At 32.8% G+C, this 144,179-nt stretch overlaps 11 protein-coding genes and 1 long non-coding RNA gene across 15 annotated transcripts in view; 7 read left to right on the plus strand and 5 right to left on the minus strand.

Annotated features, from left to right (window-relative positions):
• Nucleotides 1-17,322: 17,322 nt before the first annotated feature.
• On the minus strand, nucleotides 17,323-18,161 carry LOC115443960 (achaete-scute complex protein T3). The gene has a single exon (XM_030169578.2). The coding sequence runs from the start codon at nucleotides 18,077-18,079 to the stop codon at nucleotides 17,480-17,482; it is 600 nt and encodes a 199-aa protein (XP_030025438.2). The 5' UTR covers nucleotides 18,080-18,161; the 3' UTR covers nucleotides 17,323-17,479.
• Nucleotides 18,162-60,007: 41,846 nt separating this feature from the next.
• On the plus strand, nucleotides 60,008-65,946 carry LOC115443972 (protein yellow). Its single transcript, XM_030169588.2, has 4 exons — nucleotides 60,008-60,139; nucleotides 60,452-60,685; nucleotides 63,970-64,158; nucleotides 64,386-65,946. The coding sequence occupies exons 2-4, from the start codon at nucleotides 60,460-60,462 to the stop codon at nucleotides 65,513-65,515; spliced, it is 1,545 nt and encodes a 514-aa protein (XP_030025448.2). The 5' UTR covers nucleotides 60,008-60,139; nucleotides 60,452-60,459; the 3' UTR covers nucleotides 65,516-65,946.
• A 2,144-nt stretch (nucleotides 65,947-68,090) lies between these two features.
• Nucleotides 68,091-74,776, plus strand: LOC115443967 (proton-coupled amino acid transporter-like protein pathetic). Its single transcript, XM_030169584.2, has 8 exons — nucleotides 68,091-68,418; nucleotides 70,896-71,046; nucleotides 71,112-71,233; nucleotides 71,602-71,686; nucleotides 71,762-72,006; nucleotides 73,090-73,302; nucleotides 73,872-74,041; nucleotides 74,525-74,776. The coding sequence occupies exons 1-8, from the start codon at nucleotides 68,339-68,341 to the stop codon at nucleotides 74,773-74,775; spliced, it is 1,317 nt and encodes a 438-aa protein (XP_030025444.2). The 5' UTR covers nucleotides 68,091-68,338; the 3' UTR covers nucleotide 74,776.
• Nucleotides 74,777-75,415: 639 nt separating this feature from the next.
• Nucleotides 75,416-79,920, plus strand: LOC115443968 (proton-coupled amino acid transporter-like protein pathetic). Its single transcript, XM_030169585.2, has 8 exons — nucleotides 75,416-75,632; nucleotides 75,963-76,113; nucleotides 76,442-76,563; nucleotides 77,205-77,289; nucleotides 77,741-77,985; nucleotides 78,114-78,317; nucleotides 78,872-79,041; nucleotides 79,643-79,920. The coding sequence occupies exons 1-8, from the start codon at nucleotides 75,559-75,561 to the stop codon at nucleotides 79,891-79,893; spliced, it is 1,302 nt and encodes a 433-aa protein (XP_030025445.2). The 5' UTR covers nucleotides 75,416-75,558; the 3' UTR covers nucleotides 79,894-79,920.
• Nucleotides 79,921-86,485: 6,565 nt separating this feature from the next.
• Nucleotides 86,486-95,263, plus strand: LOC115443943 (proton-coupled amino acid transporter-like protein CG1139). The gene is made up of 9 exons (XM_030169554.2): nucleotides 86,486-86,729; nucleotides 90,442-90,576; nucleotides 91,080-91,230; nucleotides 91,628-91,749; nucleotides 92,055-92,139; nucleotides 92,960-93,204; nucleotides 93,658-93,870; nucleotides 94,220-94,389; nucleotides 94,903-95,263. Exons 1-9 carry the CDS (start codon nucleotides 86,692-86,694, stop codon nucleotides 95,142-95,144), a joined length of 1,401 nt encoding a protein of 466 aa, XP_030025414.2. The 5' UTR covers nucleotides 86,486-86,691; the 3' UTR covers nucleotides 95,145-95,263.
• A 1,014-nt stretch (nucleotides 95,264-96,277) lies between these two features.
• Nucleotides 96,278-104,605, plus strand: LOC115443944 (NADH-cytochrome b5 reductase 2). 3 transcript variants are annotated; one of them, XM_030169556.2, is made up of 6 exons: nucleotides 96,278-96,483; nucleotides 98,628-98,847; nucleotides 99,951-100,069; nucleotides 100,788-100,992; nucleotides 102,514-102,708; nucleotides 103,785-104,605. In XM_030169556.2, the coding sequence occupies exons 1-6, from the start codon at nucleotides 96,457-96,459 to the stop codon at nucleotides 103,955-103,957; spliced, it is 939 nt and encodes a 312-aa protein (XP_030025416.2). In that variant the 5' UTR covers nucleotides 96,278-96,456; the 3' UTR covers nucleotides 103,958-104,605. The 3 variants fall into 3 exon arrangements, with proteins under 3 accessions (XP_030025416.2, XP_030025417.2, XP_030025415.2); XM_030169557.2 differs by lacking the exon at nucleotides 96,278-96,483 and adding an exon at nucleotides 96,566-96,685; XM_030169555.2 differs by lacking the exon at nucleotides 96,278-96,483 and adding an exon at nucleotides 96,811-96,988.
• Nucleotides 104,606-105,932: 1,327 nt separating this feature from the next.
• On the minus strand, nucleotides 105,933-113,262 carry LOC115443981. The gene is made up of 4 exons (XR_005112809.1): nucleotides 113,207-113,262; nucleotides 107,738-107,815; nucleotides 106,790-106,943; nucleotides 105,933-106,380 (listed from the first exon to the last, which is right to left on the minus strand). It is a non-coding gene; the product is annotated as an uncharacterized LOC115443981 (long non-coding RNA).
• LOC115443980 lies at nucleotides 112,626-115,141 on the plus strand. The gene is made up of 4 exons (XM_030169597.2): nucleotides 112,626-113,767; nucleotides 113,838-113,915; nucleotides 114,201-114,354; nucleotides 114,937-115,141. The coding sequence occupies exons 1-4, from the start codon at nucleotides 112,925-112,927 to the stop codon at nucleotides 115,098-115,100; spliced, it is 1,239 nt and encodes a 412-aa protein (XP_030025457.2). The 5' UTR covers nucleotides 112,626-112,924; the 3' UTR covers nucleotides 115,101-115,141.
• Nucleotides 115,142-115,536: 395 nt separating this feature from the next.
• LOC115443969 lies at nucleotides 115,537-118,754 on the minus strand. Its single transcript, XM_030169586.2, has 4 exons — nucleotides 118,575-118,754; nucleotides 117,678-117,818; nucleotides 117,174-117,327; nucleotides 115,537-116,740 (listed from the first exon to the last, which is right to left on the minus strand). Exons 1-4 carry the CDS (start codon nucleotides 118,621-118,623, stop codon nucleotides 116,608-116,610), a joined length of 477 nt encoding a protein of 158 aa, XP_030025446.2. The 5' UTR covers nucleotides 118,624-118,754; the 3' UTR covers nucleotides 115,537-116,607.
• Nucleotides 118,755-120,448: 1,694 nt separating this feature from the next.
• On the minus strand, nucleotides 120,449-121,792 carry LOC115443961 (cilia- and flagella-associated protein 251). The gene has a single exon (XM_030169579.2). It carries the CDS (start codon nucleotides 121,437-121,439, stop codon nucleotides 120,516-120,518), a length of 924 nt encoding a protein of 307 aa, XP_030025439.2. The 5' UTR covers nucleotides 121,440-121,792; the 3' UTR covers nucleotides 120,449-120,515.
• Nucleotides 121,793-123,355: 1,563 nt separating this feature from the next.
• LOC115443937 overlaps nucleotides 123,356-144,179 on the plus strand; it is a 26,146-nt gene continuing 5,322 nt past the window's right edge. Inside the window, exon 1 of one of the 2 annotated variants that reach the window (XM_037441233.1) lies at nucleotides 123,356-123,570. In XM_037441233.1, the coding sequence (XP_037297130.1) occupies nucleotides 123,568-123,570 (3 nt within the window). In that variant the 5' untranslated portion in view covers nucleotides 123,356-123,567. The remainder of the gene's footprint in view (nucleotides 123,571-144,179) is intronic. The other variant, XM_030169546.2, reaches the window with a different exon arrangement.
• On the minus strand, nucleotides 139,333-144,037 carry LOC119190132 (uncharacterized protein K02A2.6-like). Its single transcript, XM_037441228.1, has 2 exons — nucleotides 142,982-144,037; nucleotides 139,333-142,286 (listed from the first exon to the last, which is right to left on the minus strand). The coding sequence occupies exons 1-2, from the start codon at nucleotides 143,784-143,786 to the stop codon at nucleotides 139,984-139,986; spliced, it is 3,108 nt and encodes a 1,035-aa protein (XP_037297125.1). The 5' UTR covers nucleotides 143,787-144,037; the 3' UTR covers nucleotides 139,333-139,983.

The following is a 144,179-nucleotide window of genomic DNA, read 5'->3' on the forward strand; positions in this document are numbered from 1 at the left end:
GATGTAAATATTATAACTACATAATTAGGTACCTTTTTACTTATAAAAAATTATATGAATCAAGTCTTAAAATAGCCTGATTTAAGTAAAAAATAATCAGTTACCTACATAGTCATGAATCTTTAGGGCTTATATATATTAGATAGGTACTTATATCAATAAAAAGCATATTTAAATCGTAAATGATAGGACTATAAATCTACCTTGAACATTGAAAAGCTTCCAATGTTTACTATCAATTATAACCTCAAAATCTCATCGTTTTTATGGATTGATGCGATATCCCAGCTTGTCCGTTTTATAAATAATATGTCATGAGAATTTATTAATGATTCTAAATATTACAAACATTTTTCCATTGCTGTTGGTTCCAGGGCGAATTATGTATGGGCACAGAACAATGTCCTTTGCGGCAATAGCTTAGTTGGTTATGGAAAGGACTGCCGAGACGAATTTGCGCAGGTTCAAATCCCAAAAGCCACCTCTGATTTTTCTAAAAAAAATATGTGTGTATTATTTGTGAATTATCGCTTGCTTTAACGGTGAAGGAAAACATCGTGAGGAAACCTGCATACTTGAGAAGCTCTCCAGAGGAATTTCGAAGGTGTGTGAAATCTACCAATCCGCACTAGGCCAGCGCGGTGGACTAAGACCTAATCCCTCTCAGTAGCGAGGAGGCCCGTGCCCAGCTGTGGGACAGTATATAATATAGGGCTGATTTTATTATTTATTATTATGCATAAATTTTAATACAAGCTCTGAGTAGTATTAAAACTATGTATATCTATTATGGCGGTTACCAGAGTATCGATTGCCTTATCTCGTTAAAAACACTTCGCAAATGCCTCAAAGTCAATCGAATAGTTCTAATCATAACACGTCATAAGACGTATTTCTAAAGCCGCGCAGTTCTGCTACATCAAAAGCTCATTAAAACGTCCACAGATACGATAACGGGACGGATAAAGACGTCTTCAGTCTCATTTCATTAGAATCTAAAAATACACAAGTTATATTAATAACGAACTAAAAATTTTCAATACGTACGTTTTACAGCATCATAAATATATTTCATTATTTCATAATATTTATATGTTTTCATTGAAATGTCTCCCTTCTGAGTCTAGCGCTGATTTATGTATACACACAAAACTTTTATAGAGGGATGGCTCGTTAACACCAATGTAAACGTCTCTTTATGAAATATTTTGAACTTACTTAAAATTATGATGTTATCTTTGAGTACGTTTCTTTGTTATTTAAATGATGAAGCGGTGTGGAGTGTTATATCATAAAGGTACCAATAATAGCAACACGTACATGAATTGACTTGGCATTCCAATAGGTGGTTTTGTGTAAGGTTTGAAACGTATAGGATGTGAAAGTGCGTGTAGCATTTGCTGCTACATTATAAGAACGGCTCAAAGCCTATGTAATATAGCTATTCAACCTAATATACCTACCTATCAGGCTTATTTCGATATTATGTTACTAACTGAAACCACATTCTCGTCTTTACCTCTACTAATATTGTCCTAAAATCACTAGTAAATAACATTATTTCGATTAGAACGCCTATCATTGCAAAAAGACGGATCTACCCCCGTAGACGGAATAGGGCCCCCTCACCTTTAACATTATTCGTTTTAATATACAACCTAAAAATAGAAAATATACAAATTCAACAAAATTAGATTTCAGACAATTACGTTTCCCGCTCGCACCTGGCGTAGCGTTGCAGTTGCAAAATCCGAAACAGTTTCAAATTGCACAAAAGGAAAGCGATACAAATAGAAAGTTTTTGCGCAAACAGTTGCAACTCTTCAACGTTGGGCCCGTGACAAGTATTCGACAGTTTTTGTCCACAATCTAACCCGTTTGATTTGCAGCTTTGGTTTAGGTAAATGTAGAAATCATCTGCCGCGCGTGCCATTAATAAGGTGCAGATGTCTCCATCACATAAGTACAATATTTTGTCTGTAAATTCTTTGTTGATTACTATTCTTGATAGCACAAATAAGCTAATGTAGAAAATAATTAAAATTATATAAACGCTTGTAATATAATTTTTACATTATAAAATTATTCCCGCGTTATTCCGAAGCAAAACCATTTTCAAAATAAAATCAATTAGTATAATAAATCGATGTATGAATGAAATGGTTAAAACGTTTTTACAGCAATATCTATGATTAACTTTAACGCTTTCCAAAGTGTAAAAACCGCGATAACGCATACATATCGTAATTTACTTAAGTGGTCGATAAAGCCCGCAAGAGAACGAAAAGTTTTTTTAATTAACACATTAAGGGCAGATATCTTAATCTTCTTGGCGCCAATTCTAAAAAGACCTTACCCTTTGATAAGATTCCCGACGGGCTTATCAAATATGCTCTCAGGACGTACCTCTAACAACGGGACATTAATGTGCAAAAAATCTATGAATACCTTTTTTAATGATATTTGTAAGTTACTTTTATGTTTTAAACACTATCCATTCATTAATATATTGGCACTTTACAAGATCCGTTGCGAAACACGGACCACCAAGAAGAGTTTGTAGAGTATTGAAGGGATGAACCAAGGCGACTTATTGATTTTTAAAGAAGCACAGTTTGTCATAACAAAAATTTCATTGCATAGTAATAGACAATTTTGAGTGTTTTTATTTACGCCGTAAATATAAATAATTTTTTAAATGCAATGACTACAAACCATTTATTTTCGCTTTCCTTACTAATAAGTAGTTAAATTGATTAATTTATGTGTGTATAGCATTCTAAAGCTACCGCCTCGATCATATTATTAACATAAAAAATCTAGACTATATAGCTCAAATAAAAACCTGAATAATAATAACTGACACAACGTGGGAAACAGACTCCTACGGCAGTGGCCATAAGGTGAGGCAATAAATCACACAAAATAACAACGCGAGATTTATGCGGCTTAAACGGATAATAATAATTATGGCTGAATAATTTGAGCCGGTGCGTACGACCGGGTATACGAACGGGAGGAATGATAACACTGCTCCATCGATTGCTGCGTTTGTTCTTTTTTCAGCCGACACATGTTTTGTGCAGTTATAGTGTCTTTATTTATTTTTTTAGAGTCTAGAGTGATTTTTTAGGCAGGCGTGTGTAGTACATATTATTATTTTCTATCAGGTGTGATTATAGCCACATGCTTTGTCTATGCAACAATAAAAAGTTACGTTAAAATATCGATTTATTAAACGACTGGCAAAAGTTTATCGTATTGGATAGTTATCAGAAAATATAGCAAAATTAACAGGTTCATTATTGTGTTTTTTTATACAAGCACGGCATATTTACCTTACTACACCTAACGGTAAGTGGAGAGGGGTCCAATAGAATGTCGACTGACGAGAGATGATTACCCCTCGGCAGTCGACACAATTATGCCGGCCTGTTGGAACCGGATATACACAGGCTAATCCCAGAACGTAAACCCCTTACGTGGGCCACTGAAAACAACTAGCTATGGCTAGACTACTAAGCAGGAGTTGCAGGAGGAGGAAATACTACTGTGTAATTATCTACGAGGTAAGAACAAAATAAGTATAAAAATCAATAATGGCGGCAGTTAAATGCCATGACACAAGTAGTTGTACTTATTGTATGTTTCGCAACACATAAATAAGCAAGATACTAAACTATGCGAATATGTTATTCGCCTTTATTTTAAATTCATCGACAAAGACGAGAAATTCATAGCAATTTGTTAAGAGATATTACTAATTTTAATGAGCAATAAATTGTAAATGGCACCTTAAAAGCGTCAACAAAAAGTATGAAAAGTATAACCAAGTATCGTACATAAATGTTACTTGGGTATGCATGTAGGATATCGCAATAATTTCTTTCGTAATATCTTGAGAACTGCTTTGTAATGGATGCAATTAATTATTCCTATTACCGCCTGAGTATTGAGAAAATGGAAAAAACACAAACCATTTTATGTTCTTGAGATATGAAACGGTGTCTATAATTGAACAGTGTAAAAGTATGTGATACCTAGTTCATTATTTAATAATAATCTATGTTAAATATGGTGTACTTTTGTACATAGTATTAATTTTGTAACAATATATCACACGCGGCAGTAAACTTTGAAATATTATGGCAATTAAAGAAAGTAAAAAGTGAAAATAAATAAATACAAAAATTGCTAGCCCCGGGCCGCATTGTGGAGGGCCACTGTTCAGAATTAGAATATTTTTGGGTTCCTTTTAAAATTTTATTAACCATGACCTACCACAAATTTAATATCGATTACTTTCTATTACATAAGTAAGTCTAAATGGTAGTAAAATAGAACAACAAATACATGTCATAGTATATTTATCTAAATAATTCATTTAAATTTTATGTTTTATATATAATTATTTTCGATACATGTCTTTGAGATTAGACTTTACATTAATTTTTTTTTTTTTTTTACATAAATGTCATTGGTAACTGCCTTTTCGGTCGATCCCCAGTCCTCCCCGTGACCATGAGGCATCAAGGCTGCAAGATCTTCGAAAAGTGGCGTCGGAAGAAAATAATAATATGAAAAACTGCGGTAAAATCTGTAAAAATAGTTTTATTTCAATGTCTAATATTCGCGTAAATATAAGAAATCCTCATGCAAGTTCCGTATACTTTTTCGGGATATGAAATAATCTTTATAAATTTCTTCTAGGACTAGATCTATCCGTGTGCATATCAATTCAATCCCATTTAAGACATCTACAAACAAGCAAACATCTTGCTTATTTACAATAATTTTACTACATAAAAGTTTATAAAAACGGATATTGCTCTGATCATAAAATATATATATACGGAACCAGCTTCCTAAAACACCATACCACGAGTTTTTGCGGCATTTTATGAGGCAAAGAGTTTATCCGCGAGATCTCTTTGATTTATTGGTTAGGACCGCTTAGTCCATGCTAAACACCGCTTGTTAGTACCCGAGTTAGATTTGCATCCAATTAACGTTATTAGAATTTTTTCCACGGTGGTATACCGGCGGGTAGCAATATTGCTTTTAACGAATATTGACCTTCATTTTGGTAATTTTTATGATGTTTCGGTTATATATTGTCTACATTTTCGTTGGGATTTTCCATCAATGTGTTTTTGTTTCTATAATAAGTTCTGGAAATATTTGTTAGATTTGCTCTATTTTACTGTATTTTCATTTCGTAATTTGATAAATTTAGACTAGACCCTAATAACAATAAATACACTTGCAACAGAACTTTGATATAAATACTTACTTCTACCAATAGTTCATGAAGACAATACCTGGAATAAACCATTGTACGTAATGCATCGCTTAAAACACTCAGGAATATAGAATTCACAGCAATCCACGAAATAACAAATGCCCCCGCTTCCAATATTCGTACCACACACGGCTCTTTAGTCTGAAGTACATGCATAATACAAAAAATCTATTTCATATCGTATTGGCTTAGTTAACATAAGCCTTTCATGTTCTAGAACCATGTTGATATTATTAAAGTACTACTATATTTTTACCAATAAATTGCATCTAGTATACCTTTACTATTTAACTGACATTGCAAGACTCAGACGGAATTGACAATTAACTACTACACGTACTAGATTTTGTAAAGAATATATTATACAGACAACGCGTGCAAACTGCGACCCTTGCATTACTATAGACTTTACACTCATAAATAAATATATAAAATCTAAAGCAATATTGATTAAATAGTTAAACAAACTTTTTGACAGTGTGTGAGTCAAACGCCAGCGGCCACCGCCAACCGCCCAGGAAGCGCAACTCAACGCGCGAATAAGAAATAAATTCCCTGGCAAGCGTAACAAAGGTAAAGTAAAAAGGAAGCGTTCAACCCCTAGGGCATCGAGTGTAGGGCACTGAGCCTCCGAGATTTATACACGTGCTTTATGTGTCAAGGGAAGAGGGAAAATGAATTGAAAAAAAATAACATCACAAACATACTTAATACTTTGCCGTTTTGCTTTTTACGTCGGCCGCAAGTATGCTAATTAAAAAGTATGAAATGAAAATCGATATAAATCTAGTTTTCGGATATTATCGCGCTTTTTATGTTATAATTTTTTTCAGACATTTGCAAGACGTTCTTTTTCATTATTAAATGTAGGTAGATATTGTAACGTTGACTTTTCAAACGACCAACTTTACAGTCCGCTCTATAACCATAAAAGCCGCAAATTCTTCGAAACGACATGAGAAAATTATAATATAAAAAACACATAATACAGAAACTAGTTTTATTTCGATGTCTAACTTTCGTGTAAACATAAGAGATCATTATGAAATGAAAATTACAATTACTGCACTTCTCTTCGTTATAATAGTACGATTCTGTCTGTATTGTCCGCTTTTCTTCTTAGACATATTATATTTTCTATAGTTTTAATAAAAATTATATTGAAATCTGCATTGATATTACATTTTTTTAATAGATACGCAGACAAATCAACATACTCCTCTTATGACAGGTATTAAACTACCTCCAAAGGTAGGAATCTTTAAACGTCTATATCAACATAGAAAACAATGACAGCCTTCTCCAGATCTCAATCGAGAGCTTAACAAATAAATTACCGAAGGACAGAGCGGTGTGAATGTCCAGTGACATCGACAGTGGAAGCGATTTGTCTTACATCAATAGATTAGCATCAGTGTTACGCCTACGGTGACCTCAAACAAGCCTTTGTGTTTCATTCAAGCTCTTATTGAACGTTGAGAAAAATCGACGGTGTATTTTATTGTATTTGGATGCTGTTTATTTAAAGAAATGGTAGTTTTATCAGAATTTTATGAATTAACTAGCTTGTGCACGCAGCTTCGACCGCGCGAAAGAGTTTTCCAGAATGAAAGTATAGCTATATATTACCCCGGGATAAAAATTAGGTCACGTTCTACCTAAAACTATCGTATGATATTTCATTGAAATCAGTAGTTTTTGAGCTTATTGCCTTTTGACAGACAGACGCGGTGGGGATTTTGTTTTATAATATGTATAAGGATAAATAAACCATCCCAGGATTATCAGAATTTTAATTAAAAACACTTCGTAATTATTAAAATAATTAAGAATTAAAAATTCTGCAAATAATAAGATGTCAAGATGTTTGATACAGAACGCCGCATCAACCTTTACATGAATATGTTCAATTTACAAACTTCTTCTAATCCGAAGAATGGGACAATTCCAATGGTAGTTTTTCCAGGCATAAAATATTAATACAGAAAATACTAGTATGCAAGAATTGTATAACTAATAGTAAAAGTTCCTAACAATCTTCTTTGTAAACCAATTTGCGTTTGTCTTTTAACAACTTTGAATGAAGTTATAAAACATTGTATACCAAATGTTTACATATTCAAAGATGCTGTGATAAACAATCTAAACACAATCTCCGAGACAACACATGCTTCTTTGTACCCATTCAATTGTACGACGTGTTAAATTGTTCGTATGATAATCGTTACAATACAACTCTTCTTTTTATTTTTATCCATTCAAAACCCTTATTATTTTGAGTAAAGAAAATATTTATTAATGTATAATTTACAATATATGTGTGTACTCCTATAATTGGTACATCAGAATGTGACTTTACTACTTTTATATTATAAACAAGAAATGTGTGTACTGTTGAAGAACCATATTTAAATAAATAAATAAATATTTCAATATAAAATTGAGCAGTAAATTTGAAAGAAAAGTTTGTGAAGTACGACAGAAACTACTCCATTTCTTTCTTGTCGTCTTAGCCTCAATGACTTAACATTTAAAATAAAAAATTCAACGAATTTACAGAACATGTCTCTCATAAAGCGCTTCATCATTTTATTGCAGTATACTGTTACGGAGGCCGGTAGTTACGGGAACGACATGAAATTATTCCTACCAATTAAGTCGTGTTCACTCCGGGATGACACTCAAAGATGTCCTTTGGGCACACGCCAACTTGCAAATTGGAACAAGGCAAACGATGGAGAAGTAATTAAATGTACAAATATGCAAAAATGTTACACCCATCCATATATTTTACTGCGCTTGCTCCATAAATAAACAGCGAAACACGGTTTTTGCACATATTTCTTGAAAGTTATTGGAACCGTCACGTGTGATCTCCTGATATTATTTTAAAATAAATCGTAAGAGGCGGTCACATACTGAAATAATTACTTCTGCTTGAATTAATGTGCAATGTCAGAGCAATGCAAATACTCGAAAAGCAAACTTTGTGGGCAACTCCAATACATTGATGTTGCAAGTAATCGACCGTTAGTCCGAGCCTCAGGACACAAAGTAATAAGCAGTTAAACACACATGAAACCACTTCCAATATTTTACATAATTATTGACAAAATTGTTGCACATGCGTTAATGACTGAACGAACGGACTCTAATCATTGAGCTTCTTCCTTGAATGACGGCGAACACCATAATTTGCGATTGCGGAGAAAGTAATAACACAATGAACGAAAAAAACATTCGGAAGCTGCCCCAAAATGAAACATTCAATACCGAATAACACCACAAAGTGGCAATAGGAAGCGAAAAAATAATATTTTTCATTTCCTGTTTGGTGAGCAAGTAAAATTTGGAGAGCAAAGTTTTTGCATTGTACGAGAACACGTCCGTGGGAGCAACTACCTGGCTCCCGCGGCGCCGTAATTTCTTATAAATCGACATCGAGTGAGATATCCAGAAACGCGGCTCTTTTCCCGCTGCGACAGCGCGGCGCGGTGCGGCGCGGCGGCGCGGGCGGCGGCCGTCCCGCGTGCAACAATGCATCACAATAGCGCACATGATCTAGATTAGTGACGCGCATTGTGTCGCCAAAGGGTTGTGCGCATTGTGCGCGGACAAACGGAGCGCCTGCGCATAATGCGCCGATACCCGCAACCTATCTCGATACAATTCGCACAGATTCTATGAATTCTAAAAGAATATAAATATAACTTTTGACAGCCGTCCACGCATCGATGCTATCGTTATTTGTCAATTGTGATTCCATAACAGATATGAAAGAGAAATAACATACTTCAATGTGTTTAAAAATAACAATTTTTAATTCAAATCATCTACGGAGTTTTAAAAACCGTTCTACATATTTCAAATAGAAAAAAGGACCCTTAGGGCATTTGTTGTGATTAATTTCATTTGAGGTAATAACCAGTAATCAAGCTTTTAGTTAAATTAGCACTTGAAACTTGACAGAAGGGTAGAGGGTGAAATGGCTGTGTAAAATATTTTAATGGTTTTTAATAACGTGTTTTTGACGTACTTTAGACAACTGATAATTAAAATCCTTGAAAGGGTTATAATGAATATTTTACCAGACGCTGGCACTTTGGATAAAACAATGCATCTATAAGAAAATATTACAAACCAAGCTACGATTAAAAAGTTAATAATAAAGTTTGCGTATTTAATGAATTTGTTTAAGACTATCCAAAAATACAATCAATCAGGGAAAAAAGTTACTTAAATGTATCAAAATCACTTTATCATTCGTATTTTATTTTTTGTATAAGTTCTCAAAATACTGGCAATAAATCAACCGCGCATAATTACAAGGTCAATAAATAAATACAGTGTCACCAAGTGTAACAAAGCAGACTTTTATGTATATTAGACATACAGAAAAAACTAAATTCCTCTAAAATTATTAAAAACCTTACGTAACCTGTTCGCCTACGTCCACTAAAAGAGAAGTCAAAATATTTTATGGATGTAAATGTTAACACTTTTGTCAAACGAGATCACCCACAAGAAACACAAAGGAGACCGATGTAAATCTCATCTTTTATATGCCGCTATACTATTTAGATTGAAACTCATAAAATATAGATATGGACAAAATACTGAACGCAATAAAACCGTTCAACGTCGACCATTCATACTAATAAAAAAACCGAGCTCTACATTTCGTAAAACACATCTCATGGTAATTTTTTATACTGAACCTGACCGCTGTCATTGTTAATTGTACCTTTGGAGCTAAAAAATGGATGAATGAGTCCAAGCGATGTCTTTCGGGCACCCAGAGTTGACATAGTTGGACCGATTTGTCGTACAAGTTCCGATTTGATCTTTATAATAAAGATTGTTTTTTCGCACCCCGTCTCAATTATGGTGCATATCTATTGATCTGATTTATGTTTTCTTCAATGACACCTTTATTTTTTCTACTTTAATGATAGACTTACTTATAAAGTTTTATTGTACTTTACTATTACTTACAAAGTAACACAATATCGAGCTTTTTATTTAAATTGTACCCTCTTAAATCAATGCGCGCCCATTCATCACGACCACGACACTCTTGTTGGAACAGAAACTGACCAGATTATACTAATACATGCAAAATAAAACTTTACTCCGTCTCCATAGAAGTAATGTTTCAATATCACATAATTGATGGTCAATTTAGGAAACTAAACGTAAATGCGAGCATTATGGTGTATGCTGTATCTAATTAGATACTGTAATTAAATTCCATTCTCGCCTCTGGGTGGTAGAACATTTGGATATTATTATCACTAACCGAACCTTTCGTAATTATCTGTTGCATTGAAAGCCAACAGGAGTCATAAATCGAGAGCACCAGATATTGTTTTTATACATAAATCTGATATGTGACGTAAAAAGACTAAAAGCAGTTCAAATAAAGTAACTTTTTACTAAGAAATTAAATGCAGTGCACTGGATGACAAAAAAGGCAACGGAAGAGGATGGGACATACCAATATTAGTTTTATATCTGCCAGAAAAAGGTTTGATACTTGAGAGGGCGATTGTCAATCAGAATAACAATAATAATGGGACCCTTTGTGAATGAAGAATTATTTACGAACCCTTTCGGTGCTGAGCACCTGACGCGGAAGCTATTTGCACACTACGTGGGAATCTTGGGGTTGAAAGGTATTAAAATTTCACTTAATTTCGATATCTGCAGGGATAACAGTATTGGTGCAGCGATTGTCATGAATGAACCCTTTTTGATAAATCATAATTCTAGAAAGATCATTTCGTGAATCGAAATTTATTTGTTATTATTTTCGAACAGATATATTCTGTCTATGGTCTTAGTTAAGCCTAATATAAGAAAATAGACTTGCCTTTTATCACATCTTAGGACAATTACAGGTTGAGCCTTATAGGCATCACATATACCTCTGGTTAAAAATTTTGGAAGCGAGCGAATCTGTATATTGTATAAAAATCTGTGTTATCTATAAATTTTACATCAAATTAAAATATACTTTGACTGTTTTGCGTATCGTTAATATTCACTAAACATAGTCCACGTATCACGTCCAATCAAGTGACACAACAATACAAGATCTTTATTTTAAGCCTAAGATTGAAAACAACATGCCAACACATTTATCTAGTTTGCACTTCGACGTTCAATACCTGCTAACTGTCCGTCACGTACTGAATACTGCCAACAATGAATTTACAAGAATAACAAGTAGACGAACCTTCAGCGTATGCAAAGGAGTATGGACTTTATTCAATTAAAATAAGGGTTAAGGGAGTAGGCGCCCGCATTCCTTAATAATACACGCGCCAATGCACTGGAGATAGTACTATCTTCACACTTGACTCTTAACTTCTTGTTTCCTTTGACCGGTCTAATGAACGCGTTTTCTAAGACGTACTTGAACTTTAAAACTTGAATGTTGAATGCATGGAAAAAAATGATAAACTGATCACCTTTAGTGCGAATTAGGTTAGGTACTCGCTAAACGAATTTCAACCAGGGGGTCCAAACTCAACGAAGATCAGTCCGGTACCGATACCGGAGAGGGGTTAGGCAGAGGACCAATGGATTTACATGCTTTCCAAGACATGGGGTATCACACCGCCAAATTCCTGACTCCGAGCCGTGACTGAGTAATTTTTAAGATGGTAAAACCCAGTCACAATTATTTTGGGCCGACCCGAGATTCGAACACAGGACTTCAGTGCGGCAGTCGCACTCGTGGCGTGTAAAACTACAACTAGGCCACCGAGGCATTTAAACATGTTAAATATATAGAAACCATAAGACCGTTAAGGACAAATCACTTTTGTGGTAAAGAAAACACATGAATTGTGCTAAACAATCGTCAAATGTTATTATCGTTGGACTGCACTAAACGCTAAGTGTAAATTTTCCATTAAATATAAAAAGTGAAGAGCTTAATTCCTTCTATAATCTCAAATAACATTGTCACCTCGGTAAGTGCTTTTAAAGTGACGGAAGCAATATCTCCGATAATTTGACTGCTGTCATAACAGAGGATATTCTCTATTTAAGCTTATTTCGCCTAATTGAATCCTAGAGCATTAACCGTTCCCAACCTATAATCCCTTTTATGAGATTCACGCCGACGTTTTTTGGAGTTAAATTTAACTGTCCCCATAAGAAATTAATTTTTTGTCGATATAAAGTAGGGCAAGGTGCGTTTTAATATAGGTTAGGTAAATATGTAAGTAACGATTTAAGGTATTGGTGAATAATTTATTGAATTTTAAAACAAATTTAATTTTCTTGAGTATCTGTATTCCGATATCATACTAGGCTTACCTCCTATTACATAATTGGACGGAACATACTCGGCTAAACTTTAGTGTCAAACAAACGGCCCAAAGGAAGATCAGCGCTGGCTTCACTGTCAGCATATTGCTGAGTTGGTGCCTTTTTTGTGACAAACATAGTTTTAAGTTTTTTTTGTCTGTTTCGTTTGTTTGTCTGTTATGTTTATGTAAATTGTGTTTGTTGCAAAATAAATTTCTTTTCTTTCTTTCTAGTGCTTTAGTTGCACCTCTGCATACATTTTCGGGAATAAAGGCGTGTTGTATGAATTTCAATCGTTAAAAACGGAAGAAATTAAAAATATTTCATCTTACCCAGTCTCACTATTAAAACGGTGGGTACTAGTCATCTCCCTTTTTAGTTTTTAGTATATTGGCCCACCGAGCTACTTCTAGGCAACTGAATCACGAGATGATAAAACGTAAGGTTAGCTCTAGGCTCCTAATAGTAGACATCTTAATCGCCAAAAGTGCTGTTTTGCTTTTCCAAGGCCTGTCAGTCGGTAGGACATACCATACCTTAGTAACGTAGGCTTAAAGTTCAAAATATACTTACCTGAAAATTAAGAAACTGTAACAGGGATCACGTTTTATTTCAACATTTTACAATTATTAATACAGGCACACCCTGTCTTGACATAAAAGTACTTTGTAGTATCCGGACAGTGATTTTATAACTTCCAAGTTAGCGTTATGAAATGTATTTACTTATATCTCTCCAGTCGATTCCTCATTATTGAAGATCGTGATTCTTAATTATCTTCATTGTGATATTTCTCCGTCGGCTTCGGACTTACTTTACTAATATACTTTAAGGAAATAAGCTATTTCTATATTTATGTTATATCAAATTTAGCAGCTCTTGAAGTTTCGTGTCGGCAAACTTTAAAGTACTTGTAACAAAAAATCAAACCCGCTAAAGTACGTGGTTATCGACAATAATTTAAAATGTAATAATCACAAGAAAAAATTGAATAATATTTCTTCAATAAGCCCGGACAATTTTTATATCGAACCGCAACAAAGTGTCGGAAAAGGCGGAGGAAACAAACAAAAAATATAGTTATGAACATTAGTTATTCGACGCATTTCATGCGGAAATCATTCTCAAATTGCACATCACAAAGTATCTTCCGATTGCAAAGTTGAGCAAACTTTCAAGAGGGTACGTTTTTTATTTGTATAAAAAAACGAGCGTGCTCCAAAAATGTGCAACATTTCATATGGCACCTACAATTTTGAATGAACAGCTTCTAATTTTAATATTTTTAAATCACTATCAAATATCACAATTCATATTTGGCGAAATACAATACTTTGTGTTTGTGGTCAAGCGGTTTCATTTAAAAGATAGAACTAATTACCAATTGCGATTATCTTCTAACAACTGCTACTGAACAGATGCATTTACTAACAATATTTTATAAGCAGTTCAAATTTCCAAAATAATTGCCTTCGCTTCCAGGATCTTGGGCCTTTACATCTTCAGAAATATTTTGCAACTGACAACTTACTTAATATACGTGATTAAGAGTATTAAAAAAACCTTAAATCTTTAATTAACATCGCAATTGTATTCTTAATGACTGAAATTGAATTGATAGCAACGCACTGTACATTTTATTGTCAAGCTAGCGTGCCACTTATCTCCATTCATTGAGTAAATGATATGCGCCTGACCTTACTCGCATCTATCACGGCAGTTCCCAGCGCCGGCAAAGGAAGTCGATATCCGACAATTATTTATAGACTTGTCTGCCGCTAACCTTATTTCTTCTGGCTTCCAATCGCATGTACTAGCGTTCTTAGGACTTATTTTAACGTGTTATCATTTTATTGGGATCATGTTTGACTAAACTCTGATCATAGACAGTAACTTATGTCTCAGATGAAATTTCAAGACTTATATTTGTTTATTGTTAAAAGGTAAACTTTTGTAATTATTATAAACTATAATTATTCATTTATTGTATACATTTCAGCACATATTACAGCAGGTAGTGGACAACTCTTCTTCTATAATAACTCTCATAATATTGATAAACATTTCACGACATAATACAACAGGTACCAGACTAAATATTTCCTGCAAAAAATTAAATAATAATTTTAGTAACCCCTGAAACAAGAATCCTTTCGAAAGTAAAAAAAAATATTTGTTTGGCCTTTAACTTTATTATACCATAATTTAACTTTCTTATACATACTACCATCTCGATTACATCAACTTTCAATAAAAAAACCGCATCATAATCGGTCCATTCGTTTAGGAGCTATGGAAGGAACACATTCAGAGACACACAGATACACGCCTTAAACTTATAATGCCTACTTTTCCATCGGTGGTTAAAAATACGTAAGTAGTAACAAATCTTAATTTGCAATAGAATACACAGAGCAAATATAAATTAATTCTACAGATTAAGCTAAGAAGCGAATGAAAACTCAATAGCAAAGAATAAAGCGAAACCGAAAGTAAAAATAAGACAATTGAATGCATCTATTGAGCGTGTACGAAGCAACGTGGCGTTACGAATAATGTTTTGTCTCGGGAAGATAAGTCTGCGCAAACAATTGTGCCTCAGAAGTGGGATAATGAAAAGATGCAATCTTTTACAATCACTTAACTGATATTTGTGATTAACGTAATCAATGGAGCATTAAAAAAACAATTAAGTATTTATTTATCGTCTTTACTATTAAATACATCACAATGCTCTCTTTGTTCTAAATTATATAACTTGAACACTTTCTAACTTCAATTTGTTACTCTTAAATACTGTAATATGGTTTTATAAGATTATCGCTTGGTTTTCAAAAATAGCACGAACTTACAAAGCTCACGTGCCTACATAATAAGATTACCGGCACAAAGCGATTTAATAGTTCCGGAGTTTGCCAAAATCAGGTTTATACAAATTTTTATATTCCACCAAGAGCAAAGCAAATAAAATTCTGTACCTTCCGATATACGCAATTTAATCTCTACCTTTAAATAGAGGAACACGCAGGACTCATTGAAAGACTCCGAACACTTTCCCACGTGTACTTTAAAGGTTTTTAATCGCTACTAAATATATCCATTGCAATTAGGTAAGTGTGGAGGCGTTAGTTAGTTTAATTACAATCGGTTTTCTATCAGTATTTTCCATAATCGTAAACTCCAATCTACGGTTCGGTATAAATCTGTTTGTCTTACACACAGACCTCGAGAATTGCCAATAGGGAAAGTTATTGACTTTATTTATTTACATTAACGAATGTGATTTCAATAATATTGCATTTCATAGCTAGATATATTAAAAATGTATATGACAATGAATTTCAACATAAGAAACATATACCAATTATTATTGAAATAAAGCTATTTTTCGGATTTTGTCGCGGCGTTTTATATTATAATTTTTACTCGACGTTCCGAAGACTTACCAGCCTTCATGTCCTACCAGTCTGCAACTTCATGGTTACGGGGGTGACTGCGGCGTTGGGCGTCCGAAAAATCAAAGATACAATATCTACCCACATTCTTTAAGACCATGAAGGCTGGTAAGTCTTCGAAACATCGGAAGAAAATTATAATATAAAACACCGCGACAAAATCCGAAAAATAGTTTTTTTCTATGACTAACATTCGCGTAAACATAAGAAATCATTACCAATATTTGCTGTACATCTAACTATGATAACAATACTTTTGGCAATGGTAAATAGTTCAATATTTACCACAATTAAGTTACACTGTATGTGCCTCACCAACACAATGCGTACTGTCCGTCAGTCCACAAGCACGTCTGTAACCTTACATAGTGGCACAATTTTTATTCGACGCAAGCATCTTTGTCGCTTTATCAGTCTCTTTTTATTCGCACATGTAAATGCATTTAGCTCCCACCTTCTTATCGTAGCGAACACCATTAATCTTGTATAACAATGTACCGGCTTGGTGTCCGTTCATCGATGGCTTAATCAAGCCCTGCGAATGTATCGAGGACTTTTAAATATAGATAAAGGTATGGATATCTTTAGTTAAGATTCCTTATTAACGTGATTGCGTGGATGAGGCTAGATTTTATCATTTCACTTGTGTTTGTAGTCTAATATTGTTTCATAATTTAATGTGTTGATTAAATGTTTTTATGTTGTATATGTTGATGAAATAATTAAATCGATTTAAGTATGGACCTAAAACAATCGTTTTAAGTCGATTAAGTGCTCTTTGGCCAAGGTCTAATCTATTTTATTTGTTAATGAAAAATAATAATATCCTATTTAGCTTAGGTTGTATAGAATCTTATGAGTTATAGTAAAATTAATTTACCAAGAAAATTTTGTATAATTTTATGTGCGCCAAACATTATTAACCTTATTCTGAAAACTAGACTTGGATATAATGTTTTATACATTCTTTTTTATCATAATCAGTTTATGAAGGTATCATATACGATACTGGATAGGTCTGCCAAATATCACAAATAATATTCGAGTCTATAAAATAAGTAAATGTTAGTAGAATATATAATATTATAAAAAAAAACTAATGATATTAGTCTATATTATTGTTAAACGAAATAATCACGGAAAATTAAAGAATTGCATAAATTTTAAAGTTGCCATATATTTTATATTCACATTAGATCAAAATAAATTAATTCGTTACATGCCGGCATAATGTAACTTACACTTATTACTAAAGATATATATTAAATTCACAGCCTCTTCTTTACAATTTCATTTTAAGGCACTAATATTTACATTATGACAATATTAACACTATTATTATACAATAATTCAAGTATAGTGACTAGAAATTAGGATTCTAATACAATTATTTACAGTTTTATCACCAAGCAATTCCATCGAACAATTCATCTTCCTCCATATAATTCACTTGATTGTGGTAATTTGGAACGTATCCTTGGGAATACGCTGACGAGACTCCCGAAGAACATTCTGACCCAACTGGAGACGGAGCTGACTCCGCATAAGGAGAAGTTCCTCCGCAAATACCTTCGTCTGCTTCATATTGCATGGAATAGTCCATCGATGTACTCGTCTGAATTCCACACGCTGCATCACTTTCCTCAATCAGTCCTTGTAAGTATTTAATATATTCAACAACCATCCTTAAAGTATCGACTTTGCTTAATTTCTTTCCCGATCCTCTTTTCGCATCTCCTGACAGAGCGGCAACAACTGTGGCCGGCAATCTTTTTCTTAAAGCGTTGAATCCATCATTCACTTGTTTGACACGGTTCCTTTCTCTGGCATTTCTTCTTTCAATCGATGCTGTTTGGGCACCGTTCTTGTAATGCTTCTTGTGTGATAGATCCAGGGTTAAGTGATGTCTGTCTGGTGCAGGAGCTATCGGCACCATTTTCGGCATGTCCTTGGCATAGCACAAAGTGTTGTACTCGGACTTGTATTGATATCTCTTGAGCATTTTGATTAAATGTTAGTACTACTGCGGCTACAAATTACGTACGCGATAGACAGTGTATAGCAAAGTAGAAACGCTTCGATTCGGTCGACGGCGATCTAATGAATGAGCGCTCTGGGCGACTGCGGCGCATTATAAGGGCGCACCTTTACCAAAAAAAATTGGATAGGGACCCCTTATTCCCTTGCTGTACCTTAAATCATTTTTTTTCTTGCCATACCTGGAATATCCTTTCAAATCGTGATCGAACGTTTGTGAAGGGAACGTCTACGCGTGCCATTGAATTTCTAATTTACGTTGACCGGCGGTGGTTTAATTAAGTAATATCTTAAGTTTAGAATAATTTTAGAATTTTTTATATATTTTAAACATGAATACATATGAAAATATCGAAACTTGGATTTTTTAATGTACATTACAATAATACACTATGCAGAGTCTGCATCGATACGTAAAATTCCATTCCAAAATCACCATCGAACTGGTCTTCATTATAAATAATTAAGTAGGTGCTTCGGAAGTATCTTTCAATACGTACATAAATAACATGGTAAGTATAGGTATTATCGAAGTAAATACACTACTGTTCTAAATTATAATGTCCATGGTGACTGTGATATATTTCAATTTTGTTCTCTTTATAAATTAAATATATTAGCAAGCCCTGATATAATTTGAAGTCTTATGTATTAATACCTATGCTTTAATCAACTTTTGTGGTGGTATCTACCTACAAAATTATGTTACAATTAGCATTCAGTCACACCTTTTATTCCCATAAGGATAGACAGAGGCGCAACTAATGCATCCATATTTCACCATGCTCATTGGTCCCATGATATAATAGAAAGCGAACTTATCAACACGGGTATCGAACCTGTGACGTCAGTACGGAAACCGTACTGCAGTACAACTACGTTACCGAGGCAGTCTACGTTAGGTGGCTTCAATTAGCTATGTCGCATCTTTTGGTTCCATTTCATGGCAAGCACTACGGAGCTTAGTTACAATGTTGACCAATAAAAGAATTCGGATTTTTCGGCGGAGGCCATAATTATGTAAGCCTACCTTACTGGGAGCACATAGCAGTGGCGAAAGGTGAAATTTTCTGGAAATCTGACACAAAATATAGTACCAATATCCATAAGGCGGCCTGCAAATCGGTCTAATGATCACTAGATTCTACACAAAGGAAAGTCGGTAGGAATCTGGTTATGTGGACCCTTGGCCACTGGTACACAGGCTCACCCCAGATTCGTCAATGAGTTGCGGTGATAGCACCTACTAGTTAGACACTACGGGCATTTTAAAATACAGAAATTATTATCATAAATAGTCAGTTTAAAGAAATGGGATATTGTAAATATTTTCTGAAATTGTGGAATACACACTTAAAAGATTTCGTCAAACAGCAAACGAGGCGAGACGACGACGCGACGCGACGCTGGCGCTGAATCTATGTAAAGTCGAGCTCCTAGCACAACTGCTATGTGGAATATTTTATATAAGTTTAACTTCTTTGATATTATCTAATAACGTAAAACTGTTCACGTCCCACCACCGTAGTGACGCCATTCCACCCCGTGCACTGTGTGACCAACGCTTTAAAATTGGGTATCGGATGTTTAAAAATATTATTGTAGATTTTCAATAACCCAAATATTAGTATAATAAAGAACTGCGGTATATCGAAAGAATCTAGAATTTACGTTTGGGTTGTTTATTATTATGCAAATTTTATTACTTATGGACAAGTGAAATCTTTTAATAGCATTTGGAAATACAAGCAAAAAAGTAATAAGTATTACGAACGCTCGTCAAATTAAACAACTGGTTTGTGCCAAAGGTACACAAATCATAGCCAACAAAAATACTTACGACGATAGAATATTATTAGTTTAGACATCAATAAAATTAAAGCTTTATCGTTTGTGTCTTAAGATTGCATTTAGTTCGCGAAGCAAGTTTCGGTGAACATTTCTAAGTGCGCTATGGGCGGCACAGACAGGCTGAAGGTTACATTAATTTAGAACGAAGAACGCCAGTATTTTACACAGCATTCAATGGCGGAGGGCTCGGCATTGTCACGTCCATTGTGCAGTAAAAAGATTACACAGTGAATGTGGGCCAGCCATTGAGACAGTAAGAATGAATTGTTTAGAAGCTTTCAATCATCCCATTGACGGAGGCGCTAAACTTGATTTTAATAGACTTCGTGTCGCCTCTCAGAAGCGATTCGTATATAATTTCGTTCCATTGAGAATCACTTTACCTGCTTTTTATGTTTTGCATTGTTTACGGTTTGAAATACAGCACCAAGAACCGCATATTATAAATACAGGTAGATTGAAATTTATTCATATAGGCAGATATTCCATTCAAGCACTTTATCTATATATATAAAAATCAATTGCTGTTCGTTAGTCTCGCTAAAACTCGAGAACGGCTGAACCGATTTGGCTAATTTTGGTTTTGAATTATTTGTGGAAGTCCAGGGATGGATTAAACGGTGACGAACATAAATAATAAATAACGGAAAATACTAAAAACGACAATATAAGTTTTCAATACAAAATGTTCCTACCTGTCAAACATTTCATGTCTTTTTCTCTTTTTAGAAATAAAGAACTGTAACATATATATAGATGTATTCAGAAATAAGTCTGTTTCATAGTTGTACTATGAGGTCCGATTTCTTTGGTTTATTTTGTTCAAATACAAAACATTTCAGAAATAAACAAAGTGTAAAAGTGTCTGTAGGTTCTCAAAAATAGAAAATAAATAAATAAATTTCAAGACTATTATTAAAATCTATCATCAATTTGTCAGTGCGCGAAAACTTTATTTAATGTTATTGTCGCAAAATGCCACGGAGAAGATGACTTAGATCGTCGAAGTTAATCAAATGTGCGACAAGCTACCGCACGCGTAAACCGTACTCTCGACTAGCGAGAGACAGATAATGATAACATACGTATTGTATGGCAAAATTGTGTTTCACAATAAATAATAATAATAAATGTATGTAGGTGATACGAAGTTCACCGGGTCATCTAGTACAAAATAAAATATATATTGTTTTATAACTTTTTGATATTTCTTCTTAAAATTTACCTTATTGTCTATTCCTACATGGTTTGGAGCAAATCAATAAGTTCAATTATATAACATTAGAAAATACTATAATGAAAATGAAATATTATCTTGTAAAATATCTATCTTATTTGCAAATAATTCGATCTACATTACATGAGCTATCATTTGACCACCAAGGTATCTATACGTCTCCAGAGTCAAATAACTTTTCACATACAGACAATCAAATCCCCGGACGAATATTAGCCCCATCGATCATTACTTCTCAAATCTCCTTCCTGCAAGTGAATTGCAAAATAATATAATAAAAATGTGGGAGTGATACATCGAAGCACAAAGTGCTGCGTACAATAGCACCGCGGGCGTGCTCACTATTCTATCGTCAAATAACGTTTATCCCACCTTAGAAAATCGCAAAATAGAGACATCCACGCACAATGCACTGTGATAATGCCCACGGAACTATAACCGATAATTACAACCTTTGTAAGTTCCCCCCCGAGGCAATTCTTGTGCGCTCGGTCTCCACACCGAATGCACGCCCATGCACGGGGGGACATTATGTCGCGGACCTAGGCACACTATAGGTGATGCTTACACCCCCATGGTTGCAAGTTCACATGGGGGGTCTGACAGGGACTCGTAGAACAATTCACCTCCCTTTCCTCTCCGCCCATCCTATTACTTCCCCTTCCTTCCCCCTTCTTTCCCCCCTATTTCTCCTCTTCCTCTCTTCCTCCAGGGCCTCGCAGTCGTTAAGCCGGGGGGTTCATAGTATCCCATTCGCTTGTCCCCCCCGGTGTTGACTGTGGGGTCTTTTAAAAAAAAAAAAAAAAAAACCTTTGTAAGTTATATTTGAAACTTTAATGAAAGGAGATAAAAACTATATTGAGCATTTTAATGGAGACAGTTTCTAGTCTTTACAATCTGGAGATAAAATTATTGAAAAAAAAATGTGTTTAAAAACAAATGAATCGGTCATTTCAAAAATCTCATAAGTCACAGAATTATAATTTTTCAGAAATCAATAAAAACTGTTTCATACACAAACAAATGAGTTTTAAAGGGCTTTTTAATGTTTAGTTTAGTATTTGAGTGATAAGAAATTAAAATAGCATATAATCTTTACAGTTTATTAATAGAAATAATGAAAAACATCTGAAAAACAGTTCTTGACTTATGTTGTTTTAGCAAGGAATAGGTTTAGTGACATATAATTTAAGCAAAACAATCGCAGTAATCATATTTTTTATTGCTTATAATTAAGAATTGCACTTCAAAATAATCTTATTAACATTTTAGATACATTAACTTGTTATTTTTTAATATTTTTATGGTACATAGTCATATTCTCCATCATTCTCATCTGGATTATTTTCAATAATTGCAGTTGGCCAGCTAAAAATGTTGTTATAAAATGGCATATGCTCTTCCAGAATGCTATTTTCAACTTGTTTTAAATCATCTATTTTTTTTTTTTTATTGATGGGCACTTTCAAATCATAGGCTTTAGTTGATGGAAGTGAAATAGAAGTTGTTAAGTTACCTTTGAGGAAGCATTTTCTGCAAAAAAACGCATTTTGGAAAAAATGTGACTTAAGTGGTTTTTGAAATGACCGATTCAAATCATTGACGCACGGGTCATCGCACAAATAACTTAGTCAACTGTACAGGTAACAAAATAAATATTTTATCCAACTTATAAAGGTTAGATTTAAATAAGGGATAACAGACCTATCTATACGTGATATTTCAGAATTGGAGCAGTACATACATAGTTTAGCACATTCAAATAAAAGGTACAAAGAATTTCGCGACAGCTAAACATATTGTATAGCAACAGTACCTATATGTACACAAAGGTTTTCCGTTTCCGTTTTTTCATATTACTTTAGTATACAATTAAATACCTTACTTGAGTATTATAACGAAACGAAAATTCAATACTTTTTCTTTAAACAAAACACTAATGACTTTTAAATAATATTATATATTATGTAGTATGTGCCTGCGCAGCGTGAAAAAGTTTTTCTGGGACAAATATTTTCCCGCTTTGCCTGTAGCACTCAAGAGTAATAGAGATTTCTATTAGTGAAATAAATATCAAAATCTGTTTAGTAGTTCCTAATCTAAGCGCGTTCAAACAAACTCTCCAGCTTTATATATTATTATAGATGTCGGATTATCAAGCAATAGTTAATTATGCATATTTCATAATTAAAAGAAACCTATTACTAGACGATAAACAATAAATATTTAAAACACTCAATCTAATTTTAATTACAAACTTAATCGATTTTACCTACACTGTAGTTTGATGTAGTATGCGTGGGTAAACTAAAATAACTTTTTCATGGAATTATAGAGACAAGCAAGGATCAGTTGACAGTTCCATTACCGAACCGCAGACTAGCTAATAAGTATTTATAAAACGCGATACGCCCGGTGGTCCCTCATTCAGGCCATCATCGATAAAGTTGTTACTTTAATTACTAAACTGGTACTGAGGTTCGCATTAAAGGTACCGCGCCACGTGTCAGGCCCTCCGCGGTCCTAACTTCTTCGTATCGTACCAATAATCGTTACGAGGTCCTGTCTGTAATTTTCGTATCTCTTATTAACTCGAGGCTTATTTTTTATGTACTAAATTCTTATTTCATTTGTTTACGTATTATGGAATATGTTGAATATATTTAATAAATGAATAAAATATCGATAATAATAATTTTGGTTATTTTAATTAAGTACTTTAATGTAGCTTTTTTTGATAAATTGTGTCATGACACTAATAACTTAACTCCCACGTCACGTCTGTGCTTTTTTTCAAAGAATGAAAAAGCTCAACCTTATCTAAGGCCACCATATGCATCTGGACAATACCGTTTCAAATCACAAACATGATAAGCAATATAGGTAGCAAAAATAACACTTATGTTAATAACAATAATGCCAGAACAGACAAAGGGTGAAAATAGATGCGTAACGAGAAAGATGCATAACCTATATCGTGGATTGTTTGCCGAGAGAAGTAGTTTGGCACAAGCCATACACGGACACACCTTGCCGACATGTGTGCAATCCTTTCGCATCTGCCGATCTTGCACTGATTTTTATTTATGAATAATATGACGAATTACGTCTGAGCCTTTATCCGCGCTGGCACCTTTCCGGATGTGCATCGGCGGATGTTGGATTCCTTATAGCGTATCGCGAAATTCATAGACGAAAATATGCTGACTAAGATAATATTATTATGTAGTAACCATTGAGGTGGGTACACGTGTATGATTAGGTATTTTTAAGAGCAATTCAAATCATAGAACATTATTGATTCCTTAATGATATTAATATTTCGTTGTTTAGAGGATATTTTATATGATTGTAGTCACCGAATATTTTTTGACATACGACCTTACCTACTCAATTTTATACTCACAAAAGAAGGGCCAAAATATGTCAAGATCCCGCCCTAATTCCTCCAAATGTTGACCTATTTATACGCAAAAAAATGTAGACAAGAATAGACATTACCTTTAATGGCAAATAATGTTGGAATAAGACGCCGCACAATAAACATACACGTGGCTATCAATCGTCCACGGGGACGTATATTTAACAAGATTACACACATGACAAAACCCCGCGAAATGACGTATTGTTGCGCAACGATGCGCCCCTATGGCCCCATTAGCTTTTTAGTGAGCACTTTGCTTTGTACCACAAGATTATAAACGCACGAGACCAAAATAAAATACTGTCGTTCACATTACTTTATTTGCCTTTTAGCGATTATACTTTAGGTACGTCAAAGATTATGAAATTGTATACTAACTATTTGTTTTCGCTATAATTTACGTTTATTACTCTTTCAAAATCAAATTAGAAAGTTTGTAATGTGATTAGTTACATGCTATTAACATTATCTGTTCTCCACGATCCGCGGCGCTTCCCGCGGTGACACACAAATTAAAATACAATTATGCGCCTATAACCGTAAATATTTGAGTGGTAACTTTAAGAAATAGTCACAATAGATACTGGGAACTACAACTTAATTATTATTTTTATTAATAATTGAGCGTTTAACATAACTTATTATTTAAGAGTGTCGTTAAAAATACACATGTTAAGCCGTCACGCTCTCATGATTAAATTATATTTTTACTTCACTATTTAATGAAACCACTGTGACGTCATTATTATATTAACGTTTTTCTATGAAATGTTTAGATTTTGTCCAACCTTCTCTACCACTATTATTACAATAAAATAATATTGTCATTATTTATATTTCTTCTGGCCTTTAAATAAAGTCGAACCACTGAATCAATACTTTTTTTTTCACTTTACCCAGATTACTTTCTTCAATCATGCTTAACATGCATTTCACTTAGTTTAATCGCACGCGCACTGAAAACTCATTTCACTAAATATTTTCTTTCCTACTTCTATTTTACTAATTATGATAATATATCATACTATATGTACCTTTAAATACGTCTATTTATGGTTTCGTGTTACGTAAGCATATAGTTATTTAATTTGTCGATAGCAGTTTTTAATGAAATATAAAAATATTATTGCTAGTATCCGGTAGAATCCGATTCTTCGTACTAAAAATTTTACGATTATTGCTGTCATTACAAATTTCTTGTTCAGCCACTGTAATGTGTACACTTATTAATATCATATGTACAGACTAAGTGTTGCTCACAGCTTCGGCCGCAAGAAATGCCTTTCCCTCTACAAAAGTCCTTAAATTACCATGACCATCTAAAACATCCACTTAGGACATCATATTAAAAAATCTATAATTTCCATTTCATTCCATAGGAATAAATTTCTGGGATGGATACGTTAATCCAGGACAGCGTCTATCCGTTTGCCAAATTTCATCTAAATACTTTTACTTATTTCTTTTTTTTACATCTAACAAATAAACTTTCAGATTTATTATATTAGTCAGAAATAAGATTACTACTTAACAAAAGTATTTATAAACAACGCATTAGACTTAAAACAATAGAATGATATATTTACGTGTAGTCGTAAGTTCAACAAATATTTTCGTTTATAAAGAATAAGTAAATTATTCAAATAAATACCATATTGTTGTTTGATTAAAGAATTAGTATAGTTTAAGTCTATCACAGCATGCATCTCCTTATGAACCAAAAAGCAAAGGATTCTTTAAAATAAATGTAAATGATAGTGCTACACATAATTTCTCTTGATATCCAAGACCACCAAAACAGTGAAATTGTATCAATTAATGTAAACAAATGTTTGTCGTCGCTTGTAGATACCAAAACTCATTACCTAATTGATCGTAACGCGTTATTAATTCAAATCTTATGACCTCATGATTAAAAAACCGAGGTTAAATTTTGGGTGGTCCGTGTTCAAACGTCTTCAAAAATATATTTTTTGGAAATGGAGCGTGAAAAATTTGTAGCATTACAAAGGTCAGATTCTACTGTTACAGAAGCATTATCGCTAATGTACCGTGGAAATTTATTACTTAATAATTTAACCCTTTTATATGGGCCTAATTCGGGGATCTTGAGACGTGAAATGGTTAAAATGTAATTAATACCTCTACCGGGGTGGCATTAGTGTATGAATCTCATTTTTTTTATTATTTTTTATGTCTATGTATTTTTGTGGACACGTAGATATAAAAACCTTAATGCTACAAAAGACGACAAATCTATGTCTGCAACTTTATTAGGGTTAAAAAGTTTGAAAACTAAATTTTGAAACAAACATAGAAAATGTTATATGTCGTATATGCCTATATCACCCCGCTTCAAAACAGATCGACATACACATTTACTTATATTAATTCTTGTCTATCCAAAAGTCTTTTGTTTCCTATAATCATAACCCTTCTTTGGCTTAGACGTCGTCGACTAAGGACACAATGTAAACGTGTTGTATTAAAAATGCATTAATTTAATAAAGTCATGCGCCACTGTCGTTTGAATAAATGGTAAAGCCAACCCCCTGTCAGCCGTCATATGACACTACGCTCTTAATTTTTTATCCCGTTTCTTACATATAAAAACCTTAAATGCTCTTGCGACATTTAATACTCTATTATAATTCTGGAACTCGTTTTATAAAGAGAGAAGTAAAAATATTACAACTTATTTCTGAACATATTCCATTTTTAAAATTGAAATGGTTCATTTACGTGTTTGCATTTTGTTTTTTTATCGTTTCGTTTCTGAAAATATCTTTTATGTTATGTAACTTTGTAAGACGTTAAGGTACAAATTAATATTATTATACTACAGTGTACACATTTTGTTTCGCTGTCTTCCGGAAAGTACGAAGGGTACATGATCAAGCGCACATACTTACATTTCTCTGTTAATGTTCGATGAACGTAAGTACAAAATAGAGCACGATTAATGATCAATCATAGATAAGATTTATGACGTAATATCCTATGTAAACAAACAACGCCATATTGATATTTAAAATATCGTTTATGAAAACTTTAATCAAAAACCAACACATACATCATCGACAATCGATCGCAGTATCTTTATAGACATCAAAATAACAAATTATTAAAGTGTCAAAATTCACACGCTCGTGTTATTTTCACACCACTTATATGATCCATGATGCAGATCAGTAATTTTGTAAATCGGCTACATCCAATCATAAGTTATTGGTTTTTGTAATAGCATGCAGCTATAATAAATCATCATTTCCTATAAACTTAAACGCTTACACGTACCGAATAGCAGACGTACCCGAATTATTAATTAAGGCGGATAACATCTACAGAACGAATAGCAGACTAATTTGTTTTTCTCATCGTTTTCGTATTTCTGATCAATGAAATACTCTGATTAATGAAGATTACATTGAACTTTCAGATGACATACTCAACAAAAAATTGCAATGTAGTTTTACTAACGAAAAATACATTAAAATTTATACATTTTTTTATCATAGCACTAACTCGACATTTAAATAATGCAAGGAATGCCATTATACATGCAGAAAGGTAAGCTAGTTTTTACCAATATAAACCCATGTTTTATTAATTTCGATTATTTGACTAGGTAATTATTGTGAGTTATAACAACATTAAAAACAGACTATTAAACCAACTATAGGCCATTAACTTAAAAACGTTAACAAGGAAGGCGTTTGCATTTGTAACAGCTATCGACTAATGAATTTTAATTATTTACCTGAATAAACTATATTGAATAAACAACAAGTTCTTCCTAAGATTCCTGCAATACCGAGATTCCGGCTTTAAATTAAGTTAAGAAACAAGAAACCAATTAGCCAATACTGGAAAATGCGAACGGATTTGTCCATTTTTGTTGCCGTAAAATAAAATTATATTTAAATATTGTTTGAGTTTAACTGCCTCTGTTGTGGAACCACCAATTACGATACCGCAAGCATAAATCGTGGGCAATGTTTGTTCTGGTCGGATTAAAGCGCACCCTCGGATGCAATTGTCATAAAAACAAATTGAACTAATTGCAATTGTTAAAGTTATAACAAAGACGATTAGCTCGATAAAAGGAGATGTGTTGTGCGTAAAAATTGGAATGGAAAAGAAACGAAATTATCATATCTGTATTTCGTTATAACGATCGGCAGCTGGACGCGCGGTGACAGTGAAATAACAAGGTGTGCTTTAAGCTCGTATTAAGTATTGCGACTTGTATATTAAAAATAACTCACATCAATACATCGCTCTCAATAACATAATGACCTATTCTAAAATTGTTAATTTGTGGGAATCGTCAATAAACTAATTTCTGTTTGCGACCTTTTTTTAAGTTGCTATAAAATTGTACTTATTAAAGATCCAAAATTAAACCTATATGTATGAAAAAAAAAGGAAAATGAAATAATATTTTATTAAGAGTGCGAAATTTTATAAAATAAAGTACCCTTTTCTGTCTGTCTGTATATTAATGATTTTCTTAAAATCTACTGAACAGATTTTTATAAAATTTGATATGGAGATAGTTTAAGACGCTGGGAAGGTTATAGGCTACTTTGTATCCAAGGAAAATATATAGCGGCAATTTTATGCCGGAAAACACCTTTACGCGGGCAAAGCCGCAAGCAAAAGCTAGTTTTTTATAAACGACATATGCAGGTTGATTTTAGTAAACATCAGTCTTCTATATAATATATTAGCAACGATTTAGGAAACACAGATTTATTTAGAAAGAACCTGTTGTGATGCTCTGTCTACCCAATTACTACCAGAATACATCTATCACTATCCTTATTCATCATTGACGTGTATTCTATTTTATATAAACTATTTGTCCAAAATCTGGAGTTAGAACTAAAGTTCGCTGCAGCGCTAAAACATCAATCACCGTCTAACCAAACTTTTTAAACCTGCAGTGCTAAAGCACTTCAAATAGATTATAAGTAAAATGGTAACCAAAACGTCACTGGTATAACCTAGTGAAAAAATATATTCGCTTGAACAACAAATAATTTACTTATTTGACTAATATTTTTTATTTATATCCAGGTTTACACTTAGACTGGAGTTCTTATGTTATCAGCGCCACTCCGTACATAAGCACACGCTGACAATGTTGAAATCGTAAAAGTCACGTGTATGGATTTCAGTACAGTTGATTTGAACACGATGAGTGTACGGAACGCCAAAATACTGTATACTTTAAACTCTGTAATCATAGAAGTTTCTTACTGAATCTCCATAAGTATTTTATTTGACCTCTGTTCGCACGCTATATAACCAATAAGTCTAAGCCACATTATCATTAAAACCATACTGATCACTGTTTATATACATGACGGTAAGTCGAACACGTCCCTAATACAAAGATTTTCCTCCAAAACCTGTTGAACAAAATATTCCTCCTTTTTGCCTCCATTACAAAATGCCTGAGGTTATTTGGATAGCAAACGATGTATCCCAGTATTCATTTTGGTTGGGATCATCTCAAGATATCAGATACTAAATTAATACTCTTTTGCTTTGATAAAACAAACAGAGATTTGCATATCTGGATCAAACGTTTAGTTGATTTCCTCCGATAGCCTTAAAGTGAAATGAAGTATTCTTGATACTTTACATTGAATTACAGAGATGGATTTTATACCTAAATTAAAGTTCGATAATATATTTACAGCATATAACATTCTAGCGAATAGTAATATATTTGTATTGTTATTTATTTTAACAGCTAACATTATATATATCACTGACATTTGATGGTAGGTTTTTCAATCATTATCAAACATAGGGTAATGTCTTGAAAAAATATTTGAATCATACATCTTTGTGGTGTGGGTAATTTACTCTATATTATCTCTATATTTAAATAGTAAGGTTTCTAAAAACAAATATCGTAGTAATATCAAAGAAAATACAATAAAATTTCTATTCAATTAGTTGCAATAAAATGATAAAGTAATATATTAGCAATGTATTTTAGATTGTTCCTTATTTAACCCAAATTCCATAGCTCAGTTTTACACGTATTACCAAGTATCAAAACTAATAATTTCGCAAAGTTAGTTTTTTACCCAGACATTATCAAAAACAACCAAGTAGGTCGTATAAGTAATAGCTTAATATTACGGTCCGTCGGTAAAGGTGGCTGGTTTGGCGGCTCTCGCCAGCGCTCCGTTTATCAAATGTATGTTATTAACGATTTCTGGGGCTTAACAAACAACTACCGGTAACAATAGCTTATCCACTTCCAACTATAAGCGTATTTTAGTAATTATTATCATCCTATCGAGTAAGTGCAAACAAAACAACCAGAAAAACTTCTCAACTCGTTTTATTTTCATTGTTTTATATCATAGATCGTATGTATCAATGACATAAAATGTACAATTTGATGTATATTTTGTTTTATATTTACGGATAAAAAAGACGTTCTACTAGAACATAACCTAAAGATCAAACTGTCGATGATAACGACGCGAATTGACAATGAGGAACATTTTCACAACGGTTATTACATCTCACAAAAACTTTTTTGGATTTATAACTCAATTATGAATTAAGGTACCTTAATACTCCTATTTCATTATCAATAATTATAACAAAAATATTATCTGATGAATCTAAAACTGCATCAGCCAGCACATTTTTTTTTTTCAAAATTAAATTATTTTGAATACTTCTGATGACCTGATAAAATTAAAAGGGTCTTTATATGGCTTACTTTTGGATACTAACGACATGTTTTTTTCTTCAAAACTCAATTAGTGCACGCGCCAAAAATCATCATTTTTATTATCGTCGTGAAAATGTAACAAGACCGTAATGTGATTAGTATTTTACATATCGCGGCTTGTGGCACTTTATCAACCGACTTATGCATTTTATTTCAAACGATAAAATTTAAATATCTTTATTTTAAAATATTTTGTCCTCTTTGAAAGGAAAGCTAATGCTTAATGTTATTGTAAGGTCTTTGATAATTTCTAGATAGACTTCATTTATTGGTCATTTACTGTATGATGCAATTTTCTAGCAAAGTACTTATTTATAGTTAATCATAAATTACAATTTACATATTAATGACATGTTTATAAATAAATTATATGAAATGGCGAGTACAACATGTGTGTAAGTACATAATAATATTAAATTATATTATATCCATTCCACACGAATGTAAATTTATCAAACAACTTATAATATTTAATAGAAAATTAACAAAACATTTGTTTACAGACGGTTATAATGGCTCATTATCTCACCAATACACACGAGACTAGGACTCTAACGAGTTTTCTAAGCATTTACGATATGCCCTAAGCGGCCACCCATCTAGCACCACACGCGGCGTCCACCGCCACTGTGACGGATTCCCGCCACGCCCCTCATTTGTTATACAAATTTTATACTACCCTCCGAGCGAAAAGCGTATAAGCCTTCGAAATACCGCGCGAAAAAGAACAATGGATCCCATGATACCGTGACTACGCTTTCCACACCAATACAAGTTATTATTTATTTTCCTTGAAATACGGTAATGGTTTGTAAAAATGTGTAAAATATGTAAATGAATATAAAGAAAATGTTACAACCCTGAATACATATCGACGGTTAAAACGCCTATTGATTGAGCAACATTATTTTCAAATAAATTTAACTAGGTTAAAAACATAGAAAAAAAAGTAATGATTATGATGAAACTAAGTGTCTGAAAAATATTTCGCTTAAGTCAATTAGTCGTTCAACCGTCGATATTATAAAAACAATTGATCAAACCAAAAAACAAATTAACAACTATCATAGGTTAATAGATAGAATGGATGCAGAAGACGGGGTTAAGACGAAAGAAGAAGTTTGAAAATATAGAAAATAGGAAAGTATACTTTGAACAGTAAGAATAGAAAAAATCGTCACGATCCTTACTGGTATACATAATTGCGCTACAATTAAATTTAGTGACCATACACGCATCAAACGTAAAAGAAATAATTATAAAAACAATAAGAATAATAAATACAATAATTCAGGGTGCATGCATACGTTTCCAATAGTAAACAGGTAACTACCGATTCAACAGACAATGTAATCGGTGATAGCCGTGAAGAAATTTCATTAAACTCTATCACCCGAGGACAATGCAATTGTACGGAGGCAGTCGAGATTGAGACGGCAGGTATGGATTGCGCGGCTTGGCCTCAGGGTTCGGAGTAAGGTACCGCTTCTTGATTAAATAAACCTTCATGTGGACGTCACGCCGCCGGCAGACGATGCCAGTCTTCGGCATATTGCACGCAGCCCGTGTCGCCCGCTCAGATTTATTTTAACATTGCCTTCCCAGAAAAACTACGCAACAAATACCACAAACATATGCCCTATTGTACCAAATACTCAACCTATTTTCCAGTATGTGGATTACGACTTTTTTATATCTCGGTTAATTTTATTGAACTCTTAAATAGGTCGTATTTTATAAGCCATTATCGGATACAATATTAAGACAAAACATGGTTTTATTTATGACGGCAGTTTATGCAACTGGTAATTATAAAAGAAAACTGAATCACATAAGTTAAAGATAGTAAGCAATTTTTTATGCGGCGACTTGGGATTCTTCGTCTATTAATATTCATTACATGTGGCAACTTGTTTACATTTTTGCCTTATAGGAGAAATGGTTCAGGCGGCATCCTTCGAGACGACTCGACGGTTCCCCACAATTTGTTAAAAGCATCAGCTATTTGTCTACAAGCAGCGACATTTATCACCGACGAGTGTAGACCGTAAAGTTGAATACTTCGGCCGCTTTGCCCGTTTCAATTTACGATTCGATTGTAAAATAACCAAACTTGCCAACTTTTTATTCGTTTATTGACTATTTAAAATAACTAAGACAAGACTACCGACGGAATCGATAAACATGCGGTCACGTGTGGTATGTCAATTGTTGTGTAAGTTTAAGGAAAGATTAAAAACACCGACAGTCGACACCCATGTTATGCACGATTATAAATTGATTGATTATATGTAGATTCCTTTTTATGTTCCCTTTTTACGTATTGAAAATATGCGTATGGGAGAATGAGAAAGCGATAGAAATGTTTCCATTTGTTAGAATGTTAGGTACACCATCATACACTCAGTAGGTCATAATTTGTTATTAAAAAGGAAGAACTGATAGTTTCCATTTTTACTTCGAATGTTATTAAGATGTTGATGAGACAATTTTTAAACTTTTTATAAGTATTATGAATTCGGTCAAAGATAAATTTTCTGTCATCAGTTAACTAAGCAGACGAATAATATAGAAATGTTGAAAAAATTCAGCCCCACAAAAGACAAAAACTTAATATCGACTGAAGTTGTAATAATCTTTTAGGAAACACACGTCATAACTTCAATATAAGTTTATTCTCACAATTAAATGGTTTGGTTGACTTTTCAAATCCGTTTTTCTTTATTTAATAATCGAGAAGATGATCGCAAATAAAACTTCCAAATACCAAATACATCAACATTAGTTTGTAAGTATTACAACAAAAAGGTCCTATAACATCCCAATCTACATAAATCAGTAATAAAACAATAACATCGGTAAATTTAAAGGGGAACTTACACAAGTCAGTTGAATATCGAGTACCTAATAAATTCAAAGGATTGACTCGCAGCGTTGGTGAGAACTCGTACATTTACAGAAGCCGCCATATTACAGCCGCATAAATCTAAGCGGAGTCGTGTGAGTGTCGTCCGACAGGCGCTCGCCTCGTGAATGGACTTGCGATATGAAGGATGGCCACAACCGAAGACCTCGGCCTGCGAGCCGCATCTCAACCGCCTTAAACGAGACGTTTTGACAACTGCCGATATATGAATTGAAATATGAAAGCCGCTGATACAAGTGACTCGCGTATTGATCAAGGAAAATAAACTACAGAACAACATTCAATGTACCGCATTCGTAATGTGATGACTAGACTGCAATGAGTGGACCAATAAAGTTTAATAAATTCAATTCAAACTTCAAACGTTATATTTAGATTACTAAAACATGTGTCGTGTGTCTTTTATGTCGTAAAATGTATAACTTGTTGTTTAATAATGGCAATTTATAAATACGTTTGCCGATATAAGGTATTTTGTTTTACGTGAAATATTTTTATGGTGGAAAGACGGCATACGAGTAAATGGCTCATTGATGATAAGTTATTAGTACCGCCCATGAACACTTATAAAGTATTCGAAGTTACGTTACAGACCTTTAAGGAAAATAATGTCTCCGATAATTTCACTGACCATACTAACTGCAATAGTAAGGCTGTCATTTCAAGCCGGTTTTCTGTGAACGAACTGCTAACAATTTGCTCGAGAATGCAAATTCATGCGACAAATAGAAAATACCTAAAACATAGCTCTATAAGATTCTACTAAGCCCATCCCAGATTTAAATTTGCGTTCTTTCTAGACTGAGAGCACTAAACATATAAAAACGTCCCTCAAACGTTGCAAAATACCTATATAATGTATCCAGATATAATATATTTCGTATAAAATTCTAACGAGCGAAATTATTATAAATACATTCAGGCGTCTTTAATCATTTCTTCTATAGAGTTGACGTCGATTTGGCGGCACCGACACTGGGCCAGAACTCAAAGCGGAATAAAAAACACAATGGGATTATGCAGGCCTAATGGTGCTCCGAACATGGGCATTAATCTCATCATACAATATTGATGTTTCCACAATTTATAGCTCATGCTAAAGAAAAATCACAAAGTCAAAATGCCTTATTAATGTGTGAAGTCACTCACCTCCACTCGAAAGGGGGTCCCATGTGACATATTTTTATGAGTTCGAGCTCGTTAGTAGATATTTTGATATCGTTCGCGGAATACAATTGAATGTGAAACTCAAAAACATAAGTCATAATTATAATAATACAGAGTCTATGTTTTAATGTGTATTCGTCTGAACGTCCGGCAAAAACTTACTATTCAAAAAGACACTTCCAAAACTTTTTAAATATAAATGAGGACTTGAGTTTTAAATGGCGCGGTTCCATTGTAACAGTCTCAAAGTTGACTTTAATCTTCTTAAAATCAGGAGACATTCGCTTCCAAAGCACGTTCCGAGATTGAATGAGATTTAATCTGTTTTCCCGTTCGTACAGAAATCGCTGTCTCTCTCAATGAATTCTTTAATCGTTGAATAATTTACTAGTGCTTGTTTGTTCCCGGTTTGATTTAAATAGAGTTTTGTAAGTTATGAAATAAATAACTAAATTATATGTGACGTGTCTATCACAAAAACAGAGATTCTGAGATATAAATTCCCTGAGTTCAGTTTGCCAGCTCATATTGTGTCTTTTTTATTGGTAAGTACCAAGATAGTTCTTATTTTAAACGTAAGAATGTTTAATGTACGTGTAATGCATAAGTAATATTTATAAGTATAAATACTTCTTACGTATTTTAATAAACCTTTTTGTTGTTGAAATATGTTTATTCAATGCGATGTACGAAAATTACGTCGTTAATAATAAGTAAATTAGCAACTATTCATTTTATGAATTATTTCATATGAAATAATTATATGACCTGCAAATTTATTTGGCCAGAATTCGAAACTGAAAAAATTGCCAAGGGTTAATCTATTTTTACTATATCACTAGCTATTAACTGCTAGGTTGCTTTACATATTTTTTTAACAATAACAATTATCGATATAGTGCTAGTTTTTGGGCAGAATTGAACGTTTTTTAGCCTCTACATCGTAACAATCTTTAATAAAGTGACGTCAGGGAGGTCTACGGTGACAGAGCACCGGTTCCTCAAAATTTATTGGTACAAAGCGCTGACTTTATTTACTTTTTTGCTATAAAAACTGACTTGAACTTTAAAACAATGAGTATATAATATTTTGGAGGGTCCATGTAAATGTTATTCGTACAAATAATATTATAAACCATATTTAAATCAATTAACGGTATGTAAAATAATGTATTACGTCCAATGCCTATGTTAAATTTTAAAAACAAATTCAAAAATGTTCATTGTCTCCGCCGAACACTCAAATAATCCAAAACAACGAACTAACCTCACGGTAGAAACTACTGCAACAAATGATTATGCAAATAAGAATATTTTATACATAATTTTATTCTACATACACGACACAACACCTCTCCAAAAGTAAATCCACTTTAATATTAGCTATAAACTACATCGTATTTTATTTCTTAATTTAAACCTTCGGCGTTTTATTTCGGTACGCAGCTTCGCTTTTATTGTGATGCAAATGTACGTTTGGCCAATACTGAGGTATTTAGATGGTAACACGTGACGACAGCCGCTGCGGGCCAGTGTCCGCGGACGCAAATTATGGCAATCTTGACACCTACAAGGCGCTAACAGTGGGTGCACCCTGTAATTTGCCAGACGTGCACGGTGCTATGTTGCCGACTCCGTGCGTCTCGCCGCTCGCTGCCGGCATTGCTGCTATGCGGGCACTGATTTACTTTAATTTACGCCCATGGACGTTCTAAGTCCGTTTTTGTGCTATACATGTTCCTCACAAGTCAGTAATTTGTTGGTACTACTGCTCGAATTAGTAAGTAACATTTTTTAATTTTAAGTTATGTCACTCACTGAAAATTTTATAAGCGGACAATACAAAGAATTTATTACAAAAATTTTTTTTTGGATTCATTAAAAATATATATTAGTAGACATTTCCAAAACAGTTGAAAAAAAGGAAAAAGCTGGAATTTTCGTTCAAACTTAGACTTATCAGAATTAGCGTCTTATTTAAACCGAAGATGCACAGATTGAACTCGTTACAAGCAGCTGGCAAAGTCGAATGCCAAAGGCAACTATGTGTAATACAGGTCAGTGTACAGAATGCTCCCTCGTTCCCGAGTCCCGACTACCTACCGACTTCGAAACAATAGCTGCAACGAAATCGATCGATTGTAAAATCAGCTGCACAATCTCAGTGCGGCGTTATCTTACAAATATTTATTATATGTCAAAACAATATGCCGAAATGGAACGCTTATTGCTGTTTTTACAAATGTGTCTGGTTGGGTCGGAGAGCTCGTTAGCGTGAAGTACGACGCATTGTGGGGGTACAATGGGGGGCGGAGCGTGGCCGCCGGCGCCCGCGCACCGCTCAGCCAGCGCCGAGCGCGGGAAACTGCTGCCAGCTCAACGTTCCACATTTAAATCAATGACGGCCGGTAACTATCCGAGATATAGATGTAATCATTATAGTAACATCCCTTATAAGTCCGACAATCTACAATGTACCACACAACATAATATGTTGACCAAATAAAAACCCATTATTTTACATGCAATTATAAGATGCGACTGCCTCGATGACATAGTTGTATTACGATGATTATAGTGCTGAAGTCTCGGTTTCGATCCCGGGTCAGGAAAAGTGCTATTGGGCTTTTCTACGCAGGATCAGCCCGGAGTCAAGAATTTGTGCCCAATATGGCGATAGACTCGCTCTCTATCATGGGACGGAATACGATCGACGAAAAGTGGTTCCCTTCGGAGATAAAAGACGCGAATGTGTGTGTACAATTACATATAACATTTTCCCAAAAAGTCAAAGACGATCAACAATGTTTTTTAATTAAGTTATTTCAAACCCCTTTCCAAAACATAAATTCAACGGAGTTTAAAACCTTGATAAAATGTATTTACTTAAGCACGAAATTAATTTTATTGTTTCTTCGATTCAGCCCACACACAGAATACTGGAAAAAGTAAACCTGAACTTAATTCATTATTGTTATTATCTGAAACAGTCATGTCCTTAACATTTTTAATGGCATATTTTCTTTTACTGCTAATGAATGAAATATTTTTTACAAAGCGTACTCACAAAAAGTTTTCATACGACCTGTATTGAAAATTATTAAAACAATCCGACAGGCCGCGAGAAGTCATTTCAACTAAATGAACACTAAAAACGATATCGTTTAACAATCCCTTATTTATAAAGGCGTTGACGATCTGGAATAAAAAAAAAACATGTTTTTATAAAATACTTTGAAATTGGACTCAACTCGACTATATCAACGTGTTAAAGGGTTCTTAAAATAAATATTTGTTAGAGAAATAATTGTCCACAATATGTTGTACGATAAGTTAATAGATTACGTGTAAAAACTTCAAGCGTCTTAAAATACACCCTCCAAGGAACTTAACTGAACACAACAAGTTCAAATAAATTGTAATACAAATTACGTGTACTTCCCTATCTAAACACGTTTGGTTAAACGGCGTGTTTAATAAACAAAGATTTTTTTCTTTCGCAACTACGCAAAACAACATTTCGTTTATAACCTGAAACTTGTTTAAATTTTCATTAAGCTACCTTCCGATAAAGAAATAATCATAACGATCCCGAAAGTCCCGTTGGTCTCAATAGCGTTTAAGGCGCGTGTCGACCGAGCGAACGCGCGCAGCCTCCGTTTTACGACAAAATAATATACTTTAATTATAATGGAGCGTCGTGAAATAAAAAGGCGGCGCACGCGACATCTGTATTAAATTTAATGGAATAACAGTTGCACCTGCGGGGATCGAGGATCGAGTTTGCAGGAACAGGGGCCGATATCCTCGCTTTCGGCGGTCATATCCTTGCAATCCGCTAAGTGTTATAATTAAAATTTAATAACATTGTCTTTGAAGTATTACAAGCCTTTTCGCGTGGATTGTGAAGTGTAGCCCATTTCTACGTTTGTAGACAACTGCAAGAGAAAGTGTTGTTTATACAAAGGCGAGATTCAGTCGTAGCTCCGTATGATAGACGCTTGCGGAAACACAAGTTCCACAGTACACATATACATAACATATAGGCCGACTTTGTTAAGGAATAGTCCTGTGGACTAAGATCTATCTGTGTGTCAATCTTACTTGTTATATTATAAATGCGAATGTTTGCGAAAATATTTAAATGTTAGAAGTTAACGCAGCAACCGCTAAGCGATTTGAATGAAGTTTGGAACACAGACTATGTTCTGGTCATATAGGCTACCATTTACCCCGGTAATTCGCTTCAGTGGGAATTAGAATTTTTACTGATGACGTTATAGATCTCTGCAGCGGATTATAATTTTTTGTTGCGGGAAAAGCTTTAACGCAGGTGACGACGAGGATATCTAGTTTTCATATAAATCTATTAAAATGTTACTTTTGATAAGCATACAAACTTACAAATGTTCACTATGATAATTCAATTCAATAAAAGTTGTTAATCGGCATTTTAATAAATCACAGCTTTCCTCAATTTTAATGTTTAATTTAGGAACAGAGAGAGAACCATTGACCGGATTAACGGATGACCAAAGAGTAAGTAGTTAAACGTTAAACCAATATAGAAGATACGTGTGTTATAATAAGGATTTCTTCCTTCGCGTTAGTTATGAATCAGTATTAAAATGGAAACCACATAAGCTTACAGTTAAGTTTACTTTTACCGCCAATGAGTTTACTACCTAAGTTCGCATAGTCAGTAAAATATATTAAAAAATAATTAGAAAATTGCTCATATAAAAAAAAAAATAAATATTTTAACTAATGATTCGCTTATAATTTTCACCACTATGTATTAGAGCAGTATATAATACACAGATTAGGATAACCATGTATTAAAATAATTGTCTTAAATATATATGAAAGATTAATAGTATACTATTTGTATACATTATCCTTTTGAACTTTTCTTTGGAGCTATTATTTCGCTTTGTGTATTATAGGCTATAAATCTTTCCAAATAAATCGATTTAAACAAAAACACATCTACTAGAAATTAATAAATATTGATATTGTAGAGACTTATACTAATGGTGGTATTAGATTCATGTTCACTAAATTCTTATTTATAGTTCTTTCACGAAAAGATTTGTAAAGAAAAATAATACGTATTTCTAATTTTGTTTTTTTTTTTATTAATACGGGCACGACATAGTGATCCCACTGCACAACGCTCCTGATGGTAAGTGAAATAAGGTCCAATAGAATGTCGCCTGAAGAGAGATGAATACTCCTCGGCAGTCGACGGAATTATGCCAGCCTGTGCACCGGATATACACAGGCTGATCCCGGAATGCAATATACTTACATGGCACCACTATTGCAGGTTTTAACATCTTATATATATTTTAACATCTTATATAGCGGATATAAATACATCCTTCCACCATAGGTTTCGTTTGATATTTGTTTCGTTTTCATGTAGCCGAGGTCAATGCTTGTAAACATAATTACTAGTACTAGTAATAAAGTTGAAGCTATAGGGGTAAAAATTATGTATTTAACTTGTATACTTGCAATTAATAACACAGCTGAAAGTACTGGTCATTATAACTGCCTCGAGGTCCATTCTAGTTACCGTCACTTTGTATAAATTATATAAAAATAAGCACATATAGACAAGGATAGATAGATTATGATTTCTGTGTGGCAGACAGTGATAGGTGAAGTGGCAAGGCAGGTGTCACGGGACATCTGCTGGCCCACTGACGGGCACGTGGCACAGCCCTATAAACCGACCTCTACTATAGGAAAAAGTCAAGAAATCCCTCAGCGAGCCTCTAATAATTAATTCGAAGGTTTCTTATGAGTTAATTTAATAAATTCGTTGAGGTTTTTCCTTATTGCCACTGTGGTGGAAACAATGGAGTTATCTTACATGTTTATAATTTTCACTTCAGCGATAATCGTTTTTGCGAAGAATTGACAATTTTTTTAAAACAATTTTGAATAAGAATATTTGAAAGAAAAAAATAATTACAAAAATAAAACAAATTTTACCGGTCACATTCAAAACTTTCGTAATATTAAGCTTTGCTTATCATATTGGAATTATTGACATTTAATTTAATTTTTATTTTTATTGCATATGCGGTTTTACTTAAACTTTAATGTCTTAATGCAATACCAGAAAGCAATAAAAATAATAAATTAAAAGGCAATATGAAACGACCGGAAACTGTAAATGCATACATTTATTGGTAAATACATCAAACGTTACTAGCATCTTGTCTTGCAATAAATATTTACATAAATATTTATTAGTAGGTAGAGCTGACTAATATTTCTCAATGTACTTTTCTGCAGCTTACTATAGATATAAACCATCAAACGCCTACTTCCTTCCTATTTTTTATTAATTCTGATGGACGAATTTATCTTATTGAAAAATCTTGACAAAAATATATTAGATGCCAATTGCAAACAATGAAGATAGTAAAAAAGTAAACTATTTCAAAATGTACGTGCGTTGAACTCTTTTGAATGTAAAACGACTTTGGTGTTTTAAAATTTATGTTTCTAATCGTTTCTAGGTTGCTTTAAGTATTTGAGTTCCACTGACGAATACAACAATCCTTTGTACTATAAAAGTTTTATCATAGTAGTATGTTCTATATAAACCACTTTATAATTGTTTTAACATTTAAATAAATAATTATATAACAAATTACGCAGTTGTAATTATTTTTTGGCCAATTAAGCAAAATAGTTGTTTAGGGTTTTCTACTCAGTATAAGCTCGGGATCTAGGAATCTATGCCCCATATGGCATAAAACCCACCCGCTATCACGTCATGGGACGGAATACAACCAAAAACTGGTGCACTTGTTTTGCCTCTGCCTACTCGTTTGGCGATAAAAGACGTATATGTGTGTGTATGTGTATGTGTGTGTGTGTGTGTGTAAATTAAGCAATGCATGTATGCGATTATAGTAATTGCTGTAGATACACTGCTCATTCTAAAAAAATCGTCTTTCGATAGCCACGCCCTTACAATTTATAGGTTTGCTATGAAATTGGGCATAATTTATGCTATTAATATTTTTCACAATCGATGGCTCCGGTTAATTATAGTATCAAAAAATCCACAAATCTATTAATTTCTTTCATAACATAATTTTCTCAATCTGTATTTTACCTAAATTCTAGGTTTTCATATTTTCTTCCTAAAAAATTGCAAGTAAAAATTCAGTCTTTCTTGTCTCAATCCCTGTTTAGCTTAATTATAATCACCATGTGGGGCTACAATACATCTTACTAATCTCTGAAGCAGCATCCCATATAAATGCGATATCATTAAAATTACAGCGCTATATTGTAACTTGATCTTGCATTTTGTATACGAACGGCGAGAGCTTGTCTTCGAAGCAGATATTAGATTTTATCGACTTGAAATAATATTATGCCAACTTCTATCATTATTTTTAACTGTGCAGATAAGGTTTACATATTTTCGATGTTATTCTGTAAACTATTTTCTATTTATTAGATTAGATTTATTTTAATTGTATGCAATTATGCTAAAATAGAACTTGCTTCACACAACTCATGGATTCCAGTGGCAACTAATACTACTTGTTGATTTGTTTCACGATGTAGACAGAATTATGTATGTCAATCATGGTTGAACCAGCTCAGCCGAGGTGGTGCATATTTCTCATAGAAAAGCTATAGAAATTTAATGTACTACATGCAATTAATGAGTCTTCGCAGTCCTTTTTGAATCGTGATATCGCACGAAAATGTTTTTTGTAATCCAAATTTGTGGGTAGTATCACTATTGTTAGTACAATCTTGGCACCCTCTCCGCCTTCAGGTCATCTTGTTATTCAATTGTAATAAAAAGCAATGTCACTCCTAATCCTACCTGTATATGACATAATTACATAAGTACCATTAACGACAACATGAATACATGTCTTTATTAATTTATATATCAAACGATTTTCCCTTATCAGATGCCATTCGGACAGGTCTGCTCCATTAACTTTTTAAGCACGTGTGCATTGGAGACATAGTAACGGCTACTGGCTACACAAAAGCAATGCGCTCAACCAGCGTGGACAGTAGTACCAACCGCATCTATGAAGCAACCACCTTGTTATCTGCGACTCGGTGACAGGCTGTCTTGATATGTTTTACTCAAAAAAACCTGCTCTAACTGCGTTACGTTCACTAGCATTTGAGGCACATTGAGAAATAACGCAAGTATCAAGATTGGTGATGAATTTAATTCTGTTTTATTTTTGCAGTAGCTGTAATCTTTAAACATGGGAGCTAGACTTTATATCTATGATCTTGTATTTGGACTTCCATTTTTTTTTTTAAATGTCTAAATTATGCTTCTTTTTTACTAGGATATCTATTACTTCATGAAAATACTTAGGCGTCTAAATAAAAATATTGGGCACAGAACAAAGGTAAAATGAAACTTAAAAAAAAATAATAATATATTAAAAAGTATTGTTTTGAATGTAAAAATAAATCGATATCCATTTCAATCATACTTCCTTGATTTAAAGGAAACTCTTGCGATTAAAGCATAGCTAGAGCGATCTTACGCCATACATAAGTATTAATAGTATTTTTAAATGAGACGTCTGATAGTCGCTTGCAGTCTTAAATTATGGGAGGTTGATGAAAACTAGGATAAAATGACCATTTTAATTACAAACCGTTTACCATAAGCCTACAAATATTAAGCATCCCATATATAATCCCTTATCTCTGGTTTATTGGCAATTTATATGCACTAAGATAGCATGTTCAGGCTAACATCCACTTTATTGTATTATACATGAAAAAAATCCACACAGAAATGGTAATGATAACTCTCTATTATAAAATGGTTATCGCCGCTTAAAATCCAATTTAAATGCATGTTACATTGCAAAACATAAACAAGACTCTTCGAAAATGGATTGCGTATGAAAAATTCATGTGATTTATTGGCAATAAAAAATAAATTAAACTGTACTAACGAAACAAAATGGGCCTGTCTCAATAAACAGTGGAACGCGTCATGACAAACTAGCTTCAAGCACTGATTGTTTATTTTGACATGTTGTAGTTAGATTTTTATTTATGCTGCAGTAAATATTGTAAAAACTAACTACGAAATTTAACGTCATAAAGGTTTCTTATTTGACGTCGGTATGTATAAATTAATAAAATCAGCATACAAAATAATCATAAAACACATTGGCCTTTCACGGAAATATTTTCTTATTATTTTTTATGAGATTATGAATGTATACATAATTATAAGTGTGAATGAGCGGAATATTTGAATTGTACTCATTAGAAAAAAACCGTCTTGGGGTCGCTAGTAGCTAATAAATTTTGATTACAAATTCGATTAGATATTTCTATATTTTACATTTTACGCTTATAATGCAGCAATAAATACAAATAAAATGATATAAATTACAATGATTTATTTACAAACAGACAAATACATTATGGGATACTTGAATATTATAAGTGCCTGACGCAAAGAGTTTAGCAAAATTACATGACTGTTGATTGCTTCTACAACTCCTATAACACCATAATATCATTTATAATAATATAAAGCATAGACCACATACATTTGTTCCAAATACAAATTGTTACAAACCTATTTATTTGGCGAGAACAGCGGCTTGTAATATATATATATATATATATATATATATATTATACTTTTCAATAGCGTAATTATAATTGCCAAGTGCGTTCACGTACGTAATAGGTATTCGCACCTGTGTTTAGGCATTAAAAATCGACTAGCAAACTTTTAATGTGTGTGATGGGGATCACAATGCCTTACTATTTTTAGATATCTATTAAATGGGCAATCGTGTAGTGTGACCATGACGTTACACACAACAACAGAGCAAAAATACTGAGCGAATAAAAAACATAGAATGTAATTTACAAAAAAAAAATGATTATTCGTTTTACGATGTTTTGTGTTTAATATATAAAAATGGCTACCGTCAAATAGATCATACATGTACAACAAACATCGTGCTACATAAATTTTAAAATTTAACAATGCAGTTTTTCCATAATGTAAATCGAGTAGGAAAATCGGGTAATAGTTTAGAAGTATTAATTTTGTATCAACGGAGAAAATGGATATAGTTAATCGGATATCCTTCCTTATTTGAGTCATTAGTGATATGTAGTTATTCTCTAGAAATAAACTTCGTATTTTCCAGAAGGGAAAAATAGTATTCAACACACGTAGGTAATCAAAACCGAAACCACATACTTCTGATTGGTACAAAGTACTGGAAATATAGTTAAAAGATTTCCTTGTTAATTAATAAATCACGGCACGTTTTTTAACCTCTTTATTTCAAAAAAACAAATAATGTTATAAATCAAATTTAAACTTTTCTAGGTACTGTTATTCTTTGTGCTTGGTCGTTGTAACAAATGCCTAACAAAAGTCTTCACAGTTCTAGGAGCATTTAACGGTTTGCAATTTCAAACCTTTTCATACCTAGAACCATAATATCCACTTTAATCAAAACGCCAACTTAATATACCTATTAGGATATACAGTACTTACTGTATAGGACATATAGGGTCGCTTTCCGAGTAGCAAAGTCTTATATTCTATAAACATATGGATAGTAAAAATAAACTATAAAATGGTATTTGTGCGCCTAATAGTTCTCAAACAGCAACTCGCATAGGGGCATCTCGTTTTGTCATCATAATCATACTTTAAAACGTATTTTTTTAGAGACTTTCCCGCTTTTACACCCACCACTACAACTCCTGTGAGCTAGAATCAGCAGAGGCACGCATTTTATTACACGGAGCGGTGAAGCTCGGCGAGTTTCAGGGCATACTAATGTGTCTTTATCCACCAAATAGAAAAATAGGGAGGAGTTGGAAATATGAATTGCCGACATCCCTCCATAGCTAAGTGGGGCACAAAATAATTAACTAAGGAGGCATAAGTATAGGGACGTTTACAACTAGATAAGCCAATTGTAAAACACCACGGATAAATGTTTTATTAATTGATAGAATCTTTAGCATTGGTATTGCAAATTATATAAAATGATGGTCTTTAAAGTGATATGAGTGTGGTCACACTACCCCTAGGCACGCGACACGCAGGGCGAGACGAGTCGACGCATTGACAGGTTTCCTAAATAGGAGTCGAACCCAGAATGCAATGAGAACTGAAAATAAACACTCACGTAAAAATACCATAAGATTAGCATTTTACTTTGAGTCCGAAGATTAACTGTACTTATCCTCTAGACATCATGTCAACAGAGATAAATGACGGCATCATCTCAGCGGGTGAACTTAAATAATTGTCTTTATTGCATTAAAAAAATGTATAAGAATAAATATATTTATAAATTAACTAGCGTTTGCTCTCAGTTTTACCTGTATGAAAGAGTTTTTCGGGATAAAAGTCTCACTGTATATTTTCCCGGCATAAAAGTATGTCCATTCCAAGATCTATATCCGTACGAAATTTCATCAAAATTCGTTTGGTAATTTTTGAGTTTATCGAGTTAAGACAGACAAACGCGGTGGGGAACTTTGTTTATTATATATAAGGATACTAAACAGGTACTTATAGAAATACATATACCCTACAATGATTTATGGCACATCTGCATTCGTGTTTCCAATATGTTCAAAGATAGGTCAACCAAAAGGCTGTAAAAATAAAAAAAAAATAAACATATATTAGAAGAACGTAGTATTAAAAAAAAGACTTATGTAACAACAAAATCGATCGGACAATTTTCTTTCCAAAACATTTTCCCATCATTTTCAAATAAGGAATTAAGTTACACTGGATTAAGTTTTAACCGTCTTACCTTTTATCGACTTATTCTTAAAACTACGGAGCTGGTTTGTTCGAGAGATTTATAAACTTATGCACATTGTTGGCAATTTAAAAGGTTGAAAGAAAGGATATTTATTTGTTACATTGCTTGGATCAGTCCCTACCATACATGTATTTGGACATATATCAATGGTTTTTTATTCAATTCTTTGATGCTCGCCAATTCTAGAATAACGGGAATATATTTTTTTTACATACATACATACATAGTGCCACGTTTTTTCCTAATCAAGGGAGGCAGAGGTGTTATCAGCTAACCACATTTTAGGTAATAATTATAGTTAAACTTTTCCACAACTATATTTTATGATATAATAAATAAAAACTACACAAATTCCCTATCATCTCTTCCCCAACGCAAAAAAAATAGCAACAGCATGAAACACGGTTCGTTGGAACCATTCGGGATCGCACAATGGTAGTAAAACAACGAAATAATTGTAATTTATTTGTAATTGTCAGAAACCAATTATGAAAACAAGTTAAAGGTGGAGTCTCCAATTGTTATGATCACATCACGCAGTTACTCTATCCTACCGCCCCAATAAATCTTAATTTTATTAATACAATTAACTTACGCTTATATACAAGTGGATCTGTGTAATTGGTCGACAGCTGTAATCATGCTGCGAAAATTAGTCAGTGATGAATAAGAAGATTTTATTGTCGGTTTGCGTTATTAAACGCCACCTACCGGATTAAGAATGATTCTGTTAGCACGGCTGGAAATTCCGTCTACTGAATTGTCTAATTCGTATTCTAAATGTTATTTTAGTAAAGATTTCCTACTAATAGAAGGAAATTAAAAGGAGCTATTTAAAGTTTACGTCAAGATTTGACATCATAGTATGTCCATTTAAACAAAAAACATTGCGTCGTGTTTTATCTACCATTTAGATCTTTTATGTCTTTACTTAACACAGTTTGTACGAAGGTAATTAAGATTTCTAGTTTCAAAAATTCTTGTTAGTAATTACCCAGTAAATTTTATGACTCAACTCCAAAAATGTATGTAAACGTTTGAAGAACAACAAACGTTGTCGAAATAAAATTAGTTTTGAGATATTAACGCAGTTTTTTATATTTAAAAACATTATAATTGTAAAATGAAGATATTGTAACGTTGACTTTTCGGACGAACTTCACCGCCGTCCACCCTATGACAATGAATGTTGCAAAGTTTTCGAAATGTAGAGAGAAAATTATCTTACAAATCCTCGATAAAATTAAAAATACTCTTTTTTTTTGTGATATCTAACATTCGCGTAAACATAAGAAATAATTTATTAAGTGGTTTTTCACTAGAAGTAGTTGGAAAAAATTTACTTTTGCGAAAATTTCTGATGAGTATTTGAAACCGCCTTCACAACGACCACTAGACATAAGGTGCAAAACCCGCCATAGTGACACGTAAATGATTGCATTCCGGGATCAGTCTGTCAATCCGAATTCAAACAGTCGGACATAATTGTGTTTTCTGGCAAGAGATAATCATCTCTCGTCCGTCGACACTTTATCTGAACCCTATCCTTACCATCAGGTGCAGCAAGGTCACTATACCGATACTTAAAAAACCTAACGTAATAAAAATGATAGTCAGACACTCAACACTTACTTTGTGTTCTGTACCTACGATACCCAAACACCACATTTATAATAAAGTACAAATAATTTTGATACCAATTTATCAAACTCTTCATCAATCCTATTATAATTACAGGAAATTAAAGAAATATATGACATCGTTTCTTATCCCTATAGAGCTGGTGCCAAGAATATTTAATTACGTATAAATATAAATATTCATAATAAAATAACAAAACATAACAATGCCGTATCATACCGATCGTATGATATCTTTGATCTCCGTTAGATCAAAGGATATTATAATTACAAATTAAGGGCAAAAGTTTTTAACTTGTGCGATACGTTTTATTTTTGCTCAAAACAATCGTGATAATTTTAGAGATGGATAATTTGTAATATGTTCATTGACGTGAATGTAAATTACACAAATCATTTAATTAAATGTATTATCATCAAAAGAAACGGATTACCGTCTAACTTAGTACCTAATGAAGTTACTTTAATCGTCCGAAGATTATTACCATTCATGCTGTTTTTTGGAGCACTGATCCTTGATCACAGATCGGCGAGGTACAAAGCATACAAGAAATCCCACCATTAGAAAGCAGATGGTCATTTTAATGACCAGATTTAATAAATGTTTCTTTGGGAAGGTTAACATTCATTAAATGTAATACAAGTTTGCAAATATAAAATAGAAAAAGGCAATATTAAATTATACAGTTCATATAAAAATATAGCTTAATGTCATCTCAACTAAATACATATTCGTCACTGTGAACTGTTAAGTGCAGAGTTATCTGAAGGTCAGCAAACGAGTATTTGGATTATCTGGTACTAAGAACATAATCATGAACGTCCTTGTACGCGTACCAAGCACTCCAAGATTACTTTTGGAATTTAATTTATTTTGTTTCGGTATTTCTGGAATCTCATTGATACTGTTAAGTAACACTATAACAAAGATGACACTGTCGTTTTTAATTTTTAGAATACAACCCACCAGATTCGATGCTCATTTATGCTGTAGACACCAATATAGATTTTAGAACGAAACAACTAATTTAATATAAATGTTATATTACGTAATGATCTCGAAATTTAATATTAATTATAAAGCCCGAAATATAGACTTCGGAAGAACACAATTAGCGTTTCCGCATAAAACAACATCTGTGATTGCATCCGACCGATTTCAATTAAAATCAACATCTTGAGTTTAGACACATGTACACTTAGTGTTGTTGTAATTGTACAATTTATGTAAGTATACCAATTACCATTACATTACGTGGTTCACAGCATTAGACTAATGACAGACTTTCGAACGTCAAACGTAGCACGTGCGACGGTCACAATTGCATATTTTTGAAAATACAAATTACCCGGGCATTGGTAATGTTTCTTGATAATTATTATCTCCTCTTAGGGTTTCAGTCTAGACATTTTTAAACGTGCTATATACGCGCGCTGTCTACATATCCTCATTATATACATACTACATTATACATGCATGTAAATGTACACAGTTCCTTAATGCATCGCGTGAACTGCACGTCTAAATATTTGCGGCATTATTCATGGTATAAACGCTTATGCAGGGGTATTATCACTATAATATTTCTGACAATGTAAAAATATTTTTGTATAAATTTATTAAAAGGTCAATAACAATAATACCGGTTTTTAGTCATGAAGCACTAAATTTAATTAATCACTGAAAGGCATCAGTAATAAACAAAGAAGTTGATTGATTTAAAACGTTTTCTTCAATACGCTTTATACGTTTTGGTTGAATTATTTTAAACAAATTTTCAGTACGCTAACAACATGTAACAACCACGCCTTTTGTTACATGTAACAGTGAAATTTAATTAACTTACACAACGTATTACTAGGTACAGTTGCATATTGCGTTCTTTACTACTTTCATAATCTTACTAATATTTTATAATGCAAAACGTTTTGCAGATGTTTGCAATGTTTGCAAGAGGTGTACGTAGAGATTGCTGAATGGGTTTGGATAAAATTTGGGACTTGAGAATGCCATAGCCTAGATTAACATATGGGCCATATTTTATACGGGACAAGTACCCATTGGAATTCTTATGCCACTAAAGTTTTTTTACTAAGCGAAGGCGCAAAACCTTTCCACATTAAATAAATCATATTTATGGATTGTTGTAAATATTTTATAACGCTATATATTACACTGATTGATTAATAAATGTTTTTTATTTAATTTAATACGGAATATGTATAAACGTTCATATATATAGTTGTACCTATACCCTTGGTACGCAAGTAAGGTTCGTTGTTTAATTTCAGGTTTTAAAAAAATATATTATAGACTCATTATTCCGAGAAAACGAAATAACTTATTGTTAAGTTAACATAATAAAAAAATTAAACTGACTTAGAAATATTTAACTTATCCTTACTATTTTACGCGCTTGTTACTTCTAGTTATAAATGCTACACATAATTATTCAACAGATAAGGGCGTGTTAAAGTAATTAGTCTCGTAAAAAGCCTTTAATGTAATAAAGTAATAAACGTCGGCAAAGATAAGAGAAATATGTATACATCATGACCTTGTCTACATTATCGATGGCGTAACAACAAATCTTACTAAAATTACACATGCGAAAGTTGGTAAAAATGCTTCGATGTTTCTATCAAAGTCAGAAACCGCTATAGGAATTTGGATGAAATATGAAACGTGTGGAACTAACATGTTGGCTTTTATCCAAGAAAAGTAAGAAGTGGAAATTATTAAACCTATAGATAAAGGTAACCCGAGCGTAACCGCGGCAATCATCTTGTATGTCATTAGTAAAGTGAATTAATAAGTGATTATAGGTATGTGATAATTTGTTAATAACAGTTCGATGTAGGTGTAAATGAATAATATCATAAGGCATTACTCGAAGTTGGAACAAGGTTATCGAAATTGAAAATTATGAAATAAGCATGAAAAATAGGTGGTTGGATGATTTAAAATTTATAAATCGTTAAAAATTATAGGAAAAAATTCAAGTGACGAAAATATAACTGGACTTGAGTGATATATTTCAAAATACTTATTAATGGATGCGAGTTTTAGTCCGTTTCTAGTAAAGCAGAGCTGTCCAGGTCTAACAAAACAATTTGAACAGTAAAGTCGGAGATATCATGAAGTGTCTATATAATAGAGAACTTAAGACTTTTATAATTTTTATGTTTTTGTTTTTATCACATATAGGCTGGCATTTGACCACTATCTCGCCTGATGGTAAGTGATGATGTGGTCTACGGAGGAGCACGCTTGCCTAGAAGATACCTTTTTACTGGTAGTAAGTCTCTCATATGCAAGAGTCCGCCTGGGTAGGTACCACCGCAATGTCTATTTCAGTCAAGTAGCAATGTGTAATTACTGTTGTGTTCTGTTTTGAAAGACATTGTAGTCCGTGTAACTACTGGACATAATGAGACTTAACTCAGAATGGCGAGCGCAGTGGAATAAATACCAAACAATATTTTGTAATACAAGGAGTTGGATGGTGTTTCTGAACGGTAGTATCGCTTACCATCAAGCGAACGGCAAGCTCGTCTCGTCATTCAAAGAAATAATAATTAAAAAAAAACCTAACTAATTCCTTACTTACGTCTTTCAAGATGTTTTCTGTATATCTAAAACAAAATTGGAGTTGATAAATGATAACAAAATGTTCTAAATCCCTATACATCTTGAAGCCCACGCATAATGTTCTATATGTTAATTATTACGAACACAATGCAACAAATATTTCCTGAATTGTGTTATATCAAGTTTGAATTACTCAATTGCAGTAATATGGAACATGTTTTCACACGTGACTGCATTTTGCGCACTGACAGCATACGTTTACTAATAAATGATTATAATGAAAAGAGTTCTAAGATTATATAGAGTAGACATTAGGATGATTACTTTAGATTTACTGGTAGGTCTCTCATATGTCAGAGTCCGCCTGGGTAGGTACCACCGCATTGTCTATTTCTGCCGCCAAGCAGTAGTCACTGTTGTATTCCGGTTTGAAGGGCATTGTAGCCAGTGTAACTACTGGATATAATGAGACTTAACATCTCATGTCTCAGGATGGCGAGGGCAATGGAATACTAAACATTTTAAGGTGTTGGATGGTGTTTCTACTATTTATGGGCGGTCGTATCGTGTACCATCAGGGGAACGGCAAGCACGTCACGTCATTAAAAGCAATAAAAAATAACAAAAAAAAAGATTGTCTTACAAAAATGTTGCTCTCATGGGACGGTTACTCAATCTACCATCAGATAGCAAAACACCGATGTAAAATACTTGATAGAATTTCCATATCGTGATTTGAACGTTTCCAATCCGCATATCAGCATATTTACTGAAAATATGTTATTTTTGTATTAATATCTAAGGACGCTGTGACATCATGTGATATGGACACTTGAAATACGACAGCGACTTCTTACCAACTGGTAATAACTTTTGGAACAAAAATTGATTTATGACGTCCAGTCTATAACTAACTGTACTATTTCATGTCTTTGCTATAATTAATGTAGGCACCTTTCTTACGAGTAATTTGCATAATATGTTATATTACTCTTGATATTAAGCTTGAGGTGCAGATATATTGTGCCAGCACGTTTATTGCTAATATTATGCTGCCTTTAGTGCCAATTTATTTGGGTTAAAATTTGCATTTTTGTTCTCCCGGTGAGCAGCACCACTAACCCTAAAACCATGATCATTTCACCCAAAATTATAAATTTTTATAGTAATAATAATATATTAACTATGACAATGAAAAATAAATAATTTTAGTACTTTCCATAAAATAAATCATTTTTCATAATTTTAAAAACCACCTATTTATGCTCTGCTAAGTGGTGTTCGCGGTTTCGCGCGTGAGATGCCTTTCCCTCTACAAAAGTCGCTAAAACACTGGTCACAGCGCCAGATTTACGACAATAGCTGCATCTATTTTAAAATAATGATTTCCTATGAAAGTAAATTACTGGCACTTTACGCTTACTACTGTAGGCCTGTGTGTTAATATAGGACATGGTCTACCCGTATGCCAAATTTCATCCAAATCCGTTCAGCTATTTCTAAATTTACTTCTCACAAACATTTAAACATACAAACTTTTTCATAAGATTTCACAAGGCTTAATCCCTTTAAGGGGTGGAACAAATTTAGGCATTCTCCTTTAGAATATAAAATTATATTAAACCTTCTTTACCCAAACATCAAATAGCCAACAAACATCAATGATAACCAAATAACCACACGAACGGAATAAATAAGATTCGATTCTGCTCTAGTATACGCAACATTTAACAGTTAAAACTGAAGCCGTATAAAAAAACACGTCTGACTTGACTAGACGTTCATTATAACCTGTAATTAGTGTCTGATATATTTCGGTAACGTGGTTAACCTTGCCATTAAATTCTTTGGAGCTAACTTAACTAACTTAACCGTTTCTACTATGTTTATTGAAATAGAATGTTGCAGCCTGGGCGAAGTAATCAATTATGTAAACCTTGTTATAACTAATTATTAAAACATAAATCGGAAATCGATAAAAGTTTTAATGTATAGAACGCAACAATTAATTGTAATATTTTTATGATTACAAAACATGAATACATTATAATCATATACAGGGTTATTTTGACATTGCGTTAAATGAAACGAAATGAATAAATAAAACCATATCCTTGCCTTTTTCGTAACAATGCAAAAATCATTTATGTATACCAAATATGGCGATAGATAGATTAGTGCGAATATGGCGTGTCCGTGAGTGTATTTTTGACTAAACGTGGAATATTACCGTTGACGAATTCTGTTAAAGTGTTAGTAGTGGCATTATGCCGCGTAAAATTTTAATTACTTTTTATTTATATTTATTTCGTTCGAAACTTACACTTTTTATTTTACATTTACAGCACGAGTGACTTATTGTAAAAAAATATTTTTACGGATATAAGTATGTAGATTCATTTTGTAACACAATGTCAAAATGTCCCTTGTAAATGCTTTAGTTTATTTTTTATTTTTAACCCATCTTTTTATTAATTTTATTAACTGTACTATATTCAATATATATGTTTAAATCGTAAGGTCTGCAGACTCTAAGAATTCTTATTTGTCTAGTAGTAAAATGAAATCGGAAATCAATTAAAAATTATTTCGATATAATTAGTGCAACAATAAATGTACCAAATATTTTTTATGATTTGAGAACATTAATGTATTATTATATTATTCAGTTTTATTTCTTTTTTATGTGTTTGATTTTAAATAATCTTAATTACCTATATAATATCCGTTTTAGTAATGACATAAATATCCATTTCATAATTTATGGCATGATATACAAAATGCCTTTAAGTTAATTAATTATTTCACCAAATGCTATATTTTAATTACGCAAAACACCAAAAAATATAGCGTAAATATTTATACATTAGTGAAGTAATCACATTAAACCTTGACAAGACAAAATGTGTTGACCGCATTTCAGTACCATTGTCGCTCTACGAATTAACACTGACCTGCCTCTAGCAACATTGTCGTATTAGTCTCACCCGAATCTACATTCACTACGTCTGCTAGATTAGCTCATAGCCATGCCTGACCTACGTAGTTATGCATATAGTTGAGAGCATATTAATTCATTGTGACACAAGAACGTTTGGTATATTATCTTTTATGAAATTTTATGTTAATAACTTTCATAAATTAGTTGGATTTTTATCTAGCAATACAAGAGGCTACACCGGATTTGGCCAGTGCAGAGAAATCAAGAGTAATATCAGTAGCGGAGGATCCTTATAACCCGATTCCTGCTTGTTTCCCTTTCGTAATTTATGTGAAATATAATTATTATTAAAATGATCTGCAGACTTTATGTATGCATATTATTAGTACTTATATTTTGTATCGGGTCCCCTTTCAAATATTTTAACATTCGCCACTGTATAATATGTAACTAAAAAGCGACGTTGTTGATTGTGTTCCTCTTAGGGAGGAGTGGAGTGTTTGAGCCTTTAGAATTCGCTACAGCAAGATTTTATTTAGTTCCTCGCACTGCTCAGCTTTGCTGCACATCTTTAATTTTCACGTCGTTTTCATATTTATAAAACACTACAGCATAGAAAGACCGACTCGGTCCATTTACACCGTAGTTATAAATAGGACATGGCTACCATTTCAACAGCATCTAAGCATTAAAGACCAATAAAGTGCCAGACATTCAATGGTGGCCTAAGCCGATGCGAGGGTCCGTTTCATCAGTTGTAATAGTCCTCTGTTATTCAGGTGTATTTAATAGAACATTTAAAGTTAAAAAATATTCAGTTTATAAATTGTGATCCTTCATATGTCCATTTTAGTTCAAATTATATTTAGAACGGACAAGGCCAAGCTCAATTGGGTAGTTAGACTGTGGTATGTCTAATATACGGCAGTATAGGGGTCGATCGCCGGGTAAATTAAAATTGGTGTTTTCTATTTACAATCAGAATTTAGCATTGAGACTAAATAACCGGTAAACCCTATTACATGTGGGTGTGATAACTTTTTTGCCTACACCCGAAAAACGTAGTAGTACTATGTATATATGTAATAAGAAAGTTCGTATAACCTTCTTCTGTCATTGAGCTATTACCAATAGTGTGGAGTAAAACGCCCCAACCTCGCGCCCTTCCGTTGATTGTAAATAACGTGATTACGAACATTTATTAGATCATTAAAATTTAATTATTAGGATACATTTTTAATTGCATTTGCATGCGTTCTCTCAACGCCCTGTTACATACGCTGTTTCGCTGTATTTATTTATTCGTAGCATATGCTTTGGACTGTGCACTTAGATTCTGGGTTTGAATCCCGAAAACTATTGTTTTTTCATTCAAATAGTCATTCAAAGGCTTATTGTTTCATTCAAAAGATTAATTCATCATCCACCACCGCTTCAAAACGTGTCATCGCTGTTAAGAACCTGCGCAAGAAACTTCCTAAGCAACACCATCTGTCAAAATTACATAATTTTTTTTTTTATTTTTTTATAATGACGTAATAAAATATATTGTATTTTATTTTTATTCCGCAACCCTAAGTATGGCCGCTTTTATGATGAATATGGCGATTGACGATAGGTTTTATTATGCAGGACAGGTTATAGAATGCACTGGTTGCGTCTTTGCGTAATCGACTATAAAGACGAGAATTCATATTGCTATTCAATCATATCATTAAGTATTCTAAAAAGAAACGTAGATCAAATGAAATACGCAAAAAATTAACATATCCCCATTCTCTTAAAACTGGACTATATGCATATGCATTTATGTCGTAACAATCTTAAATGTTAGTGAATAGACTTGATTATAATATGACAACACAATATAATCAAGTAGAGTGATAAATGAATTCCTTATAATTATGATAAATAAATTATTTTTAAAGTCTAAATTTTAAATTGCAATAGATAATAACATACATTAGCGAGCGGCGATAGCTTAGCAGGAAATAAAATGGACTGCAGAAGATAAAAGCATTTTCGCACTTCAAAACCCAGGATTTAGGTCTAAGTCCACCACGCTGGCGCAATAAGGGTTGATAACCTCAGCCCTCTTCGACAGCCTGGTTGTAAAACACAAGCATAATAATTTTCTTTTGTTAAATTGTTTGAAATTGTATTATACTCTTTTATAAATCATTAAAAAATATGGTTTGGCAGACTTCACTTGCCTAACTTTAATTTTATTATATAGAATTCTTCAGATTTGCATGTTTCCTTAAGATGTTTTCCTTCACCGTTAAAACAAGCGACAATTTACTAAGAGTACCTACACACATAAATGTTAATTTAATTATATAACTGAGACGCAAAATAGAGTAGAATCTAACATTTTTACAATTCTATATTTTTATATATTTTACAATACTACAAACAAAAATTAAATCAACTAATATTTTTTAGAAAAGTAAGAGGTGCTTACAATTCGGTTTTGAATCTGCGGACATATTATAAAAATCTGAGGTGCCCTTGGATTTCGAATATGCGGACATTCGTCTCAACAGTCCGTTCCACGATTCTATATTATGCTAAACAAAATAGTCTTGAGGAAACCCAAAATTATAAATTCTACATAATATAACATTCCGGAGGTATATGACGCAAGCCAGCGTGGTGAACTAAGGCCTAGGCACTCTCAGTAGAGAAGGAAGCCCATTCCCAGCATTGGGACATTGCATAGCCTACTGATATTATTATAATATTAAATAAATATATATATGGAGCTTTGATAATGGATTTTCAGCAATCTGGGACAAAATACACGGGTCATTTGTCACAAGCTAATGCAGTGCGCCCGACCAAGTTAATTATTCTACCGTTGTTTAACGTGTGTGGTGTGTGGCGGATGTATGGTACCCACAGAATGTAATACTATGGATATCTTAACGCCTATTTCACTACAAGGCTGTATAAGAGTGAAATTATTGCATTAATAAAAGAGACTGTGCTATAAACGTTATTGCCTTTAACATTTCCTTGATGTCTAAAACAGCATAAAGTAATTGCCCATATTCGTCATAGAAAAACACAACAATTTTCTGTCCGGAAAATCAATAGGTAGAGCCAATAAAATAGTCTAGAACAATTTCAATTTCCTTAAATCATGCTTGAACGAAATATACTTACATGTAAATATTATATAGGACATAGATAATGTTTTAACATTGACTAACAGACAACCCTCACCCTTAGTCCATGGTCGTTGAAGCAAGACATATTGCACTAGTTTTATACGCAACTTTTTTTTAATGTTCGTCTTCTAAGGGGGGAAAAACTCTGCCTGCTAGTATAGTGGCGATACCTAAGGTGTCAAACCAGTAACAGATCAAAAAAGTGCGTTTTCAAAAAAAATATTTGCTTATATTTATTAAAAATTAATATTACACGCGATCAATGCAACGACATTTTTATTTGACAAGTCTTACAATATTGTTTTAAAATATCAAAATTCCATTAATATTGAATGCACCGTTTTATAATTATATATTGTTCACATTTTAATCTTGTACTAAAGTCTAAGTACCGAAAATAGCATCTAAATCCCCATTCTTGAAAACGTAATGCATGCATCATGCATATCGTTTTAGCTTGTATTTAAAGACCGACATCCATCTCAAAGATTTACCTGTCAGAGTATAGAGTTATTCAATAATTATTGTTAATTTTATGAAACAAAATTTATAAATAGGATCAAAAACCCAAAGGACCAGCAAAAACTCAATAAGTGTGGAGGCTAATGTTCTCACGTTAAATTATATACAATGAAATGACAAACCTTTAAAGGCACAGGAAAATGGACAGGATAAAGAGTAAAAAAAACTTAGTTAAACATAAAATAAATATAATATATTCGCATGTACTAGGTAGCACTTATAATCGAGTGGGAAACCCAAAACCGAAGTCTTAAATCTTGGAGACGAAATACTTTAAAGGAAATACAAAAACAATTAAAGAGTTCAATAAATATTTTGCAATTACCCATATTTCAAAAGTTGTAAAAGCTGAATAGAATTAGATAATTCACACTAAATTAATGTAGAGTTTATATGTACTTCAAAAACAAAATAACATATTAAATCAGCATTAAGTACAAATGTATAAATATATCATAGTTCTATAGGTTCTATATCATAGTTATATTTACTTTGTAATTATTAGTTGGCAGATTTTTGTGTTGATTTGTCTTTTTTTGTATAATATGAACATTGCGTACTAATTTGTGAGTGTCGTGTACCCCTATAATTGGTACATACATCAAATTGTGATTTTACTACTTTAATTTTATAAACAAGAAATGTGTGTACTATTGGAGAACCTTATTTAAATAAATAAATAAAAATAAATAAAACAAAATAAATAATTTCATTTCACAAAAATTTTCGAAATATTTAAATTTTTTAAAAATTATATATGATTGCCAGTCATTCCGGTTGACTTTGCGGTCATTTTTCGTCATGTATGCACTAAAACTCGATGGAAGGAGAGGCGGCGGCCAGAAACAACGTTTTATAAAGTAGGGGTGGGTCTGTGAGAATCAGTCGTAACGGAACTGTCGTGAATATTAGTTGCATTGGTTATGTACGTAACTTTACTATAACCCTTCCAATACTTAAATATAAGAACTTCAAAATTAAATTCGTCATCATCGCCTAACTATCTTTTGTGTTGTGAGGAATGAATTTAATTACTGTGATGTTAGGTTTTTAACATAGTACTGAGTCTTAACAATTTCATTGCCGTAAATAATCAATAATTTCAACTAACTCTAAAATTACACATTGGTATTTCATTTGCAATAAGTAATTTAAACCTGTCATAAGCAATTATAACAAATATTTTTTCTATGAAAAAGGTATACAAAATATCAATTTTGAATTACCACGTTTACAGATAACAACATGGAGCTTAAAGTGTTACTATTCTTTGGACTCGTTTCAATTGCATCTGCCTCGGTCAAACTCCGAGAAGTATTTTCTTGGAACGTATTAGATTGGAACTATCCAGATCAGTACTCGAGGCAGCAAGCCCTTAGAACGGGGGCCTTGATCCCCGAAAACGCTTTGCCAGTCGGTGTCGAGAGATGGAAGAACAAACTCTTCGTTACTGTCCCAAGATGGCGTGAGGGTAAGTGTTTTACGTTAATTGTAAACTCTGTTGGAAATTTCTTTTCATTAAACAACAATCGTTTTTTATTACAAAAAAGAAATTGGCATGTAGAAGAAGTTAGATATTATAGATGTGTAGTGAAATTTTTCGTTTATACCTAAATGACAAAGATATAACGAGTTAAATATTTTGTATATCCTGCATAAAATTATAGACGGAACATGTAAGTAACAAATACTCTTTAGATGATAAGACGAAATAACCTTCATCAATAAAAGTAATTGTGCATAAAAGACGATTATTAAAATATAAATAACAACAAAACATAGTACAGACGCTAGACAACTAGAATTATAATCAATGTAATATGTGACCAAAAATTACCGTAATTTAGGGATACGTTTATGGAATCGCATTTTTGTGATTTTTTTTTGTCAAATGTGTGATCAGTTAGAACGACATACAACGCTATTTTTTATTTTGGTTTTTGAAACTTATCATACACAATATAACATTATTTATACTATAATCATAACTCTTACTAGAAATTATAGTATAAAAATGATAGCATTGATCATCAAAAATATCAACACTAATTGAAAAACGGTACAAATGTAAAATCGTGAAACAATTAATTAAAAAAAAACAAAGCTTTCCGATTTTTAGACATAAAACCCTCGTCTAGCTATTACTACCTTGAATTTGCTAGTTTTAAGTTTCAATTTACTCAGTGATTCAGTAAGAGATATAAATATTTGTATAATCAATCAAATTTTGCTTAACACTTCATGGTCACTTTGTCAATTTAAAAAGTGCATGTCAGTGCAAAAAAATAATTTGGTTTCAAATACTTACTCATAATTCATCGTGAGGAAACCTACATACCTGAGAAATTATCTATAGGACTTTTGAGGATGTATTAAATCTACCCATCCGCACTAGGCCAGCGTGGTGGACTAAGGCCTAATCCCTCTCCGTAGTAGATAAGGCCCGTGCCTAGCAGTGGGACAGTATATAATACAGGGCTGATATTATTATTATTTATTACCAACAAATCTTCTCACATCTCAACTTTTTACGTTTATAATCTCAGTGAGACGATCGTAACATTGCCGAGATGTCTCGGTCAAAGTTTGCTCAACGGTGAAGCTCGTACTGACCACACTCACTATAACTCATATTGTAATGGTACGACTATTGCGTATTGTTTACGTAAACGTAGTAATATTGTTACCGATAAGGTTTTATTTAACCATAATTCGATAAAGGCGAAATCAATTGCTTTCTTACGCAGTATAAATGCGAGAGTGTATGTTGATTTGTCTTTTCCACACATAGGTAACGGTCGATTTATGTCGCCCACATATTTGGCATACATTTTATAGCCTCAGAATTGACCGGTTCATATCGAAATTTTAATCCTAAAAGATCAAAATTAATGCCTATTTAATACGTGAAATTAATAATTAAAAAGCAAATATATATTTTTTTTCAATAAAAGGATAATCTATGGAACTCTTCACAATCACTTTTATTACTGCACCGTAAACTGGCCAACTCCTTGATAATTGTTTTACTACATGTGTTCTAATGTGTTTATTGTTATTATCATAATAAACATCCCATTATATGCATATTATATTGATTACGGAATATCCACAAATTATTAACAAACAGGATTTCCTTTCTAACATACTAACGCTTAACTCTTGTGGGTTGTTTATCTAACTATACTTCATTTAAATAAAATTTCTCCCACTCTGTTAATACAATTTAAAAAAAGTTTATTTGGTTTCAATATGCATATAGCATACACTCGCGGCTGGGCTTGCTTTTACGCCGAATTCTCAGGATAGACAATAGACTGAAGCAGGGGATATATAGCTTCCTTTAGTAAGAACAAAAAATCATATCGTTTCTCCTTAAACTATTAGTTTAGATTAGATAAAATTAATTTATAAAATAAAGAAATAATACCTGTTTTCAACAATCAAACCGGTTTTTCATTTAAAATTCACGATTCAACGAATTTTATAACAATAAACACCTTGACAAAAACATATCTCCTTATTCTGTTTATAAATATTATAACACAGAGGAATAAGATTGTGAAGTATCATCTCCGTACCATATATCCACATTACTGACCCAGCATAACATTACTCAAGCTTGCCGGTTCACCTAGATAGGCGTAAACCCATTAGGCTATGCATACGTGTGACATAAATTAGTTAGGTAACAATAATTTTAACATGACGTGTAATTCATTGACGTATAATCAAGTTAAATTAAGCAATAACAAATTTTTGATTAAATCGTTTATTCTTTATTTCTTTACAATCAGTAACTTTTAATAGAATTGTTTTTATCTACCAGCAAGCCACGGCGTATTTGGTATTTTGATTATTATAACCCAATATCTTTACATTATTAGATATCATAAGCATCTAATTGACCATAAAAACTGACTACTCCATTTTCCTCATTAAAAAAATGGAAGCAAAACGCACTATTATCTTGAGATCCAAATACAAATTTAACATTAATTTTACTTAGATTTTTTAATCAACTTTTTTGTTTTTATAATGTTACTTTAAACCAAATAAAATATTTCTTTCTTTAATACTTTCTTGTATCCATAGTTGCCATCCCAGGCTTATTCGCTGACCCACTTACGAGTAGCATAAGCAATGATTATAATACTTAACAAGCTAGGGTTACACACAGTAGAGCGCTACGCAATTCAGAATCTGTGTAACGTTGCTAATGTATACTGGCAGGCGTATTATTTGTCATTATATACCTACCCATCAAGTAAACAACCTGTGTTCGGCTTCTATATGGTTAATGTGAAAATAAGATTTTCTACGTTTATATGTTTGGATTTTTGCTAGAAACGTGATCCGCTGATTTTTTTTAGATATTTTAAACTAACAGACTAATAAAGACCTGAATTAGTATATTCTATAGGTAGACTATTTCAATCTCATAAAATTGCACAGTGGTACTCTTATATTTAAAATTGATACACTCACGCCTTTTATCCTCGAAAGGGTAGGCAAAGGCCTAACCACTGCACCCATCTTCCGCCGTGGGTATTCTGTACCCTGATATGATAGGCAAAGAGCTCATCGCATCCCTTCAGGCTGACACTGATAAGAAAAACCCAATACCATGTGGCCAACTCAGAGATTGAATCCGAGACCTCAGTACTGTAGTCATACCGTAATACTACTACGCCACCGAGGCATTTTATTGTTACTTATTTAGAAGTACATTAATTCTTTCTCTGTTCTTCGCAGGAATCCCAGCTACGCTGAACTACATACCTCTCGACGCTCCATACGACCCGTCTCCGAAACTGAACCCCTACCCAAGTTTCGAAGGCAACGAAGTGGGAAACTGTCAAAGTGGATTGAACACTGTCTACAGGATCAAAGCCGATCGCTGCGACCGTCTGTGGGTTTTAGACGTAGGCACATACGGATATGGTGAGTAAAATATACGTGATACCTGCATTTTAAACGCCTTCAGCTCACCATGTGATCAACTAAATGTCGGCTATTACGAACTATTACAAGTAAATAAAGGAAAATTGTATAGTTTATTGCAATTACTAGCCCGCTTTAGCACAATAAACAAGTTTATTTATGTCATAAGATTTTACTTTTATGTCGAACTAGTTTGCGCTACAGTTTACGTAATATCTTTTTTCCAGATCCCAACGTCACGAATCTTTGCCCCTACACACTGAATGTATACGACCTTAACACTGACCAACGTATTCGCAAATACGTGTTCCGTCCTGAAGACATTGTATCCACGACATTCATCGCCAACATTGCCCTTGACATCGGATCGAGTTGCGACGACGCATTCGCGTATTTCTCCGACGAACTTGGCTATGGCCTGATAGCCTACTCCTGGGAACAAAACAAATCTTGGAGGTTCAGCCACAGTTACTTCATGCCTGATCCTCTCGTTGGAGATTTTAACATCGCCGGCCTCAACTTCCAATGGGGTGCTGAGGGCATCTTCGGCATTACGACCTCTCCTATTGGATCTGATGGATATAGAACACTTTACTTCACTCCATTATCAAGTCACACTGAATTTGCAGTGTCGACTCGTATATTGAGAGATGAAAGTAAAGTCAAAGGTTCTTACAAAGACTTTTCTGTTGTCGGAGTCCGCGGACCCGATAGTCACACGACCGCCAAGGTAATGGACGATTCGGGCATTCAATTGTTCAGTTTGATTGATCAAAACGCTATTGGATGTTGGAGTTCGTCTTTGCCTTTTAAGCCGCAAAATATAGGCATTATTGATAAAGACGATGTAGGTTTAGTGTTTCCTAGCGATGTGAAAATTGATGAGGAACGTAACGTTTGGGTAATGTCGGACCGTATGCCAGTATTTCTTGAAGCTGAATTAGATTATAGTGACATTAACTTTAGAATTTACACTGCACCTATGGATACGATGGTTCAAGGGACCGTATGTGAACGTTCCCCTCAGTACTTGCAGGGCAAACCACAGTCTAAACCTCAAATTTCCACCTTTCCTCAACCAACAATTGCGTATTTCGATTCCGGCTTGGGAGTTAGTTCTAGTAAACTCAACGCGCCAATTTCGTTTTACACATCTACTCCTTCATACCAGTACGATCCTCCAACTACTTACAGACCACAGGTAATAAAGAATACTGTTGCGAAAGTACAGAGCTATGTCAATATTCCCAAACAAACTGCAGTTCCTTACATTGCAGCTAGGGTTGCTAAACTTAAATCGCCCGAAAACAATCCTTGGTGGTTGCAAGACGGCAACTACCAGATATTCGAACATTAAATATATATAATGTCAAACGAATATAATACGAATGTAGATTAATTTGTTTTATGTGTGTGTGTGTGTGTGTATATGTGTGTGTGTGTGTGTGTATATGTGTGTGTGTGTGTTATTAAAGTATCAGTAAATATAGATTCATATATCGGGATATATTTTTGATATTTACCATTATACTCGTAACTGAAGTGCATATGCTATTAATGTATAACTAAATTCATCTTAATGTGTTCTATTATAGTAACACTTTGTATATTACTGTCGCCATAGGTGATATATTTTGTTTTTGCTTTATGTAGTACATCTATGTGTATATTTGCGTGATCATTGTATAAAATGTTGCAGTTTTGTATTGTGTGTGTTTATTTAATATATTGTTAAGGCGCATATTGTCTTTATTAGAATATCCATAATATATTTCTTTTTCTATTATACATTTTTTTTATTATATTACGTTACCAACCTTTCATTATCAACTAATTTTCTTAGTTTTATAACCGCAACGATTACATGCGTAACTTTCTTCACACGTAACACTTATCAGCTTCTTTAATATTATTTTACATTTTTCACTCATATCTTATGTATAGAGCATAATTTATTTAGTTTAAAGTGGCAGTTAGTTGATAACGTGATTAAACAATATTAAAGTTGCAAATAGATTTCGCGTGTGTGATAAAAATCTTGACATACCGGTTTTCCCTTATTATATTCATAACTTTATCTTTCATCTGTCTTATATCAATACATTATGAAGCGATATACCCCCCAGGCAAGCAGCCTTAAGCCATCGTTCCATACTTCTACGGCTCATGAGTTATAGGGAGGTAATTTTAAAAAAACAATTTAAGGTCTTTTTGAAGATTTTGATCTATCAAAATATTCCTTATTAAATTGGCTATAGTGTTGATTGAAAATTAAAATGATGTGATGTTTTAAAAGGACATGCTTGTAGTCAATAATTTAAGTGGAATTTTTGCATTGAAGAAACTAAACAAACAATGTTCACATTATAAAAAATTATAAACAACCAAAGTAAAGATTTCAATGTGGTGTGTAGTTTTTATCTATATCGTACTTCTAACTAATATTATGCACGAGAATATTTGTGTGTGTTTATGTTCATTAAAAGTAAACACAAAAACAGCTGAATGGATTTCTATGAATTTTGGCACATGGATAGATTATTTTCTAGATTAACACATAAGCTACTTTTAATCCAGATAATTTGGGAAATAATGGAAGTTGATAAACTGATTTATTAAATAGACGGGCGCCGCGTCGTACAGGTCGCGCTATGAAGCCCTACAGTGACTAAAGCATCTATATTTGAAATGGTTTTAACGCGGGCTGAGCCGCAAGAAACACCTAGTATACTTATAAGTGTACTATGTGTGTATATATGTATATGTATGTAGTATGTCTAATATATAGCTTCTGAAAATATAGTTTACGCGCCCTATTGCTGGGGGTACCACCTCAATGAATACAGATAGATACCGAAGGCTTGCACTCCACTATTTCTGTACCTGTCAGATCAAAAAATACTTATCTGTGTAGAAAACTACAATAGCTCTGTTATCTACTAGGAGCGTTGAAGGATTTATGCATAAAATTTGTAAAATTTTACTTGATACGGCTATTACCATAAATAATCTACGTAGTCACAGGTGTGTTCATATTTTTACTTTGAAAAGTATAAGCTTATTTTATACGTATGTATGCTTTTGCTCGCGGCTTCGCTCGCGTGAAGGAGTTTTCAGGATAAAAGTCCTGCTGTATATTTTCCCGGGATAAAACGTAAGCCTGTAACCTTACCAGGATCTTAAACTATCTCCATAGCAAATTTCATGAAAATTGGTTGAGTAGATTTTGAGAAAATCGGTAACATACAGACAGACAGAAAAGGGGACACTATTTTACACTTAATGTGTATAGATAGATTAGTTTCGAACTTATTGCAATGTTATTATCTGTTTTACAAAACTTGGCAACAATTCTAAGCTGTAATCAAGTTTAACTGACTTTAAAATTCTTGTTATTTAGAATTTTATAACATATTTTTATAATTTTATGAGAATAAATTAAGAAGTCACGAGCAAATATTTACAAATTAATTAATTAAAATATTTTTTAATAAGCCGTCATTTAAGATATTAATTAGTGACTGTAAGTTTAGTAAGTGTAGTTTTCTGCGTTAAGGCATACTTACTTACATATTATATGGTGACAAATCAATGCAGACTAACAAATTAGTAAGAAAAAAAATATGTTAATTACAAACTTACGTAGGAAAGAACATGACGACTAATCGTGGAAATACAGGTACGAAATTATAAATGATTTTTAAAACAATTTTCAGTCCATTATGGTAACTATTGCATATACCACAAGGAATATTATAATTCTTAGTTACTATACTGAACAGCTCCACAATATAAAAATATCTAGTTTTCAGGATTATTAGCTTAGTAAGTAATTAACGCAATCTTAACAATAGATAAGATGCCTCAATAACTACATCACAAAATGAGCAACTATTTACGTTAATGTATCTTGTTTTATCTGAATGTCAGTAAATACTTGCACGTAAGACGAACTCGTAAAACAATGAACAAGGATCCGTAAAGAACAAGTTAACCTAACAATTATAATTGCAGAATCGTACCGATGCAAATAACTGTTCTGAAACTTGATTATATTAGTTACCATATTTGTAAAAATCAGGCTTGTTTATGAATATGTTTATGTCTTTCGAGAAATCTTTTTGATGTGTACTTTATCGTGTAATACACATTGTAATCAGTCGTAAATAGCGCTTCCGAGATGACGAACGTGGAAAAAACCGCGGCTGAAAAGGCCGACTACAATCCTTTCGAACACAGGAAAGTGGAAAAGCCTAATTCGTAAGTTGTTTTTAATTTTTATCGAATGTTATTAAAGGTCATTTTTACATTGCGTTAATAAATGAAACCACATACATATCTTTGCAGCTATTAATATTGTGGTAAAAATCAACCATGAATAATAAACATTAAAATTAAAAATCCTGGTTTTTGTTTTCTGATTATCTGATCGTATTTAAGTTTAGTGGTAAATATGATATGTGTGTGTGTGTGTGTGTGTGTGTGTGTATTTCTGACTGACAGTGTGATGTCATGCTGCGACGATCTTTTAAAATAGTACTAGCGCCTTTACACCATGTAAAATTAAAAATCCTTTTTTTTTTTGGAACTAACGCTTTATTATTTTATACTTAGGTACAGTTCAAGTAACTTACTGTAAAGATTAATTTTCAAGAAGACAAGTAGGTGGTTTCAGTTTGCACCGCAATAAAAATATGACCCTGTATATTGTTTTTCTTTTACAATTGTTTTACCACAGAGTTAAATATTCCCACAAAAACGAGATTTAGATGCGAGTACCAATGCCAATGTTAGTTCTCAAAACTGAGAACTTTTTATAAACTAATTAACAATGAATATCACAATAATAATATAATTAATTCGTGTTAGAATAGTGCGTAATGTGACGTTAAAAAGATTATATTCACTCGAAAGCAGTGTACACTGGTAGTATTTTGAAACAATTTATGTTTGATTCTTCAGTTCGGCAATACTCTATGGCATCATAGCCTAAATAATTAATGTTATAACATTTTCTCATCGCCGCATGACAGAATTGACAACGGCTTCACTGCAATAATAATAACATATAATTTACACCTTAACTGATACATGCATGAGTATGTGTTTACGTTTAAAAGTGTGTATAATTATTTTATAATTTTACTATTATTATATACTAGCTTTTTTCCTGCAGCGCCCTGAGGATTCTATTCCCTAAATAAAAAATGCAATACTATTCAAAAATCAAACTCAGGAATTCATTGAAGTAGTTAAATGTGCTCTAACAAACAAAAACTTTTGGTTTATAATATTGCTTAGTATATATCAATAAAGTTGGGTGGATTTAAATTTATATCCAAGATACAACTAACTCTAAAGTATAAACCAAGTCTTTATTTACCTTAAGATATTTTTTTATGTAGATATGTAAGATGTAAGTATTGTATAAATGCGTACGATTAGGTATTGCTAGCAATAATTAATTCGTCTAAATGAGCCGTATGTTGTTTTCTTTGGGAATAATTTTCGGTAGCAATTTCGTTACTTCTCAGCCCTTAAGCTACTCACAACTTTTTAGCTGTAAATACCTTATATTATCCATATACAACGATGAAATAAACAAGTAAGCCACGCAGGAGATGCAACCAATATTAGAGAATTCCATTTTTAAAACGATTTGCTCAACAACCGAAGTTAAACGCAATTTTTTTTTTTGTTACTTATGATTATCAATCTGTGATATTTTCTCAAATAGCTATTAATTTAAATGCCAAAATTACAAAACAATAATGCCTAATAAAAAAATGTTATTACATGTTATAGATGTATATTTTCTACATAAAGACAAAGTTGTCTAGAGTATTGCGGATTTTCTTATCATTTATGTTGTTCTATTAAAATATGAAGAGCAGTAAGTCGGTAGTCAGAAATAATCCTTCCCACTCAAAATATAAATAACTTATCATATTTATATCATAACTATAAAAGCACTTAAAATATTTTTATACGTTGGTCTCGACTGTTTCTTGATTTTTCAACAATATTATAGTCAGTTGGAAATATTGTGGGAATATTATTTCACGGAAGTACTATCAGACCGAGAAGCCGCAAGCAAGAGTTAGTGTGATCATATAATATGATACAGTAAATGATCAATCAACGTCAACGATTCAAATCACAACTTTTATATAAAATATTCTATAATTAACGTTATGAGATCTAAAAGTTCAATTAAAAACGTAATTTCGAGTCTTCGTAACATGCTGTATATAGGTAAACTACAAGGTAAACTCTGTAGAGCATGTTCTACATTATCTACGTTTCCTGACAAACATCTTACGTGGCTGGGATTTAACAAATTAAAAACTATGTATTGCTCGCGTGTCCACTCGCGTAAACGAGCATCTCTGAATAAATTCAATCTTCAGAGGCGCAATATAGCCTGGGTGGTAATCATCGAAATAGTCTATTTGTATGCCAAACATTCAAATCCGCTCATGGGCTTTTTCGTTTACATTAACATTTTGTATTTAATTATTGAAAAAAAAAGATAACAATAAAATTAATAAGTATATACCCACATTTCGCCAACAGTTAAGCTCCATGTAATAGAGTGCGAACCGATTGCCATCTCCCGGGCAAACTCCAGACTCAAGGCTGATAGAAGCTACAAAAAGCGTACACAATACAACTACGCTACCGAGGTAGTCTTAACTAAAAACAAAATGGTAAAATGTACATTATCCTTTTTTCAGAGATTTACGATCGACGGCAAACTTAATAAAGGCTTCTTTGGGATCGGGCATGCTAGCCGGACCACTGGCTTTCGCCAATGCCGGTTGGGGAGTCGGCCTAGTTGGCACAATTTTTGTGGGTGTAGTTTGCGGCCATTGCGTACAAATATTAGTAAGTGTTATGATAACAAATTGTTTATCACAGTATCACCAGATTTAAAGTCACGATTTTCACAGGTAGAGACCTCTCGAGGATGTTGCAAAATAGAGAAGAAGCCGATGCTTGGTTATGCAGAGACATGTAAGACGGCTTTTAAGAATGGACCGAAGTGTGTCCGATCGTATGCTGATGTTGCTAGGTAACTACAATGTCATTTTATATAAAGAGTGTATACATTCTCTCTTATAATTATCTTTAGTTGAAATTACTGTAATGCTTACCTTGTAACTGATTCAAAAACGCTTGAAATAGTGACTGACTACTGACTTAGAAAATTATTTAGTTTACATACACGTGTGAATTCGAAATATCTTAAAATATATAATTAACAATCATGCCAGTAACAGATATTTGTTTGTTTTATTCGAGCACGCTAAAATATTTAATATGTTACTTCGAGTGACATGAATAACATAACAATACTAGTATAACTAAATATACACCCTATATACAGTTTACGTGACACGACCTTCATTGTTTCATATCACGATTTCTGTTTTGTTTCAGCGTGTTTGCTGAATTTGCTCTATTAAGTACATATGTAGGTGTATGTTGCATATATACTATACTTATATCGGATTCAGTCAAACAGGTACAAAATACATACTTAAATAATGTTTTGTTGTTCAACATTTTATGATTTTGTAACTTTATTTGATATTTTCAGCTTGTAGACCGCTATGTTCCGTCTGTAATTCTGCCTGTTGAATATTATTGTCTGATATTATTGGTGCCATTAATCCTATTATGTCAGATACGATATTTGAAGTTTCTGGCTATATTCTCTCTGCTGGCTAATGTTTTACTTGTAGTGACATACGTAATATGCTTGTACTATATATTTGGAGATGGATTTTCCATATCTGACAAGAAAATAGCCGGTGACCCTGCCAGATATCCAGCTTTTATATCGTAAGTAATAAATACAAAATAAGTTAGCGTGTAGATTTTGCATTATATTTTATTTCCAAAAAATATTTCTATCTTTTAGTAGCGCCGCTATGATCTAACGCCGCAATTTTCACATTTTCGAATCGGTGGGATTCAAATCTAGTTATCTAGTTATGACCCTGATATTATAATAAATATTTTTATCATGTTATTTATTAGAAAATCTGTAAAATAAGTACATAAATATTAAACATAATAAAAAAGTGCTCAAGTTATAAATAAAAATAAAATAAAATACTTTATTTATCACGTAGGCGAACAAAGTTGCACTTATGATACGTCAAAACAAAGAATAAGAATAATTATTATTTCTAAACAACTATTAAAATTACTTATATAACTATAGACATTTTAAATTAGGGATAAAGTTTATACAAAAGACAAGGTACAAACCGATGTAACCAGCTCGGGCTGGCAAGTAGGGGGAAATAGAAGGGTAACGCGTTGCGATCCTCACCGGCGAGGACATGAGCCCTAACCTAGCTAACCTACCAGCCTTTCACTAGCTACCTAAGTGATGACTACCCGAAGAAGAAAGGCAGAAAGAAACTCCGGGCTTTCTTTTTTGTCATCAATTGTTCAGTACTTCTTTTGTAAAATTATCCTAATGAATTTCATTCATTTTCACTTCGGGCGTATTTTTTCTTTGTTTTATCCGTTTATTACGGCACCATAATCACCTTCAGTTACTTCACGTTTTGCAAATAAATCTCTGTAAAATTTTCAAACTCATGACTGCATTTTTTTTAATTATATTTTCATTCGCAGTCGTTTCGTATGACCATGAAAAGTTATAATATAAAAATTATTTGCTTTGTATTTTCAGAGCATGGTAATACTGGTCTCAATTTATTAAATTTTTTTTTATTTAATTATAAAGTAAGATTCTTTGAATTAAGTATACATAATGTATTCCAAATACATATATATTAAGTATACATAACATATAGATTTCAAATTATGCTAAAAGTATAACAATTAAGCACTATCTGCTTCAAATAAAACACCTTTACGTACTTTTAATAAATAATTTATATTTTCCAGAACCGTGATCTTCGCAATGGAAGGTATAGGCATGGTGATGCCAGTTGAGAATGCGATGAAGAAACCCCAGAATTTTCTCGGATGCCCTAGCGTTCTTATGGTAGCGATGACAGCAATAGTCTTTCTGTATAGCACACTTGGTCTCTTTGGTTATCTACAATACGGCGATGTACTACGTGGATCTATTACTTTGAATCTTCCTACGGATGAATGGTGAGTTGTAGAGTTAAATCTTTTTTTTAATAGATCTCATGACTACTGCTTTGTTGGTGTAGTTGTACTGCGTACGCGTTACGACACCGCTTTGAGGACCTGGGTTCGAAACCTTAGTTGGGCAAAGTGATATCGGGTTTATCTGCTCTGTAGGTATCAACCAGGAGTTTGTAATTTACTTTTCTTAATTACCTTTATTAATTTTCACAAAAACTGTTATTCGACCTAGGTTTCGAACCCAGCACCTTTCAGTCAATCACTACATAGTATAAAATAAAGTCGCTTTCTCTGCCCCTATGTGTGCTTAAATCTTTAAAACTACGCAACGGATTTTGATGCGGTTTTTTTTTTAATAGATATTCAAGAGGAAGGTTTATATGTATAATAATAACATTCATTAAATAGTCAGCATTGCACCCGTGCGAAGCCGGGGCGGGTCGCTAGTAGACTAATATACAGTATCGCTGGATTAGGGACTCAACCACCACATGCTTTAATGAACTATATCAAATAACATTTTAGCATACATTAACATTTTATACATATGCCTACTTTATATTATGTTCCAGGCCAGCTGTGTGTGCGAAAATATTTATCGCACTATCGATTTTCTTCACTTTCCCTCTTCAATTCTACGTGGTAATAGACATATTCACGAAATACACACTACCTCGCATAAGCGGCAAGCACCAAAATATTGTTCAAGTGGCAGCAAGAACTATTGGAGTTTGTTGTTGTGGTAGGAATTCATGGATTTTTTTAAATATTTTAAGTAAAATTAATGGCAAATATTCCATGTTTAATGAAGAAGAAAATCAAATTTTTTTTTTCTATTTTTTTTAATCTGTTAAATACAGTGAATTCCAAGAAATTATACATTCTTGGTAATTTCGGCAAACAAACCTCTTATGGAAAGTTATTGGAGAAAAACGGATACACTATAATTTTCTGCGCCAGATTATAGTTATGAAATTAAACTAAATATCAACTACACCATCAAAATATATTTATGTTATATATATTGACATTAACATTACTCAGTAATATATTAAAGAATTGTATCTGTGAAGTTAAGAAAAAAGACTCTATTTTGTGTATCGCAATTTAAATGTGCAACAAAATTTAGATCAACATCCCTTATAAACTAGTGTCCATGATTTTTTCTAACGCAAGTATACCTATTGCACTATTAGAAGTTAATTTATTCTTTATTTCCTTACAGTGGGTATCGGTATGGCCCTCCCATTATTGGAGCAGATCATTAATCTTGTTGGTGCGATTTTCTACTCCATCCTTGGTCTCGTCATCCCGGGAATCATAGAAACCGTCTTCCGATGGGAGAACCTTGGCAGATACAATTGGATATTGTTGAAAAATTTACTTATTGTCGTATTCGGCTTGGGCAGCTTAATATCTGGCTGTACAGTTACTATAATGGATATAATAAAAATACTATCACAGAAAACTGAATAGATAATAATTTAAGTAATAAGTTTAATAAATTATATTTTTTGTCACCTAATTAGCTGTAATAAATGCTATCTTTTTCTGTAAAGAAGGTAACGAAGAGAACAAATAAATATTCAATTATACATATTCATATATCCTTTATACTTAAAGTTTGACCTTGAAAAATGACTAATCAAAGTATTATATATGCATATTATTAAGGATAATTTAAACGTTGTACATATAATATACGTCCGTGACGGTCCTATTTGAAATGTAATTAAATAGAAAGTTTTAATCATTACACCAGTTGAAGTAATGAAACGCATTGAATTACGTCGTTTTGGTTACAATATTGTAAATTTATTCACAAATGAAAATGTTAAATACATTTAAAATTGTTCTTGACACCTAATTCTTAAAGGGAGTAATTTTAAATATTTTTTATTAAAATATTTAAATAAACTGTTCATTATAATTTATAAAGTGTTCTATTATTTTGTATTAACTCGACTCGTGTCGCGGTTATTCTTTATTCCGAGGACGTCAGTATAGTGCTCTTAAGTTTTATCTAAATTTATCATAGATAACTAAGATTATAATCATAAAACAATTATATTCAGATTCACTTATGACTGAAAACGAGCGCTGTAGATTGCATAGTGAAAAGAATTTCCTTGACTGTTATTATAACAGAACAGAACCTTTAAAAGTGTCAATCCGTGAATAAAAAAACAATAATTTCGGATATACATTATAGTGTGTATATAGTAGTATATTTATGTAAATAAAGCAAGCAAATTAAATATGATCGAGTCTAAAGGCAAAAGTGATGGGGAATATAATCCTTTCGAACACAGGAATATTAAAAATCCGAACACGTAAGTATACATTTAAATTATTACATTATCGAACTGTCACAAAAGTGCATTCAAATCATACTTATATTAGGTCCTATAAAGTCATAATAAAATACGTATCATTTATTTTATACAATCACATATTTGGCTATTTAATACTTACCAAATTATTGGCAGTTAATTATGTTACAATAAGCATAGTACGGATATTTTTTCCTGTAATTTTGTTTTATCTCTAATTGGATATATAATATATCGATGTCTCTAACATGTCCTTTAGTTTCCTGTCTAGATTTATTTCATTACGTCCTGCAATAGATAGAATAACGGTGTTCTGTTTTGACTTAACAGGGATATAAGATCTCTAGCGAATTTGTTGAAATCATCACTCGGAACGGGTATTCTTGCGATACCCTTAGCGTTCGCCAGTTCTGGATGGGCCCTCGGGATCGTAGGAACTATAATCATCGCGTTTGTTTGTGGACACTGCGTTCATATATTTGTAAGTATATAAAAACAAGTTTATTATTTTAATAAAAACCACGGAAATAAATTATTAACTTACACTTTTTTAAACTATTTTCCTCTATTCCTAACATAAAAAACAACATTGTTACTGTTGTGTGACGTAAACCTGTACAAATAGGCGAAATGTGCTTTAAAGATATTGTTTGCTTGAACCAATCCCATAGTACCTACTTGAGAACTTCCTAGTTGCAAACCACCTTTTGTTATAATAAATTTATAGTAACCTATTTTATTAATAATAAATGTTCATTATTATGATGCTTTGTCTGCTCCAAGCTCCAGTAAAATATTATAATTTCCAGGTAATGACATCCAGAGGGTGCTGCAAGGTGGAAAGGAAACCTTTGCTCAGTTATTCCGCCACTTGCAAAGCAGCGTTTGCTAATGGACCAAAGGCTACCCGGCCTTTGGCTACGACAGCATTGTAAATATTCATTTTTACCTAAATAATTTTAGTTAAAAAAATTAAACCAGAATTCATTATCTTTACTTACTGATCAACTACGTAATTACCTAATTACATTTATTTTTACATCCCTTCGGCAATATCTTATTTTCTTTTATACATACATTTAATTAATTTTACGGTATTCCTATTTTTTTTTTATTTTTTCACCACATAACTCGTTACAAAATTTTATTTAAACATTCTCGCATGGAATGAATGCGTTACAGTCGTCATTTTACATAAATATTGAATAATAATATAATAATATCAGCCCTGTATTATATACTTTCCCACTGTTATGAGCCTCCACAACTACTGAAAGTTATTAGGCCTTAGTCCACCACGCTGGCCTAGTGCGGATTGGTAGACTTCACACACCCTCGAAATTCCTATAGATATATTTCTCAGGTATGCAAGTTTCCTCACGATGTTTCCCTTCACCATTAAAACAAGCAATAATTCACAAAGAATACACAAATATTTTTTAGAAAAATCAGAGGTGTGTGCCTTTTGGAAAAGCGGCGATAGCCTTATTAGTTATGGAACGGACTGCCGAGACGATAATAAATATTTGATTTTTCAGAATTCAGGCGTTTATGCGTAATTTTTATTTTCAGTTTATTTGCAGAGTTTTCTTTATTCTTCACTTATATCGGAGTATGTTGTATTTTCACTGTACTAATAGCAGATTCTATAAAACAGGTTAGTATTTATTTGAATTTATATCATTTACTAAGTCTGTTCGCTGCTTCGCCTGCGTGAAATATTTTTCATTTGACAGGATCTGTTGGAATGCCAAATTTCATCTAGATCTGTCTAGCGGTTTCAGCAATTAGGTACACATATAGATTTATAAAATCTTCTACTACCTAAATCTAAAACTCTGAACGAAATCAAACGCAATGTTACAGACCGATCGAAATGAAGAGTCACTATGGAAGCCCTCTGGCCTATCTAGGGGATATAAGACTTTAATGCTAATATCTATAATAGTTCATATGTTAATCCAGGATATGGTCTATCTGTAAAATTTCATCGAAATCTGTGCAGTGGGTTTAGTGAAACTTTACATCCAAACCTCGTCACAAACTTCCGCAATTATAATATTAATATAACATTTAATATTTCAGTGTTTAACATGTTTTACTTTTAGTTATTCGACAGGTATGTAACAACGACAAATATATCCGTAGAATACTACTGTCTATTCATACTCGTGCCGCTCAGTCTGATGGTTCAGATTAGACATTTGAAGTGGCTAGCGCCTTTTTCTCTATTAGCAAATATTCTGCTCATCGCCACATTTGCTATATGTCTGTACTATATATTCAGAGATGAATTGAACTTTTCCGATAAAAAACCAGTCGGAGACCCTGCAAGATTCCCCGCGTATTTGTCGTAAGTATTTATTTATTATTAATTATTATCTAAATTTAACCCTTAACTTACTTAACACATCTATCTTGATTTTAAATAAACTAACTAAACAAGTGTTAAATAGGTAACCAATATCAGGAACTTTTCAGGACTGTCATATTTGCAATGGAGGGAATAGGAGTGGTGATGCCGGTTGAGAACATGATGAAGAACCCTAAGAACTTCACCAAAATCCTTACCATAGCCATGGCAACTATCTTGATACTTTATAGCGCTTTGGGGCTTTTCGGTTACTTTAGATATGGCGACGTGCTTAGAGGATCTATTACTCTTAATCTTCCTATAGATGACTGGTACGTGTACATTGACTATCAAAATATATTATAGATCATCCGACATCTCATTCCAACAACATCTCATATTGTATGCATGTTGCAAAGACAATTTGATCAGTTTTACGACCGGCAACTTGCCTGACGTCTATTGCGTCTGAGGGATCAGATACCAGGCTTTGTGAGATAAAATATTGTATGACTAACGCAGCTCAATATGTTGCCAAACTTTATAATGCAAATTTCTGCGTGGCGTTCTTACGTTTATCATTACTCGAGTAGCTCTTCTAGTCTATATTAAAAAAAAATTGCTCTAGGGGATTCGAATTCGTGATAATATGCTGTAATGATATTATAGTTTAATAAAAATAATACCTATATAAATGTGGACACGTACTGATTTCTATAACTTGAATAGACACCCTTCGTTATTCTCCATATTCATTACACAAATATGTCATATTAATAGCATAAAATATAAGCATACGTGTCACTATTATTTTACTACTAATTTAAATCATCGTTCCTTCGTAAAATTTTCCGCAAGGTTATGCACTGCACATTTGTGTTTTCAGGCCGGCCATATGCGCCAAGTCTTTCATTGCGCTGTCAATTTTTTTAACATATCCTCTACATTTTTTCGTCGTGCTGGATATTTTTACGAGACACGTAGAGCCACAAATACAGAAGAAATATCGAAGCATTTCACAAGTGGTGGTCAGAATCGCATGCGTTTGGGTTTGCGGTAATTTTATCTGTATTTCTTACCTTTAGCAAGTCTACTTCTGTCCACAATCAGAGAGGCAAATCTATTTTGAAATATCATACTTTACCTCCTTTTCACGTCTAACCATTCTTATTTCTTTACAATTGATAAACGTCATACAAAATCATTCAACTCTTGTGATAGTATTATTTTTCTTAGCAAATTATATGAATATATATTTTAAATTTTGTCTATTAATAAATGATACTGCGCCAGCGCACGATTTCTACCAAAGATTTGTGGCGATAAGCTGTCGTGCCAACTCGTAATATATAAACGTTGTCAGTCGACACTTGTAATGTCTAACTTTTTTCAGAGCAAATTTGAAGCTTGTCTAGACAATGTCTTGTGTTAGATTTCGAAGGTCAAACAACATACAAAAATAAACCTCAAGTTGAATAGAGGCAAGGTTCAATATTTAAAGAAAATAATAAACAGCAATATTTAAAAATTCAGAAAAGATTTAACATTGATTTTAAACGATAATAACCATTAATTGGCGTATTTTAACATACTTTAGGGTGTAGCGTAAAATTTAAAAATATTATACAAATAATATTTGCCTTAAATACTTTTTCAGGTGGAATTGGTATAGCCCTGCCCATGCTCGAACAAATCATTAACTTTGTCGGCGCTTTATTCTACTCGATTCTCGGTCTCATTATCCCAGGAGTAGTAGAGACGGTGTTTCGATGGGATAACCTGGGCAAATACAACTGGATACTTTGGAAAAATATTGTAATCGTTCTCTTTGGAATGTGCTGTTTATTATCCGGCTGTTCGGTAACGATTATGGATATAATAGATAAATTACACAACAAAACAGAATAAATGATAATCACAATATGTTTTTGATTATTTTGGTGATATAACATTGTCGTAGCACCAGTCCTCGACACTTTAAGGTTGCATATATAATTTAAAAATCAAATATTTTTTATGTTTGGAATGCAAGTGATGAGCTAAAGTAGTAAAATATATCTTGTGAATCTTGCGATAGTTATTTGAACAATAATATAAAAACATACGTAAAATAGTTTTTATAGTCAGTGTTAACCCAGAGCCTAGAATCTGTCCACGTCCCTTATCACATCACGGATCACGGGACGGAATACGCACGGCGAAAAATGTCTTCACCAGTAACGCCTCTTCTTACCTCGTCGGGTGAAAAATGTGTACGTTAGATTGTTTATATAACTATCGCTAGTCTTCCGTAATCGACAATCATACCTCTTAGTTGTCGTCACCACAGTCTCCAAGAGTTTACATTCTCCAGACATTTACAACCCTGTTGAAAAAATTTCTTCATCTGAAATATATTAATTTATTGAATTCTTAAATACTGCTAATAATCAATTGGATGGGTAACTGATAAAAAACATAATAAAATCAGAATTAGAAATATATACTTATTTAAATCAGTACATTGACGATTTGATTGGAAAACGGCGGTCGATGTTGATTATTGGTGCTCACCAACCGGTGAGCACCAATAATCGACATCTGCTTATGGCGCCAAAACAACCTGTCAACTTCTGGAGTTACAAAATTAATTACATAATTTCTGTCAGAAACCATACAAAAAATAACTCTCATTACATGTGTTAAATTTTATAATATTCAAATATTTCATCTAGATAATATAAATATGCTCCTATTGCAAAAACATTACGCTCAGTTTTAAGCGGCCGTTTTTAAGAAAGATTATTTTGAATTCCAGCCGTATAACAGGAAGAAGTATAATGTTTACCGACCTCGATTGTCGAGAAATTGAATAAATTGTTCGTTACTCCTCATACATTTAATTAAAGAAGAAAGCTGTCGATTACTGGTGCCTGTCGAGGACTAATGTTACTACGTTGACAGGATAATATATTTTTATTTTAATAAAATCAAATATTGTAACTTTCACTTGCGGATGACCAACACCTCAGTCTGCCTCGTGACCATGAAATTAATTCATTTATTTAAGTACTGCGTACTTCTGATTATTATTTTATTGTACATGGCTTAAAATGTAATCCCCACTTTATAGTAATTATTTTAAGTGGGAAGACCTTTATGCGCCTTCTACTCATAGATATAAGTATTATTCATTTAGATTATTGTATATTCTGAACACTCGTGGCTGATATTCACTGAAAACATTATAAATTATCTATAAAGACGAACTCCTTGGAAGCGAATTCTTAAAGGATCAAAATAGAAAATCCTAGATATTTCCTCACTTGAATTCCTAATACTGTATGATAAGCAACAATTAATGACTTTAAATCACGCAAGCAAAACTCCAACCACAAGAGTGCACGCATGTGACGTCAACCAACACAATGGCGGAATCACATATGCAGTGCAATGCCTTTCTCGATTGAATAAATTCTTAGATCTCCGGAGCATTCTCTACTTCTATACCATCTGTCTCGAACCCATAACCGAAATTGATTTTTTCAATGAAGTAAGGCGATTGATGTTGGGTTATCATTGTATATAACCCTATATGAAATATATCTCCATTAACATTAAGTAAATGTTTTCAGTACTGTTAAGGCAGGATAGCTTGATTCTTGGATCTCCAACTTATACTACGCAGTAATACTTTGAAAATCTTCAACGGGGAACAAATCAACAAATCAAAATGTTTAAGATTGGATGAAGTGGATAGTGATTTTTTGACGAAACCGAAACAGGTGCACCACATGTTTTCAGTCCCATATTTTATCCTTGACTTAGTTATTTGTAAATACTCGCAAAACATCAACTGACCGGCTCTAAATCTGTCTGGTAGGTATTCGTATGAATTGACTTTGATTGTCGTAGTCGTTGACCTTACGACGGTCATAATATTTCTGGTGTTGCTGTTATACATTTTGATTGAGACGCAATTTAGGCACTTGATTTCCAATAACGTATATTTAATTTCAAAGAGTTCAAGAGGTATGTAGACTTTTCGGCACTCAGGCTAATATTTAAAACCAACGGTTTTGACGCATTTTTTACTAATGGTCTCATGAACCTAGATTTAACTTCCCTTGGGGTAATCATTACAGTTTTAAACCCTTTCCATTTGAACTCGAATAGGCCACATCATTTTTGAGCGATATTTTAAAACTAGTATATACGAAAAATCGGAAGGTTAAAAAGGATTGAGTTATTTTGTCTAGGGCTAATTTCTGAAACTGAAAACTACTTAGTATCTACCAACAATTCTTTAATTAGTTGCTACTTAATACATGTTATCTTCATTTATAGAGTTAGAGATTAATATTTTTTTGATTATATAATCATTTCAGATAGACTTCTGTAACTGTGTAAAAAGTAGGTTACGTAAGCAGAGTTGCGTACAAAAGTGTTTGGTACGTAAGCAGGAGAGTATGGTATTTGCATCAATAATGATTGTACTGTTTGCATAGCTCACTTTAAATCCGAGAGATCACGTTATGATTATGCGCCATTTGCAAGTGTATAGTCAGAGAAATTTATCAGCAATACGACATTTAAGCTTAGCAATTAGCTTAACCTATTGTGTGACATCATGAGTTATAATAAAGAGATTTGCAAGGGGATCAATCAATAAAATAACTACATTAATGTAATTAACTATCACGTGCGTTAAAAAAGTGATTTTTTTACACATGCACGACAAAGAGACCCTACTGCACCTGATGGTAAGTGGAATGGGGTCCAATAGAATGTCGACTGACGATGATTACCCCTCAGCAGTCGACACAATTATGCCGGCCTGTTGGAACCGGATATTTACAGGCTGATCCCGGAACGCGACACGCTTACGTGGGCCACTATGACGGGTTTTAATACCTTATGTACTCATATTATAGGGTTGTAGGATTTAATAACAAAAAATCTCTAGTAATAACCCTATATGCTATTTTAAGTGTCTAATATTGATGTTTAAAGGTATTGTTTTATACATTGTATTATGTTTTAACAATTGTACGTGGACTGGATGTATTGTTCTACACCTGATACATTTTATATAACAAAAATTGTTTAAACATTTCCTTAAGACTGTCTCCTTATAGATTGACTTGGAATTTATAGCCTGTAGTGATTAACGCAATGATAAGCCATCAGTTTTATTATAATCCGTATTTTTTTTTGGATTTACGTTAGTCAATAGTGACACGATAGTTAATGTGTATATATACAGATGAAACTTTTGAAGATGCGTTTTAAAACGCATCGTACCTACAGCGTTTCCTGCAACATTATGTTGCGTTTAAACACGTTGTCATTCCGTTTAAAGACTGTGCTATAATCAGGCCCTAAAGAATACACAAATATATGTACATACATATATAAAATAATATAAAAATATATAAAAAAAACAAATGCATAAATAGTTATTGGTTGTATTCATGGCTGTAAAAGCCGGTTCATTCAGTCTGAAATATAGTTCACGAGTCATGCATGTGATTGAGCCAAAGACGCGGCCGCAACTATGTTATTCAAAGATATATTATGACTTGGCGTCGTTGGTTTGTAATTATAGTAGATATACGTCCCAGTCCACATGTCCACGATAAGACTTATATAAATTTTCCTGCATTCCGTTGCCAAATTGTCAAGAAAATATAACGTAAAGTCATCCGACGCAGTACTACCCATTACTCTGAATACGTTGATGATATGTTTAAAAATCATTATAGTTGTAAGAATTATTACTCCAAAATTCGTAAAACAAGCTATTCATCTGCATGTGATTCATCCTCGTAGAGCTTAAAGATATTTAGATTAGACATGAGGTTCTAATATACCATTATCTCGTGCCAATCCAGTGAAAAAAACATAACAAAAAAATCGGGAAAGCCTTAGCCCACTAGGGGAACTATAAACGAATGTAATGAATCATGTATACAAAACATATAGTCTGGCGATCTTTGTTCACGGTGCACGTGCACCCAGCTCACGTGTTTTTCACCTATTTCCAATCTATCAACATATACAAGAATTATATTTTCTTTATATCAATCAATACCGCCCACTCACACTACAAGGTAATAATACATAAGTATAAACAACACACGTCTATATTTGTCAAGAAAACGTTGAAAAACAAAAAATGTTGGCATGGAGTCGAGAACAAAAAATTATACGACAATGATAAAAATACGGGTAATTAGTTTAGGCGTTAACCGTGATAATAATAGAGTGTTTTGGCATAACGTATTACATCATGACGAACAAACGTGATACATTACGGAAATAGAAACTGAATATAAGTACTTAATATACAAATAATAAATGAACGTAGGTTTTATTTAATAAAAAGTTCGTAAATGTAATGTAGATACGTTACATTTACGAACTCAAGGTACTTATTATATGTAATATTAAGTATCTTAGTAGTGTGTGTTAAAACGCTGCGGCAGTTTTATTTTAATTTAATAAACTATGAATGTCCAAGTTTGCAAAACATTTATAACTGACGTCAGACACGGATGTATAAAAGTTCAAAATAATGGAAATGCACACATTTGCCAAATGCATAAAATGTTACTGCCGCGATCATGAAATAGTTTAATCTAGTATTTTGGGCGCTGATTCTAAATGTATATCTAGGTCCTCCCTATATTTCTGATTATAATGCATTCGCGCCTGCATAATATTAGTTTCTAGAAATAAAAACTAAACTGAAATGAAGATAACAATAATTTAGTGTAAAACATCTACTGATAAAAAAAAGTTTTTCACACTATGTAAACTAAAAAAAATTAAGGATAATGAAATAAAACAATTATTCCGGTTTTTTATATTATAATTTTCTCCCACCACGACAAATCCGAAAAAAATAATATCAGTGTCTAACATTCGTGTAAACATAAGAAATCATTATAAAAATTAAGTACATTAATAATAATCATTTACAGAATTCAAAAAACCCTCAAGATACAGAACAGTGCCAAATAATTTGTTAGATTGTCACACCGTTACTATTTTAAACCTATTTATAAAGCAGAAACGGTCTCGTGTGTGCCAAATGCAAATATGATTGTTATAATGCTGTGACAATAACGATTTATGCGTGGTTTCCAGCGCAGGAAATAGTGTTAATATTGGCAACCCCAATGAAGCACGTATTTTTGCCAACATTTCATACATCATACCTAAAAAAATTACGATCAATGCAAAGATATAATATGTTTATTATAAATTAAACACTAAATGCCCCTCGCAGTACCGCTCCCGTAACAGAAATTTTCTGGAGCTATAAATATTCCCGGGGTAGAAAGTAGCCTATAACCTTCTCAGTGTCTTAAACTATCTCCGTTACAATGTTCATATAAATCCGTTTAGTAGATTTTGAGACAATCGATAACATACAGACAGACAGAATAGGGCACATTGTTTATTACACTTTGTTATTTTTATAGCTAAAATGGTATAGATTTTGATACAATATTAACAAGAGCAAAGCAATTAGACAAACACTATTCTCATGAAAAATCACTGTGTAGTTTCTGTAGCGAATTAAAGACCGATACACAGCCCTATCCCCCTTCATAATAAATAAAGCAGCGCATGATCAACACAAGATAGCTTTAACACACAACCCCTTTTAGCTACCGTTTGTTCCAGTGGTTACCTTTGGATAATATTTAGCATTAATGGGCTTTTGCCAGTTAAAGTCAAAGTAAAGAGTTGGCAACAACAAAATTTATAAAACTAAAAGACATGATATTGCATATAGATATTAATGCCGCGTCTGCCTTGAAAAAAAAAGGACACTACGCTAAGTTTAATATCATTAATTCTTGATAACTTGCTAGTACAATTTGTTTGCCAGTTATGCTCCAAGTATACGCATATGTACGATAAAATCAATGCGGGGACTAACCCGAAAGGTTTACACTATTTCTGACATAGCGTTCAGTTTAAAAGCAATGTTGTACATCAACGGCATTAAATATACAGCTGTGCTAATGTGCGTGATGGAAGACAGCGTAATCAAAAAGAAAGACTAGCTTTTTTGAGTACTAAATTTGTCTAACGCCGAAAATTTTTAAGTCTGCAAACGCCAATGTGTAGGACCAGAACACAAAACTCCTTCATTTAACTACAGTTCTACAATGCTATCGAGATCATTAGGATTCATTTGTTTATCCATGATTCCATTCAGTTCACAGTGCGTTCATCTTAAAGCTATTTCCAGCCCTGACACAGTAGTACATAAAATAAATACGAGCACTCGTTTCATTCACATCAAAATATGTTTACGGACGCCGAAGGAGGAACAAAAATATATTTACTGGCGCCAAAGTGAAAACGACCTTGTTTCCTGGCATTCGAGCTGGCCAAATCCCGCCAGACTCCGCCAGGGCATATTCAAGTTCACATCCAAATTCCAGACGTCGATCCTTGAGCTAAATATTGTTGCCAAACAAGTCCCTGAGACCGTCACTCGTGTCTTATATTTATAAAGATCACTACTACAATACCAGCTACGCAAGACGATCATTGACATAGACGCCGTGCGCCAAAGATGTCGCGTGCGCGAATTAACATCAAATTAAAAAAATAAATAACGTAAACAAAATTTTAAATACTTAGTTCTGTGAGTGTATGTCATAAGTGTTTATATTTTTTTAGAAATATTTTTTTACTGTGATAATGGCCAACAGCTACAATATGAAGGAGTTTAGCTCAACGTATGTAATTATGTTTTATTTTATCTTTATTATAAGAAGGTAGTTTTGAATTGTGTGACTATTCTTATTACTACCCTTTAGCAGAAAAATTACGGCGCCGATTATATTTAAATTTGTCAAAATTGTGGATGCCATTAATGATAAGTATCAAGCGCATAAATCATAACGATCGGCAATAATTGTCACCGACGTGCGTACTATGTAACACAGAGAAACTCCCAGCATTGATTCACACTTTGTTTTTATATTTACCAACATTGAAAAGCTATATTTCCTGGTTATTTAGAAACAAGGTTATCTAATTTCGTGAAATATAACTATTTGTAGGACACGCAGGCGTATAAACATTACTAACGTTTCCACATCACCGTGCATCGATGTGACTTGTGTAATTTTTCACGCGTTGCTGCCTAATTCAATTCGGTTTTTGCTATGTTGAGTTTAGCGTTGAGATTAGTAAACGACAAAGTGAAATAGATTTAGCGAAAGGACATTAAAAGCGATATTCCAGTAAAGGAATGTGTTTGCAACAGCGCACTAGTTTGAGTTACATAGTTTCGTATGTGTTGAAGTAACGCATGAATTGCGTCGTAAATTCTTTAATATAAACAAGAATATCTAAATTTCAAACTGTTCCTGTGAAATGTTTGATAAAACAAAGTGGTTTTATGTATATCTCTTGATTTCTGTATTCCATTGCTCGTAATTTAATATTAGAAAATATATTGCGTTTTGTATTGGTAATTGTTATTCTATGCGAGATTTGGCTATCATTTGTAATGTAAAATACTTTAAAATTAATAAAATCAAAAAGGTACAGTTGTTAGCTACTACACATTAACTGCTGTTTACATACTAATTAAAAATATATTAAGAATTATATTAGTTAAAAACACTATATAATATACCTACAGTATACTTACTGTACATAAGACCTAAGAGTACCTATGTTTTCTGTAAATTTTCCCAATAAACACAGCCTAGCATACTAGAGATTAAATACGTAAGATTGTCATAGCTTGGAGTATTAAAAATACATTAACAATCTCCTACGTAACAGATTTCTAGGAAAAATCCATTATGGACATTTCATATGTATATAAAGCAATAACGCTTAGAAGAAAGTATAAACATAATGTACAGCGGAATTTTAATAATTTTAACATAGTAACAGTCTAGACAAAAGATATATATAAACACGTAATTATCCGAGATCCAGAATAAATGGACTGATTATAAATAGGTACTTTAACTATTTGTGCCTACTCGTATAATCTCAATACGTTCATTCAACTCTGAATATTTTACAAAAATATCGTTAATTCAAATTTCATTTACTGCAAAGCGACATTCCTGTTGAATTAACATATGCCTAACTAGGATTTCAACTTATATTTACTTAATGTAGATAAAACGATAGTCTGTCTGTGATGTTATGTGATCTTCATGTTGATACTGCAATATTTATAAAGTCATGTTAAAACATAATATTGTAATTGAAACCTTATTGTACTATACCGCACTTGATTATAACGGTGATTATACGTTATGTGGCGCGTCATAGTTGTATTTTTTGAGAAAACATATAAAGGACTTTATAAACCTTTTCCTAAGATTGATATTTTTTTACCTTAATGACAAGAAGAGAACTCTATTTATAAAGCTTTAATGAAGAGCAAAGAATAACAGCATGAATAAAAATTATCAAATGTAATTCGTCTCAACAATCCTAAAGATACACGATTCAAGATAACATTAAGTAGATACATGATTTAAGTAGATGTTTAATACTACCCAATGCTTGCAGTGCTGCAGTGTGCAAGTAATATCTGGAGAAATGACAAAGGATTATAAGACTTTACACCTAATGTCTCGGCATGATGAATTAATTTATTTATTTGGACAACAAAATAGATTACAATCAGTATATTCTAAGATACATGGATATTACGAATGCAATACCTACTAAGCGTATTGTACGGTATCATACAATCAGATTTAAATAATTAATATTGAATTTATCACGAGCATTTAAACCGCAATCCTAATCGATATTACACCCACGGCACTCTACATCTGGCTGACAAAGGGACCTTTTTATACTAACCAAATAATAAGGAATTTGTTGCTCTCTTTATTTTTATTAATTTATGTTTCCGTGGGAACAAAGAGTCCCGCTCATTTTTTTACTGCTTTCCATAAATTATCCATACAAATTTACATTTACTTGGATACTATAATCCCATCTTTAGCCAAGTTGAGCAACAAATACTGAATAGATTATACGACACCCAAATATACAACTCTTAAATATAATAAATAGGGATGTGCAGCCAATACGTCCTTTGTTAATAAAATATTAATAGGAGATGATGTTGGAGATGCAGTATAAACAGGTTTTGCAGATTACCACACAGATACAATATCGCTTCTCATCGTTGATACGGGTAAACAGGATGGTCAAGTTAAGTAATTGAATATAATTTTCCTCGGCCTGGTATTGCGAAGAGTTGTAGCATAATTACATATTGCATTACGGCGTACATAACAGAATTTATGACTCTATCTGTCACTACCTTACTTGTTAACTCTGAAAGATGTGATGATGTAACTCGGGTATACCCAAGCTATTGCTGATATGAGACAGAAAAATCCATAAAGGTAAATTGCGAATTGTGGATAAAAGTTTGTTATTGTTTTTATCCAAACTTTCGAACATATTTCACATAAACATTTCCTTTAATGCAACATGATTCGAACCAGTAATGGAAAATGCCTCATAAAAATGGTAATAAGCTTACGTGGCTCGCGTACTTATAGAGCTATTGTTTATGATGATTCAACCAAACATTTATAAACTATTCAAATTAAGACAGATTCTTTCCGTAAGCACTATTGTTTTATCACATAAACTAGTTTTAGCCTAGAGACGATATTTAAAAGAAAGAAATCCCTCGTACTATCCAAGTAACGAGGTAGATACGAACATTGAACATTTGGTATGTGTTGACAAATATAACCTTTGAAAATTCGATTCCGTTGAGTCAGACCGTAGTATCAGTTGACCTTGGTTTAACCTGCAAAGAATTAAATATTTGTAAAGCGTCTCTAGTGAATTAAAATTTAACACACTACTATAGGATAGTCGAGATATTGTAAGGCCCATGACAGATCATTAGAATTCGCATATAGTGGCTATAATATTAAGTATATATAGTCGTTGGTTTATATAGGGATAAAGCAAACAAAAACAAAATGGTAAAGTAAAAAGGAAATAAGATTTTTGTCAAACTGACCCTGCTGTACCTGATGGTAAGCGAAGTAGGATCTAGAAAGAGAGTATCGAATGGCAAGAGATGATTACCCCTCGCCTGTCGACACAATTATGCCGGTTTAATTAAAACCGACTATACGGCTGATCCTTAAACGCGATACACTAACGTGGACTACTATGGAGAACCTTACACCTGTGTATGGTGTTCGCTATCCAGGCAGATAGAAATATTTCATCAATAGTACATCATTTCTGAGAAATTACTCTCATTCAGATACTAAAGTGTTCATGTACCTACTCTTTATATACACTTATGTATACAATATAAGACGTGTTGTAGACACTAGCACACTTCCTGATTATTAGGGTAGAGTTCTGGTTCAATTGGCTCAATTATGTAGCCTTTCAACTAGATTGATTTGTTCGATTTTTTCGCAGAGCAATTATAACTGAAAATAGCATCTACCCGTCGACGATTTCTATCAGCACAATAAACACAAAATGCAAAGAAGACGACCTGGAAATGACTACCTACGACCCCTTCCAAAATAGAAAACTGGAACACCCAAACTCGTAAGTACACATTCGTATGTACTATGCATTCAGAGCATACTAACATGTCCTAGAAATCTTTAGGATCAATAACCTTTACAATGAAGTTTGGAAATTCATATACTAAAAGGCTTAACAAAACCTACAAATTAGCATACATAGTAGGTAAAGGTAAGGTAATGTTGTTATAGCATAAAATAGGAAATAAGAACTTACATCATTTCTGATATAAAACGATATAATAACGATCATAAATACACACACAATACTAGAATAAACATCATTTCGTTGCCAGTCTGAAAAGAAAGGACCAAATGTTGGAAAAGGAAGAGGGATATTTGAAATTTCTTAACTCATTTTAATGCCTCTAATCTAACAACATTACGATAGTGATAGAGTAGTAGATAAATCAGAACGTTAACTGTTTCAGTTAGCCGCAAAAAAGAACTGAATAGAAAAATAAGTTTTGAATTAAGATTTTTTGTTGATTTACAGTATCTTGAATTTGTATCTTTCTGTTACAGAGATATACGGTCATTTGCAAATCTTCTTAAGTCTTCTCTCGGATCTGGTATTCTGGCCATGCCTGCAGCGTTCAAAAATGCCGGGACAATAGTCGGTGTTTTCGGCACCATCATACTAGGCTATATCTGTACACACTGCGTATATTTATTGGTAAGAATTTGTATACTCCGTGTATTGAATATTAAGTTATTTTGTTCGCGTGAAAGGTAATTCCGGGAAGAGAAGCAATAAGAAAAATTACTGAGAGAGTTTCAAAAATAGATTCAGTTGTTACAGGAATTAATTTGTCACAAACCATCTTTAATTTCAATGCTAATATTGCAATCATTACTTTGGCATATGAGCGACTAATGTGCCCATGATACACAAGGCTTACTTATTTCGACACGTAATGGTTTACAGGACAAGTTAAAGACCCTAATGTCTATCAAAAACTGCAATCGAATAAAAAACTTTTAAACTTAGTTAGCAATCAAGACCTGGCCGATATTACTAAATACTCTGCCGCTAACCAGTTTAATTAATATCGTATTTATTCTGATTCCAGGTGAAAACGTCACAAGAAGTATCAAAAGTAGCTAAGGCTCCATCATTAGGCTACGCTGAAACTATTGAAGCGGTGTTTGCTCACGGCCCACAACCTTTGAGAAAACTATCAAGATCTTCTAGGTAAATCATACCGATCGCGACCGATGAGAGTTACCTCTCGTTGGTTGTCATCGTTTTTGGACTACGCTGCACTTGTCATAAGGTTCGGTGTAGTCATTTTGTCCAGCCATTCGCAATCATATTCTTAACTAAAATAATACATAATAATACGGTTCCTCACTGCATACATTTCTTACACATGGATAAGGAGTGTTCATTTTAATAAACCATTTTACGAGGTATTCCTAAATGTGAGTTATCTATAACAAAGACCAGCATTACAAAAAAATAAGTCAATTTTGTTGAATGAGGTATTTCTGTTACAGGATATTTATAGACTGGACGATGGCTTTTACCATTCTTGGCGCCTGCGCGGTATACGTCATATTACTCGTCGACTCTGTTAAACAGGTATATAACGATGGCAATTATGCCCACACTATTGACTAATACTATGCAAATAACAAACTTAAAGGTTACGTCATCGCAAAGCTAACATGACGGTGTAATCGTGTGTTGTTTAACAAAAAACAATTTAACTTAAATTTAATGCCAAACAATGTTGGAAACGGCTATAAGGTCAGAGGGACCTAATTCCTCTACGGGTGCATCTATCTTTTTTTTATTACCGCTGTTCTAAGCGAAGGACAGTTTTGATAGTCGTATAGGTAAATAAGAAACGTTTTTAATAATTTTAATGGAGCCACTGACCTTATACTTGAATGGTGAAGAAGCAGATTATTGTGGTGCAGTTGGTAATCCCTAATTTAGAATTTTGAGACCACTCATAATACATAATATATTCAATAAAGTACCCCAGATATAGGGAATATACAGGGGAATGCCATTTTCAGCAACTGGGAAGATTTAACAATTCACAAAAATATTTGATATAATTTTAGTTAATCATTACGTCGGGACAGAATAACTTAACAAACATCTACATACCTTTTTATTTGATACGCTTTAAGATTAAAGAAATCATCACATCGTGTTGGAATGTAAAATCTTTATTCGTGATCTTGAAAGTGTTGGACGTCAAGCATTATATGTCAACTATTGAGACTACCGGGAATTTGTTTCGTTCGTATTCCAATCAAATACTTACATTATCATCAAATGTATCATCCATAGATATATTATGTATAACATGATACATACGTTTAATTTAATTTGGTTTTAAAGTAAATAGTAATAAACACAACGGTTAAAATGGTTATTTTGTTTACAGATTGTCGATCACTTTTATGGGCCTGACGTAATCAACAAAACCATGTACTTCCTCATGTTTTTAGTGCCTATATTATTATTTACACAAATCAAGAATCTGAAGTATCTGGCTCCGTTTTCTGGATTTGCAAACGTTCTCCTCATTCTTACATTCCTTATCTGCCTGTACTACATTTGCTCGGAATTTCCTGATTTGGACTCCAGACCAATGTCGGCAAATATAGGAGATTTGCCTCTATTTATTGGGTAAATATGCATACATGACTAAATTGTTTTACGCGTGTAATTTTGTGACTTGGCAACAGATAGTAAATTCCTTACCAGTGACAAATGGCAAATAATAACAACTTATTTTTATATCTTTCGTGTAAAATATCTGAAGGTTAATAGTTTTTTAACCTTCCAATAGAATTTAATGATATGAAAAAAACACCTTTTATTAGGTCTCAGCCAAGGTATCACCCAAAATGAAATAAACTTTTTATTCTCTGTTATTTGGGCGCTTATTTGACGTAGTGATAGAATAATAATCTGTTTAGCGATTCTTACGCTACCTTCTAACAAACATCCAAAAATTTTCACAAACTTCGCTTTTAGTTGAAAAAAAGATAATGTTAATTAGAGCTATCCTGTAAAACAATCTTTATAATTTCTGTTAATACCTACATGTCTTATAATCGTATACTTACTTTATTTCAGTACAGTCATATTTGCGATGGAAGGCATAGGCGTGGTACTTCCGGTAGAGAACACAATGGCTAAACCTCAGCACTTCCTGGGATGTCCTGGTGTGCTCAACATCACTATGACAGTAGTGGTTCTACTTTACATGGTCATGGGCTTCTTGGGCTACGTTCGTTATGGAGACGAGGCTAAAGGCAGCATCACGCTTAACTTGGACACTGGCGAAATGTAAGTTCAAATTGTTTATTTAATTGCTCAATAGAAAAATCATATGTCAAGCAAATGTTTGTACCTTTAAAATATCTATATTGATCTCAATTTACCAAAATTATAAATGGTTATCCTTCGGACAATATTACATTCTTTAAAAATTAAAGATTACACCTAGTTAGCATTAGTGCAATTAATATCACAATAAAATTATACTGTACTCATAGATCTTTAATTTTAAAGAACCTAATAAGGACCATAGACCGTAAAATGGTTTTCATAAAATCTAACCTTGTAGGAATGAAATCAATGTATGTACTCATTTCAATACAACGAATACTAACTAATATTTTTTTTTAAATTTCAGTCCAGCGTTAATGGCAAAAATATTTATAATTCTGGCAATATTCTTCACTTATACGCTACAGTTCTACGTGCCCATGGAGATTGTATGGCGCAACACCAAAGAACACATAGCACAAAAATACCACAACACGGCACAATGCATCATGAGGGCCATCTTTGCTACCCTTACAGGTATAAATAGTATACTTGTATATAATACTCTTCTTTTCGTAGAATAGGTAAAAAGATTTTAGGTAGAGTTCAGGCAAGACAGCACATTTGTTTCTCATATGAAAAATAAATAAAATAATCTGTAGTCTGTTCGATTTTTAAACGTATCGGCATTGGGCATCATCAATTGTTTATTACTTACTTAGCGCGGATGTTGACGCTGTTCCTTGATCGCAAAATTTTAATTTACCAGTTAATTTCTATTGTCCGTACGTGATAGAATGTTAAGCATATTAACAAAAAGCAAGCGGTATAGCTATACTGAAAAGCGATTCACAGCAAAGAAGTATCAAAAAAAGGACTATTTAGTATGAAACAGCCTACAGAAAAATTATATACTTAATGGTAAAACTAAAACTGCAAATCATTGGGTATAAATACAAGTTTTTTCTTAAAATAAATAAATAGAACAATTTTTTTCTACATAGTACTTCAGAAACCCAAGTAATAATAATAAAATTATGTTATTTCCAGTGGCTGCAGCCGCCACATTGCCGCAACTAGAGCAAGTCATAGGCCTTGAAGGAGCATTCTTTTATTCCTTCCTTGGCCTTATAGCGCCTTCCATGATGGACCTCATTTTTAACTGGGAAAGAGGCTTCGGAAAATATAACTGGATTTTAATTAAAGATTTATTGTTAGTATTTTTCGGAACTTTCGTCTTAATAGCTGGAGTGACACAGAGTCTCAGAGAAATAATTAGGACCAACTCATAGTGATATATATATGCATGGCGTATACGAGTATTATTGTGTAAATAAGACGCTAATTTTAATTATTGAAATTAAATATTTTGTTATACATATTGTTTTGAAATATAGAAAATAATATCTTGCTAATGTGTTTCAATGAGTAGAATAAGAATATATAGACTACCAGTAGCGAACTTAACCAAAGCGAGGCCCCATGCGGATCCTCGGTCGCCCCTCCCCTCACCCCAAGGTCACCACTATATACCAAAATTACATGCAATATCAACTATTTACTCTGTATTTTGCATTAGTACGCAACCGTATTTTTAAAATGACCGTCACCATTATTCAATCAATTGTCTTCAGGTGACCAGCTCCTAAATGATTTTAAACACTACAGTCAAATCCGTAGGATTCAGAATAAGTAGTTAGTTTGTGACATGATTATAGAAAAGTATTTTGATTGGTTTATTACTTACCCTGAACTAGTTAACGCGTAAGAAAAAGCGGTTAGGTATGAAGGCAGACTGGATTGGACTGAATAAGAAGACTTCGTCGTTCTTGAATACGCCTCTGGCCTTTTAGGAAGAGTGTAATTAAGAAGTCCGAAACAAGGCATAAGGGATTTTAAAAGTACCTACCTAAATACTAAGTAGGCAGGTTCATATTATGGTATTTCGTTTCATAAATAAATAAAATATAACAATAAAATTGTCAAATAAATCTATCTGTATCATATGAAAATATACTTAATATATATTTTGATATAATAAAACAGCAGAGCACGGCGTGCCTGTAGTACATTAAAAGAAAGTAATTAAAGAAGAATAATAGAATATAAATCAGCGATTTTTATAATTATTTCCTGTTTGTTTGTTAGCCCATATAACTGAATCGAAACCTACTACTAAAGGGATTTTCATGTAGTTTTCACTGGTGGACAAAATATTGAGAGCAGAATATAAGCTATAAGTACAGTCGGATAACGGAAAGAAATAGCCTACATACTTATTTTATATTTTTAATGTTTAATTTTATTATTATATAATTTCATTGGCATCTTCCTAAACTACGAAAGGTGCAATACATATTTGTGTAGGCAGTACGTCACAGGTACAACTGAACTGGAGCTATCAGCTAAAATAAATTTTTCCCGCTCCCAACAGCTGACGCCATTCGCCCGCGAAATGAATATAACCACTACGTTTCGCCAGTAAGTCTGAAGGCAACGCGCACGGTGTTACGGAATTTTGTTTATTACGCAAGTATCCAGCTGTTTCATTGATGTTTACTCTGATTTGTGATCTCTTTCTGCTCTGGATTTTGTGAAGAAAAAATGGTTCTTACAGTGAATTCTAAATTGGTAAGTTTACACAATAATCTACCTACTGAACGTATCTGAGAGGTTATTTCGCGATTATTTCTTTTTTCTTATCATTTTGATATGAAATCGTATTGATAGTATTTGATAGGTGATGTGCTTAGTAATAATTGATTATTAAGTTATAAAGGTATAGTGAGTGCAAACGTGTGGAACGAAAAACATGAGTGAAACAGAAGCTGCGGTTAGTATGTAACAAATTCTGAAACAACAATTAATAATCAATCTGTCATCTGATATCGTATTATTTCTTTGCGTAATAAATAACGAAGTAGGTATTTGATAACAAAGTTGAACAAGGGTCACTTACATACATCGCAGGCAGTACATTTGACATTGACAATTCTCACCAGTCGGCCGAATTTACCGGCGCCTAGTTAATGTGAATTTACAAGTTAATTGTTTCACACTCGACAGTGTAGTTTCATAAGTGTCAGACATGAGTAACTTACAAGTGGCTGTGACAGACTTTTTCGAAAATACAGCTGTATGTATAACTTTGTGTGTACTTATCATTCTTTATATTCACAAAAAGGAACTTTATCTTTGTCAGAAGTAAAATAGATAGATACCTAAGTATCCAGAGCTAAAAAGTTCTACAAATAATGCTTAGAATAATTCAGAAACTTAAGTAATCTAGTACAAACTATTGAAAAAAGAACTCCAAAATCACTGTGTCCTTTAACAAGTTATAAAAACAAATTTCTATTATGTTAAATATTTAACCAATTAGAAATATCTTTCTAGACAAGTACTTATTCTGTATTAAAAACTTTAAAATCCAGTACGTATCAGTTTGTCCATAACTTTATAATAAATATCCTATCTTTATATAACCAAATACCTACATAGAAGTAATTACGACATAACCTTAAATGTGCTAAGTAATGAAAACTTACTTAAAGTACTTACTTATTGCAATTTCGAGACTAAAAAGTATTATGTAGATTATGAGTTGTAGTAGCATGGTAACTTGTTAAACTTTTACCCCACTCCCACCTTTTAAAATGCAATGAATAATTTAGCTTAGCTTTTTGACCTTTGTCAATTGACACATCCTTATAAAATGCAGACTAAGTAAGTACCTAGGTATTAACAATAAATACATATTGAGTATTTTTTTATAGAAAGCATAATACATCTGAGAATAATTAAACTAGCTGCTATAATCAACAAAAATCTTGCAAATATAGATTACAATATCCACCGGTATTATTTTAAACAGGTTTGAAATAAAAAACACTAGAGTTCCTTATCCATATTTCTTTGACGGAAACTGGTATAGAATGGTAATCATGTTTTCAGTTTTTATTTGGCCATAATTGAACAATGCTTTAGTTTAAAGTCCTAATGATTCATGCAGAGATTACACATAAATATTGAGAAGCAATGAGGAAAAATTTAATGGGGCAGACCCTAGCTCAGGTTTAAGTTCAACACCTTACCACTGTGCTGATCTCATGTAATTTAATAAATAGATAAATATTTAACTAACATAAATATATAAAAATTTGCTGAATTTTAATGAAAACACCTTACACCAACAGCTCTCCACATTAGTCCAAGTTTTACTTTGAAAAGGATAACAATGTATGCTCTAAAATACATTCTGCCAGTAATCCTAAAAATAAAACTCACAAATCTGCAACTATGGAGCAATTGTGAAGGTCACGGAACATTAGCAATTTAATTTAAAGTAATAACAAAACAATTAGCCAGACTGTGAGACCGTAAGACACTAAAGTTTAATAGCTATGTAATGTGCAGATTTTGAAAACATCAGATAATAAAACTCTTTAATCTAATATTTGAAACAAATGAAGTACTTATTAATAATTGCCACATTAAGTAGTCAGGGACCCTATACATTTCCAGTTTGAGCAATCTATATACCATTTTAAATTACTAGAAGGAACATAATTTTTCTTTCACAATGTTTATTTTCCTCAACTGTGATGAACACTTAACATTTCTGGTGACACACAGCACCTTTACCTTCCTCAAAAAATAAAAAAAAAACAAATAATACATGAATGACTAGCCTTCTATATTCATCAGGACATACATCAGTAAAAAACTGATTCTCAATCATAAATATATGTAATATGACTTTCTTTTCTTTGTAGGTATTGCCCATAGTGCTTGGTGTTGGTTCGGCTGTGGTTTTAGTAACAGTCCTTGCCAATTGCTTATGGGGCAAAAAATCGAAAAAGGAAAGCAAAAAGAATCCAATTACATTAGTTGATCCTAATGTCAAATATGCATTACCACTTATAGATAGAGAAGAAATCAGCCATGACACAAGACGCTTTAGATTTGGGCTTCCTTCACCTGATCATATTCTTGGTAAGTAAACAATCTAAGCAAAATAATTTATAACTTAATACCTATTTGTGTAAAATTCATAATATATACATTGTCTACATAATCACTATGAATAATACATTTTTTATAATTTTTTTTATGTTTATAATATAATGTTTGGCTTATAAACTTAATATTTCACTAATGTGGGTATAGTGAAAGGATATATAAACAGTTTTGTTTCTGATTTTGGTAGTTATTTCTTTTAGTAGTTATTATAATTGTAATATATTTCTAGTTACTATTAGTAGGCTAATATGTCTATAAAATTATATTCTAAAACTAGTTAAATATTATATAGCTTATGAGAGATAATGCAACTTATATTTATAAGTAAATAACAACACTTTATGTACAGAAGATTTTTATTACATTGAAGAATTTAAAATGATTTATTTCTGAGGCAGTTTTATTCATTCGAACTCATTAAAAAAATCACTCATGAATTAAAAAAATCTAAATTGGTAGATGTGAATATGAGATATACTTAATTCAATTAAATTTGTTGTAATTTTATTGATGTAACTAGCACTTCCCTTGAAAACCTTCAAGCCTTTATTGTGTAAAAACAGTTTACCTTGACAAGTTTTTTTTGTTGCATTATAATGCTTGTACTGTATAATATTATCTCATTGATATACCAAAACCTGTATTTTTTTAATGGCAAATTTAGCTCACTGCACCTGATGGTTAGTGGAGTAAGGTCTAGATAGAGCGTGGACTGACCAGAGGTGATTACGCCTTGCCAGTCGACACAATTATGCCGGCCTGTTATCAAATAAATAATTGATATGGCGGTAATAATTAACACATGATCTTACCAAGTCAATCTCTGAAGAGCTTTTTTTGGAAGATATACAAAACACGATTATTGAAATATTTCTTTATTTTTACAACTGTTACTATAGTATTATTATTCTTAGGTTTTTCCCGATAATATTACTTGAGTCATAGATTTGAATCTAATCTGAACCGGTACAAACTGCCAACTCATAGTATATATTGTTTTTCTTTAAAAAATTCTTGATGCGATTACGCAATTATATCAATGACTTGTACATTTGTGTTGTGATATTTTTTTTCAGGGTTACCAATTGGCCAGCACATCCATTTGTCAGCAAAAATCGATGATGACCTTGTGATCAGAGCGTACACCCCAGTGTCGAGCGATGAGGAGAAGGGTTATGTTGAGTTAGTGATTAAGGTCAGTTTGTTCAGATTGTCTTATGTGCGTATTTGTAATCTGAACGAGAACTTTAGAGATTGAGTCTCGAGGCGGGTAAACATTTGTGTATTTGAACAACATGTACTAGTGGTAGGTCTCTCATATGTGAGAGTCCGCCTGGGTAGGTACCACCGCAATGTCTATTTCTGCCGCCAAATAGCAGTGTGTAGTCACTGTTCCGGTTAGAAGGACATTGTAGCCAGTGTAACTGGACATAATGAGATTTAACATCTCATGTCTCAGGATGGCGAGCGCAGTGGAATACCAAACAATACTTTGTAATTCAAGGTGTTGGATGGTGTTTCTATTGTTTATGGACGGTCGTATAGCTTACCATCAGGCGAACGACAAGCTCGTCTCGTTATTCAAAGCAATAAATAAATATATATACGTCAGCTCCTCGAAGTAGGATTTTGCCGATGCATACGCTACCTATCAAATCGTATGAGTGAGATAAGTTCGTACAGCTATGAGTACATTAGTACCGGCTACCCCTCTGACGATAAATACGTGAACTTATATTTACATAATGGTATTATGTAAATGTATAACGGTAGGTACGCAATTCTTATTCATAGAGATTATGATAAATTAGCATAGTGATGGCCTTGGCTAAAGTTATATATTATTATAATACTACATCCGCAAATGGATATCGAAAATAGCCATTTATTGTAATATCCATTACATTTTCCAGGTATATTTCAAAAATGTCCACCCCAAATTCCCCGATGGTGGTAAACTGTCTCAATACTTGAATAACATGAAACTGAATGACACAATTGACGTGCGAGGCCCCTCTGGTAGACTGCAGTATGTTGGCAATGGAACATTCCTCATCAAGAAACTCAGGAAAGACCCGCCAACAAAAGTTGTAGTTAAAAAACTAAACATGATTGCAGGTAAGATTTTTATCGGCAAATATACCAAATCCCGTATTTTTTGCACGGCAAAGTCGCTCTACTGCATCTGACACAGTATTCTGTCTGAAGATCGGAAGATCTGAAGCCTTATTAGGCTTCAGATCTTCCTTTTAACTGAAGCCCTACTGAGAAAAGATCAACACAATTATGTCGACTATCTATCCTCGCGAGTCAACACAAATATGCCAGTCTGAATCCGATAAACAAAGACTGATACCTGATACGTGGGCGATTATTACACGCGCCGCCGCTTACGTATTTTGTGCCATAATGGCGGGTTTAATCTACTATATAGTATGTTTTTTTTTTACTGTGGTTACACAATATATTCATCTGATGGTATTTGATTACTACCACCACAGTCATAATGCCAAAGGAGTTGTGAGTATACTGCCTAAATTTAAGAATAATTGAGGTTAAAAAGTGGTTGGCCGTGTTAAATATTGTTTTATTTTAAACTAGCGACCCGCCCCGGCTTCGCACAGGTGCAATGCTGACTATTTAATGGATGTTATTATCATACATATAAACCTTCCTCTTAAATCACTCTATCTATTTTAAAAAAACCGCATCAAAATTCGTTGCGTAGTTTTAAAGATTTAAGCACACATAGGGACAGAGAAAGCGACTTTGTTTTATACTATGTAGTGATATAAAAATATTTTAAATATTAATAATTTATTTGACATTTTTAACATTGTTATCTAGCGTATATCTAAATATTGACGTAATTGAAATGAATTGACCAACACCTCAATACCCCCATGGCCACGAAGGCTGCAGTCTTTGAAACGTCGAGAGAAAATTATAATATAAAAACCGTGATTAAATCGGAAAAAAGTTTTATTTCCAAATCTAACATTCGCGTAAACATAATTTATTTTAACATAATGTAATTGTTATAACATACTTATCGAGATTTCAATTAAATAATAACGGTTATCATTTATCACTTTTAGGCTATTAGATACCTCAAATACATAGTTATCAAAATAGATAATATTTTTTCCTGATGGAATGTCGGCGATAAAATTATATTAACGATAGTGAAGCAAATTCAGTTATCACTCCAAGATTTATATAAAAATATTAAACCATTCTGTTAACAAAGGTAATTTAAATTAAACTATTTTACGGATTTTATCGCGGTTTTAATATTTTACTTTTCTCCCGTTTCGAAGACTGCAGCCAACCGCGATGAAGTCCGTAAAATAGTTTAATTTAAATGTCTAACATTCGCGTATACATAAGAAATCAAAAGTAATTTATTCATGTCCTCATTACTGGCATTCATGGTGAGATTACGTAAAACTTATTCAATATCAGTATTTATGTTCATGGGTTTAAGTCATAAATACAACACCGACTTATAACTACCATTACTCTGATATTAATATTAATAGCTCTACAATACCTGCAACGATCCAAATCTGTTGGCAGAGTAATAGGGCATTCCACCCAACACTAATCACCTTTAATTTTCTTATAATCCGTCGACAGGTGGCACTGGCATCGCTCCAATGCTTCAACTCATCCGACACATATGCAGTGATGCCAACGACTCCACAGAAATGAGATTATTGTTCGCCAATCAAACCGAAGATGATATATTGCTAAGGAACGAGTTGGAGAAGTACCAGAGTGAACGCCCAGCACAGTTCAAATTGTGGTATACTGTCGACAGGCCGACTGAAGGTACGTATTGTATAAAAGTATTTTTAATAACTAGATGGGGTTAAATAAAATCAATCAAATCAATTTAACCGATATTATATTATCAATCATATCATATATATTTGAAAATATCAGTTGTATGCATGCAGTTTCACTGATCATTTGATTAAAATTTATTTCATAGATATCTATAAAAAATGTACTTTATTATGCAACTAACGCCCGATTTATCAATAAATATAACTAGCGGTTATTATTTCAAATTTTACATTGATGTTCTACCGTTACCCAATACCTATGCTACTCAGAAGTACAGTTATTCCTAAATTATCTTATCTTTAATGACGAAATTCTTTACGTTTTAAATAATTTAATTCAATATTATATCATCTTCTTATCTACTACATTTTCTGCCAAGATATGCTTATCACTGTTCTCCTGTTTATGGAATCTAATGCACAAACTTATTATACAATATATCGAGTTTCCCACCCCATCCCATAGATCCACTCCCCCATTCCTAAAAGAGTAACATGGTTGCTAAGCCGGGGGATCGCTTATACACCGTTAGCAGGGCACCCACGTGATAACCATGGTGCTCAAAAAAAAATGTGTCGAGTTATTTGATACCCTTCTGCAACATCCTCTATACATATTTGTAGTTCGCCATTTCTAAATAATTCCGCGGTCTATCTCAATATCACAACTTTAATGTTGATGGGCGCTGCCTGGTTTACTTTTAGAGAAGTCCATGTGCTGCAAACTATACTAGGTACATAATATCATTGACATCTAATATAAAGTGTGAGGGTATTCGAATATGTTTGACCATAATATAACCTCTGTGGTCGATAGCTCGCATTTTCACAAATTAACTCCATGACTTAATAACAAAAAAAATCTTGTCAGTGTGTGCAAGCGCCCCCTTGCACCCCTGTCTCAGCGCTCATATTGATAGCCTTAAATTTCAATGTATAAAAAAAAGAAGACACACACATATCCCCTGATTAAACAGGAACCCGCGAATACCAATTTATTCCTCTAGCTATAATCTGAAAAAATATGATTAACTACATAGTATTTTTTTTATCTTCTAGGATGGAAATTCAGCAGTGGCTTCATTAACGACGAGATGATTCGTGACCATCTATTCCCGCCTGCAGATGACGTCATTGTGCTCATGTGTGGGCCGCCGCCCATGATCAACTTCGCTTGCACCCCGGCCCTCGACAAACTTAATTATAAACCTGAACTACGTTTCGCGTATTAGTTCCATATAGGTAAATTATCAAATAGTAGTTTGAGTACATAGTGGTATAGCTTCGATTTACGTTGGATTTGATAGTGTTGGTTATAAGATTTAACAGTTCAGTGTGAGATCGATGTGTGCGTTATGCAGTGCTTCGTGAATCGAAGTCATGGTTGGCATTGCTACTAATGGAGCTTGCCAAGTAAGTTGTTTCCTAGGTCATTAATACATATAAATAGAAAATATTTGTTTTTTTTTTAATCAGTTGACTAAGTTATCCATTATGTTCATAACTCTTTTAGATAATTATATTTATAATAGTGTAGAACAAAGGTACCTTACCATTGTTTGTTGTAGTTTTGATGAATAAATGTTAAAATATGTGCATATGTATTTGACTGTATATTTTTCTGTCTGAAACTATCATGGGAACAAAATTGTGACTAGCTATATAAGGTCACCTCGACGTTGCTTTACTAAATGAAACCACACCACCAACTACTCATCTTAATTGTAAAATTTTACAAGTCACAATAATCGTCAGTACATCATTAAAAATATTGAAATATATTAAAATACCCGCCACGCACACACCATGTTCGTAGTAAAAACAAGTGATCAAAATATCAAAAAATTAGAGACGAGATTTTTTTTTTAAATGTTCGTTGTTCATCGATTATTATCTTGACAGCGTTAGCATAGGTAAGGAGGAGTATGTGATGTCATTTAGTAACACAATGTTAAGATAAACCCGTTTGATTTTTCTTGTTGTTATACAGCCGTTTTCAATAAATGATCCCAATCTTAATCTTTAATCCAATTCAGACAATTAACCAATCTAAATGACTCATTTCTATAAGTGTCAAAAAATCTTTGTTCTGATTGGTCTATTTTTGAGATCGATCGAAAAAAACTATTGAGATCGTTCATTGAAAATTGTGGATAAATGAATCAGTTCCAGGTTTTTAATCACCTTCGTAAATAATTGAAATAGTAGTAGATGTATGTAGATACTTTAATTTTGTGTTCATTATCCTAAACACAGGTTTTTAAAATGCTTTTTACCCGGATCATGATGCATTTGTAAATTTTTCGAACCTAAGTTTTTTTTTCCATTTATTTAAAACTGAAACTAAGGTAAATGTCCAACGTTGCAAATTGTAGATATTATAGGGATATTTTATATTTATAATGTTTATGAGAGCTTTTTATAAACGTTTTTATTATTTGTTGACACTGTTTATTCTAAACAATATTGTACAAATATATTACAAAGGTTTTGAATATATTATATACAAAATAATACGCGTCTGTATCTTATTTATTTTTTAAAACATTGCAATCGATATCAGTTATGTGAAATATAACCAAAATTCAAAGAGAGTGCTACTTCTCGAACGTGGCTAATATAACAAAACGCGACAATGACAATAGGGGACCGGCCTATGCTTGATTTTGTACATTATTCTATATGTAATGGTTAATAATACGAAAATGAAGCACTCCTGCGAAAACTGAAAAAATGAGCGAGCAATTCATATTTAAAATATTGTAATGTACAGAAGTGGGCGCGATGTGGGGATATCGCTTCATCTCTTTCTTTAGCACGCGTCGTAATTCCCGATGACGTCACATGTGGGTATTTTGTCTCTTTTCTGTTTCTTGTAAATTACCCTTTCCACCGAAATTCAAAGACTTATAACTTGTTGATTTTTTACCGGATTTTAATAATTCTTTCTGTGTTATAATTTATATTATGTAAATATTTGATAATAGTAAAGAACAAAAATGGGTCCGGTACCCTATTAAAATAATATGACATTGTGCGTGTTATATTCCAATCTCAATCTTATAATATAAGCGTGGTCCTGAACCTGTGATTTGCAGCTTCAAATTTAGTGTCGTATGTCAGTAGAAAAATATTTATATACATGGTTGGTGAATATAATATCTTCACAAGATATTGTGTGGGACGAAGCGCAATGAAACTCAAGGAAAACGAGACTGATTTTTATTAAAACGGTAGATCGAGAACAGGCGGGTCGCACTACCCTCGACTTCTTTATAAATATTTCTATACTACATAATAAACTATAGGTTACGTATATACCAATAGTTTACCGTTATACCCGAAAAAAAATTCTCATTTTATCGAATTAATAAAAGGGAAAAAGAAATTAGAATTATGCTTGATAAATTTTGCGAAATAGTACTTATATTAAAAATAAAATATAAGTTTAAGGACAAAAGGTCTAGTATCTAGATGTAAGCATCGGTGGTTAATTAGTACGAAAACTGTATTACAATCATTATATTGGCTGTAACAAGGCTCAACAAGTGCAGTGTAATTCTTGTATCTAAGATAAATATGCCGTAGACAGAAAATGTCGGCGGTGAATATTTGAACTCTCGAAGAATTTTGCTCGCTATCTTCATTACTGCATCTGAAAAAAAAACGAACTTCGTTATAAGAATCATATAATAGGTCAAATAATGTCATTACATATACTCGTTGGTTGCATATTCCCATGGGAGCAATTTACCGAAATAAAAAGTATGCGTTAATCCAAGACATGATCTACCCGCGTGCCAAATTACATCCAAATCCGTTTAAATACTTCGTGATTTACCTCTAACATCCAAACATTGGCACAAACTTTTGCATTTATATTAGTAAGAATGATTATATAAAGGTTAAATTGCAAAAAAACTCAGGATTTTAATTTTGATTTATAATGACAAACTTGTTTGTCGACAACGAGGACAAACTCCGTCACTAAAGTTTTTAAGAATTATAAATCGTTTCATACCAAAACGGAAGATCAAATAACAGATATAGAGGCCCGTCCTTACCATCGAAACTGTATGACAAGATGCGTATACAAAGCAGTTTTGTATTCTTGACTTCTTTCATAAATGTATCGTTCATTATAGACAATACTGCCAGCTGGATGAAGTGGAAACCGGCCCACATTGCCACAGTAATCGTGCTTATTAGGGAATATAGCTGAAAAGAAAACGATAATCATGTTAAACATTATACATATTAATAATTAAATATTTGATTACTTATAGTTATAAATAATAATAATTTTAGCTCGTAAGTATATTATATCCTACAGTCATACATTTTTATAACACTTTTTTTTCGTTCATGACACTCTTATTAGATTGTAATCATAAATATGACACGACTAATAAGTCGTGGAGCCTGTTTGTGTCAGTGTAGTTCCGCTTATAAGGCGAATAATCCTTATACATAAAGCTGCAGAATTGATTATAGCTAATCTCAAGAGCTACTAAACCTTTTTTTTTCACTGGTAGAAGCTACATTACTTCTGAATGTATAAGCCACTTCTTATCATGGAAAAATAGAAAGCAGGAGTTTGAGCCCGGAAAAATATTTTCACGCGGGCGGAAGTGCTGAAACCAAACTACTCCGGAGGAAGCAGATGGTGTAGATGAACTACTATTTTGAGACGGTCGAGGACGATTCGCTCAAAAAGTTTCCCTAAGGTACTAAGGAGCCTTATCGGCCTATAGGAAGGTGGATTGGATGCGACTAAGAAGATTAATCGGCCTATAATAGACCGGGTCGGTTGCGACTAAGAAGACTAATCGACCTATAGAAGGACGGATCGGATACGGCTATGAAAATTAATCGGCCTATAAAAGGGCAGATCAGATGCGACTAAAAAGACTAATCGGCCTATAAGAGGCCGAATCGGATGCGACTAAGAAGACTAATCGGCCTATAAAAGAGCGGTTCCCGTATAACTATTTATCGAACAATTCGCTCACCTGTGTGCGAAATGCTATAATCGAAGTTCCAATAATTATATAAGTCCATATTGAAACTATCGCTGCAAGCGTAAACACCTAAAAATAAAAGGTACACACACACTTAACTAAAGAATAGGTTAAAATGTTTTGAATATTATGGTAGGTACTTACAGATAGACTGTAAACCTCGTTGACAATTTTATAACATTTTAAAATATATCTAACGATATCAAAGTACTGTTCGAATTTAGGTGGATTTTTACATTTCGTCTTATACTCAATGGCGGCTCTTTTCAATAGAAATTTTAAAATTTGGTTACGGGAAATTCCTGATTTAGTAGAATACGGTATTGTTTTCGCGATATATTTAATTAGTAAATCATTTAAAAAGCCTAGTTGCATACTTAAGAATATAATAAAAAATCCAATTATAAATATATCCATATATATAACTAGAAGTTGGAAACCAAGGAATAAAACGTATAATGGTTTTTCAACGCTGTAAAACACATGAATACAATAGCCAGTAAGAAAGGGAACGTTTACCAATGTTAAAAATATATAATTTAGCCTCACGTGCGACTTTGTCAAGTACGTGCACCGATGTAACATAAGTTCTTGATTTACTTTTTGGATTAAAAAATATATTTCTGCATCGCCAGGTCTGTATAACATTTTATCATACACAACATTTATTACGTAAATGATATATTGCGAGAGAATACCCACAGCACACGCGACGTATAAGACAAAATTTAAAGGATAATATCTCATGTAATAATATACTTCGTAGTAAACAATCGACACAGTTGCAGCGCTTAACCAAAACAAGGTATATAATTTTTCCCATATTGTGTTTGGAAAAACAGATCTATTTATTATTTTAATCCGCGCTGAGCCCAAAATTCGTTGTATTTTATATGTATGTGACAATGTATTCAAGATATTTTCGTGTAATTCATTTTCGGCATTTATCATTTTTAATATGATTAATACTTTTTAGTTGTAACTCTCTTAGGAGAAGATAAATTCACTGAGCGGAAATAAAATTTAATTTAAAAGGCAGTTCCTTAATTGTTGTTATTGTAATTGCCTAAAATTCCAGCCATAGCGTTATTACGCTTAATTTCATTCTAATTGCAGTTACAATCAAAAATATTTAGGAAATTAATATTTCTAACTAAAGGTGCCTTTCCACCAGATGTATGCTATGGTGCTAAACTACAGATGTGGATGGCTTATTATACAAATCATGGAAAGCTAAGCGATCAAAATAGAGTGGTCCTATACGTATGTTTCAACCACATTTGTACTTTAGCAATACATATCTTATGAAAAGTCACTATACGAGTTCTCACCCTAATCATTACCAAAATATACTTCATATTTTGTATCTTTAAACAGTTCTAATCTAAGTCATCTGGTTTTTAAGATGTCCCGAGCACAAATCGATATGGTTTTCTGACTGTACTTATTAGTTTCATTAAAAATATCATAAAATTCTGATAAATTATTATTCAATCATAAAACTTGCATTTAAAAATATAAAATTTAAAAACCTATCATCCTGGATTCATGAATGCTTGATGAGAAACGAGCATAGGTACATTTTAATTCAATAATCAGTATCACTCCAGGGAATACTTCAATTTATTAACTGTAGATAAGAAAGCTACGCCGTTTATTGACCATTACCACAAGAGCTTTAAGGACGCAACCAACCATGACTAATACAAAAAAATTTGAAAATATATCAGAAGATATTCTTGAAGATGATTTTATAAACATTTTTAAACCAATTTTCCTGATGCAACGTGTATTTGGCACGCTTCGGATGGAGCTCAAACACAAGTTCGTAACCGCACCGTCATCATACAGCCAATTTATAGCCAGTATCATATGGATTATAAATATAATGTGCATCTTAGTCTCCGTGTTAAATTATGAAAGTTCAGCAGACCGTCAATTTTTTTCTTCGATTAAATTGGGCATTGTGGTAAACGGTGTAACCAACGCGATAATAGCATGGAAAAATAATTTTACAAATGGAAATTTAAACAGTCAGCTATATGTAAAATTGCAAAAAATCGACCATGCATTAAAAATAAAATTTCAAAATGCTAATAAACATTTATTATTCTTCTCAACTGGAATCATCATTTTCGCGATTGTATGGAGCGCACTTTGGCTAATTGTGTTCAACATGAAAATAATGAAATATTTTTGCATACCTATCACAGTAGCAATAATATCCAATTTAGCAATATATATAGAGATGACGTTGGTATTTTTGATCATGTATTTATTAGTTATTCGTATAGAATACATAAACAAAATATTGTCACCGAGCGAAACTAGCCGATACAAAATGACTCGTAAGATTAATAGAGTACTTTTTGCTAGAACTGCATTTGTCACTAAGGAGAAAGTGCCTGACGAAGTTATGCTTGGTACGCAACGTATTTTGGATGCATTTGCCGACTTCATGAATCTTTTTGAATACACAGTAAGTTGATGTATTGTTGGACATGTGTGTTTTTTTTTTCTTACTGTCTATAAATATGCTACGTATGCAGTGGCAGGCCAACAAGGGGTTACGTGACCTCGTGCTTGAAAGGAACACAAAGACAAAACATTACCCTTCATTGGCACTCGGGTAAAAAGCCTTCGCAAAGATTTGCCGCAAAACCTCGCCTTAGTTCAGAATGCCCAGTACCTAAGTATATAATATGCGAAAGTACCTCATTGCCAGTGAGAAGATGACGTCACATTAAATGTGAAAAACTATTATTTGCGCGATAACTAAATGCTTACTGCTAGGTACCTGCTTATTAACTATGCTTCTTCATATAACTTCTATACTACAAGCACTAGGTCTCTTATACACAAAAGTAAATTGAGGATTTAACGTTTCATTGTTTTCAGGTGTTCTCATTTGTATATCAGGTTATGGTTTGCAATCTAATCGCGGTGCAAAATCTAATATCATCTTTAAAACAACAGGTATTTAATAGTTCTTTTTCTGAATAACAAATATGTGCCTGTATCATTGGGCTTTAGAAATGTAGTAGGCACATTATACCTAAAGTTCAAAGTAGATAAATGTAAGTACCTAATAGCCGAAAGAAAACCGCAAACCATGAGTAAAAAATTTAGGGCGCCTTTAATTAGCCGCGTGACTGCAACGCCGCGGTCGCGCGACTTCGTAAATCAGTAGCGAAGTGTCCATATAACCCGATTCCTCTCGGCTTCCCTTTTCGTAGAATTTATATAGAAAATAACTATCATTAGAATGATTTGCAGACCATATTCATGCTTATTAGTATTTATATATTATATCGGGTTACCTTTCGGAAAATTTCACCTTTCGCCACTGTGGTAAATCCATATAAAAAAGACGCGCGACCACAGCGCTTTTGTCTCGCTGCTAATTTGAAAGCGCCCTTATTCTTGATACATTAAACTTCCCATAAAACTTTTTTTACTTTAAATGTATAAATACATAAATTTCTTTTAAATCTTCGAACTATAACTGTTACCATGTAAATACAAAAATACAGGGCGTCCCGTAAATACTTAATGGATAAAGAAAGACGTGTAGAATCTCCCTTTACGTTTCATCCATTATTTACGGAACAACCTGTATATAGATATTTATTATAGTTTACATCTAATACTTAACAATATTATTTTCAGGGTATTGGAGACATCCGTGTTTTCATTTGCATCGCATCTGTGTTATTGTCCATGATAATTGTGATGCTGACTTTGTGTCTCATGGCCCAAGCTTTGACATCAAACTTAAATAAATTAAGAAAACTTTGCGTAAACTTTATGGCATCATTGGAAGATGGTTAGTAGTTAGTAAAAGCTTATTAGTATTATGCTTTGATGAACAAAATGCGCGGGTGTTTGTATTCGAAACCCGCATACCTTTGCGGTCACAGCAATAACTAAAGTCGATTCAAATCTCGCAGAGGAAGAATCGTTTTCCCGTTATTTCGATCCCAATCGATTTTTCGATCTATCTAAAAAAAGGAACCAATCAGAATAAATTTAAAGTCAGTTCTCGCAAACTTTTTCGTTATATAAGGGTCTCCCTAATTAAAGCCAATAAATTAAATGAGTATTAAAAGCTTAATATTTTTATACAAACAAAAACAAGTATTGACACATTTTCCATTTTACAATTTGGTATGTTCAACTAAAGCTCCGACCTAGTTTTAGTTTTTCACTTCAATATAATATGCTTAGTATTAATTTATATCAATCGATATAAACTTACTCATAAAACAAATAATATTCAGCTATAAATAAAATTACGTTTATAAGTTACCATATAGTATAATTATAGTTCAAACTTATTCCCTGCCAAATTTTATGAATATAAGTTCAGTAGGTGTGAACGTGTAGGTAACTATTACTTTCACATTTATAATATTAGTATGTTACCTACAAATAAATTAAAATGTAACGTAAATTGCTTTTAGGGAAATTATATTTACCCATACACCAGAATAGCTTTACCTACTTATAAAAATTGGAAAGCTCTCACACTAATGAACGGAAAATATTTTCTAATACCCGTAAATTTACTTTGACAAGTACAATTTAAAAAATGACCATTTCATAATTAATGTAATTGCGTAATATCAACTAACGAAAAAAAAACCTAGTCAATTTGTTCGTCGCTTTTTTGTGAAGACAGGAGATTCTTCCAAGATTTCTAGTTTGGCATTTACTTTAGGCACTTGTCATTGGTAACGTTACACTTGGTATGGTAATACCTAGTAATCTTACACTGATGAATTTAATTTTGTATTAACACTTTGTACAAGCGTAAAACATTAGGTACTTACTTAATAATTAATTTTGACCCTTCAACTAATACTTAATGCTTGAAGCTTATTAGGGTTAATTTATGGAATCTCCAATAATAACATTTTTGTCGGCAGGCAAATCGCGGAGAAATGCTAAACAAATTATATTACTGCTAGATGCAAAACGTTGTATGTCAATCTACGATATTTACACTTTTGGTATTACATTGCCACTTAATTTATTCGCCGTCACAGCAAGTTATACGGTAGTACTGCTACAACTAGCAGTTCTTTAAACTAAAATTGGATTTGTGAACGTCATTAATTGTTAAAGTAGAATAATAAACCAATAATATTTTAATATTTGTCAATCCATCGCTTTAATATGAATTATCAAAAAAATATGAAAAAACATACTGACACAAGAAATAAGAAATGTGAATATGTTTCAAAAGACATTTTAGAAGAAGATTTTGTAAAATCTTTTAAATTATTAATATACATTCAGATGGCTCTGGGCTCATGTCGTGTGTATAACAAGGACAGGTTCCTAACATCACCAACAATATTCCAAAAAATATACACTATTTTATGTATTATTATTACAATAACTTTATATGCAGTCATCCTCAATGACTATTCATGGAAATACGGAAAAACTTCTTACCTTTACTACTTAATTACAGCCGTGTTCTTAGTTGATTTAATCACGTACATTTGCAATATGATTCAAGTAAGATTTTTAAACAGCGACGCGAATATCGAGTTCTTTATCCATCTCCAGAACATGGACCGCCTTATGAAAATCGAACATAAGGGCACTATTTGGACTACATTACGCAAAATTAATAATGTATCATTAATTTATTTCGTTGTGGGGCTATTTGGATACTTATTTTACGCAATTTATAAAGGCGGGCTTATAAATTGGTCTTATAGCAGCTTAGTAAATAGTCAATTAACGTTAATGTTAGAAATAGGGAATTGTTCAAATTTTGTCGCTCATTTTATTATACGTTTAAATATAGTAAATTGTATAATGTGTAACCATTTAAACCCAAATAAATCTAAAAAGCGTCCTAAAATATATTTAACCGTAACTGCTTTGAAACGTTGGATACGTTATACGACTGCGAAGACACATGACTTTGCACTAAATGACACAGAGAATTACTTGAAAGCTATATTTGACGGCTTTAAGAAGTTCCGAGAAATCTACAAATTTCAGGTAAATATTCCCTCATACTTAAAACTGTATGTCAACAAATTAAAAATATTCATTTGAACCTTTTTTGCAGGTTTGCGTGTTTTGTTTTAAAATAGTTATTCTGAGTTTGATAACATTTGAATTTGTTCTAACTGGCGTACAAAACAATGTAAGTATTATAAGATGTAAATGTGTTACACTTTTTACTTTCAAATATTTTATTTATGGAAGTAGGAAAGTCATTTTACTAAGAGATAAGTTAATTAAAAACATAAGTGGTAGGTAGTAACTAGTAACACACCTCTTGTGCACCGCCTCTAAGCTCTAAGTTGCACAAGTTAATATTCAATATACAAAGACATTAAATAGTCAATATAGATTTAATAATAATAATAATTTTATTTTATTTGACGATAGATTTGATGAAAATATACATTATTTTATAAATTTTTAGCTCTTGAAGTTAGCCGAAATAATTACCGTCGTTATGTTTTCGGTAATCAACTATTTGGTGGCATTGGTTTTAAGCGTACGCTACGAACTGTTTTATCGAGAAGTGAAAAGGACTAAGCGTTTGTCTATCAGTATGCTGAGGCAATACCAAGAAGGTAACAATTTTAATCCTAACATAACAAGTAGTAGTAGTTTGGTGTAGGAATAACTAAAACTGACCGATACAAACACGAATCGCCTTAATCTCCTAAGGGATAGGCAGAAGTTCAATCAGAGCACCCACTTTTCTCGTTCCGTCCCATAATGTGATAGGGAACGAGCCTACCGCTACAAATTCGACTCTGGGCTGATACTAAGCAAAAAACTCGATATCACTCGGCATTCAAACCCGAGACTTCAAGCGGCATTCGTACTATGGATGCAATCATGGGCGCCGCCAACAGTAGTTTAAGGGAGGTGCACCTGCACCTACGCACTATTCTACATAGGTAATATCTTTATTTATTTTTTTTCAAATTCAAATAGCTACTTGCATCCCCTGCCGGCGCCCATGCAGGTAATACAACTAAGCCAGACCAAAATACATTTTTTCTCCCTATGGTGCAAAATCTACACGTAAATCAAGAATTTGAAAGAGTTGCTTATTTATGTCTTCCACGTGTAAAGCATTGATTTCAGTAATTAATAAATTTGAATCTATAAAGGATATGTTGATTTGAGTCTTATATTTGTTATAGGGCCGTTACGAGAGAAAGCGAAACGTATGTTAAAAATGATTGAAGAATCTCCACCGAGCTTCTCCGTATACGACATGTGGTACATGGATGCGAGTATATTTTTAAAAATGATAAATTTGGTTACAACTCTTATTGTCACTTTATTGCAGTTTGCTTTCCTTTAATCATGTTATTACATTACATTCAAAAGCTGTTTTTTTTTAATTTCAACCAGGAAGCTACACTTTCATTACACTAAGATACCTGTAGATATAGCAGATGCTATGCATATTAATTTTTCTATAAAGCCAGGCTTAGCTTAGCAACAAAACTTGCAGAAGTCGACTTCCGCAAGCAATTTTAACCACGTAAACATTCACGATAAGTTTCTGAAAATTTTGAAGCTTCAGGACACGCGGCAAATGTAAGCGATTAAAATATTGCCGTTAGTGTACACATCTCAAAGTGCTTGCGCAATAAATTGTTAGATTGTTTGTTAGAAAAACTTACTAGTCTAAACATAGCTTTATACTTCGTGATGGGTGAGGAGAAACCTCCTTTCTACATGTAAAAATACATGCGAACTCAAAACACTTGGCGACACAAATAACTTAAAATATGTATATTAAAATAAATTTATTACACTTGTCATTTGAATAATCTTTATTTGTCATACAATTAGAACTTATATTATGCTAACTGAATTATTTGATGCGATGATTATAATTTACTGACTATACTAAAGCTCATAATATTGATGTGTTTTTAGCCTTCATACATAATTAGATCACATAAAAATTATTAATAAAAAATACATTCACAATATCTCAGTTATTTTGATAACATACATACATAATAAGTCTCATGTCTGCGAGATTCAAAAAGTGGTACTTAATACAAATATTATAAATATTGCAATTCTGAAACAGTATATACATTTACACATTTAAACTTAAACTAATGGACGGAAATTTCTGTTACCATAATATATGTATTCTTATAATTCTGATATTTCTTTATCTTACAAATATCTCACTATGAATATGGTTGCTTAAATTGCACTGTACAAACGGAAGAAAATGTATATAAAAACCTTAAATAATGTGATATAAAGTGGAGTAAAAAAATTCACATCCATCTCCCTTTAAAGCATGTTCAAACTATAACTTGAGAAAGCATCTAGATCAGCTATAATCAACCTGCAGCATGCGGAGCTTTTTCATGTGGCCCGCTCTGCTGTTCTAATTGACCCAGATTTTTTCCCAAAATAACTTTAAGTGTATAAATTAATTCAATTAATTGTAAATACTTTCATACTTTTTTTTTATTTCGTTTGAAGGCACTTGAGTTGATCAATGACTTTACTTTGTTGCCTGAGGCACCATAACTAAGACATTGATTTACCTATATATACTATTAAAAAAAAATGGAAGGCTGATCCAAATACATTACAAAAATCATATATAATTATTATTGGAAATAAAAAATATGGTGGAACTTGTGTCACATTCTCAGGTACTTATTAATTTATCCAATATTTATAATGTAATTGTAGAGATGTATTTAAATATTACAATCCTAGATGTGTCAAGTAAAACAAATATAATTGTAACATTTGATTGCATTGCATGTTTTCCTCATTGTATATTAGTATCTGGAATGTCATGAAAAAACTCCAATTGTTGGACAATATCAGAAAATTATCTTATGAAACAACACAACACTAGATATTACTAATAATGATATTGATATGTATGTTGTTGAGGCGCCATTGCAACGATGATCCAGGAAGCAGAAACACCAAATTGTTTCATCGTACCAATCTCTGTAAAAATATATTTTAATATATCAGAGTTACGACAAACAACAATATTTTCTATTGCATTTAATTCTCAGGTCAGGCAAGATTTTGTATGGGTTTTTAACATGTGTAGTTTGTCCAAAATTGTAACAAAACATTTCTGCTTTTGTTAATGAAACATGTACAGAATAATGCTACAAAATGATATAAATTAATAAGACCAAGGCCTATGGCGTAGGTGTAAAGAAGTGCAAGGGCTTTTATGGAGTTCTTGGCCCATAAGTAATACTGGTTTCTTTCAACTCAGCCCAGAGTCTGAAATTTGTACCCAAAATGGTAGTAGTTTCACCAACTATCACATCTAGGACAGAATACACAAGGCAAAAAGTGACACTAGTTATGCCCACCCCTTTGAGAATAAAAGATGTGAGTGCAAAAATTATATACTTATAATTACCGTTTAATGTCCAGTTCCTTGATAGAGTTGTTAACGTAATGTCCTAGGTTCAGATCTTTCGCAGCAGTGCGGCATCCCTCATAAGTGTCAGCTGGTATGTCAGTTCTGAACGCCTTAAAGTTGCTCAGGCAATCTCTTGTGATCACTTCTTGTGCTGGGTATTTAAAAATATTACATCTTTTTAAATTGAAAACACTTGCATACAGTAAGGTCTTGTGTAAAACAAATATTTTTCACATGAATGCAATACCAGAACTTTGTAATACACAATGTAATATAATTTTTTCAAATCGCTTTAAAATGTAAAATAAAATCTGATCAACCTCACATTAGAGAAAGCTAGGGCTGATGGAAAAGCAAATATTAATCTATAGTTACTGCATAAAATCTATTCAAGAAATCAAATACAGCCTATCATCCATTGCTATCTATTAATCTCTCTTGAATCTGGTAGTCTCATAGCTCCTCCAAATACACCAATATTAAAATGATATATTATCATACCTCCTTTCCTCTCAATGAGTTTTACACAAATATCTTCACTGTCAGGGCAAGGGTTTCCGAGGTACCCAATACCGCGCCAATTGAATGGTTCCATGCAACCAGGAGTTGCTGACGTACATTGGTAACACCATATTGCAAGACCTGTAAATATTTTAAAAGCATAATAGTAATCAGCTTGTTGTTTAAATTATATCTTTACAGTCACACACATGCATGCCTCCTCTACTAAGAGGGTTTGAGGCCTTAGTTCACTACAATGGCCTAGTGTGGGTGGGCAGACTTCACATATCTTTGAAACTCATACAGAGAACTTCTCAGGTATGCAGGTTTCCTCAGGATGTTTTCCTTCACCGATAAAGCAAATGAATTTATAAAGAATACACACATAACTTTTTGGATAAGTCAGAGGTGCATATCTTAAGGTTTCGGACCTGCGTACATTCGTCTCAGCAGTCCTTTTGACTCCCAATTAGGCTACTGTCCCTTCAAACTTTGGACTATTAAAACCGAAGACACTTTGGAATAATAAAAAGATTATGGGATATTCCCAGTTATTGACTGGTAGTGAACAGAAAATAACTTTCATTATCTTCTAGTTGACTTTATTAAAAGTGGTATTTATTTTTATTGTTATTCTAGGACAAATAATCTTTGTATTTAGATGCGGTGAAGGAACTGCTACAAGTTTGAAACCATCCAGTATTACAAAATGGAAGTACAATAAAATGAAGGCATTCATGTTGTATTGTAGTATTGAATGTATGTGCAATTCACAATGGTCTACATATCGCTACAATAGATAGATATAAAAGTATTGTACAAACAATGGAACCGTTAAATAATAACCCTATTAACCACACCCATAACAAAACGTAAGATAGACGAGAGTTTACTTACCTTTACTAAACATCGATAATAAAGTTAACACCACCAATTTGTAATACATTGTAAAAAAAAAACAAGTATCAAATAAACCACTACACAAATGTTCAATAAATTAACTTGAAGTGTTTTCAATGTTTTCAAAGCAAAGTCGTCAAGTACCTAAACGGCGGAAAGTGTAGTATTGCCAGTATAAATTCTTTAAAAAGTACGCCAAATACTCAGTTATATAAAAAGATAATATTTATGTAAAATGTACTATCAAAACGAATTTGAAATTAGTACTCAGTAGTACGAGCACATTATATCTTCATACATTCGTTGATGGTTTGTAGTTTATAACATTTTTCAATACTCTCTTATAAATATGCCATTAAATTTGTCTTTTCAATACCCTATTATTTATTCTGGCAACCCAAACCCAAGCAACGTCGAAGTCAAAATAAAATTTATCGTTCGAAAACCACATTCGTTCTGTAATCTGTAAATTCAAATATTATTTTGATTTTAAAATAATTAGATAATAATTATTATACTCATTCTCTGCTTCCACCGTAAGTACTTATGAAACAGTTTTTTTTAATTCTTTGTTGTAAATTATGATTATGGCTATCACATAAGAAGACGGAATATGTATACCTATTTAGGTCCTTACGGCTAAATGTGGATGCGAGAGTTAAGTCCAAAGTATGTTAAAGCTCTCTATTTAATAAGGTAGTGCAAGTCACTGGACGATCATCCGGCAATCCTGTTTTGGGCCGATTGACAATAGATTCGCTAGATTTTTTCTACTTTCATAGCAATACCTGTAATAATATTTATTGTATTAATTAATATTGCCTCAGATACTGAGATACCATAATCCCACCAAAGAGTAAAAAGAATATAAGTACCTCAGTAGGTATATTATTAGGTAGATACGTGCGTTTTCATCATCAGGGTGCGTAGGTAAAACGCTTCTTTTTTTAATCGAAGCAATATTTATGTGGCCAGGATAATAAGTAGGTACTAATAATACTTACAAGCAAGACTTTGCAAACACATTTCCTTTGATTTAGAGTGCAATAGAATCAACCTATCTACCTACTGAGCATTATGGGATTGGTGAGGATGACTCGACAGTATCAATTATCATACATCCGTACACGACGACGCAGTAGCAGTTGTTTTCCTGTAGGTATACGAGTATAAATAAGTTGTTTTTGTCAACCGAGCTTGGGTGTCTCTTATACTTACGTTTACTATACTATACTTACTCAAGCACGTAAAGCCATTGGTCCTGCGCCTGATCTTTTCGGTCATGTCGGATTGCCGTCTCACCGGACCATGTGAGTGTATCTGTATATCGCACACACATTTGTACACTATAATATCTCCTGCTAAACTGGCTGATCTCCGTTGACATTGGCCGCCGTAGCTGAAATTCGGCTAGGAGAGATTTTTTATATACCTACTTTCTAACGCTAAATACTCTATAACACACCTTCCGAGCTTTTAGCCATCTTTAACTGCTCTGTCTATGACCCCAATGCAGTGCCAGCTACCTACCAATATTGTAATTCGAAGTTCTGATAATATTGCTATTTATACAAGCAGGCGTGGCACTTACTTAGGTGTGTGTGACACACACACATAATTAATACTTCAAATGATATAAAAGTACAATAAATTCAAAAAGCTTATTTAAACAATATGTGATCATTCATTTAGGTAATCTGTGTTCACACATAAATATTTTGAATAATATTGTAGGTATATTTACTTTCTATTAGATAGATAGATTTCACACACCCTCGAAAATTCCTGATAGAGAATTTCTCAGGTATGCAGGTTTCCCCACGATGTTTTCTTTCACCGTTAAAGCAAGCGATAATTCACAAAGAAAGTGGTTACCAATAATTTATCTATATAATACTTAAATTATTACAAAGTGTTTATAGAAACTTAATTTTTTTATTACGCCTCTTCGTCCGCTTGTGGTTGTCCATCAGGGTAGATTGCAGCCATTAACATCACCAAGTCCTCCTTATTAAGATCGATTCCCATTGTGCCCACAACGTCATCAATACCTATTGTGCCATCATTAGACATGTCTACTTCCTTTATGAGATTATCTAATAACTTTTGCGGCATTTTGTGACCTTGCTTAGAGAGAACTTCCCTTAAATATGCTCTATCTACTGCGCCTGTCATATCAGGGTCAAGAACTCGCATCGCAGCTCGTAGCTCGTCTTCAACATTGAAATCCCGTTGTCTTATCGTTACCATTTTGACAAATTGTTCAAAAGAAATGTGCCCTTCAGGATGCGGTGGCCTTACACAAAAGGCTATTAATTCCTGTAACTGCTCCGGTGTATGCGTCATAAGAAGAAGGCACTTTAACATATATACCAGTTCTTTTTCTGTGATATGTCCTTTAATATCTGTGTAAGCTGGTGTATAATTTTGATATAGCTCCCAAAGTTGTTCAACTTCTGCCAATTGGTCAAGCCGTAACTGGAAAGGTTCTTTGAGAGCTTCTTTGGAATCACTAAACTCAAATGGCGCTGCGGGATCAGGTGGGGGCTCCTCTACATATCCTTCCTCTTCCTCCACCTGTTCTTCTGGGGGTTTCTCTTCTTCTTTCTTTTCACCCTCCTCCTCCTCTCCCTCTTTTTTTTCACCCTTTTCTTCCTCTTCGCCCATAACCTCTTCACCTTCTCCAATTATATTTTCTTTATCTTCATTTTCTATCCCTTCCCCTTCAAGCTGTTCGCCTTCTACTTCTTCGTGTCCTTCTCCACCGATTTCTTCGTGTGCTGCGGCTTCATCTCCAGTTATAACTGCTTCCCCCTCGACAACCCCCTCTTCAGTTCCTATAACTGGCGTATCTTCTTCCATATTTTACTTTAATTAAATATTGATCACCACGGAAAATTTTATTTAATAAAATATAATATAGTATAAATAACCTAGTTCATACTAAAAAATGATCGCCGCATCTAGGTTTCTTAAATTTTGTTCTTAATACTAAAATTAGATTTTCTGTTATTCTTTCATATAAGCTTAAACTTTCCAGCGATATGATATCAAGTACTTCTATAAATTCTTCTAGTAATTCGTTTCTAACATTGTCTATAAAATCGAACATTTATCTAAAAAAGGAGTAAACTATAAAATAAACATGAATAATATAACTATGACACTATTGCTGTTGATTATGTCATAATTGCAGTCAAAATTTGAATAACGTAGGATTGACATGGACTTATATTGTTTTTATAAAAGTGTATTATGAAAAAGAGGTAAGACCACAGACATATAATTTTTTTTCGAAGTACTTTGAATACGCCCTATACCTACATATTGGGTAAGAAAACAAACACACATTACACCTTTATCCTCTCAACGGGGTAGGCAGAAGTCGAACCTGGGTACCCACTAATCGCCAACTGTGTTCTGTCTTATGACGTGATAGGACGTCCCCAATAGGCTCGTCACTCTATCAGGTTTGTATAAGCTCCGAACTCCGCGCTAATAATAAGCATAACATCCCAAATATCACTTTGCTGACCCGGGAGTCGAACCTGAGTCTTCAGCTCAGCGGTGGTACCGCGCGCGCAATAGAAATACGCTACCGTGGTAGGTATGTGTACATGTCCTATCCTTTTTATTCTTCTATGGTATTTCCTCGAGCAATACGTAGAACTTTGAATTCGGACGTGACTTGCGTTTTCACTAAATGTATGATTGTATAGGGTCACATTCGTTTTACATCCCAATTTTCATAATTATTACGTATTAGTCCTATTTGGACTAATAACTCCGCTTCGATTATGTATTATTGTCACATTAAAACCTCATAATGCATGACCTCATAAGTAGCTTTTGCACATAACTTCGCCCTAATGCAAGCAAAGTCACGTGTTATATGCCTACTTTCTAATATAAATAGTTTTCTGTATTATTATGCTGTTGCTCACCTTCGCTACATCTTACTAACCAGCTTATATTTTCGTTTGTGAAGTCTTCTCTAAAAAATATGAAATACGGAAGTGCAGTAATTATTTTATATCGAATAGCTATAGACCTATATGGGAAGTGAAAAAAATAAAAGCATTCTATAAAAGCAATTAAAGTAGTCATTGTACATGTAAACAACACTCAAGATAGACCTTAACATAAGTATATGTCATCATCACAACAATATAAGACTTTCGATTAGTAGTGTCAGATGTCCACTGATTTCATTATGCAATGGGTAAAAGGCAATAAATAAATAATATTTTTTTAGCAAAATATGAGTTTTTTTTCGAGCAGACTATTGAATTTAATCCAAAACCTAGAGAAAGGCTTTCAGATATTTTAAATTGTCCTGAAGGAAATCTTATTAACAACTATCTAAAAAAATATTATGCAGCTAAAAATTTTGTTTACAGCAAGTATTAAGAGTAGATTTTGTACTTATTGATATTTCAATATGCCATTGTATACCTTAATAAAGTCCGTATATCTAATACCTATATGGTTTTGTAGTCACACAGGTTCAACTAGGTTTACACATAATTGTTATTGACCTGGATAAATGAAAGGCGCCCTCGCTTTACTTACATATTGAAATCATGTACAATAGTTAATAATATATTGTACCGAGATAAAATCATATCAAGACGTAATAAAGCTTGCAAGTGTCAGCGGGGACGGTTGGAAAATGTATAGATATATTTAGATATTAGGTATAGTTGCAAGGAAGCATCTAACCTCCCACGGCCGATACTTTCATAAGGCGCATCACGTGCATTCATTCTCTAAGGAGAAAGAACCCGATTTGTTGGTTAGTGAACGGCTGGTGCCGCCAAAACGTGGACACAAACGAAACCCGCGCCTCGGTTCACTTGCGCCTGCGCACGCGCTCTAATATTTTTGGCGGCAAATGGAAAATCGCCATAAATATACAAAAACAGAAAATTTTGTGTTGTTTTGTAAGGTTTTCTTCTACCTGTGCAAAATATACATCTGATTTTTCATAATGGTAAGCAAAATTTGTTTTTTTTTTTCTTTAACATGGTAGTCTTTTAAGGAAGAAAATATTAAAACTATGCTTATATGAGTATTAATGTATCACTTAGGTATCTACCTATGTAAAAAAACACAAATAGTATGAAATTAAATATTACTCAGTTACCCACGTGTAATTAGGTTTAGAAAAAGAGGTTTATTAGTAGATGCCTTACTCTGACTAATTACCAAGAATTGAATATCTTATTCTCGTATTTTTAAAGGATTTAATCTTTATAATACTATAATTCTTTTGTAATTTTCAAATGCACTTACACGCACAATCCTATTATTGGTATACATAGATACATGCTTTCATACAAATATCACTAATTCATCTCGACCTTACTTCACATTTAGATGCCATGTATATATAAATACAAATTAAACATTAAACTACTTATGTATAAAAATAAAGTTTGTTCTTCGATGTGCGGAATATTGTGTTTATAATTATGTTTAATAGTGAGTATTTCTCAAAATAAATGTAACGCAAAAACGGTTTTAATTAAATTTCGTTCCGAAATTTTCTGCCCCATCTGTCTTGTTCTTTTGTTTGACTCAATAAACTTAACTTCTGTCAAATAATATATATAGAACGAATGTATCAGGACAAATAAAAAAAAAACAGATGAAACGGTAACAATTTTTTGTAAAAAAAAAATCGTTGTGTACATTTATTTTGATTTTTAATTTTTATGATTTTAATTGTAATTGAATTAAGTTAGAATATAAAAAATGGTGATAAAGCAGCGCATTTTCACGACAAGGCAATTTTTTGTAGATTGGAATCGACCCTGGAGGCGACTGTCTTACAGAGTAACCGCGTGATTTACCAGGTCATTGGGATTGACCGCACTAGAAGCTTAACACTATATAAAAAACTTCGGCAACTCGATCATGGTCTCATTTATTGTCAATACACTAACTTTTTTATAATTTATCACTTGTACCGATAAGTAACACCTCTCAATACAATTTATGAAAGGATTTTGAAAAATCTTTTCTTACATAAGGGCAGAATAGTTGATAACTACTTATTTGTTGGACAACAACAGATCTAGAATCTCGATTATATTCATTGATCATACATACAGTTTTTTTTTTTTATATAGGTCCTACGTAATTATCACGCACTCATTCGTATTAAAAATTTATATAAACATACAGAGCTGACTGCCAAATACACATTGATAAAGTGTGTAACAACTTTTAAGAAATTATACGCATCCCTTTTTTGACGACCGCAAAGTGATTGCTTTGCTCAAGATAGCATAATGTAGCTCGAAATTTTGTCGACCAACGATACTGCGTCCATCGAAACTAGTTCGACAATCGTTAGAATTATGACGGCCAGTACTCAGAATTTAAAACATCTATTGTAGAAGCTGTTGCCCTTTAAAATGTACAATGCACAAACATCCACATGTCATATATCTGCCTGCTTTTCGGTGATACATATTAAAATCCATGAGAACATTAAAATTAAACTATTTTTCGGATTTTATGGCGGTTTTAATGTTTTAGTTTTCTCCCGTTGTTTCGAAGACTAGAAAAATAGTTTAATTTGAATGCCTAACATTCGCGTAAACATAAGAAATCTTTATGCATGAGAACAGTTTATCGCTAGCTTCAAACTTCGGAGATTGTTATTATGATTTGATTTATTGCACGTCTGTCTATTTGAAGCCGGATTGAATTTTAAAATAAAAATATGTGACTATATTTCGACGTATTTTTATTAAAAGATTTATATTGGCCGTGCGAACGTAATGGCGTGTCTTACGCTTTCAATAAAAATGAAATTCTGTAAAAAATCGATTTACCTTACTTTTACCTTTAACGTAATAATTATTTATATTTACAAACAATAAAAAACAACTTGGCCTTACAATTAAGCGTCCAAAATGTAGAGTCAACATTTGACAATACTTATTATGCATCGGAAGTGCATTCTGTCGTACAAAATGTCACAGACGATTAAAATGCTAAGTTCCTTGTTAGTTTTTATATGAGTCATACCAAAACACTTAAGTTAAAAGGTTGCAGTCTGTCTGCATCCGGATTAACACTATTAACATATCAAGTCAATTGTGCTCGGATTAAATCAACTGAGAAGAAAATATCATTAAGATTGAACCTACAATATATATCAGACAAACAACAATGTCAAATTCTAGAAACATGTAAAATAAGACACACAAGACCAAAACGGAACTGAGTCGTGTACGAGTGTGTACGAGAGTATGCAATCTGATATGACCTTACTTGCAGACCGTATCTAAATCACGTGCCAAGTATGGATTTACTTATGGTACTCTACGTCCACTTCTAAAGCTCCATATAGGTTCATCTGACAATAGCAAACTTTGATCTTTTTTGTAGACAAATTATCATAATTTGTCACGAACGTAGGCATGCTAAGCATCGAGATCATTTACGATTATATACTTCTCATGACGAATGCGTGGGTAAACTGAATTACAATGAATAGAGATAGATTTTCCTTCTTTGCGAATAGGTTTTTACGACAAAATTAGTTTCGTGATTCTTGAGATTTATTTGTTCAGCTATTTTAGGGCCATTTAACAAGATTCAAATAAATTATATTTGATAATAATAATGGTATAATACTCGTTTTATTATCGTTTAGGAGCATACATTTAGTCTTATACGTTTAGATTACGACTAGCATTTACTCAGAAGTCGGGCCTTAAATAACTCTACTCTTAATGAAGTCTAAAGACGTTCTTTTCTTAAATCATTAATAAATCGGTTAGTTGTACTTGTTTAGTAAACCAAAGCGCAAAATTGAATAGGCACATTTGCACGTATATTGCTAGAATGGTCAACTGCTTTCGAACAATATGTGTTTTTCATATTTTATCCGACCTTCTAGCTGTAGGTCAATAACTAACAGATGTCAACCGTGCCCCTACCCTTCACCATTACATTTGCGAAGGTGATGACTAACCCAACGCTAATTGGACCGCAAACATGCCGAATTAATCGAAAGTGGGCATCAATAACAAACAAACTGAAGTACACTACACCAATATGCTATTAGATTACACAATGGACATTTGTTATTTGTTGATTTGAAGCTTAAGGTCTTGGTTTACGTGGTTATACAGTTTTTACAAACTGTGACATCCTAACTTGTTGAATTATCTCATATAAGGTTGTCTAAAACGCCACGCGGATACCGACAACTTACTGCCGAGAAACAGTAAACTTACATGCAACGAACACTTACTTTAACAAATTCAGCAACTGTCAAATTCATAGTAATTCAAACTTTTACGGTAACAAGGGAACAGCGTATACGCAACGTCTAATACAGTACATTTTTTATTGAATCTTCGGTAGTCCCCACAACTTCAGCGTGGGGTTGCTATTATAATCTTTCTTTTTACCGTATATAAAGCCTGGAAATTACCAAGTGTAATATTCATTTTATCCAATAAACACCTGATAAAGAAGGCGGTGTTCCAAGGGAGGAAGTTGGAATTAGGAGTCAACCTTCGTTTTCTAACTTCCTCGTTAGAATGAGCCGTATGAAAACCATAATACGTCATGTAGGAATTTCTTAAAACAGAGTAGACCGAGTACAAGACAGTGGTACAACCACATTTGTGCCGTTCCATTTCAGTTATAGATAAAATTGACTGCAGCGTGGGTCTGTTGCGTGTATTTTATTTAATTAGTTTTTATAAATATCCTAGTTATATAGAGCAAGTTTTTGGGTGTTTATATGAATTATAAATATATGGTTTTCATTTGCATCGATAGAATATTTGTGATAAGAGATGATGCCATCTCAACTATAATCAATTAGTCAAATACGTAAAAACATAAAGTAATAACTTCTCATTATACTTCTGATGATATGTCGAATAAGATCGTTTAATTTTTATCTGAGATCATAAAAATATTTCTCATTAATGAAATGGGATTCACCCGACTCTTCGTGACCTGACCTGACCATGAGCTTTATAGATTACTATCAAAAATGTAGCTTCAAATAACTACCGGAATTTCTAAAGCACGCACAACGTGATCAAAAGCCTATCGAATAATAATAAGCGCAATTAAAAGGTTACCTTGATTTTTATTATATGTATAGATGATTATTGATGGCAATATTTACGCTTGAAATAATCATCTAGTGTTTTTTGGTGCGTGACTAATCAAGTTCTATTATTTAGTTTAGCTTAAATACACAATATTTTTAAATAGGTACATGTCAGTTAAAATGCCGCTAATTATGTAATATTAATTAATTACGGTGTAAAAGCTACATGTTCCTAAATAGTGCTAAAAAAAGCGGCTATAGCTTAGTTAGGTGTTGAACAGACTGTCTAGACAAAAGTACACTGGTTCAAAACCCGCGGGTATACAACTCTGACTTTTCTAAAATTATATGAAGAACAAAATTATAGAAGAAGTGAAGGAAAATATTGTGAAAAGTACTCGTATACCAATCCGCACTAGGCCAGCGTGGTGGACTAAGGCCTAATCGACCTCAGTAGTAAAAGAGGCCCGTATTGTTGTGTGTGTTGCATTGTATTATATAGCCTCGTAGGAAAATAAAGAAAAAACTTGCGTACAATATACTGGGACGGACACTCACATATATAACATGGTCCAAAAATAAGTAATACCTACATCATAATACTGTCGGAATGGTTCCCATTCAGTACAAATTCACGACAAAGTGTGTTTAGTACTAGTCTTCAATTTGTAAAAATCAAATAGGTATGCAAATAACACCGGTCAACACGATTTTTGAGTCTGGCTCCTGAATGTGAAATTTTGGTTTCTCCTATGTTACAAATAAATAAAAAAATAACTGTTCCGATCAAAGTTTGCTTTTGTAGAAACTAGAGCAATTTTACTGATTTTCAAAAAACACATACAAATTTTTATACTTTCTCTGTAATTTTATTTAAAATTACGATAAAAAAAAAGTTTTTATTGAACATCAAAGTCTTTTTTATACAAGAATTATGACTAATAATAGCAAACAAATAGAAAATAACAAAAAATCATGTTCAAAAATGTTTTTTTTTTAATGGATCTTTTATGTTTGTGTGCGTATTAATCCCCAAATGTAATCTCCCATCGTGCTCTCGTTGTACTGCCCTTGGTAATGTCGTTTAAAGTCCATCACATCTTGGTAAAAACGTTCTCCCTGCTCCTCTGAATAGGCACCCATATTATCTTTAAATTTGTCCAGGAGAGCATGTAGCATATGGAGTTTATGGGACATTCTGCAGTCCACCAATTTAAAACTTTCAAGCATAGTTTCAATGAACTCTTCATAATTGTCGACTCTGTGATTTCCAAAAAAACAATGGACTATTGCTTTCAGAGGCTTCCAGAATTATTTTTCATGAGCAATAAGGAATTTTGTGAAATCATCGCTGCTCATTATTTGTTTTATTTGTAGTCCAACGAAAATACCAGTTTTAACTTTAGCTTCACATAATTTGGGAAAAAATCTCTTTAAATATTCAATAGCTTCAGAATTATGATCTAGAGCTTACACAAATTGCTTCATTAGCCCTAACTTTATATGTAACGGTAGCATCAATATTTATTTAGGCTCTACTATTGGTGTCACTTTCACATTATATTTTCCAATTTGAAATTAACACAAGCACCGTGAGGCACCCATTTCTTATCTTGATTCCGTATTTTGAGGTTATAATAAGCGTCATAGGCTTCGCAATGCTTCAAAATCGTTGCCAAAGCAATTTTTTTGCTTCTTACTTTAATAAATTCACCGCAAATAAAACAGAATTAATCAACAATCTGTTTACACTTTCTTGGTGCCATTTTCTAACCAAGCACGACATAAAAGTCGGTTGTTACAACTCAAATATACTTTATTTTAAATAGTAATAGACTAGTAAACACTCACTACTGCCGTTCAGACATAATTCACGATTTACAATTAAAATGATCAAAATGCTACCGCCTATTGCTCATGAGAATCAACTAAAATCTTCAAAACGTACTTATCAACATAAATCAGACAAAAGCAAACTTTAAGAGTTAAAAATGGATATCCGAGTATTTTTCGATGTTTGGAATCAGAATTCAAGCATTAGAACAGAAACACAAAAAAAAAATTTTTTTTTGTCGACTTGTGTAATTTAAATGTAAAGAAGCATTATATAACTTATATTTATTCTAACTCAGGATTTATTTTTTACCTTATTCGTCTTTTAGCCTAACTTAATATAATTTTATAGCTTATTAGCATACTTTTAAGTCCCATTAATTAGGATAGGGACCTAAAGTCTATTATTATCCAATTAAAGACGAATATACATACATTCGGAACTATTAAGTAAGGCAGTATTAACATAGTCATAAACGTACAATAAATCATGACGTAGCTCATACAGTAATGTCGTCCCTTATTTATATTAGTCTCACACACCATTTTGCCATTCATATGGCGAAGTGTGCAATCATCGCTAAGAGCTTCTTAGATTAATCAAGGTTTTAAATCTGCCAATTGCTGCTTAAACAGTTTAAAGATGCCTACGCAAGTCTTATTAAAATTCAGTGAAAATTATTGCGAAAGATACGATACAAATAGCTTTTTCGTGTCGCAATGTGTTAATGTAGGTAGTTTAAAGAAATGCATGCACTGACAATTAGAACGGGATTAGACGATGGTGTGAAGGTCGATGCGCTTGCGCAATGAATCGAACCGCATCTGGCAATATAGTTCCCATTGTGGATCTGTGACGTGGATCACGAGCACGTATTGCTCCACTTCCTCGGATATGCAAACCACTTTAATGTAGTTCAGTCGTGTATTCCTAACTCATTTGGCATCTATCTTAATAATTCTCACAGTTCATTGAAGATCAATCTTAATGAAAAACACCTAGAGTAACTGAAATACTAATTCTAAATAACACTTTTGAACATTTTTATAATTATTGGTTGACAATAATTATTATCCCATTCGAGATGTTTATTTTTTGTCATGTGTTTTATTCACTTTTTATAAGTCTATGCGTGTCACATATATTTATGGTCAACTGGTCGAGTTTTCTTATTTTATCATTATAATGAAAAGAAACTGCTAGAACGATAGTTTTAAATTCCAACTCAATGCATGCATCTCCGCCTTTTGGAATTTAGATATACATATTTCCTTATCAATTAATTATGGTTCATTATAGTGCCGACCAAAAGATCTACCTGTTCATTCGACTCTCGTACCTTCTAGCAATAAAACAGTACATACAGCCTACAGAGCTGAACCTACCTAGTTATTGCTGCACTACACCACGAACTCACCAAGACAATATGATTTTTAAACAATATTCCACAATAAATCCTGAATATCAATCCGTGTCAAAGTTTAATTGATTGGTTTGTATGAACGCTTCGCTTTTCAATTGAAATTCTCTACGTTAGCTTATAAATCTTGTAAGGATACGTGCTTGCTTCATACAATTAATATAAAGGCTAACACTGGTCGCCAGCTGTGTGAACGAAAAGCTGTTTCAAATATAGGCACTATTATCTGTTTATGGTTTCGAGTAAATTATTATACCATCTAGATTTAGTATATTTTGTATTAGGATGTCTTGAGCCGTGTACAGGGTTAATCATTCGTAAAATAACATAAATATATCATATAATAAAATTAATTGATTTTGTATCGAATAAATCGCATGAATCTTGCATGAGCTAGGAAGTTAGAACCTTAGCTTTCGTTAGACCTAAATGCGTTAATAGGTATAGAAGAGCAATAAAACGCGTTCTATCCTAGACAATTTCGCTAGGCGGTCTAATACATTATGTATTAAAATTAATGATAAAATCTATATATAATATAAATTGTGCTAGGGTTGAAACCAGCGTTGCTAACTAGCGGCCTTACGAGATGGCGCGTTGACTGATTTGCGACACCATCTATTAATTCTTGTCGAAGTATCTAGGATGTACCTGTTCTTTGACACGGCAAACGACATAAGTACCGCATAATCAATGTGTATAGCCCTGTCTTATATTCATTTGTGGATTTAATTTTAGTAAAACAATTTCTTCAATAATTTTATTTATATACTGAATAGTCTATAGTTTCTCTTATATTTCGAATCTATATCATGGTATGATTGCTACTCTATTAAACAACTGTAAGATTTTTTATCATTGTAAATATCAGTCTTACACAAAACATATTTCACGGATGTATATAAATCAAAATTATGAAATGTTAAATAGGACGGAACGCACGCGTAGCATCTCACCGATAGTCGACACAAGGATTGAAGTAACTATAACTAGTAAAGGTAACAAGCATAACAAATACTTTGGAAACCCCCTACAATTTTCTCTGAGGTAGCCTAATACTTAATATGGATATATTTTGTCCACGTTCTGCGCATGGAACAGCCGTAACTATTATAAAACTTTCGCCATCTAAATGTATCTAAACAGAATGCTAATTAAGGCGGAAACGAGGCTTTATATTTTGATTGTTTTCTCAAATAAGGTCACATCGGACAGATTATGCACATAGAAAAAGAATTAGTTACCATGTTAATTTTATGTAAATGTTATGGTGCTTACTAATGTCAATTTTTTAGCGCCGACAAGTGGGCCTACTTACGTCAGACATTCAAACATACAGTGCCCTTAAAATTAAAAGGATTAACAAAAACAGCAGTTCGGGTCAATAATCGTAAGGCGTGCCAACTTAACATAGATAACGTTGGGCAGTCCAGCCTCTGCCAGGCGAGGCGCGACACTATTGCGCTCACAGATCGTAATATTAGGAATGAAATTCCCTTACTCTGTGATTCCTGTTGTGGTTGATAGCTACTTTTATTTATTTGTTTAATTTATATCAACATATTTTATTTCTTATGAGACCCAAAAACAATTCATGTTCACATATTATCCTTTGTACTGACATAATATATTAGCTTATAGTTCTACAAACTAATTATATACCTATAATTTTATAGACACTTCAGTTTATTTTATTTATAACACTTATATTTATATTAAAAGCAAACTTAAAATATAATAAATGAAAGATGACTTAATGTTACACGCCATTACATGTTGAGAAATGCTCAGATGATTTATTGGTCAACTTTTCCTAAGAAAGTTAATGGTAGGTGTACTATTAGATCCTCTATTTGCATCTAATGTGTAATATAGATCTAAAACGATAAAATAAAAATTAAATAATTTATTAGTTACTTAGGCGAACGTGGTTGCACTTAACAGGTCAAGAAACATTATAATAATTATTATAATTAAGAGTTACTTTTATAGCTACGGACATTTACAGACATTTAACGCTAGATATAGAATTTAAGAGGAGATAGAATAAAATATGACATAAAAAATAAATCGTATATACAAAAACATTTATACATTTTAAAATTAATCTATTGAGAAATACTTTTTGGAATAGGTAAAAGTGTGATTTTAGTAGTATTTCTGACGACCACTTTGTGGATAATCCCGGAGCTTATGTCATATTATGTTAAAATAATTTTAAAACAATGCGCTCTAATTTAGCTAACAGTAAACTATAATTTAATATTATATATAGGTTAGGGGCTCAAAATATATTTTATTATAGCGATAAATATTTAACAACAAAAAATTTTCCCCAAGGATTAATCGATACTCTTGCAAAAATCAGTACAGACATCAGAAATATTATGATGAGCTAGGATTACGTTACAATATGATTACTGTCAAAGGTGCATAGCAATTTATTCCATAAAATGTCATGAAACACATCCTTAAATGCCTGGTAATATAGCGAAAGTGCATTTATGTGGACATCATAGATCGATTTACATACGCCGGCCGATATTACATGCATATTCGAACCACTCGTTATATACGCAAAAAAACATAATCTGTTCACTTATGTAAGTATAAACAGGTCATAATAAATAATTTCATTATAACTAAGACAATAAAGAAATTATATTTTTATGTTTTTAAATCCAATCTTTATTTGGGGTAGAACTTTGGGAAAAATAGTCGAAAAATTGTAAGATAAAGACATCAACGCGCAAACCCGGTCTATCAAACTATGCTTCTCATTAGTAAACATAATTTAAAATAATAATAATATAATTATAAAACCTATATTATGTATGACCATATGATATATATAAAAAAAGATATTGTGGCAAATAATTTGAATGGAATTTATAATTCATACTTTTACAATTTGCTTAGTATTGTAGGCGCATCTATGTCGGTTTTGTCACTTGAACGATTCTAGATTATGGGATGGCTATTTTCACTGTTGTAACATAATACGTTGCGTAATTTCTAACTTCTTCCGAATCGGAAGTTCTAAAATGAACTAAAGATATAGAGAACTTAATTGGAAAGTATATATGACATAGGTATTCTGTGACTTTATTTATAAGTATGGTCGGACTATTTTGCTTTATCCCAACAGACTGGACCACCTGAACAATATATGTCTCATATGAATTGACCAAGCCTCATATAAAATTGGCGTTGACGACTAGCCATACCAATAAGTCTCTATTTTGGAGGAATACTTCCAGGATAGTCGAAATTCCAGGCGTGCCGGTCTAGATCATTGAATTACCTTATTGCCATTGATTTGTTCACTTGAGGGTATTTGTCGTCATAATCAGTATATATATTAAGTCAACCAGTCTCTAAAATGGTTATAAAATAAATTGAAAAAACTAAATTTAAAATAATACAAATCAAAATCTGTTTTTAATTATAATTTATGAGTAACTTTATCGATATAAAATATAGATAAATGTTGAGGCCAAACATCTTTCGAAACCCGCGCCATACGAACAATAAAAGAGCGAGGGTGTGGCGATCTACCAAATAACCGGAAAGTGAAGAGTACCTACTACTTAGTTAATTAATTTTTAAAAATACTGTTATTAAATACTAGCTGTGCCAGAAACTACGTCTGCTTGGATTTATATGCATCTCAGCCTGTTACAAAACGTTATGTAGTTATGCAAAAGATAGATCCGTCAGGAAACCATTTATCAAAAATAATCCCAAGGGAACAAAATTGCCAATTACGATTTGTTCCATTCTTCGGCTATGGGAAATAAAACAGTAGAGCTATTTTAAGTTTTTGTTAGGTTTATGTAACGCAAGACAATTGATTTTTATATAGTTATATAAATGTCCAAAATCCAAAATGGAGCAGAATTTTTATCAAATATTATTTTGCGTTAAAGAAAAAAGATACTCGTATAAGTATCATTTTGTTTTTTCAAATATTATTTTCAGTTTACAGTCAAAGTCATACGTAACAGTGTTTTATTTTTTTATCTATATTATGACATTTTATTACACTTACGATATAGCAATATACGACGTAGTGATTGCAAAATAGAACTAAACGTTGATCATTCTGAATTATCTGAGTAAAGCCACAAAAACAAGAATTCTTAATGAATAACATTTCGCAATACGTTATTCGTTTTCTAAACACAGAAAATTTCGATCAGGATTGTGCATCTATCCCACAAGGCCATAATTACGTCAAGATCGTCGCACTGATTGAATTTCTAGAACGTTACGGTGAATGGGATAAAGTTTGGTAATACGTCTATAAATATGTTACATTTGACGTCTTTTTTGATAAATGTGCAATTTTTTGTTGACGTTCCACTTATTTAACAACTGTTTTATTCGGTATCACGATTATGTTAATGATAAGTCAAACATCGTTGGCAATGATAGTCCAACGGAAGTGGAACGGGCTGTTAAAATCTCGTGTTCGATCCCTGGGTTTACATAGGTATAGGCTTTGACCATATTTGATATTCCAAAGTTCATTGTTAATTAAAATCGCCCTTGTCTGCATCAAAAGCGTCACCCATATACCAAAGGTTCGTTGACTTTATTTCTGTCCCATTACGTAATCAGGTCTGCAAAATTCAATCCAAAGAAATTCACACGTATTTTTCGTAACAGAAAGGTCACACGTATTTTATAAATTGCAAAATTACCATCATATCATAATGTAAGTAACGAAAATGTTTAACAAATTCATCAAAATATATTTACATCTGTGTAGTCAAGTTTCAAAATTGCAATAAAGAATAATAAGATGATCAATAATGCGTTCTTATGCACATCCTATCATTATTATGAGAGTCGAGTGTACATTGTTGGTTATTGACGGCTTTAAACGACGTATTAGCTGCATAAACGTGCAGCGGGCTAGTGCTTGAGTAAGAACGACTGGTGTACTTAATAAGTACCGACTTGGCTAAATTATAGACCTGAGCTGTAGAGCTAGAATATGAGTTAACGGGATACTACCTACCTTTTAGAAAAAACAGATGTTCATTGTTCATACAAATTACTATTTTGTTTGTACTGAATTGTCATATTGATTTAAATTTCCGGATTAATGGTCCCCTATATCCTTCCCTGATTATGGTCCTGGTACTTGTTAAGCTTCTGAGGCTGTGTCACAAATTACAAAATTAATATTGAATTAATTTCTCAACAGAATCAAGTGTATCGTATATCACTCGGCAACCACGTGATGTGTTCATAGAATCACGAGTTGGTGATTGTATGGCAATGTATTCAATATTTAATAAGCATTTATTTTCCCAGATTATATACACGGACGCTATAAACGCAAATACAAGTTCTCTCGATAGAGCTATATCGAGATGCGACAACTGTTTAAAAATAATCTGTGTAATGTGAAAACTACAAAGGGTTTAACTTTATGTTTTATTGTTAAGTTAGAAACGTTTTTAGTGAGGAAATTAGCTAAACTAGGTACTTTTTCAAGAAAGCCTTCTCGAATTGATGACAGATAAATTATTATGATCCGAATATGTGAGTTTGGGTTACTTAATTTTTACCAAACCCTTCAAACTAAATAAACATTTTTAAACTGGTACCTACTTCCACCTCACATTTTTTTTTTGTTTATCTTTCTATTATTACTTGAAAAGAAAACTTTCTACTCGTATTTAAGCACAATGCGCGCTCAGAGTAATGAAATTTGGCATCATTCAAGTTATTATGAGAGTGCAAAAAAAATATATGTACAATATGTGTTACAAATGTAAATAAATTCGACAGTCTAATTTCGATCACTAGACGTCCAGTAGTATTTAAAAATATACTTAGACATCATACTATAGTTGTGCGAAATATGCAAAGTGCAAACGAAATGAAAGCACTAGATGCGTTGTATTTTATATCAACACATCTAAAAGCAATTTGTAATGCTTTCTACGTGACCCTACAGCTATTTGTTTTTACTTTCCCATCGTTACTTTTACATTAAAGTTATCATTCTTTTATAAACAGCTTGTAATTCTTAGTACAAAATTCTAGTAATTAATCAAAGCAAAGAAATCAGTTGTACTAAATTGTATTATATAAAACATTTCTATTGTCACAATGAATTTATTTCATATGTTTTTATGGCAAGAGAAATTTTTCGATCTTAGTGAGTATTTTTAATAAAATAAGATTTCTAGACGAAACAATTCAACTTAAGCATTTCTTTGAAACGGTCATGATTTTGATTGCTTCGTACAACTTTTGATACCTACTTCTAACTTGTAAATTTAGTAGAGGCGGAAAATTTGCAAATAAACTGAGATCCTAATTTATATAAATGGGCTTCGTACGCCTTCGTAGTAATATTAATTTCAATCAAGGATGCAAGTACAGATTCTTCTGCACAAAAAAAAAACTTATTCTGCAACATGACCTTTGCAACAAACTTTTGATTCCTATTAATAACTCTGATCGACTAGCCCCAAGCTTATTACTATTCATGCAATGCATCATTAAGATATTTAAGTAGTTAGTAATATGTATGTATATTAGTAGGTTGACTTCATCCAGGAAGCTACTTTATTACTTTGGGTTTCAACTCACGCAGATACATTCGTAAAATTATTGAACTTGGTATTAAACCTTGAAAAACATGTGCCTATCATTAGTTTAAATAGTCAAAGTTGGTACGCAAATTGGTTTAATGACGCGTGGCTAATATCGGCATCATTAGAGCGATGATGTATGAAATCTTAATTAAACTCGCAAACAAAACACCCAATTATGTCACTCATAGTTCTAATCACATGTAATATAAAGTCTTGCACCGTCGGTAATGGGTACGAGGTATTACTGGGAAACTTCTGTACCATAGAGACATACAACCAAAAATAAGACTTTCCCGCCCTCACACCCACCACAACAAATCCTATAAGCCAGGATCAGCAGAGTAGCACGCATTTTATGACACCGATTGGCGAAACTCGGCAAGTCTCAGGGAACACTAATATGTCTTTATCATAATTGAAAATGACACTTATGGTCCTCAAAATATGAGACAGAAAGAATTATGTATTTTTTGTTCAGCAAAATTATTTTTGGTTAACTAGCATGCTTGATACCGGCACTTTAATTTAACATCTTTATCAAGTTTTGTACTTACTTAAACTTGACGTGTTTATCATTTTATAACTTTAATGTCAGCTTCAAACTGCATAAAATATATGACAGACTATAATTATGTTAATCAAACACTATGTGTCACCGCTAGAAACCTGCTTTAAAAATGAGTGTCATCATAGTATACAATAAATTCTTTAAAATCTAAGTTTCTATCCCGACTCAAGTGTCGTTTTAAACCTTTAAATTAATGAGTCCCTGTAATAAATGAATATGTTTAGTTACATCAATTCGCTCGATAACCAAAGTTACTTCTCCGAAATTAAATTAAAACTACTTAAAGGATTTTTAACAATGATTTGTTAAATGTTGTTAATGGGTTACGAATGTTACGGAGCGGACTGTTACTTCTCCAATGTCACAACACTAACTTTTAGAGCCCATCGATATAACATTTCACATGTAGGTACCTATTTACCTACCCGTCTATGATGATGCTTCATGATATCTCTCAGCATAGGTAATAGCATTGGGGATAGTTGAGAACCACACTGATACTATCCTTGTCATTTGTGCATATTTATCTGAGCGGAAATACATAGATCTTACACTGCAGATTTATGTCAGGATTTATATTTTTATGAATGTTTAGACCTGGTGACATGGAAGATCCGTACTCAATATTGCACTATTGTGCACGCATCTGTCCTACCTACTATAGATATCCCTCACCAACCCGCGGGATTAAAGCGATCTTGTTTATATATGTATATACAGAAAATTGTAATGTGTATTGTGTACGAATTTGGAGGATTCCGTAAACTCAATCCTTGAGAAGTTAAATGTCGTGACTAATCCAAAAGCATAGTCATAAAAGTCGTGACAGATTCACGAAGCGCTCCACTTTATTTCAATTACTGAATTGTTAAATACAGATGTTACTGCACCTATCAATTATGCGAAGGATTAAAAACCAAATTTTGTAACATTAAACGATCGTAAACAAACCAAAGAATCAATTATTGAAGCTTTGTCCGAGTCACGTTCTAAATTTTGCAAACGCTGTTTTAACAAGTGATGGCTTGATTAGATACTCATTCGTGAAGGAGAATGTTTAATCACTCCAATTAGAACGGAACTATTATATTATTAGACGCTGTCATGTTTCAAGAGGATGTAGCCTTATACCTATTACTTATCGTGCAGGGCTTATCATTGGAAATCTTATAACAAGAGTGTATTGTGGTTGTGTACTTGATGAATAATGACACTGTCGTTTATGATAATATATTTATTAATTAAGACTATAAACATAATTATAATCAGACATGACCAGACGCTATCGGGACGTAAAGTGTGCGGAAGTGACAGTGGCCGGAAGGACGCCACATAGTGATGTCACTTTAGTAAGCTGAGACTACATCACTATGTAACATCTCCCTTTTTCATTTTTTGTTTTTAACAAAGACGATTGAGACTTAAGACTAGTTTCACAGAATGACAACATATACATTTGACTTATAACTTTTACATTCCTTAACTTATATGACATGTTAGTTATACATTTGTGTAACTTAAAGACTTAAAATTTACTTAGACAATTACACCTGACATTTATCAAACATATACTTAATCTTGAAACCTGACTGGGAGATTGACCTGTCTACCACTTCTAGTTTTAAGTATACCCTTTATAGGTTCTTCCTTTCTCACTTCCTCCTTTTGACTTTGACTTATTTCTTGACTCTCTGTTAAATTTTCTGGAATATTTTCCTTATTAAGACTTGAAGACGGAGGACATAACAAGTGTTGCCTATTTCTTCTAAATGTACATCCATCTGGGGCTTCGACAATAAATGATCTAGGTTCATCACATTCCTTTATGACTTTTCCAGATTGCCATTTAGAATCAGGTGATTTTTGAACATCACCCTATCTCCTTTCTTGACTTTAGACAACTCCTTAGATTTTTATCAAAATAAAATTTTTGTTTGACATTATTATGTTGTTTTATTTTCCTATATTCCTTATGACTTGTTATTTTAGGTTGCAGATGCTTAACAACGGTAGGTATTAGTGTTCTGAGACGACGAGACATCAATAATTCAGCAGGAGACGGTAAGTTTCCTCTAGGTGTGGTTCTATATTGCAGCAAGGCAAGATGAGGATCATCTCCAGACTCAGCACATTTGGTAAGTATGCGCTTTATTATTTTCACTCCAGATTCCACTAATCCATTTGACCGTGATAGGTAAGGACTTGACGTTGTATGACATATACCCCAAGAATCTATAAACTGCTTAAATTCTTGTGAACTGTAGGGTGGACCATTATCTGACATTATTTTTACAGGAATCCCGTGACGACTGAATATAGGCTTCAAAACATTTATTAATGCTTTTGCTCCTGTTGAGCTGACATTAGCTATTTCTATATAATTAGAATAGTAATCTTCGACGACAACAATAGTTTGACCTTTAAATTGTAAAAAATCTATACCGACTTTTTCCCAAGGAAAAGAACTAATCTTATGAGACATTAGAGGTTGTGGAGGATTTGCATTTCTGTGTGACAAACAGATTTCACAATTTTCTACACATTGCTGTATATCATGTGACATTAATGGCCAATATACAACACCTCTTGCAAAATTTTTTGACTTTTCTATACCTTGATGACCATTATGTATCATTTTCAGAATTTCTGGTCTCAACTCTTTAGGTATAATAAGACTGTTACCTTTTAATAGCAGACCTTTGACAGCATGTATTTCATGACGACAGTTCCAATAAGGTAAGACTAATTTATTGACTTCAGATTTTCTATCAGGCCATCCATTTTGATAGTAATTCTTCAGTAGTTGCAGACTTTCATCTTGTTCCGTAGCCTTGGTGAGCCACTGGAGACGTTCTGCTGTAATAGGTAAGTGATTAACAAGCATATTGACATGAACCCTGACATCTTCATCCAGCTCATCTTCACTGGACTCTGGTAAAGCTGCTCGAGACAATGAATCAGCTATGTACATTTTAGTACCAGGTTTGTATTCAACTCTTAAATCATAAGCTTGTATTCTCAACATTAACCTCTGTAGACGCGTTGGAACTTCTGCTAAAGGCTTTTTAAATAAAGTAACTAATGGACGATGATCTGTTTCGACAGAGACTATTTTACCATAGACATATTGATGAAAACGAATACATCCAAAGACAATGGCATATAATTCTTTTTCAATCTGTGCCATATGTTTCTGACTTGACGTTAAAGTTTTAGAAGCATAGCAAATTGGATGATTATCCTGAAGCAAGACTGCACCGACTGCTGACTGACTTGAATCTACTGACAAAAGAACTGACTTTTTGACATTATAATGTGACAATACTGGTGCCTGACAAATAATATTCTTAAGACGTGTATATATAGCTTCATGACTTTCATTCCATAGCCATTCACTTGACTTTTTTAATAAGTGACGGAGAGGTTCAGTTTCCTCTGACAAGTTTTTAATAAATGCTCCTAAATAATTTAAAATACCTAGAAACCTTTGTAGATCCTTAAGACACATAGGAGACGGCATATCCTTGATAGCCCTGACTTTTTCTGGATCCGGTGACACACCTTGTTGTGAAAATATGTGACCTAAGTATTTGACTTGTGTGTGACCAAATTTACACTTACTTTTATTAAATTTTAAATTAACTTGTTGTGCCTTCATTAATACTCTTTGTAAATTTTCATTATGTTCTTGACGATCCTTGCCATAGACTAATATATCATCAGCATAGACCATAACTCCAGGCAAAACACCAAATGTTTCAGTCATAATACGATGAAATATTTCAGGGGCACAATTAATACCAAATGGCAATCTTTTAAATCTATACCGACCAAAAGGAGTATTGAATGTACACAACATTGAACTTTCTAAGTCCAGACGGATTACCCAAAATCCACTACTCGCATCCAGAGTAGAAAAATATGATGCACCATGCAACTTAGATCGTACATTATCAATAGTAGGTATTGGATAATGTGATCGACATATAGCTTCATTTAAGTTTCTTGGATCAAGACAGACTCTAAGTTGACCATTCTTTTTCTCAACTAATAAAAGTGAACTTACCCATGATGTTGGCTCAGTGACCTTACAGATGACATCCATACTTTCCATGTTGTCTAGTTCCTTCTTCAGTCTATCATGAAGTGAGAATGGAATTTTCCGAGGTGAATCTATTTTAGGACGGATATCATTATTAATTGTGATATGACATTCACCTGGTAGACAGCCCAATCCATCAAATACACACTTAAATTTAGACAAAAGATTCTCTATATGAGTATCTTTTTTGACATAGCATGACTTAAATTCAGAATTATTTTCATGTGCTTGTAATTGACAATTTATATTGCTATTTGTAAATTTTGACATTTTATGACATTTAGTTAGACTAGCCATATTATTTTGACTTTGACAGTTGTTTAATTTTTCAATATTAAACACTCTTTTAACTAGACCCAATTCTGTACAAGTATTTTTACCAAGTACAGTTGGTGACGACACTTTTGCAATAATAAATTTAATATTTTTTATCTGTTTCTGACTACCAATACTAAAAACACAATTAAATGTTTGTTGACCTAATATTGGTATGGTATTTCCACAATAAGAAGTTACTATAGCATGACAAGGTGAAAATTCTTTGACAACATTTAGTGACTTAAATAAATTATATGACATTACATTGGCATCACTGCCCGTGTCCAATATGCATTTTATATTGATGTTGTTAATTGTTAAATCAATACTCCATTCTGCTTTCTTAGAGTGACTTGAATTTAAATTCCCAATTAGCATATTATTTGACACATTAACTTTGACATTTTCACTTTTGCTACATGCATGAGTTTAACAGATTTAGACTTACAGCACGCTTCATAATGTCCTCTAATTTTGCACTTTCTACACTTTGCATATCTAGCAGGACACATGTATTTATGCACTTGACCACATTTAGTACACTTTGTTCTATCTTGAGACTGCGACCTGGCTCTTGACTTTGAGCTCGCTCGTGACTGTGGTTTGGTTGATGACTGACATTGATAAAAGACATTGGAAGAAGACTCCTTAAATTCTTCTGCATGTGTTTTCGCTGACACAATGCATTTAGCAAGGTTTCGCGCCTTTTCTAATGACAGATCTTCTTCAAGTAACAACTTTTCTCTGACATGATGAAAAGTTTCATGCATATTAGTGATGAAAATATCTTTTATCATTCTATCTTGGAGACTACCAAATTCACATGACTTACTCTTATTTATAAGACGAGTTAGGAAATCTTCTAGACTTTCATCTACTTTTTGTTTTGTAGTGAAAAATTTGTAACACTCATATGTAATGTTTCTTTTAGGTACAAAGTATTGTTCAAACTTTTCGACCAGTTGCGAAAATTTTACATTTTCGATGTTTAGGTTGAAAGTGTTGAATATATCAAGACATTCGTTGCCAATGAAATGCAACAAGACAGCCACTTTGCGGTCATCCGGCTCATCAAAAATGGCGCTCGCTTTCATAAAAATGACAAAACTTTGATACCATCTCTTCCAGTTTGTGGACAGATTTCCTTCTAGACTCATGGGCTTGATATTACCCATAATGTTGAGCTTCTTTGGCGATTTGGAAGCCATTTCTTGCCGCTCGCCACTTGCCGTGTCTTCATCGCTTTTAGACATTTTTCTTTTTTGATTGAATTGACTTCTGACACCATGTATTGTGGTTGTGTACTTGATGAATAATGACACTGTCGTTTATGATAATATATTTATTAATTAAGACTATAAACATAATTATAATCAGACATGACCAGACGCTATCGGGACGTAAAGTGTGCGGAAGTGACAGTGGCCGGAAGGACGCCACATAGTGATGTCACTTTAGTAAGCTGAGACTACATCACTATGTAACAAAGAGTATTAGATCAATTCCTCAACACATAATCGCATATTTTACGACCTAATCTCAAGCTACGAAGAAGTAACGAAATCCAGAGAAATATAAACTACAGATTATGAAACTGCTTTATGTAAAAGCCCTTGAAAATGCGGTTGCCTATAGCATATAATATA

Source organism: Manduca sexta, chromosome 22, assembly GCF_014839805.1.
Source record: "Manduca sexta isolate Smith_Timp_Sample1 chromosome 22, JHU_Msex_v1.0, whole genome shotgun sequence".
NCBI classification, from domain to species: Eukaryota; Metazoa; Arthropoda; class Insecta; order Lepidoptera; family Sphingidae; genus Manduca; species Manduca sexta.

Bases quoted from the DNA above. Each gene is read 5' to 3' on its own strand.
- LOC115443969 (XM_030169586.2), bottom strand. From the start codon at position 118,623: ATGTATTACAAATTGGTGGTGTTAACTTTATTATCGATGTTTAGTAAA. The intron at 117,819-118,574 runs GTAAGTAAACTC...AAATATTTACAG, and splicing joins ATTATCGATGTTTAGTAAAG to GTCTTGCAATATGGTGTTAC. The intron at 116,741-117,173 runs GTAATTATAAGT...ATATTTTTACAG, and splicing joins AAGGAACTGGACATTAAACG to AGATTGGTACGATGAAACAA.
- LOC119190132 (XM_037441228.1), bottom strand. From the start codon at position 143,786: ATGTCTAAAAGCGATGAAGACACGGCAAGTGGCGAGCGGCAAGAAATG. The intron at 142,287-142,981 runs GTAAGTCTAAAT...GTCCTAAAATAG, and splicing joins AGGACATTATGAAGCGTGCT to ATTCACCTCGGAAAATTCCA.
- LOC115443980 (XM_030169597.2), top strand. From the start codon at position 112,925: ATGAATTATCAAAAAAATATGAAAAAACATACTGACACAAGAAATAAG. The intron at 113,768-113,837 runs GTAAATATTCCC...CCTTTTTTGCAG, and splicing joins GAGAAATCTACAAATTTCAG to GTTTGCGTGTTTTGTTTTAA. The intron at 114,355-114,936 runs GTAACAATTTTA...TATTTGTTATAG, and splicing joins GCTGAGGCAATACCAAGAAG to GGCCGTTACGAGAGAAAGCG.
- LOC115443972 (XM_030169588.2), top strand. From the start codon at position 60,460: ATGGAGCTTAAAGTGTTACTATTCTTTGGACTCGTTTCAATTGCATCT. The intron at 60,686-63,969 runs GTAAGTGTTTTA...TGTTCTTCGCAG, and splicing joins TGTCCCAAGATGGCGTGAGG to GAATCCCAGCTACGCTGAAC. The intron at 64,159-64,385 runs GTGAGTAAAATA...TCTTTTTTCCAG, and splicing joins CGTAGGCACATACGGATATG to ATCCCAACGTCACGAATCTT.
- LOC115443967 (XM_030169584.2), top strand. From the start codon at position 68,339: ATGACGAACGTGGAAAAAACCGCGGCTGAAAAGGCCGACTACAATCCT. The intron at 72,007-73,089 runs GTAAGTAATAAA...TATATTTTCCAG, and splicing joins AGATATCCAGCTTTTATATC to AACCGTGATCTTCGCAATGG. The intron at 74,042-74,524 runs GTAGGAATTCAT...ATTTCCTTACAG, and splicing joins TATTGGAGTTTGTTGTTGTG to TGGGTATCGGTATGGCCCTC.
- LOC115443961 (XM_030169579.2), bottom strand. From the start codon at position 121,439: ATGGAAGAAGATACGCCAGTTATAGGAACTGAAGAGGGGGTTGTCGAG.
- LOC115443968 (XM_030169585.2), top strand. From the start codon at position 75,559: ATGATCGAGTCTAAAGGCAAAAGTGATGGGGAATATAATCCTTTCGAA. The intron at 75,633-75,962 runs GTAAGTATACAT...TTGACTTAACAG, and splicing joins AATATTAAAAATCCGAACAC to GGATATAAGATCTCTAGCGA. The intron at 77,290-77,740 runs GTTAGTATTTAT...TTTTACTTTTAG, and splicing joins TAGCAGATTCTATAAAACAG to TTATTCGACAGGTATGTAAC.
- LOC115443943 (XM_030169554.2), top strand. From the start codon at position 86,692: ATGGCCAACAGCTACAATATGAAGGAGTTTAGCTCAAC. The intron at 91,750-92,054 runs GTAAATCATACC...TTTCTGTTACAG, and splicing joins AAACTATCAAGATCTTCTAG to GATATTTATAGACTGGACGA. The intron at 93,871-94,219 runs GTAAGTTCAAAT...TTTAAATTTCAG, and splicing joins AACTTGGACACTGGCGAAAT to TCCAGCGTTAATGGCAAAAA.
- LOC115443944 (XM_030169555.2), top strand. From the start codon at position 96,941: ATGAGTAACTTACAAGTGGCTGTGACAGACTTTTTCGAAAATACAGCT. The intron at 96,989-98,627 runs GTATGTATAACT...TTTTCTTTGTAG, and splicing joins ACTTTTTCGAAAATACAGCT to GTATTGCCCATAGTGCTTGG. The intron at 100,070-100,787 runs GTCAGTTTGTTC...TACATTTTCCAG, and splicing joins ATGTTGAGTTAGTGATTAAG to GTATATTTCAAAAATGTCCA.
- LOC115443960 (XM_030169578.2), bottom strand. From the start codon at position 18,079: ATGCTCAAGAGATATCAATACAAGTCCGAGTACAACACTTTGTGCTAT.